General features: G+C 37.1%; 3 protein-coding genes across 7 annotated transcripts; all 3 read right to left on the bottom strand.

The window, feature by feature from the left end:
• Positions 1-11,613: 11,613 nt before the first annotated feature.
• On the bottom strand, positions 11,614-16,715 carry LOC149815819 (uncharacterized). The gene is made up of 2 exons (XM_089989973.1): positions 16,147-16,715; positions 11,614-11,901 (listed from the first exon to the last, which is right to left on the bottom strand). Exons 1-2 carry the CDS (start codon positions 16,627-16,629, stop codon positions 11,857-11,859), a joined length of 528 nt encoding a protein of 175 aa, XP_089846099.1. The 5' UTR covers positions 16,630-16,715; the 3' UTR covers positions 11,614-11,856.
• Positions 16,716-45,877: 29,162 nt separating this feature from the next.
• Positions 45,878-110,188, bottom strand: LOC149815818 (uncharacterized). 5 transcript variants are annotated; one of them, XM_089988686.1, is made up of 9 exons: positions 109,867-110,188; positions 109,656-109,772; positions 109,397-109,525; positions 106,148-106,324; positions 105,891-106,031; positions 93,885-94,070; positions 77,169-77,240; positions 76,934-77,067; positions 45,878-46,244 (listed from the first exon to the last, which is right to left on the bottom strand). In XM_089988686.1, the coding sequence occupies exons 1-9, from the start codon at positions 110,128-110,130 to the stop codon at positions 46,205-46,207; spliced, it is 1,260 nt and encodes a 419-aa protein (XP_089844812.1). In that variant the 5' UTR covers positions 110,131-110,188; the 3' UTR covers positions 45,878-46,204. The 5 variants fall into 5 exon arrangements, with proteins under 5 accessions (XP_089844812.1, XP_089844814.1, XP_089844815.1 ...); XM_089988687.1 differs by lacking the exon at positions 45,878-46,244 and adding an exon at positions 58,716-58,853 and having other exon boundaries at positions 109,867-110,182; XM_089988688.1 differs by lacking the exon at positions 77,169-77,240 and having other exon boundaries at positions 109,867-110,182.
• Positions 110,189-114,772: 4,584 nt separating this feature from the next.
• Positions 114,773-132,621, bottom strand: LOC149815817 (serine/threonine-protein phosphatase PP2A-2 catalytic subunit-like). Its single transcript, XM_089988536.1, has 11 exons — positions 132,442-132,621; positions 131,601-131,657; positions 131,114-131,197; positions 124,470-124,541; positions 123,830-123,901; positions 123,524-123,564; positions 119,085-119,151; positions 115,700-115,891; positions 115,531-115,620; positions 115,336-115,443; positions 114,773-115,212 (listed from the first exon to the last, which is right to left on the bottom strand). Exons 1-11 carry the CDS (start codon positions 132,532-132,534, stop codon positions 115,147-115,149), a joined length of 942 nt encoding a protein of 313 aa, XP_089844662.1. The 5' UTR covers positions 132,535-132,621; the 3' UTR covers positions 114,773-115,146.
• Positions 132,622-144,179: the final 11,558 nt, after the last annotated feature.

Genomic DNA, 144,179 nt, shown 5'->3' with positions numbered 1-144,179 from the left:
GTGCATGACTCACACATCTTTCCAGTGAATTTGAAAACACTAGATTCGGACCGTTGGTGTTTTTTCTATGGACTCGGGACTAAGACATACAAACAACTCTATGACAAACTTCTGAACTCGATAGACCATCTGTTCGAAGAGGTTTTTGACCTAGCAAACAATAGAGTTTGCGAAAACTTTTAACTGAGAAATCAAAGGTCAGATCCAGACCTTTCCAACTAACCAATATTCAGAATTTTCTGATGTGGTGTGGGTTGGATCTCTTGGATTTAACCCATACGATTGGTAATGGGTCTTATAGGTTGGGTTGGGTTGGGTTGGGTCCAAATGGACCCAACCCCTATAGTATTTAAATGAGACCCACTTTGGGTCTCATTTTGGTTCTTGGATCCAACCACACACACACACACACACACACACACACACACACACACACACATATATATATATATACACTTACGTTTAATGTGGATTGGGTCCATCCAATGGATCAAATCCAATTACAAGATCCTTAGTAAAATTCCACAACCAGTTATATATATTGTATATTTATTTATTTTTTTAGAATTGGTTTGTCTAAGTGGATCCAATTCTAGCCCCGATATGTTTAGCACTTTGGATGTCTTCTAGATCCAACTTATTTTGAGGCTGGATCCACCTCCTTGATCCAAATCCCAATCCCAATCCTAAGGTTTAAGTAACTTGGATCTCTTTCTAGATCCAAATTCGAAGTTTATTGTTAACTTGGATTAGGTCCAATCAAATGAAACTGAATTCTGATTATATCAGTTTATAAAATTTGGATCTCTTTGGATCTAAGCTCAATTAAACTATAAGATTCAATGGGTCTTATGTGTTCAAGTCAAACAATTTGAACTAGATTTCATGGGGGACGATCCTTGTGGGTCCCTCGTCGAGATCCAAATCAAAACACATTTTAAAAGTCTCATAAATCTTAAATCGCTTGATAAGATCCAAAACAGTCAAATAATTATCCAAAAAAAATGTCGAGATAACTGCTTATTATTTAAAAAAAAAAAAATTATGATCTTTACATCCTACATCTCTTAAAAGAATTTCGGCTCCAAAATTACAATTGCAAGGACTACTCAAAAGGGTCGAGGTATTTTTTCTTCTTATTGGATTCTGGTTCCCAAGTGCATTTCTCAATTCCATGATGCTGTCATCATACTTTGACAAAAAAATGGTTTTTGTTCTCAATACTTGCTCCTGTCGGTCCATGATTTCCACCATTTTTTCTTTTGTGGTTGGGTCTTTGTGAATGTTCATGTCCTCATATTGAATGACGTGCGGCATAATATGAATCTATCTCCTCAACATGGAGATGTATAAGACAATGTAAATTTGCGCATATTAAGAATATAGTATCACACGGTAAGCTCTCACCGATCCGATCCAAGAATCTGAGACTTAGTTTTCTCTTCTTTCTGAATCAGAAAGCACTCTTGGTTGTAGATACTTTGACAAACACCATATCTTCTATAAAAAAAGTGAGCTCTCTATGTTGTTGATCAACATAACTCTTTTATCGAATCTAAGCGGGACACAATCTTTCTAGAATCATTTAAATTTGTTGAGTGTAGTACTGCAGTACAATTGGTGAGTCCACCGTTCAATCACCAATTTCATCTTAATAAATTGATGATCGATAGGGTCAGACATATAATGTTTTGTACGAAGCCATTCCAATGCTAGCATAATAGCTATTGTTGTATGCGAATTCGATGAGTATTGTGTGTGCATTCTAATCGCCTTTCTAGTCTATCATACATGCTCGTAGCATGTCCTCTAGAGTCTGTATAATTTGTTTCGATTGTCCATTGGTTTGGGGATGAAAATTCATACTAAATTTCAACTTCATACCCAAAGCGTGTTGCAACTGTCCTCAAAACTGAGAGGTAAAATAGATCATGATAAAAAATGATCGAGACCAGCACTCCATGCAACCTAACGATTGCTCTGACATATAAGTTTGCCAAACTTTTCAGCGATTAATTGATACAGATCAGCAGAAAGTGTGCAGATTTGGTGAGTTTGTTGACGATTACCCAAATCACATCATACTGCTTCTGGGTTTTTGGTAAACCCCACTATTAAGTCCATGGTAATGTCTTGCCATTTTTATCACAAAATTTTCATCTATTGCATCATCCCGTCAGGCCTTTTATGTTGATCTTGATCTATTGACAGGTCAAATACTTTGAGACATAAGTTGTCACTTCTCGCTTCATACCGTTCTAGCAGTACCTTTGTCGAAAGACCTTGAACATCTTTGTGTCTCCAGGATGAATGGTATACTTGGTTTTATGAGCTTTGTTAAATATTTTTTCCTTTAACTTAGGGTCATTCAACACCCAAAGTCGATTTTTTAACCAAATGTTTTCATTTTCTTTAAGACAGAAGGAGGTATTCTCCTACTGAGCTCGTGTTCTCAGTTTTACATAATGAGGATCACCTTTCTATCCTTCTATAATCCTGGTGAGGATCTTAGGTTGGATTGTTAAACTGGATAACTTGATGGATCCCTGTTTGCCTGCAAAGGGTTTCTATTCAATAAAATCATCAACAAACTTTCATCCCTTACCCATAAGACTGACGAGAGTGCCATCAGACTTGTGACTAAGAGCATCGGCTATGACATTTTTCTTTCATGGATGATAGAAAAGTATAAATGCAGAGTCCGTGATGAATTCCAACCAATGACATTGTCTCATATTTAATTCTTTTTGCGAGAACAAGTACTTGAGACTTTTGTGATCGATAACTACTTCAAATTGTTCTCCATATAGGTAGTGTCGCTAGATCTTCAATGTGAACACTATGGCTACTAACTCTAGGTCATGGGTTAGATAATTTTTTTCATGGATATTTAGTTATCGCGATGCATATGCAATAAAGTTTTCCGTCTTGCATCAGTACACAACCTAAGTTTGTCCCTAAGGCATCAATATATACCACATAACCACCCTAAATAGATGGTAAGGCCAAAACAAGGGCTGTTGTGAGCTTTTTCTTCAGAATTTAAAAACTTTCTTCACACTTACCATTTCATTCAAACTTAACTCCTTTTCTCAAGAGCTTAGTCATTGGCAAAGCGATTCTCGAAAAGTCCTGGAATCTCTGATAATATTCGGTCGGACCGAGCAAGCTCCAGATATCTCAAACATTCTTTGGTTGCTCTCAGTTTAGCACGACATCCACTTTAGCAAGATCAACGGATACTCCATCTCTTAAAATCACGTGTCCTAGGAACATTACTTTATTGATCTGAAACTTGCACTTAGAGAATTTAGCAAACAACTATTATTTTTTTAAGACTTTCAGAAAAATTCTTAAGTGCTCTCGATGTTGCTCTATAGTGTTGGAATACACCAAGATATCATTAATGAAAATAATCACAAAGGTGTCCAAGTATGGATTAAATATTCGATTCATTAGATCCATGAAAGCCTCTGGCATATTGGTGAGTCTGAAAGGCATCACTACAAACTCATAATGCCCATATCTCATATGGAATGTTGTCTTTGAAATATCACCATCCTTACTCCTGAGTTGATGATACCCAGATCTAAGGTTGGTCTTTTAGAATACCTTGGCCTTCTGCAGTTGATCGAACAAATCCTCGATACAAAGTAGCAGGTGATTTTTTATGGTGGCCTTATTAAGAATCCTGTAGTTGATACATAGTTTCATCGATCTATTATTCTTTTTCAAGAACAATATTGGCGCTCCCATAGTGATACACTTGACCAAATAAATCCTTGATCTATCAACGCTTGCAATTTCTTCTTAAGCTCCTCGAGCTCTGATGGTGCCATTCAATATAGTGTTTTGAAGATTTGTGCAGTTTTCGACAATAGTTCAATGTTGAACTCCACTTCTTGAAGTGAGGGAAGTAATAACAATTCATCCAAGAATACATCTAAAAATTCACAGACTATCTACAAGTCCTTAATCAGTATGGGTGTTGGTTTCATCAAAATAACACTCACTAGGAAGACAAAGCATCCCTTCCTCATGTATTTTTGTGCCTTAAATGATGAGATTATCTATCTCTTTAGTGGGGGTCTAGACAGTCTTAACTCTGTCTCAAAAGCTTTGGGACATGACAATATCACCTTTTCTTCCCAACATAAAACTCAAGGATGATATTTGTACAACCTGTCCATGCCCAGAATGACATCAAACTCAATCATGTCAAGGAAGATTACATCAGCAGGCATACCCTGCCCATCTAACATAATATTTATATTGGGGACATAATTTATACATATTTTTCTACTTCCTAATGGGTTATAAACCTCTAGATCATGCTCAAGTAACTCCGTATGTACATTTAAGCTTTTAAAGAAATTTATGAAAATAATGAATGAGTGAAGCTATAATAAAATAGAACAAGGGCTGCTTGACCAACGACCAGAACCATACCTTGAGCTAAGTCACCCTTTGTCAGTTGCTCAACAAAGGTAGCATAGACATGCCCAACAACCTTCTTTCAGGCATTCTTCAACTGCTATTGCTATTGTGGCTGAGGTGGTCGGGCAAACTGGGATTCACCCGTGGTCCTCCTCAGTTCATCAACCATTTTCTTGCGGCACTCACGAGAATAGTGGTCCATTTTGCTGCAGTAAAGGCAACCTCCCATCTCACAAGGGCAAGGTTGCTCGAAGTGAGACCAATTGCAACTAGGGAAAGTAGTTTGGTTGCTAATGAGGCTAGGGACCACCTTGTTGTCTCTATTTCTTGGCCTGAGGAACAAATTTCTTTCTTCCAAAAATTTTCTTTTGAAAACAATTCAAGAACTGTTTAACATAGTTTCTTGTATTTTTTGTGCGCCTTGGTTTGCACGGAGTGTAGGGAGGCAAAGCCGGAGTATAAGTGGGTGAGTCTGGCGTGTAGAGGGGTGAAGCAGATGTGTAGGTAGGTGAATCCGATAGGTAGATGAGTGATATGTTATCTTGCATACTCGATGAGTCTGAGAAAATTTTTATCAACTCTAGTATGTCAAGGGAGTCATTGGTGTTTGAGGTCTCGTCAGCAAGGGCTTATGCGTTCAACTATCTCCTGTCATCACCTTGCTTGAGATGATATTCAAAGATAGAATATCTCATCTGATCGCAGAAGATGAAGTCTTCTAGTTTCCATGGACATATTTGTCCAGTATAAACTTGGTGGCATCTACGACAATCTAGCCGACAACCCATCCTTCTTGGGTTGGTATTTTTGTGAACCAACCTCTGAACCAGATGAATTATGGCTCCAGTCAAGGCATTCATTGCCCATACCATTTCATTGTATGTCATTTATTACAAAAGAAATTCTTTTATAAGGGATAGGTACAAAATTACTTAAACAAAAATCCATACAGAGTGATGTGGATGTCCAACGGTCAAGAACCATAATTTCTCTTTCACTTTGATACCAAAGTTGTAACACCCCAAAATCCTTAATTTAAAAAAATTATGAAAAAATTAAAACTTTTAAAATTGAATCTCCTTTCGGATTTAAAATGAAAGTACAACAAAAATTAGTTTGAAAAAGTTCTAAGTTAGTGAACCTTGAGCGGGTTATAGTGGAGTACAAGATAACAAAGGTTGGATCCCAGTCTTATTAGATCTGAGTCTATCTTTACACTCAAAGATTCAAAAATAGATAAAACAAGATTTTTGAGATATTTTATTTCAAAACTTGACTGAATCAAATATTTTTTAACAAAGAATATTTCAAAAGTGTCTAATACATTGAAGAAGCAAAACTAAGCAGAAATGTGGTTCCTTGACTGGTTTGCGCCATCTTATCATTGCCTGTAGCAGTTGTCTACTCATCACCTGAATCTCATAAAAAGGGCCAGACTCATGAAAGCCTGGTAGGTACAAAAGTATCACATAGTTGTACAAAATTAATACACGTATAATGAATAGTCAAGGTAATCTAATATGTATAAGTTATATCAATTATATAGTAACAAATGCAATTGAACGATCTGCAAATTTGTATAAGTAGCGCTTCTTTTCTATTTTGATTAGTAACCTGAATATCAGGTCTTTGTTTTGATATTATCTTACATGTGGGTACTCATAGAATGAAATCGTAAAGATAAACTGAGACTATTCGGGGGTTTATTATTTCATATAAGTTGATACCCCTAAATGACTAGTTGAATCCGCTCCAAAGGAGACAATATAACTACTGAGAGAGAATTCCCCAGGGGCTATAATAAACGAGGATGCATCCTAACTTACTCTAGAAGTTATGAGATCTACTACCTATGATAATTATTGGTGCCCTGTCTCCTAAATCCAATGATTGGAGACATCAAGTCATTGCTACTCGTTGAGCGTAATTGTTGACAACATTGTCATTAGAGATTGTACCTCCTATCCTTTCTTTTGATGAAAATTAAATGTAAATGGGTTAACGAGTCGTCTTTTATTAAGAAGATTTTTACCATATTTGTATATATCTCAAACTAATAGGCACCATCTACCCATTCTGTGTAGGTTCTCATGTTTGTGTATTAGTGTAACCCATTCGCTATGCTCGGGTCTTTTAAACCGATCGAGTAGCTTGTCTGTGAAGGCGATCCCAGAATTTGGCATGCATGTAATTTTCCATAATACAGTGGATTGTTGCACTGCGAGGTTTGCTATAAACCCTAACTCATTTATCAGTGTATGAGCATGTCATGCATGTCTTATGGTATAACTGTGATAACCATAAATCTAATTTTCAAAAGGATTGACTTTTTCGTATGTGAAAGAAAATGTCTCATTTATGCAAACAAAAAAATCTTTGATGCATGCTAGTGTAAATGACATTTTATTTATAAAACATGCAATGCATGCATACGTAAGTTATCACATACATGCAAACATAAATCTCTTGATTATTTCACAAAATATCGGATGCATGTGAATGTAAAATCTCACACACGCGGACGTAAATCTCTTGATTATTTTGCAAATTATCATATGCATGTGAATATAAAATCTTGCACACATGCAGACATAACTCTCTTAATTATTTCACAAAATATCGGATGCATGCAAACATAAAATCTCGCACACGCATGAACGTAAATCTCTTGATTATTTCATAAAATATTATATGCATGCGAACGTAAAATCTCACACACATGCAAACATAAATCTCTTGATTATTTCATAAAATATTGAATGCATGCAAATATAAAATCTTGCACACAAATATACGTAAATCGATATACGAAACATGCATTCATAAGTCAAGATACGAACATTCTCTTGAAAAGTAAATTAAAACACACGTAGGCACATTAAACTGTGCACACGTAAGTAAATCAGGCATAATTTAAATAAAACAAGTGTACACAAAACTGCGATAGGTACATATAAAATTTAAATAAAACAGTTGTATGCAAAACATGTGCACACTTAATTTAAATAAAACAAACATACGCAAAATTATGTATGCAAATAAGTGTACGCATAATTTAAATAAAGCGGTTGCAGCATAATTTAAATAAAGCAAGCATAAGCAAATTAAAGTATGCACACGTGAATAAGTACACACATAATTTGAAACCTGCATTTGTACATGGAGATATAAACATGGGTATTTTTAAAAAAAAATGTGTACATGTATATTTAATTATATACATATATATAAATATATTTATATATTTACGTAATTAAATATATATATCAAAATCATACAAATACTGATACTGGTATTTTCTCTAGCTCAAAATATGTGCAATTTCTTGGCAATTCAGAACTTAGGTGAAGGCTTGATCGTTCCGCAATAATTGTGCCACTCGATTAGAGACGCCTATGACTGCACCGTTATGCATGTCTGTTAGTCATGGTAGGCGCACCCGACCCGGTGACAGCGGTGTTCAGACAGCCCTTTTTTTAGTTTCTGTCTTTTCTTTTTCCTCTTCACGGCTGACAGCCGAGAGAGAGAGCACGATGCTTGCGACCATCCTTTCTTGTCAGAATTTCAGGGAGGGGAAGAAGAAGGTAGAAGAAGAAGATGGGCATGGGGAAGTGGCGCAATCTGGCGTTGAGGCGTCGACAAAGGTAGAGGAAAGAAGAAGGAGAAAGCGGCTGGGGGCAGACCTCCGGCCTGTCTGTCCAGCGAAAACACAGAGAGAGGGGCAAAGATGGCTGGGCAACACGGGAGAGTGGCGGAGGAGGGTGGTGGTGCTCTACCTTTGTCCGACCTGAAAAGAAATAGGTGGGGGGAACGGGGGCCTGAGGGGTGCATGATCCAATTGAGGGGAGGGCGCAAGGGGGAAAACCACCTCGGGTGGTCTTTGATGACCACGCAGAAGGGGATGTGGGGCGGCCTCGTCGGACTGACCTCTGATTGACGAGAGGGGAGGCGGTGGTGTGGGGGTGTCAGAAGGAGAGAACCGAGAGGAAGGGGGAGAGAGCCCTGCCAGAGATGGGAGGGGGTAAGATTTTAAATGAAAACTTTGGGGTTTATAGGTTTTTAAATGGCGGTGGGTCATAGTGGGTTGGGTTGGATCCTAATGGATCTAACCAAAATCGGGTGAAGGGGCATGGTTAAGTGGATGGTATTGAGTGGGGTTGGATCGTTGGATCCCTTGGATCCAACCCATACGGTTGGTAATGGATCTTATAGGTTGGGGACCCAACCCCTACGGTATTTAAATGAGACCCACTTTGGATTTCATTTGGATCTTGAATTCAACTAGGGGTGGCAATCGTGTCGGGTTGGCGGGTCGACCCGACGAGTTGGTGGGTCAGCATACCTCAACCCGAACCGACCCGTTTATTAAACGGGTCAGCTGTGGCAAACACGAACCCGACCCGTTTAATAAACGGGTAACCCGACACGACCCGACAACCCATTTAATAAATGGGTTGGGTCGGGTAAACGGGTTCTCAGGTTCGCGGGTCGGGTTGGCGGGTTGACCCACCCGCCTAACCCGTTTATTAAACGGGTCAGCCAGGTTGGCGGGTTGGCAAACCCCTAACACGAACCCGACCCGTTTAATAAACGGGTTAGGAGGGTCGACTCGTTTATTAAACGGGTTGGTTTTTTCCAAACCCGAACCTGTCTAAGAGGCGGGTTGGCGGGTCGTGTCAGGTTTTGCCACCCCTAGATTCAACCATATATATATATATATATATATATATATATATATATATATATATATATATATATATATATATATATATAGAGAGAGAGAGAGAGAGAGAGAGAGAGAGAGAGAGAGAGAATTGGTCCGTCTAAGTGGATCCAATTCTAAAGCCAATGTGCGTAACACTTTGGATATCTCATGGATCCAACTTGTTTTGGGCTTAGATCCACCTTATAGATCTAATCTCAATCCTATGGTTTGAGTAACCTAAAACTCTCCCTAAATCCAAATTTGAAGTTTGTTGTTAACTTGGATAGAGTTCAATTGAATGGAACGGAATTTTGATCATATCAGTTTATGAATTCGAATATCTCTTTGGATCCAAACCCAATTAAACTATAAGATCCAGTGGATCTTATATGTACAAGTCAAACAGTTTGAACTGAATTTCATGAGGGTCGAACCTCATGGGTCCCCCATCGATATCCAAATCCAAACACGTTTTAAGAGGCTCTTAAATCTTAAATCACTTGATAAGATATAAAACGATCAAATAATTATCCAAAAAAATACTATTTTTATCCTCTTATTATTTTAGAAAATTCAAAAAATTTGTGGACTTTACACTCGAGCACTCAAAACACTCAATGACAGCTAGATCAAGGCACCTGCAACACTTGAACCCCCTTCCAAGAGAGTGGATAAAGGTTAATATCCAAAGTATCTTTCGCAACCACACATAAGGTTACATAAATACAACATCCACAATAGGAAAACATATACCAACAAAAAAAATCTCTACACCGCTATTAATTGCTTATATCTAAAAAAAAGAAAACAATTCAAAAACAACAATAATCACCGGAATGAAGTAAAAAAACTAACGAAAGAAGTCAATGAGTGTTGAAATGGAGCGAAAAAAACTTTTACAAGAATGGCCACAAGGGTACATAAAAAAATAGTTAGGGTTTATAAGAAAAAGGGCTATAACTCTTTCTACATAAAAAAAAATAACACAAACGCCTATATACACAAGTAAACTCATATGCTAAAATAAAATCTTGCATCACTTAAAGTCAACAACATGCTAAAATCCATGAATTTCACAAACTTTTCATGAATTCTGCTTTGAAAGTAAACTTTTGCAACCATCATCACGAAACTCTTGATGAAATTTACAATAAATAGATTTATGCAAAAATTATCGTGCAATTCATAATTTTACATGAGGATTTTGAAAGAAAGAAAGAATTTCACATGGGAGTTCAAAGCGGAGAAGATGCTCATTATGCGAATCTAATTTGTTGGATGTAAAGTAGCCATTTTTGCATAGTATATTGTGCAAATTTTATTATTTTTACAAAAATATTGTTTGAATTTCATTTTTAGTAAAATTTTGCAAGATAGGGAAAGTGTTGACCATAACGCGTGAAAATCAAGAGATCCACTCGTGCTAAGAGTATAAAGGTCATAACAAATCAAGAACCTGCGAAATCAGACATCGGGCAGATTTGAAAATTTGTGGGGCATCTAAGAAAATGCATCAAATTTGTTGTATAATAGTCATTTTCCGATCTTTTAATGCTTGAAAATCGATTCAAAATTTGTAAAATTATTCGAGCATCCAATTTTTTTATTTTTTCGTCAAAAGTACATGATTCTACAATCGTTTCATGACAAATGGGACATGTCAAATGCATCTGCAGTGTCAAAATCACAAAAAAAAAATCAGAAATACCTAGTTCACACTCCCGTAAACGTTGCTTGATATACAGTAAACAATTTTTCATTAATTATTTCAGCCTTTCAAGTTTTTACTATAAAAAACATAAAACATATTCCTTGTAACTTCTATTGATTTTTTTTGGTGGAATCAAGTTTACTTAATGAATAATTCAAATTACTAATTTTGCTGAATACTTTGATATAATTGAACGTAAATGGAACAAAGTGAAATCAATGAATATATAGAACCAATGTACTGGTGTAAACTGAATGATCATAAGAAACATATGATTGGCAAGACTCCTTTGTAGGAGCCTCAAAAGGGAGACACGTGACTCAAAGGTAATAACAAAGGCTAAGACAAAAGCCAAAGTTTTAATGTGAAGCCTGGCTGAATTATAATGACGAATGGCCTAAGTTGATTAAATTAGAGAAACTGAAAAGAAAAGAAAATAACAATTGGCAAAGAGAACTGTCATTAGACTTTTAAAACAAACCACATATCAATACCATCAGCAAACCTGTGATTCACCTCCCCACTGGGCAGGAAAAGTGAAAAGATCAGATATATGATTGCACAAATATTTGTGCATCAAGCACCTGATCACCCTCCATCTTGGGACAGGCCTGTCAGTTGTGGGAACCAAGGCCTGATGGAAGGCAATCAGGTGCTCACATAAAAATGTCTAAAAAGCAGAGGTTATTCAATTTTATCTATAAATAGTTTTTTATGTATATACAAGTGGTGCAATATTTATTATTTACCAATATTGCGCGCTTAAGTATTGGTGGCATCGTGCTTAGATATTGGTGGCGTCTATACACTAAAAAATTTAAGTCATGATTATGAACAGTCTATAATGATAAATAAAATGCATCTTCCATATATCCTTCAACTGGGCTTTGCTCGATTTGATTTGGAGTTGGCTGTTCCTTGACATGCTAACTTGAATGATCAGAGCAGAAAATGTACACGGTTAAGAAATTAGCAGCATATATTAGTTGATCACATCATGCCTCTACTCTGTGATTAGCATTGTTGCTTCCATCACTGGCTCGGGCAACTGCAGAAGAAAAAACAGTAAATCAGGACGTCTTTTACGCCAAGTAACAGGAGATTTACTTGTTGAAAAGCAACAGGGAATACATGAGATCCATCACACAGCATTCCTTTGGAGAACTTGCAAATGACAGTTTGTAGATGGAAACAACAAAGATTCCAAACTCAAAGCATTAAATGCAAATAGTGGTGTTGAAAAGAAGCTATGCCAACATTAATGCAAAAGAAATATATAATAGCAAACTTGAAATGAGCAGCAACAGCATCCAAGTATACAAACTTCATAAGAGAAATGATAGACACTTAAATGCATCAACATCAATGGAGTTATAGTATGTCAATCTATGTCACATGGGCACGGGTACAGGTGCGGGTAAGGAGGGTATGATAAGGCATTTTAAAAAAATGCAGGTACCGGAACAAGGCTATATATATATATATATATATATATATATATATATATATAGTGTGTGAGTCCAATGTAAGATCCATATAATGGTTTATAAATCAAATGCAATTTTTAGTAAAAAATGACATTTTTTAGTAAAAAAATTAATTTTATTGATATTTTTAATAAATGTGAGGAGCAGACAGATATTCTTTATAAAGAAAAGGGTTAACTGATATTTTCAATAAAAAAGGTAAAGATATAATATTAAAAAATAAAAAAGAAACATGGGGTATAAAAAAGAAAGAGGGAGAAGGGGCATTTGTCCCACCCGCCTCTCTCTCTCTCTCTCTCTCTCTCTCTCTCTCTCTCTCTCTCTCTCTCTCTCTCTCTCTATATATATATATATATATATATATATATATATATATATATATATATATATATGGAGGTCTGAAACCGAAGAAGAAGAGGAGTCCAAAGGTGGAGAAGAAGAAAAAGGCAGAAGAGGTACACATCTCTCTCACCTTCCTCCTCTCTCTCTCTCTCTCTCTCTCTCTCTCTCTCTCTCTCTCTCTCTCTTGCTTGGGATGAGCCCTTTGACGCAAGGTAAAAAAAACCAAATTTTTTGGGGGGTTTTGGGCCAGGTATCGGGTCGGGTTGGACCCAACCCGGAGCAGTGCAGGACCTGGCATACCTGCATTGCGTCCGGTACCCACACCCGTGTCGTCATGTGTCAACATGGGTACGGTGCCCATACAGGCATGTCTGTGTTACATAGATGGCAAACAAATGTTCATTTCTTAAAAGCATGTCTTTTAGGGAGCTAATCTTTCCTTTTCTCTTGGAAGAGAGCATATCAATACCTAAATGATGTAATACCTGAGGTTGCCATATAAAACTGCAGCAAAACAGGAGTGTTTTAGCTTCCACAAGTATTAGCAGTTACAGATAACCATCAACCATATAAAACGTTGGAACCTAAGGGAGAGAAAACCAATAAGATGATCTTCACAAGTAAAAAAAAGAGGAAAGTTGGAAGTGAATGAACTTAAAAAATTATAAAAAAAAGATCAAGTGAGGAAAACAAATCCTTCATCAAGCATCCAAATGAGTTATTTAATGTGTCCAAGAATGAAGTGAGGTGATATTCACTACTAATCTAACCAAAAAAAGTGAACGAATGACTTTATGAAAAAAGAAAGTAATGGAAAAATGAGGGGTAGGGAAGAAAAGATCTATTTCATGCATTTGAAAGGGTTACTAATATAATGTTCAAAACACAAAATTTAGTTTTTCATGGGCAAGCTAGGGAAAAAAACCCGTGTGATTTGAACCCAAGGCTTCTCAGCAGCGTAACCAAACCATTCAGCTATCTCATTTCACCCCAATTAAAACATAATAGTAACAAACTAATAACAGCTAAATTTGTCACCTAGCCAAAAAACATCTATACTTGACATGGAATTAGAAACAACAGTTGAAACAGTGCCCTATTTGAAAAATAGATCTGACTATTTTGCAGATACAGTACCACCACAAACTATAACTTGAAACTAAAGAATTAGAAAAGCACACATGCAAGTTCAAGCTTATTATTTCTAGGTTTAATTGTAGATGTTTTTAAATTTTTTAACACTAAACATATATTTTCCCACTTCAGGTTCCTAGGCAATGCCTAGCGCCTTTGACTACCTAGTTTAAAGCTTCCCTATCTTGCAAAATTTGGTTTGTCTTATGATATTTTATATCATGTAAAAAACACATCAAATAAACTCACTTTGATCGCCTCCTTTGTGATTTCTCAAATAAAGAGAAGATAAAAAAAAATCATATTGACAGTCTCCATTGTAATTCATGAAGAGATGGCCAGTTTTGCCATCATCAGAATATTTGAGGAATGACTCCTGATGCTGATCACCAAAGTTTTTCGTAAGCAAAAGTCATTTAGCAACGTCCACTGGTGAAAGGCAAGGATTTAACATTATTATATGAATCAGACAGATCCACCAACAAGCAGTTAATATCTCTAAGGTGCCAATCAACTGATGATGAAACACAGTTAAAGGGGGGGGGGGGGGGGGGGGGGGAGGGATAGACCATCATCAAGAAGCCTACTAAACTCTTTGGTCAGTACCATCTCTAAGGTCACAATCTTTTCAGTCACCTATAAATTTCTCAAAGTTTTTATTCAATTAAGTGATTTTTCTCCTATGTTTTGTACACAATTTATATGGAACCCATTCCTGGGTACAAATTAAACAACACATCGTTTCCAGACATCAACCAAGTCAGGAAATATGAACACCACACTTGCAATATTCTTGACAATGTCATGACCATCCACAAACATCCACCTTGTAGTCTTGTACCACTTGTATTGGCACCAAAAAAATACTAAAACTCATAATTGAAACAAACAAAATACTTTGTTTTTTCAATGCCATGAAAGCCAGAATCATAACCATTTTACTGAAGAACAGAGCCTAAACAGCAGTAGTTTTTTAAATAAAGAAGCAGGATACTACAAATATCAATACCAAGAAATCTTAATGTAGCTACATGACAAAATCAATCAAACAAACAAACATGTGGCTGTGTAGACATCAGTTTACTTGAACAGAAAAAATGAAAGTGGCTTTAAAAACACCATAAAATCTTTTTGACACGCCACTTATTACAGATGGTACAGTAAGCACAACTGGATTCACACAAAGAACTAAATCTGAAAATGGACGAAGTCCAGCACAACCAGATGGAAAACGTCCTGATGACAGTGGCATAGACAATGACAGTTAAATTGCAGAATTGATATTGTCCTTTCCCTCATTCCTAAGAAGATGGGAAAGGATCTGGACACACAATCCTAACTTTCTTTTTGAAGGGATCCCAGAAATCCCATGACATACAACTAGTAAACTAGCTAGGCCATGCATGCAACCATTATCAGAAAGACAGGGCTCATGAACCTAATTTGCTTCAATCCTTTCCAGTGACTGGATAACTTGTCTCATTAAAAGGAATGGAGTATTACACATAAAGAGACACCAAAAAATGCTATGTAAACCAGAAAAACATTGAAGACACGTGCATTTGTGCATCGTATGCATCACAATAAGCAAACGAACAAGTATAGAATACTCCCGGTAGCACTCAACTACTATATAAACCCGACAATTTGATTTACAAATAAATATAAGGGAAGCCACCAATCAACATAACCGTTGTAGTAGCTTGACAATATTCCACAAACGGTACGCTCAGCTTGAGTCAGCAAACACAATGAGATGATTTTCATGAGAATCCGAGAAACCAAAAGAACCATCACAACTGCATTCACACGAGCGTTTTGAGTGTGGGCGATTATCCAGATAAATGGGATCAAGCAATCAGAACAATATCGCAATGGTAGGACTCTGGCTCGAGCTAATCCTTTCAATCCAATCAAACGTATTGCTCTGATATATATCAAGATTCAATCTCTGGTTCATATTTCATCTACCAACCTTCTTAATTCACATCTTTCTTGGAAAATTTTCTTTTGTAATTCTTCACAGAAAGACTCAAAGAATACTGAGTCCCCGCCTAAAGCATTTTTTTTATAAACACCCAAAATTGCAAATTTTCTTTAAAACCAATCATTTTTTTCTTCTCGTTAGGGGAAGACATTGGACACCAAGATTGACGGTTTGCATAAAACCCCATGAACTTTAGGGGTTTTCTCTTTTCCCCTTTTTCCTCTCCCTCGCCCAAATCTTGGCTATAATTCTACATGTTAAGAACGAAACAAGGAAATGAAAAACAGAATCGATCTATCCAAGGGCACATCGACGACAACGACGATGATGAAGAAGAAGATACCTGGAAAGACAGAGAATCCCACCATCGCCGGCCTTCGCCGCGGCAGGAACGAGGGGTCGCGAACTGGGCGATGTCGAGCCGCTTAGTGATGAGCCCCACCTCGAAGTACATGGAATCGGACGGCGGCAGATCGACCTTGATTTCATCGACGTTGAGCCAGAAGAAGAACTTCTTGACCTGGATACCGCGGAGGTCGGTGATGCTGCCGTAGCGGAGGGTGCCGGTGATGTTGGGGGAGTAGTAGACGAGGTAGTCGAACTGGACGTAGCAGGGATGCTCCAGCTCCAACGCGAAGCTTCCGTCGGCCTCCGATAAAGAGAACTCCTTCACGGCGTCGGGGAGAAGTCCCCCCTGCAGCCCGTACTTGGGCAGCAGATCGTAGACGCTCGTCCCGTTGGACAAAGAAGCGATCGCCGGCCGAAACCCTAACTGCGATAACAGAAAGAAGGCCGAGAGGATCGAGAAGAAGGACGGAAGAAGCATGGCGACTTCGACGGCGACGACGATGGGATGTCTCTCTCTCAGAGACAAGCTGGCAGGCTAATGGGGAAAAACAGAAAAAAGAAGGAAAAACAGAAAAAACAAATCAAATGCGGTGGCTCCTTGGAGAAGTATTTATAATGGAGTAAACGGGTAAGAATGATCCAAAACGATAGGAGGGGGAGGATGCTCACAAATCTTGCTCTCGAGCATATCTCGGCAAGGAAAATTTTTTCCAGAAAATTTGGGGATTTTAGGCCAATTTTTTTTCACTTATCACACGTCGGGAGTCTCTCTCTTGAGGAAACAAACAGACCCAGTTCAGTATGAGCTTGCATAGTCACCATCATGGCAATAGCACAAGATCATATTTGTGAATGTAATCACACATTTGTTGATCTTCTCCAAGAGTGTTTACTTAACAAAGATTAGCAGGTTATATTTATGAAGTTTGTAGTATAATATGTAAAATTCTTCACATTATATTCATAAAATTTGTATTGTAATATGTAAAATTTTCACACGATCTCCCGGAGGATCATATCCTAAAGGGAGTTTCTCATAGTTCCTCATGAAACTCGTAGGGTATTTGCAAAAAGTGAGCAGGTTTTCAGTTATTTTATACGATGTACCTGTGATTTTTTACATTTTGCATGGGTGTTGCGAAATGGAGCGAGATACAACATTTCAAAGAGATCAATTTTGCATGGGGTTGCAAAATAGAGAAGAAGCTTGCATTTGATATGTGAATCTACTTTGTTGGGTAGCCCCATTACACTATTATAAAAATATAAAATATTAACTTAAAGACAGACAAACAAACATAAATCATCTGCAACATAAACAAATATATATATAGAAAACTCTAAATGATAAATCTAATGGTAAATATTAAATAAAATATAAATAACATCTACAACAACAACCAAATATAAGTACACATGGGGCTACTGAATGCGCACCTTTTGACCTAACCTAAAAAGTGTATGCGAAGTTGTTTGTAAGCATAGTGAAGATCATGGCTCCAAAGATAAGTCAATCCATATATATATATATATATATATATATATATATATATATATATATATATATATATATATATATATATATATATATATATATATATATATATATATATATATAAGAAAAGACATGATCATGAACATAACTCTAAAAAAAAATCAAATTGTACACTTGCATCGGTCAAACATTATATCATACAAGTGAACATAAATGAGAAGAACTTTGTGCAACATGATCAAATTATAATACAAATTAAGAAATATATGAGAAGAGAAAAAACTTTTTATCATGAAACCCAAAAAAAAAAATTTATCATGAAACCCAAATCATGATTCACAAAATGTATTAGATTTATGATCAAGAGTGGAATCAAGTAATAAAATGCAATGCATAGAATAAATAGGTAAAAAAATATGTAAAAATAGTGAATGCCAAAAAAACATGCTTACCAAAAAAGATAATGCCAAAATAACATAAACAACTAAAATATGAAGCAATTGTTAGAGTTGTATATTTATTTATTTATTTAATAAAAAAAGAGAATGTAAAAATAACTTATTCATGCCATCGTTTCATTAAAAACTGAATTCATGCCAAACAAATTATAAAAATAATTATTTCAAGTCATTAACGATATGCTTACCAAAATATATCACTGCCGATGATGTCTCGAATGCTCAAAAAGTCACTAATGAAATGTCGCCAGGATACTCATCGAAAAATAGTTGCTAAAAATAATCATCAAAAAAATACCAAAAAAATATGCCAAAGAAAACACTATGAGGCAAAAAGGGTTGAGGACCACAAACAAATCCCTAAAATGTGAATCGTCACTTTTTAATTATTGAAGCATCACATTCAATGCTAATATAAACATTCGCAAGCAAATGGAAACATATTTAAGTCTTCAAAAAAATTATAAATCTCATGTCCAATATGCGAATGTTCAAAAAGTCTACAAAAATTTTAACATTCGCATAGCTAACCTCCTAAGGTTTGCATGATATATTGCTCTGCCCATCAGCTATCACAAACACTCACTTAAATATATATTCACATATTTTTTTGCGGATTTCACGAAGTTCGCATAACCAAACTTGTGAACCTTGTGCTAAACTGAAACATTAATCACAAATATCTTACCAAATTTGCATATATAACATAAAATTTGTGAGATATAATGCAAACCTCATGGTAATATATTGTAACTTTGCAAAAAAAATACTAAATTCATATACATAGTACGAAGCTTGCATACCCATATTTGTGAACTTTATGGTCGAAACATTGCAAACTAACTTCACATATATAGTACAAAGTTCACATAAAAATGTACATCCACAAATAAGGAGTGATCTATGCAAATCTTTTGCATGTGAATTTTCTTACATTTGCATGCTTATTGAATCATATATAAAGTTGATTTTGTTTATTTTATTTTTTTTCTCATTTGTTACTAGAAGAACCCTAACCCTTTTTCCTTTAAAACCCTCAACAATTTTTCTCTTACTTGTGACAATTCCCATGAAATTGTGATTATTGATTTCTATGAAAACATCGTGCAAATACAATTTTAGTGAAAGGTTGCAAGATTCGGATAATGTAGCAACACATTGCACAAAACTTAAGAGAAAATAGCATATTTAGGAGGAAAATTATATATTTGGAAAGAAATTCACATTTTTGGGCAGAAATTTGCATATCTAGTGTAAATTTGCTTGTTCGAAAGGGTAAAAGGGTTCTTTTAAAGCCAAAAAATTGCAAATTTAGATGTAGAGAAGATTTCAAAAATTGTAAGGCATTTTTGAGAAACACATCATTTTTGTTGTACAATATGACCATTTTACAATATCTATATCTATATCTATATCTATATCTATCTATCTATCTATCTATTTATCTATCTATCTATATATATATGTCTTCGGCATGGTTGATTTCCTGTGAAAAGACACTTGGATAAAAATTATGATTTTTTAAGCTTTAGATATTTAAAATAATTTTAGATCATTGATTTTTAAACCTTATAAAAACCTACCTATGTCATTGAGTCAGATGATAAAAGAGTCAATTCCTATAAAATCAAACATGCTGCATGATTAGATTTAAGAAAAACATGAAAAAAAAAACTTCTGCAAAGCAGGTAGGCCTGAAAAGTGGTAGGTAGCTACCACTTACTCTCTTTATCTATATAAATATATAATAAAAAAACTTCTGCAAAAGCAGGTAGGCCTGACAAGTGGTAGGTAGCTACCACCTACTCTCTTTATCTATGTAAATATATAATGTGGTCTGGGTGCACATCCACTTACTAGACGACACACTTTTCATTAATTTTTTATTTAGTTTTTGTTGTTTATCAAACCTTACATATATGATTTATATACAAGTTTTAGTAGAAAAGTTATGGACTGTCACAAAAACACATGAACGCGAGGATGTGTGACATGTGTTCGACTTGCAAGTTTGATTTTTTTTTTTTGAAAAATATGACACGATTAAAAATATTTTTTATTGAAATAATACTTTTAACATTAAAATTTTTTAAAGATTGTATGTATGTGTTGGTTGGTGTCCATGTTCATGTGTCCCCTTGTGACACCAAGGACATGACAGGCATAGGTTTTGGATCATGTGAGTGACATAAAAAAAATTATACATCCAAAAAAACATGATTCCTGTCAAATAAATTGTCATGAACTCCTTTATGAAGTCTTATTGAGAATATGCAGTCAACATGGATGGTTTCTATAGGTGGGTATAGATTTTCCACTTGATATGAGAATTCTATATCTTTCAGCTTTTTCTACTAAATTGAGTTTGTAAATTCTTGTGTCCAATTCACGGAGTAAAATTATATTGTAGCGATTCTAAAATACTACACTAAAGCTCTCCGCTAAGGCAGGACATCGAGTCCAGTACCCATCGGGCTTCCGGGTAACGGTGCGACTTGCATCGTGCTCGGACCCAAGTTTGAGGAACTAGATCAAATAAAGTTGGGCAATGCCCAACCCGACAACTTATCGGGTTAGGCTCGAGCTTAGGTTTCGGTCTGACTCGAACCCTTATTATCCCCCTCAAATAGGGGTGTCAACGGTTTGGGTTTTGTTCGGACTCAAAGGAACCAACACTTGGACCAGATTTTCGGGTGTGGTATTGGGTCCAAACGTGGGTTTAATCGGGTGCATCATTGCATCATGCTTTTTCAAACAACCATCTAATCCATGTCACAAAGCATTTAGGACGAGGTCAAGCAATCATTAAATTTGTAGCGTACATCTTCATGTCATGTCAAAAACTACGATCTAACTCATTCATGTCATGGTGTATGTATCTCATGGCATATTCATGTATGCATTCATTTCGTGATCATCATGTTATGTTACTTAACTCATAGCATTCTATATTTAATTCATGGCACAACTTATTTATGTGTACCTCTCATAAGGTTCATCATCATATCATGTTTTTTGCTCAAGACATACAACATCGTTTATAATGTATTCATTCCATGACATAATGTGCAAATTTTTATGGCATGTCCATATATGCATTTACTTCATCATATGCATCATCACATCATATATCTTAGAACTACATGAATGCACAAGTATATACACATATATATATTCCCAATATATGTATGCTCATTAGATACTATGTGTGCGATACTTATAACCCAATAGGTATATGTACACATTTCTTTTTCTTTTCATTTATTTCCTATATATATTCAAACTATTCGCGAGGTGGACCAGGTTAGTTCACTTTTGGTTTGAACCTAGTTTGGCCGAGTCGGAGTTGAACCTAATTGAAACCAACAAGTTGGTTCTGGCTGGTCTAATCTGATCAAGTACAGACCGGATTTGAACCCATCTGCAGTTCAGGTCAGGTTTGTCCTGGTTGGGTTCAGACCAGGTCTAAATCGAGTAGTCGGTTCTGGTTGGTCTGACCCGCCTGGGCACAGACTAGGTCTAAACCAAACTACTCGGTTTAGGCCGGTCTGGCCCACCTGGGTGTAGGCTAGGTCTGAACCGAGTATGATCAGTTCAGGCTAGTCTTTTCCACCTAGGTACAGACCAAGCCTAATCTGATTGCTCAGTTCAGACCAATCTGGTCTGCAAGGGCTCAAGCCTTATCTAAACCGATTCGTTCGGTTCAAGCCAGCCTGAGTTAGCTAGGTCCAGGCCAGAGCTGAACCAATGCATGGTCTAGACAAGTCTGAACCAGCAAATACTAAGGTCAAAGATTTTGATGCATAATAATAAAAAAATCAATGAGTTTTGATATGTTTAAAAAAATTGATAAGACATTATTGAAAATGTATCAACAATGTTTTAATTCAATGATAAGACAACATTAAAACTTATGAATAAGGATTCTAACCATTGATGTGCTTCAAAAATGATAAGACATCACTTAAAAATTTATTAACTATGTTTCTCACCATTGAAATGCTTTAGAAAATTAGAAGACTATTAAAACTTATAACAATGTTTCTAACTATTGGTATGTTTAAAAAATGGTAAGGCATCAAGAAACATTCATGAAGAGCATATCTAACTTATTGATATGTTCAGAAATGATATGACACTATGAAAAATGCATGGACAATATTTTTAATCATTGATATGATTCAAAAATGGTAAAATATCAAAAAAAAATTATAAAGAGCATATCTAACTTGTTGATATGCTTCAAAAATTATACAACACTATTGAAAATACATAAACAATATTTCTAACCATTGATATAATTTGAAAATTGTAAGATATCAAGAAAAATCATGAAGAGCATATATAACTTGTTGATATACTTCAAAAATGATAGAACACTAATGAAAATGCATGAACAATATTTCTAACCAATGATATAATTCAAAAATAGTAAGATATCAAGAAAATTCATGAAGAGCATATCTAACTTGATGATATGATTAAAAAATGATACAACACTATTGAAAATGCATGAACAATATTTCTAACCAATGATATTATTCGAAAATGGTAAGATATCAAGAAAATTCATGAAGAGCATATCTAACTTGATGATATGCTTAAAAAATGATACAATGCTATTGAAAATGCATGAATAACATTTCTAACTATTGTATGAATCAAAATGATGAGACACCATTAGATATTGGTGAACACCATTTTTGACCATGGGTTTGAATTTAGAATAATAACCAACAATAATATCATAAAAGAAAGAATATTAGCTAGTGTATATATGGGTTCTTCCCATGAAGATCTTTGTCACACCCACATGCATTACATAAATGTATGTATGGATGAAAGGAGGAAAAGCAAGGCATGTTCAAAATATCATACAAGTGTGAAATTAACTTACCTTTGAAAATGAATCTTGCTAAACTCAAGTAAAAGAAAATCCTCCACTACAAAATCGTGTAGGATGAAGTCCCTCTAAGGTACCCCACACTACACTTATGTGAAAAAGAGGTGAAGAGTTTCAAAACCTTCAAGAAAAAAAACATTGGATATGGGAGAGAGAGAGAGAGAGACAAGGATTTTAAAAAATCTAAGAATGACTCTTCTCACTTTTCTTAGAGGTATTTATAGGGGTTTTGGAGTGCCATGTGAGATGTGCGGTTAAGCACACAAGAGGGGAGATGGAGGGTTGTGGTGGAGTCTATCCCTCCACTCCAAAAATATTTTTTCATGTTGACTCAATCATTTTCAAGGCATGTGAGGATTTCCACAAAATTGGTATGCTACCTAAGAACCTTACCACATGCTTACTTCTTATGTTTTTCCTTGGGGAAGGTGGAGATCCTTCCTTGGGATCCTATGTGAGGAGGCTCCTTGGGTCTCACCCCTCACATAGTTTTCAAGGAGGTTCCAAGCCAAAATCCCCCCCCCCCCCTTTTTTTATGGTTGGCTTAGTTGGTTCCATTTCAACTAGGCCAACAAACTCCATAAATATTATTTTAATATATTTGTTTTAGTTAAAAATATTATTTCTTTGATTTTTATTTTAGAAATCCTTACTTAGGTAATTTCTATATTGGATCCCCAATTGGAGCCAACCCAAGCTTAATTTATTCAATACTTAGTATGTGTCTTCATCAACCATAGTTTACTTAATTCATCTAGTTAGTACTTATCTGTCAAAATAATTAGCCATTAGCATAGCAAAAAAATATTTTTTCTCTAGATGGTTCATTGAGTAACTTCCTTCTTATTTTCAGTATTATTATTATTATTTTCTTAGTTATCAATTTGAACAATAATTGTCACAGTACTTAGGAAAAATCTAGAACTTAGGTACTTTCATAAATCCAACACACATACAGACCAATTTAGACAGGTGAAGTGAAATTTCCTTGCATTGAATACTGAAAGCCCTATCTAAATTAATAAATTTTTTGTGGATCTTACATTGGAAATATCTTGAGAAGGGATGCACTGACTTCCTAATCAGTGTCATTCTATTAGAGCCAAAGACCATGTTGATTGAGGAGCTGGAGATAATGTGAGATTTTTTTGATGTATTTCTAGATGAATTGTTGAGATCATCTCCATATCATGATGTATAATTTTGTATTGAGTTATCACTTTGAACCAAACCAAATTCCAAGGCACCATACCAAATGGCACTAGCAAAACTCAAAGAATTGAAAAAGTAACTTTAAGAGTTGATGGAGTAGGGATTCATTCAAACTAGTGTATCACCATGGGGTGGGCAGGTGTTATTTATAAAAAATAAGGATAGATCGATGAGATTATGCATAGATTACCAAATGTTTAAAAACAAGTATCTCTTGCCCTGTATAGAGAATTTTTTTAATTAATTACGGAAGGCTAAAGTATTTTAGAAGATCGATCTAAGATTTGGGTACCATCAACTCAGAATTAAAGATGATGATAGCCCAAAGATAGCCTTTTAGAGAAGTTATGAGTATTATGAGTTTGTGGTAATGTCTTTCAGACTCACTAATGCTTCAATTGCATTTATGAACCTAATAAATAAAGTTCTTTTATCGTACCTGAATATATTTGTTATTGTCTTTATAGATGGTATTTTAATCTACTCCAAGAGCATGTAACAACACCAAGAACTTTTAAGAATTGTTTTAGAAATACTTAGGGAATACCATCTATATGCAAAATTCTCAAAGTGTGATTTTTGTCTAAAGGAAGTTATGTTCTTAGGTCACATGATCTCAAAGGAGAAGCCATGCCTAATGGGAAGCAACCAATGAATATTGGTGATATTAGGAGTTTTCTTAGATTGGCAGGTTATTATTGACTATTCATACAAAATTTTTTGAGGATTGCCTTACTATTGACCAAACTCCTTAGTAAAGGAATTAAATTTGAATGGAATGACAAATATGAAGAGAGTTGAAAGATTCTAAAAGAAATGCTCACAACTGCACATGATTTAACCTTACCATTTGGTCACGGAGGTTTTGTAGTATATATTGATGCCTCAAGGACATGGTTGAATTGTGTATTAATAAAAAATGGAAGGGTTATTGCTTACTCATCAAGGCAACTAAAGATTCATGAAAAGAATTATCTTATCCATGATATGGAACTTGCAGAAGTGGTGTTCGCATTAAATAACTAGCGACACTACTTGTACAGAGAACAATTCAAGGTAATAATTGACCACAAGAGATTGAAATATTTGTTTGTCAAAAGAGAGTTGAATATGAGACAATGACAATGGTTAGCATTTATTAATTACTACGAATTCACCATCTCCTATCAAAATATGAATATGTTAGTTGATGTTCTTAGCCACATGGTTGAAGGCGTCTTGGTCAACCTCATAGGAAAGGGATGGAGATTAATTGAGGATTTTGTCAATTAGAAACCATTCATGAGTAGGGATTGTTATGAGTCGTGAGTTTATAAATAATGTAGTTGAGGTCCGTAGGAAGGGTGATAGGATTTTACTTATTAAATTAGTATTAGGTACGAATATTATTAATATTATTAGTGTTTATGCACCTCAAGTAGGTTTAGATGATTCCATTAAGCATCAATTTTGGGAAGATTTAGATGGAGTAGTACAAGGGATATCTTATAGAGAAAGGTTTTTCATTGGCGGTGACCTTAATGGGCATGTAGGCATTAGTAGGGATGGATTTGAGAGTATCCATGGAGGCTATGGTATAGGAGAAAGAAACAAAAGTGGAGAAAGGATTTTAGATTTTGGTTTGTCCTATGATATGATCTTAGCAAACACTTGGTTTAGGAAGAGGGAGTCTCATCTAGTAACATTTAAAAGTGGGGTTAAGACGAGTCAGATAGATTTTTTCCTACTTAGAAAGAGAGATAGGGGTTGTTGCATCTATTGTAAGGTTATACCGGGAGAAAGTGTAGCTACACAACATAGAGTCTTAATTTTAGATCTTAGAATTAGACAATACCACAAAAAGGATAGACATATGATAGATCCTAGAATTAAGTGGTGGGCACTGAAAGAAGCTAAACAAGGAATGTTTGTAGAGCGGGTAGTTAAGGAAGTTGATTGGTGTCTCGAGGAGGATTCAGAATCTATGTGGAAGAAGATAGCGGGTGGCATGAGAAAGGTGGCTAAGGAGGTATTGGGTGAGTCTAAAGGCAGTGCACCGCTAGGTAAGGATACATCGTGGTGGAACGAGGATGTCAAATTAGCTTTTAAGGTTAAAAGAGAGTGTTATAGAAATCTAAGTAAAAATCGTGATAATGAGAATTTGGATAAGTATATGATAGCAAAGAAGGAAGCTAAAAAAGTAATTCGGAACGCGAGGGATAAGGTATATAAGGAGGTTTATGACAAGTTGGATACCAAAGAGGGTGAGAAGGATATTTATAGGCTTGCAAAGATGAGAGATAGGAAATCGAGGGATCTAGGTATGGTTAGATGTATCAAAGATGAAACACAAAGGGTTTTAGTCAAAGATGAGGAGATTAAGGAGAGATGGAAAGATTATTTTGATAAGCTATTTAATGAAAGTCATGCTCAGGATCTTTGAGACTTTTCAATTCCTTTTCATGAGATGAATCGTGACTTCATGCGCAAGATTCAAAAGAAAGAAATTGCAGAGGCTTTGAAGAAAACGAAATCAAGAAGGGCAGTTGGCCCAAATGGTGTACCTATCGAGGCTTGAAAATGCTTGGGAGAGAAAGGTTTAGAATGGTTGACATATCTTTTTAACAAGATTTGGTGGACAAATAAGATGCCTAATGAGTGGAGGAAGAGTACTTTGGTGCCTCTATATAAGAATAAGGGTGATATACAAGATTGCACAAACTATCATGGTATAAAACTCATGAGTCATACTATGAAACTTTGGGAGAGGGTGATTGAGTCTAGGTTGAGGAAGATTGTCATGATATCGGAGAATCAATTTGGTTTTATGCCTGGAAGATCAACTATGAAAGTTATACATCTTCTTAGACAACTTATTGAGAGAAATAGAGAGAGGAACAAAGATTTGCATATGGTTTTTATTGATTTGGAAAAGGCTTACGATAGAGTACCTAGGGACGTTCTCTGGTGGACAATGATGAAGAAAGGTGTTTCTCTCAAGTACATTAGTATAATTAAAGATATGTATGAAGGAGTAGTAACCAATGTCCGCACTTGTGGAAGGGTGACAACCAATTTTCCTATAACGGTTGGGTTACATCAAGGATCTGCTTTAAGCCCTTTCCTATTTGCTATAGTGATGGATGAGCTTACGAGATCAATTCAAGAAAATGTAACGTGGTGTATGTTGTTTGCTGATGATATTGTTTTGATTGATGAGTCTAGAGCTGGGGTTAATGCTAAGTTAGAATTATGGAGACAGACATTAGAAGCAAGAGGTTTTAAGGTGAGTAAGAGTAAGACAAAATACATGGAATGTCGATTTAGTAAGCAACGAAGTAGTGATAAGAGTGTAGTGAAGCTTGGTGAGCACGAAATACTGGTGGATGATTCTTTCAAATATTTGGGATCTATCATTCAAAAGTATGGAGAAATTGATGGAGATGTAAATCATAGGATAAAGGTTGGGTGGATAAATGGAAGAGTGCAACTGGAGTGTTGTGCGATCGTAGAATGCCATTGCGGTTGAAGGGAAAGTTTTATAGGATGACTATTAGGCCCGCTTTACTATATAGTACGGAATGTTGGGCTGCCAAGAGACATCATATTCAAAAAATGAGTGTAGCTGAGATGCGTATGCTGAGATGGATGTGTGGAAATACAATAAAAGATAAGATTCGGAATGAGGAGATACGTAAGAAGGTAGGCGTTGCACCCATTGAAAATAAGATGAGAGAGAATCGTTTACGGTGGTTTGGACATATTCGACGAAGGCCTAATGATGCTCCAGTTAGAAGGATGGAGAAATGGGAAAATATATTAGTTAAAAGAGGGCGAGGTAGGCCTAGGAAGACATGGATGGAGGTGATAAGAAAGGATATGAATGCTTTGAACCTCACCGAGGACATGGCATTGGATAGAAATGAATGGAGGAGAAGGATTCATGTGGAAGACCCATAATGATTTTCTTTGTTGGTTCATATCGCTGACCCCAATTGTTTTGGGATGAAGGCGTAGTTGTTGTTGTTTGTTGTTGTAGAAACCATTCATGAGAGGCCATGCTACTATTAAGCTATCTAGTTTGTCAATCCAACCTGAGATCCTCACAATGATTATGACAAGACAAAAAGAGAAACCTCAATCTAAAAAGTTAAAAGTGCGAGCCCAACAAGAAAGTACCTCATTTTGTCTTAAGAAAGATGGAAATATTTGGATAAAAGAAAGACTTTGGGTACCAAATTGCGTGGAAGTGAAGAAATAAATATTTTATGAAGCTCATAAGACCAAGTACACCATTCATCAGGAGAGTATAAAAAAATGTTCAAAGACCAACGGCAGAAGTATTGCTGAAACAACATGAAGCAAAAAATTGTAAAGTATGTATCAAAATGCTTAACCTATCAATAAATTAAAATTGAGCATCAGAAACTCGGTGAAGTAATGGAAATGATATAGATTTTGCTATGAAAGTGGAAAAAAATTATCATGAACTTTGTGATTAGACTACCAAAAACTCGTAGGTAACACAATACAATTTGGGTCATAGTTGACAAACTTACCAAGTTTGCTTATTTTTTGCCTATTCAGTTGGCCGACTTGTACATTAAGAAAATCACATGTTTGCATGAAGTAGCGGTCTCGATTATATCAGATCAAAATTGATGTTTTACATCACAATTTTAGGAGCAATTACAACAAGCTTTGAGAACTAAGTTAAAATTTAGTATTGCCTTTCATCCCCAGACAGATGGTCAGTCAGAAAAGACCATACATATATTAAAGGATATGTTAGGAGCATGTATGCTAGAATGGAAAGGTGATTGGAACACACGTTATACATGCTAAATTTGCATATAATAACAGTTATAATGCTAGCATTGGGATGACCCTGTATGAAGCTCTATACGAAAGGCTTTGTCGATCCCCAATATATTAGGATGAGGTTGGCGAGTGAGCAGTTAAGTCGACAGTGGTTTTGCAGCACTACACTCAACAAGTACAAATGATTCATGAAAGTCTGTGCATTGCTCAAAGTTGACAAAAGAGCTATGCAAATCAGTGATGCAAAGAGCTCACTTTTGTTGTTAGGGATATGATTTTTGTTAAAATATCTCCTACTAAGAGTGTTTTTTATTCGAAAAGAAAGAAAAATTAAATCCCAGATATGCCAAACTGTTTGAAATCCTGAAATGGATTAGCGAGGCAGTTTATCGTGTAGAGCTACTGCCTCAATACTAGCACATATATAACATCTTCTATGTCTCAATATTGAGGAGATACATTTATGACCCATCACACATCATTCAGTATGAAGACATGGACATTCGAGAAGATTTGACTATAGAAGAAAGACCAGTTAAAATCAAGGATCGAAAAGATCAGGTATTGAGGATAAAACCAAACCTTTTATTAAAGTTTGGTGGCAACATCATAGAATCGTGTAATGCACTTGGGAACCTGAATCTGAAATGAAGAAAAAATACTCCAACTTATTCAAATAATTCTTGATATGTAATTTTGAGGAGGAAATTTTTTTTAGAGGGGTAGGATGTAATATCAAAAAAATTTAAGTGAAATATGATGAAATTTTTAGGTTTATTTTATAATTTTGAAACACATGGTTGCATTCGTATAAAAATTTTGAGAATGGTTTTTATTTCGTCAAAAACAGAGTTGAAATGAATTTATAGCATGCCCAACAAGTTTCAAAGGCAAAATAGTCATTTTTGGAAAGATACGAGGATGTTTATGACCCAAGGTTCATAGTCATCCAAAACTATGTTGACCGACTCAGGCACATGCATGTCATTAACTTTTGACTTAATGGCACATGGACAAATTTTCTTTTTAGAGACTTATGTAGAAATTCTATAATTATAAGAGGGTATCTTGGACCTACTTACTTTAACTAGATGAGAACCTAGTTAGTGAAACTAGGACCCCAACCAAATTGAAATCCAGTTGGACCTGGATTGAATCCAGCCATGATCCAAACCAGATCTAAAATACAAACCCCATACATGTGATGCATTCTCTCTCCACATTTTTTTTTACCACTTGTCACTCACTTCTCTTCACACCTCACACCCTACCTATAAATACCCATGTACGAGCCCTTCTTTTCCCTTCCATCTCTCTCTCTCTCTCTCTCATTTAGGTTCCACGGTGGCCACCTCACTACCAACCACTCCCCTTACACCACCATCACTCTCGTGAACACCACCACCTTGTTACATACACCCTCACCATTAACACCACCTCCTTTCTCCACCATCGGTTGTGCCCACTACCACCTTCAGCCACTGTATCTGTCGGATATTTAGAGCAACCACCACCTCCCCCAACTGTGCACTATTCACCAACGTTATATGGCCTTTTGAGGTAGGTATTCTTACATGATTTGCTTGGTATTATGTGAGATTAATATATATATATATATATATATATATATATATATATATATATGTGTGTGTGTGTGTGTGTGTGTTTGTCCGTAATGCATACATTTATCATGAAAAAATATTTCGGTGAAATTTAGTTAATACCTTCGTTTTGAAGGAGAAAACCAAAGTTGTGAAGCACAGAAGTACCCCTGGCTACTTCACAGGAGCACTATTCTTGCCCCAGGGTTGACCTTTGTTTTTGAAGGGTCGACACTCGGGTGGTTGTGCTTTCCTTGACCAGTAAGGGTTTTTTTACTACTTTTGACCCTTAACATACGAGAGTCTACCCTTATGTATTTGTGAGAACTCTTTTGAAGAAGAGTTGACCCTTCTAAAGAAGAGTTGACCCCTGTATGTTTGTGAGAACTCTTTTAAAAAAAGTTGACCTTTATATGTTGTGAGTCAACTCTTTTGAACAAGAGTCAACACCAAGATTGTGAGGCTCAACTCATGAGTTGAGAGAGTCGACTCCTTAGTTGCAACGACATATGTTTTGACCCTAGTTTCGGGTTTACGATGGTTTGAGCCAAGTAAAGGCAGTTTAACATTTGATGTGGAAATGATTAATTGTGATGAATCCAGTTCTTATTGTATTTCTCGAAGTACCTTGTTAGTTTCCAAATACTAGTATATTAACTGTTAAAAAACTAGAATACATATGTATAATGAAATGAGATGTTACCTTTGACAATATGCATAAACTATTGTGGCTCATGTGGGAGCTTGAGGTTCAGAAAAATCAACTGATAATTGGGGTATAGCATGCACTTATTTTTGTATTGTAAGGCATGTGTATATGAGTGTTAGCTCTGTAACGAGCTTAAGGGTATGAAGGACCCTATGAGTATAAAAAATATATATTATAAATGATAAACATGCATACCTAAATAAATGTTATTTTGTTGTCACTAGCGAGATGCTCGAATGGTTCATGGTACAAGAGCAATCAGATGGGCTATGAGATAGACAACTCTCATCAACCATTACGACCATTTGCTACCTTAGAGAGGGTAGGCGGTACAAGCCTTGAGTGACACATGATACATTCATCTATCTTCTTGATATTTTATGGGAGCAAGGCATTTCAATTAGTCTCCAGTCACTCACAAGTTAGGAGACTGAGGCTATCAATGTGTCTGAGGTAATAGGTCCCTAACTACTATAGCTAGTACATGATGCATCATAATTCTTGTTCTTCTATTGCCAAGCGAAAGTTATCTCTCGGCTACTAGCCGCTTGCTTAGGCTCTCGAGCAATTAGACCTTCGGGCAATAAAATACAATAGCATAATAAACACCTAAAGTGTTCTATTATGTTACAATGTTTATGCATCCCCGACATACCCGAGGGAGCTTTCAATTCAAGAGAAACAAAGACCTTGCTAATCATATAATTTTGTATTGAAAATAGGGCTGAACATATTAGACAAACAAGTATACATGTCTTTTCATTCCATACCTACCAGGTTGATAATTTTCATGAATATGTGAAATATGATATATGTGTTAATGTTACACAGTTCCTTGTATTTTTGGTGTATATACCTGTCAGGCTTTCACGAGTCTAACCCTTTAAAGAAAATACATGTGAGGATTGACTTGTTGAGTTGTGCGAGTCGGGATGCGAGACAGGGATGATAGACCAAGACTTCTAAGCTCTATTTTTAACATTTTGATAAGATTGTTTTATCTAAACCTTGAATCACATTTATTTTGAAATGATATATGTTTTTGCTTAAATTTGCCTTCTTTTATTTATGAGCATGTAAATTACTCTAATTTATTTGGCAAATGGAAAAGGGTGAAATTCAGAATAGAATACTCGTTGTAAGATCTGGTTCCAAGCCCTATGCGGGAAGTTGGATTCAGACCTATGTGGTTCACACCACACCTGTAACTCGTCTGTGGTTTGCTTAGGCCAATCAAATTATTTTCGTTGTGCTCTTGACCTCATTTTAGACCGACATAGAAAATTTAAAAAAAAAATCAAGTTAGAAATTTTGGAGCGTTACAATTTTTGCGTATTATTTTTGCGGACTTCTTCATTCTCACAAATATACAGTTTTACATGCTCAAATCAAATTAACAGCATTTACACAATTCACTTGCTTACAATTAAAATCTATAATTGATATATATATATATATATATATATATATATATATCACATGTTATATTTAAATGCACAACACTTAAACAATTTAATGATTTATAATTACATTGATTTACAATGAATCTCAGTTACACTTAATTTACAAATCAATCAAAGAGAAAAGTCAATGTCATAGATGCTTCAAGCACGTTCATAGCTCCTCGATAACCTTATTTGTGTTATCGATAAGGTCAGCTGCATAACATCCTCTAGCATGTGGATTTCGTCTAGTGCAAGAGCCAACTATATTTCTGCTCTATTTGTAGTCTTTCTATACTTTGCCTCAACTTCCGCCTTGACCCTATTTGCGAAGGGATTGCCTGCAACTTGTTAGGATACAATAGCTACATCCTCGTCATCAGTGGCACATACCATGAATGCCAAACTGATGTCTATGTCATTGTCACGACAGCTTTCAAGTTTTGAGAGGAATATCGTGGGATAATCCTTTGTCCATTTTTTTATTTGCAACGAGACAGATTTGCTAATTGCACGAGGGCAACAAGTTACTGAACAAACTCAAATTGTTGGATGACTCTAATGGCCATTTGGCACTCGAGTTCATTCATGTTCTGCAACCAAATGTTTATCCTCGTGATGTCCTTCACCCTCACAACCACATTGACATTCTCCTCCTTCGCGTCTTCATACATACACCACTTTACCTACATAATGAATTTTCATTCATGGTTAGTCTTATATCGCATTATTTAAAAAAACATAAGAAATATCATCAATAATATTTGCATATGCCTTGGTTAGCCTGTACAACGATGCAACACATTGGTCATGGCCCATGTGAGGGTCCACCACTCTTTGATCAGTCACCTCTTTGTTGTGTGACCGACTCCATATTACAATATGTGAAAATTCATAGCGACAATCATACATCTAAGGTCTTGCATTGGATATGTTCTCAATAGAGACAATCATGCATCTAAGGCGTTGCATTGGATATATTCTCTCGTATCCAAACCTGCAAGGATTAATACACAATATAGTATATCAACCATGTTAAATAATGTTTGAATATAAATCAAAAGTTTAGGTACAATGAAGAAATGAATACCCCCAACAACACAAACATCCCGACCATATATTTTTTCACTCTTCACACTGCTCAAACTTGCATACAGGTGTGCAAGTAAGGTTGATCTCCATGTATATTGATTGACATGATCCAGGTCTTGCAATAGTTTAATATATGATGCATGGATCAACTTCACACCAATATTGATGAATAAGCATCTGTCAAATAAGTAGAGAAAGAATGTTTTCACCTCCTTCTCCACCCTACTATCGCCATTCCTTCCAACACAAGGTAGATTTTCCTTAATCCTTCTCCCCCTGCTAGAGTCATAGTGGTTTCTTATCCATGATAATTGAAGTATTTTTCCTTTGAACGCATCAACTTTTGCTTCCAAATAAAGATCACATGGGTGCTTGAAATCTCCTCATTGATGTTCACTCACTAGCACCCCATGACACTTAAACCTGGTGATTTGTGTCACATCCTCCATCATGATGGTTATCTCAATATCTTTGAACTAGAATGTGTTGGTTTTTTGAATTCTAGAATTGCACAATGCCCTCTAAGAGATTATGAATGATGTTCCATAGTGTGATCTCCAAGAATTTCTAAAAATGCATTTGATCCAACCAGTCATTTGCATCCTTCGTTAGTGTTATGAACCATTGGTGTGCTTAAAATGAGTAGAACCGATGTATGTGGGATGTTGGGTCTTCTGAATCTTTTGGTTGTGGATGATGTAATCATAATTAATTTTGCTAAAAATTAGCCAAATTAATCATTGAATTATACATAAATATAAATATAATAATTTAATAATCTAGTTATCCTAAAAACATGTTTCACACATACATGACAAGCTAATCAATCAATTGCAATATTCAAACTAGTTGAAATGATTAGTGGTAACTTTAGCAACATACTTTTTAACATTCAAATTATTTAAATAGCCAGTTAACATAAAAGGTTTAATGTAAAATTAGGACTACCAAATAACTTGAGCCAATTTCTCTAGAACTTAACATAATGCTTATGAACAAAACCAAATTGTTCATGCTTTTTTTAAATGTAAAGGAATGTTAATAGACACTAACATTGATTCAATGAGAAAATAATAGTTCATGCTTTACACACATAAGCAGACACATATATATAGCATTTTATACATTGAACTGCAAGAATCAAATTAGTTATCCTAAAAAATGTTTCACACACACACACACACACACACACACAAACACACACACACACACACACACACACACACACATATATATACATATATATATATGATAATTTAATAAATAATTGAATGAAAATTTGACAATGAACAAAGTACCTATACACAAGCACCGGACCTTGTTCTCCGTTATGACCTCTTCCTCAGAGTTTGCACTTTCTCCTCCGAGTGATCATTTTCGGACTCCTGAGGATGATCCCCCTTACGATCGTCCAGTGCACTCTCCATCACAACCTAAATATCGCCCTGAACATTCAATCTAGCCACAAGACTCTCACTCGCATTCACTTCTCGATGGTTCACATTAACCTCAGCCTTAGGGTTCATATTCTCTCCTTGGTAAGGTACCTCCTCTACCCTTGTACATGTTCCTTCTCCTCTATTATCTACACTCTCCATCTTGATCTCGCAACTGCCACTACAAGTAACAGCATCTTCAATTTCATTTATCCAAGCATTGAGGTTAGCAACAATATCAGAGTGAGTCAATGGGTCACTCTTCTTTACCACCGAGTCTCCCCCTCCTTAGATGCTTCTAAGATGGGAGACAAGATTGTAGCCACAAACCCTTTAACCTTTTTTACACATTCTTCCTTAGATATGGGTCACTTTAAAAATTTTAATTGTTGTTTGGCTAACATTGAAAGTGTTTGTTGTTGATTGTTTAAGCGCAAATTTTTTGGTATATAGATGGTGCATTTTTTATGGTAAATGTTGGACACCCAGATTCTTGGCAGTGGATGTGGTTCCCTCTCTATCCATGTGTCAAGCTTACTGTGAGCTTTATAGTACATAGGAAGACCCAATTCATAATTTTTCTTCTTTGGCTTTTTTGTTATGCTCCAACACTAAAAGATGATGTGGACCCGTCTAACACAATCTTTTCAGTGGTCATATTATATTAAATAAATTCAAAATTTCAGAAAATATATGTAAACAGGTGGGCCACATAGACACAAGACATAGTCTATTGAAAAAGCATTATAAAAAACAAACAGAATGGCCTATTGACAATGCAAAAACCCAAATCGTTAAGAAAACAACAACAAAAATCAAAAAGTATCCCCAACCTACCATGTTTATCATACAAGATATGCAACGTATAAACAACCAAACTGGAGAATAGAGTCATATGAATCGTTGAAACAAATGAAATAGCCTATTGAACATGCAAAGATAACTTGAAAACCATGCAATTTTTCTACAAAATATCTAACTCATGCCAATTGTGAAAAAAAAAATTGATTTAAGCCATTGTTTCATAAAATATAATTGGTTCAGTCATTAAAGATGTGCTTACCAAAAAAATCACCGTCGATGATTCTAGAATATTCGAGGATGATGTGTCATCAATGAATTGCTGAAAATAGTTGCGGAAAATATTGTTGCCATAAAGCAAGTTGGGGATCACTGGTTGGGTACCACAAAGAACTCTAGTTTATGCAAAAAAAGCCCTGGGGTGCAGACAATCGGTTTTTATACTCAATCATTTAGGAGTGCTACTTTTATGAGGTATATGCATTGATTGCTAGATATATGTGACTTTACTCCGGCATTTATAAAGTTACAAGGTTTTGTTTAACAGAAAGTTTGCAAATATTTGTATACAAACTACATGAGACATAAGCAGATTAAGTAGGATATTTGTGAGGTTACGAGGTTCAGTTTAATAGGAAGTTCACACATATTTTATGTGAATTTTATATTATATATGCAAACTTAGGCATTTGTGAAGTTTCAAAGCTTGAGTTTAACAGAATGTTTACAAATATGATTACGTGAACTTCGTGTTATTTGCAAAAAAATGTGTGAACCTCCTTTCAAGTGAGAGTTTGTGATACCTGATGAGCGAAAAGATATATTGTGCAAACTTCATGAGTTTTGCACATGCAAAGGATAAAAATGTCCTAACAAAGTTGGTTATTTGTGATTTTGGACATGGGGCAGATTTCAAAAATTATGAAGTATTTAGGGAAATGCATCATTTTTGTCGTATGGTACGATCATTTTTTGTTTAGTAAATCCCACCTACTCAAGATGTTGTTTGGAAGCTTGGATACAGGAGATGAGACTGGTGTTGGAAGCTTAGATACAGTCATTTTCCATGTCGCCATTTAAACTATACCTTAAGAAGGATGTAGTTGACAACTCCACTCTCATCACCCATTTTCATCTCGCTCCCTTAATGCTTCTCATTGCCCCTCCCATCTTCGTCTCCCAAATAGTAGGGAGCATTTGGATCACAAGTTGAAACTTTTAGTTTTTTTTTAGCTTGGTTTTCTAAAAGCCTGGTTTCTTTAAATTCCAAAAATATGTTTTTGCTATTTAGATAACAACCTATTAACATAATTTTATGATCCTTTTGTGGCTTTTGTACCAAAATAACTTTATAACATTTACTTTTTGTAGTTGGCTCTTTAGACCACTCTTGATCCTCTTCTGGACAAGGAGTAAGTCTGCAAAAAGATCAAACATCAATCCAGTCAATTATATTGGCCTTGAAATGATAAAATGGGTTGAGTCAAACCCAATTCCCATTAGCTCTAAACCAATTTATTTATCTAATTTCGATTTCAATATGATTAACCTGACATTATTTTTATTCTGAATATAACTTCGGTTCATATGTGGATTATGGAAAATGATCATATTGTATGAATAATTTGACCTGATTCTCTAAAAGCCCGATAATTTCTAATATTCTTCTGATGTCCAAAATCATAAATATTTGACATCATTAGAATGTTTTTACCCTTCACAACTGTGAATTTAGGCCTTATTGCGATAAAATTATACCACCCGCCAGCTAGGTCCAACTCTTACTTAAATTCAGAAATGTATGTTTTTTTATGCGGACCTCATGAACTCACATAAATTTATTTGTGAATTTTCAGTAAATACGAAACCACCAAAATCGCAAATATCCTATTATTTCGCATATACGTCAATATTTTGCATAAATATATTTGCAAAACAGCTCTCACAAATATCTTGCTTTTTTGCTTATACTTTCCGAAATCGCTTAAATTTATATGTGAAACCACTTACTACAAAATTTGCAAATATATTACTTATTCGCATATACTGCACAATTTTGCATAAAGTTATTTGTGAATCTCCTTAGATCACAAATATCATACTTAAATATTTGCAAAAGTATAACAAATATGCGATATTTCTTCTTCTTCTTTTGCAGATTTCTCGAATCATATATAAACCCCTTGTGGTCCCCAACCTACTTATTTTCACACAATGTAGAGCTTTTTTTGTCTTTTGTCCCCAACCTACTTTCCTTTCAATAACTATTTTTGACAACTATTTTTGACTCATTTGCATGTATCATACTTTTTCGCATATACGTTCTGAAATCTCATGAAGTATATTTGCAAAAACCCTACTAATCGGCAAAAATCTGATAATTTTGCAAAATTGTTTCTTCGTGTATAGACAAGTCAATATGATTAGCATAGAACTAAATACAGTTGATTTACAAGAAATCAAATAACTTGAAGTTTAATAATTACAAAGTTACATTAAATACATGGGCTTTATTATAAAGTTACAGTCAAAATTTAACTTGATCCATCCAATTACATATGTAAGTTTAACTTGATCTATCACAATGGTGCATAATTGTCCACAACTTAGCTAGATAGATAGACTCTTCTGACACATCTCTAACCAATGGCTCCGCCTTTTCATTGTCTTTCTTACCCTTGGGAGTTCATTCTTTCATGTGCTTGTAGAACTTGATCATATGATTCTTTATATTTGTGACATCTTGTTGAAAATAACTCTTTATTAGTAATAACTAACTGCAGCCAACATCTCAAACTAGTGAACAACTAACACATAAATGCATACCTGCATGAAGTTCAATCTCCAAGTTTTTGCCTAAGTATAACATATATTGTATGACAAATATACCATAATCATACCTATAAATGAGAAAATACTAAGTGGAAAATATGCACATGCACGAAATGAGTTAACAAACAAATGCAAAGTAATTACTCGTTCTCTTGTTGAGGAATACTCTATATGGTTTGCATTGTCCAATCTTTGTAACAGTCAAACATAAATTTCACAAAAAAATAAACCTATAACACATATGCACGAAAAGAAGCTAACAAACATACACAAAAAAATGAGATAACAAACATAAACAAAAAAAAGTACATTATTGAGTAAGTTATGTTATCATACTATTTGTTTGAGGTTTTTATCTACTAAATATATGTTTAGCATGGAATTATATAGCCTGAAGTCCTTTTTCATTCATGTTAATTTCTCAAAGAACCCAGTGCTCACTGCCCCAGCTGAAAGGAATTAAGAGTTGCAACATAAATCTAGTGTAACATGGTTGTGCACATAAAAATTTATTTGTAAGTATGCAAAGTGTAAAAACATACCTTGTCAGCATCAAGGAAATGATACAAGTCATTGCTCTCTAAACAGTTAGTTGCTCCACCTCATTGTCCTTTAGTTGTTATCATTTGTTGTGAACATACAAGGTTTGCCAGATAATTTTTATTAATCGGTAGTAAAACAATATAAACATCATTTTTTAGACTCAGAAATATGAAGTAAGGTAAAGAGTCTTTGGCAAGTTATCTCTTTCCCTACCCTCGTTGTGAACCAGTTGGAGTCTTTCTATAAATCTTGCTAGATGCCACATAGTAAATCCAGTGTAAAAACAAAAAATATGCAAAACTAATACTTATGTCACTTGACAAAAAGTTTCTTTGCCAAACTCATACTCTTTCGGCTTTAGGGTATTCTCTTCTATAGTTTTTCCTTTCTCATTAACTTGTTCTTAACAAAATAAATTGCATACGATTAATATCAAATATACACACATGATTCGAGATATTGTTTATACTTGATGTACGATTGGTTGTTTATTGTTGTTCGAATCTCAGAGTTGTTTGAATTCCTTCGTAGTGCGAGAACGTGTATGGCTATACATCTGAAACTACATAGATATATACACAAAGAAGTAATTAATTAAAAAACACTGGATATACACACAAAGAAGTAATTAATTAAACATTGAATATACACACAAAGAAGCAATTAATTAAACACTACATACACATACATATTGCTATTCATGCTTCTGCTTGTTGTGGTAAACTTCACCACATACACTGCACTTGTATGGCATAACATCATTATGTTTTGTTCTTCGTCTATTAACCTTAGGTCACCCTACTTTGCGAACCATTTCTGGTAAATAGACAACTATAAAAGTAGAGGGATGTGTGGGATATTAAATATATACACAAAGAAGCAATTAATTAAACAACACTACATACATATACATATTGTTACTCGTGCTTCTATCTGTTGTGGTCAACCTCACCACATACACTGTACTTGTATGGAATAACATCTTTGTGTTATGTCCTTCATCAATTAACCTTAGGTCACCCTGATTTGCGAACTACTTTTGGTAGATAGATAACTATAAGAGTAGGTGGAGGGATATATGGGACATTATCCACTATTGAGACAAATAGATATTGATTATATACAACTTGATATGATTCAACTGTGAAGAACTTGTCGTTGTAATCCTCTAGTAGGTTACCCTCATACAAAATGCATGTGATCGCATGTTTGCAAGGAATCCCGTTAACCTGCCACTCTTCACAATAGCACAAGTGCCTCTGAAGATCAACACTATAACTGTGAGATCTGTCGCAAGCTTTGTACCGTTGTCAAGGACAATGCACAAATTGCACACATATTTGTTGTATTTTTTTTTCAGTTTCTCTATCTTTTTTTTTTACCTTTGGCACCACAACGCCTATTATATGCTACCCCGCAATCTTTCTTTTCTCAAAAAGTTTCATCAGCATGAGATGAAACCTTTCAATAAGTGAAATCAGGGGCTTGTCATGTATGACAGGAATCCATGAATTGAAGTTATCCTTTATATTAGATGTTAAGCAATCATATCTTTTCGCTGGAAAGTGACAGCCCAATGTTTCAGATGCATGTCAATGGCAACATAATTGTATGTGTTGATACTTTATTCCTTAATTTTGTCAAGAAAGTAATTGCATTGTTCTTTCGTGATTGCTCGGTCTACACTCCACCAAAGTGCACTGAGTAGTGAACCAAATTTCTTCGAAAAGTTTTCTGTCAAATACTTTATGCAAAATCCAACATGACATGTAGGCCATGTATGGTGGACATCATACTTTAAACCTGGATGCCTATCAGAGATGATTGTCAATACTCTTCTCTCTCTAAATTCAATGTGTATGATTTCATGTTTTAGACGCTTTAAAAACCATGTTCATGAATCATTGGACTCCATATCTACAACTATAAATGCTACTGAAAACATCTCACCATAAAGATCAAAAGTATGGGTTGTCAACAATATACCCGTGTATCTTCTTTTTAGGAATGTGTCATCTACCATAAAAACTCGAGGGCATCCTTTCAAAAACTCATCAATGCTTAGCCAAAATGATAAGAACATATGCTGAAATTGATATTTCCTATCAGTCTTAATATACCCTAATAATTCTTTGTTAGTCTTCATCAGATGATCCAAATGGGAGAAAAGCATCTTGAAAGACTCTTCAAATGAACCATATAATGCAGCCTTAGTGTCTTAATGTTCAAACCATGCTTGTTTCTAAGTAACCTCCACACCTTCCTCGTGACTGATGTCATTCATGATTTCTTTTGGAGTTATCTTCGGGTTATCTTGCATGCATTTATGAATAACACCTGAAATCCACTTGGAAGATAATTTTTACACTACAAGGTTGCCCAATGATCCACCACATGTATGTACGCTATTATACCTTCACTTGAAATAAATTTGCTCTACGTACCTTTGTGCAATGGATCTTCCAAGGGAAATCAATCATCGTATGAGTGTTCTTCCTCGTGTATACGACAGTGGCTTTGTTATTGAAGCTCTTTAAGAATTGTGCTTTATAGTTATTTATGATCACGTGATATTTCAAAAACTCGTGACAGTATTGGAGATCATTAAACATTTTTTCCAAAGTAATTTCTCAATTGTTTGAGTATATTGATAGTCATTGAAATTGTTTACAATCATTAAGGCTTTCATTACGTAATTGCTCATACAAATCAGATGTCTCTGCTTCAATGACTTTCAATTTCTCTTTATTGTATAAGAACTCATTAAACGAGAACCAAGAGTTCGCATTCTCAAATATCATTGGTGCATCACTTTCACCCTCCCTTATCAACATGGTATACTTATCATCATCGATATCATACGATTGTTCACTATCAACATGATCGCTGCTACCACTAATTGATTGTTTGGTTGCACCAACTAAATCAAAATTCATTATGTCTATCGCTTTATTTGCTTCAATGCATACATCATTCTTACATTTCCAACATTCAAGATTAACCATCAAAATATTGTATACATCATCACACCTACATCTCAATCATAAATTATATTAAAATTATAACTTGTACCTAGCATTATCGTATGTGCAAGAAGACTGCATGTCATTCAAATTATTGTAATAAAGATCACAAACACTTCTTTGCTCACGTGGTTCCATATCTTTTGCAATGATTCATTGATCATGTACAACATCAATATTATTCACTGTTTGAAATAGTTGGATAATCGTTAAAGGACTCAACTCGATAGACGGTGTCTAAGATACATGCACATTTTTCAAAAGATTCGCATCATTTCATTGATCAACTACTCCTTTTTTAACTGCTCCTTCATTAACTTTGCATACTTCTAAGTTAACATCATCACTAAATAACATTGATTTTACGTCAGCATCGTCATCAATATTTATCCATATTTCTTGGTTGTTTGAATTTGGAGAATAACTATACTGAAGGCTCAATAAGTATGTCACAATCTGATTTTATGAGACATAAAAATCGCAAATTTCTTAAAGGCAATATTTTTTAAGACCACTATAGATTTTTAATTAGTGTAATCAGACATACGATAGTATACTTTAGCCCCTTCAGACGCCATCATTGTATGCCTACAACAAACATGATAGTATATTTTAGTCCTTTCAATGCTTGTGCAGAGTGAACCCTAGCTCCATTACACCAACACAAGAACAATAAATATTAACTAAAGGATAAACAAATAATCATAAATCATCTACAACAATATATATTTCTATGGAAAAAAATGTAAACATAGTAAACCCTAAACAATAAATCTGGTGGCTGAAAAAGTCAATGACAATACAAAAAAATATAAAAAAACATTCATAGCAACAACCAAACACAAATACACATAGGGATATTCAATGATCGTGAGTTCGATCTGTTCACGCTCTTGATTGTAGGTTGCCATATTAAACAAAAATACGCAAAGGGATACACATGTATATATTGTACGGAACTCACCTTTCAAACATGTGCATGGGAAAGTCGATCACAAGGATGATACTGCAACCTCCTCGAAATGCAAGAATCGCCACAAGGATTCTATAAAGAAATTCTTTGCAGACACAAACGAGAAGAAGAAACTCTTGAATAAAAAATGAATATATATATATATATATATATATAATTTGACAAAATCATAAATATTTAAAAAGGTTGCATATAATAAAAATTTTGCAAATATTTAAGCAAGTTTGTGATTTTTTTGTTTCCCTTTAAGTGGAGTTTCACACATAAATTTATGTGATTTCAAAAAGTATAAGTGAACAAGTAGGTTATTTGTGAGAGGTGTTCAGCAAATATATTTATGCAAAAGAATAGGATATTTATGATTTTTGTGGTTTAGGTTTACCAAAAATTCACAAATAAATTTATGTGAGCTTATAAGGTATGCATAAAAGAACTTGTCATTCTAGATTTAAGAGTTGGACCTAACCGACAGGCGGTACAATTTTATCGCAATAAAGCCTAAATTCACAGTTGTTAAGGGTAAAAAGCATTGTTGTGAGAGGCAAACGCCTCAGTACCTAAAACGTACGCCTCAGAGGTGAAGCGCACGTTGAAGGTATTGAGGCGATATAGTGAAGTGTTTGAGTCTCGAAGCGCACGCTTCACATGGGTGAAGTGTGCGCCTCGCATCGAGACATGCTTCGCTTCTAAGGCATAAGCATCAGTGTCACCAAGCCCGGCCTCCACGCAGAGCTCAGCAACGAAAAAGAAAAATAACGCAAATTCTCTGCTTAACTCAAAAAGAACGCCAGAAAAGGAAATCTGCCTCACGAGACAGTATAAAATCCCCAAAAATCATACTGATTGAGGACGACGAAGAGCGAGTTCTGATATAGAAGGTGCCCTGCCTACGTAACGAAAAAGAAAAATAATGCAAATTCTCTGTTAAACTCAAAAATAACACCAAAAAAGGAAATTTGTCTCACGAAACACTAAAAATCTCCAAAAATCTTACGACTTTTGCTGAGCTCTGCAATCTCCAACTCTGAGGAAGACGATGAGCGAGTGGAGTTGTGTATCCTCAATCTCAGAATCAATCACCTTCCCCTTCTTCTTCTTCTTCTTCTTCTTCTTCTTCTTGTGTTGCAAGAGAGGCTGAAAGAAGGTCGTGAAGTCCTGACGAAGGCCTTTGATTTCAAGATTTTCCAAGCGAGAGAGCAAGGAAGCGGCATCCATCGTTGATTGGAGACGTGAATTAGGGCAAGAACGATAGATTGAATCGACGATCGGAATGAGAATGAGAGAGAGAGAAAGAAAGAAACTTGTGGGGGAAGAAGGGGGGGGGATTTGTTTGGGGCCGAATTTGACGATGTGTGTTTTAGAAACACACATACAAAGTGATATTTAAAAATGTCGATATAATGCCAAAAGCTAGATATTTAAAAATGTTCGTTCTATCAACATATTGCATTTTTATCGTGATGCTAAAGTGAAAAATGAATGTTCTTATCATTTATGTTTTAATAAAAATTCATTATTTTATTATTTTGTTCATGAAGCTTACGCTTCAATGCCTCGAGGCTTATGCCTCGCTTCATAACAGGCTCAACGCTTCGCCTCATCGCATTTAACAACCTTGGTAAAAAGGTTGTACCAATGTTGAGTAATTGAAATTTTGAACATCAGGGAAATATAAAAAATTATAAAGTTTTTAAGGAATTGGGTCAAATAATTTGTACAGTTCAGTCATTTTTTGCATGAATTATTTACATTCAATAGCATAGAAGGATGCAGTTCAAAACTAATTCAAAGCTATAACGCATTTGTTGGTCTAGCTTATGTTGGACATGAGCTCAGCCCATGAAAAATCGACCCAACCCAACCCAACCAGGCGGGGCAGCCTGTGGCCCATACAGCATCTAACCGGTTGCCCACTCCTACAAAAAGAAGGGTTGCCAGAAGAAGGCCACCAGCAACCGTTTTCCGACCACCAGCTGCCTTCTTTTGACTTGAGTATTGCTGGAAAAGGGACACTGGTGGCCCTTTCTGACCAGAGAGAGAGGGAGCAAATACTAACTATACTTTTATATTCCACTTTGATTTGTTGTTGTTTCTTAGGCGCTTCTCACTTCATGCTTCATGCATCGCTCGTTGTGCCTACTTATTGCTAGTGTAACTGTAGAAATCAAACCATAACCTACTTGCTAGGTGTGATACCTTATTCTTTGAACATCAGAAACTCTGCCTGATCTAGACCGCACAGATTGCATCCTTCAATGTCAATAGGAGAATGACAAAAGGAAATCGACTAGATTTTCCGTAAAGAACGATGCAGCAAAGCCATGGATTAGCAAGAACTATGAGAAACAGAAACAGTGTACATCAACAATATAGACAGAGATTATATAGGATGCTATACCCAACAAATGAAAAAACAGACAGCTTTATTGGATGGTATACTAAAAAATGAACTATAAAGCAGATTAGTTCGACGATGTTCAAGATAACCTCAACCATAACCAACACCAGAATCATGCGCTTCTGCCCTTACAGCATCACAGAACCAGAGGTATAGCACCAGCTCTCAAGAAGCAGCTGCAACATATCTTCACAAAACAAACATCTTTCTTTCTGTATATGCACAAGCAGAATTTCATTTCCAAGTATAACCTTTGTAATATGCTCACAGAATGCTTCACTTCTACAGGAGCCCGAAGTCCTTTCTAAAAATGCACCTTCATGCCTTCAACAAAGTTAATTGACAGATAATGTCTGTGCTAGTTTCTCCCTTGCCCTGCATTTTAACAAATCTATAGGTTATAGTCAACAGATCTATACGGTAAGATTGGTGCAAAAAGTTTAGGGCATGTTTGGATGATGCTATGAGAGTGGTGCTAAAAAACAAATAACATCCTAAAGTTTGGTTGACACCCAAGCAGATTCTGAGAAAAAAAGGACACTTCCAAAATAACAACATTCCACCAAAATGCTGGCCTTAGAAAAACCAACTCCTATCATTTGTTCAAAACAATAAACAGAAATGGCCATTTCATTGGGCGGTGTCTCTCCTCACCCTGGTTCTTCCTCCCTTATTTTTCTTGCAGTTTACTTATCCAGACACCAAGCAGCTGGAAAATGGAGGGTTGCTTTACATATTGCTTGTCCTTTCATCTAGTAGCCATCGAAAATGGCCTAGGAAATCAGACCGACCACTCTGTGCTGTGGTCATAGGATAGCCGGAAAAGGAAGCCTTGTCACCATTTTTTGGTCATATCATGAGCAAGATATGGTTGCACTTTTTCACCCATTTTTTGAAGCAGATGATAGGAAAGCAGCATTGGAGGTGATAGTGATCATGAAGGCAATGATGACTGGTCAATTGATGATAGTATTAATATTGATGACACTAGTGGATGGTTGCCTGATGAACGTGGAGATGGTGATAATGACCATTAGATCACCAAAGTGCTGATGTCACCGATGGTACTGATGATAGTGACTACGACAGAAGGTAAAAATGGTGATTATGATGATTAATGAGAGATTAATAAAAGAAATCATAATAATTATTTAATGCAAAATTATCACACCCTTTTAATCATCTCTGCACCAAAATGATTTGAAGACTTCCAGACTACTTGAGCAAAAACTAGATGATTACCTACAATCTGAACAGGATCTTGTATTGAAGCAATCAGCACATTCATATAACAATGTTATAACAATCTGAAAAAACACGAATCTTAGGAAAATGAATGCTTTCAAACGTCAACAAATAACCCAAGTGTCGTATCTACCTTGACAAGTTTTTCCTCATCTCCTTTGACAAATCATGAAGATTATGTCACATGGGTGCGGGTGCGGGTGCGACACGGGTGCGGTGCAATTTCAAAAATTTTGGACACGGGGACTCGGCTATATATATATATATATATATATATATATATAAGCAATAACATAGCAACAGAAAAAATTTATTAGCAATTTCATTGTCATTTATCAGTACATGAATATATAAAAATATCAAGTTTTTCGGTAGAGAAAATATGACTTGCATATGAAAATATACATCTTACAGAAAGAGGGCACATTCATGTTTCAGTTACCTTTGCTCTGGCTAAATCCTGGTTGTATTGTATTTATATTCCTTTAAATTGATAAATTGAAAGATATTTCAAGAATATAAAATTATGCATATACAACTACTAAGTATTGGTCCTGAACACTGAGAAGCAACTTTCTAGTAGGCAGCTCAAGCATTTACGCTCATTTGAAGAATTTACATAGTATCAAAAGAAGCACAATATATAAAACAAAATCACCCTTAAGATAGATGGAGAGAAAGAAACCAGAAGCATCCAGACGTGTATGTGACTATGTGTGTGTTGGTGTGTTTTGGGGAGAGGTGGGGCAGATAAACATTAAACAAGCACTACATGAACCAGTCAAAGTATGTTTCTGTTTAATAAGTGTATGCCCCATGAAAGCAGGGCCCACTCAAGCATGATATTGGTAGTGCACACCCTTCGCTGGAGGAATCACGCTTCCCCTTAAAGATCACACATCCCCAATCAAATGGATCAGAGTTGCATAGACTGCAGTTGCATAGACTACATTTGCATAGACTGTGCAATGCAGTCACAGCACAGACTTTGCAGTAGCAGTTGCATAGATTGCAAGTCACAGACTGTGCAGTTGCAGTTGCACAGTCTGTGACTGTGACTGTGCAACTGCATTGCAGTCTGGTTATATATATATATATATATATATATATATATATATATATATATATATATATATATATATATATATATATATATATATATATATATATATATATATATATTTTAAAAAAAGTTATATCAAAAATGATTTTTTTTGTTTTTCGTCTTAAAAATGGACATTTTTGGACTCGATCAAAGTTGACCGAGTCCAAAATGTGGACGGACTCGGCCTCGAATCTTTGACCGAGTCCGACTCGGTGTTGACCGAGTCCGACTCGGTGTTGACCGAGTCCGACTCGGTGTTGACCGAGTCCGACTCGGTGTTGACCGAGTCTGGGCTGAGTCCGAAGCCGCACCCGTGTCGGGACGTGTCGACTCAGATGCGGAGCCTCCCTAGCCGAGTCCGTGTGACATAGAAGATTATGCAGTTTCTAGCAGAAAAATAGAACATTTTCTTGCAATAAAATCAGAGAATCCATTGGAAATATCGTATACATATATATAAATAAATTGGAAAGTTTGATCAGATTGCACGTCAAAACAATGGGCAAATCTGACCATATTTGCACATCATAACCTCTGGTAAGATCTGATCAGATTTACACACCAAAACAGTGGACAATGAAATTCCACTAGAGGGAGAGTGAATAGTGAATTATGAAATAGATCGATAATAAAAATTTAAATGTAATAAGGCACAACACATAAAACACAAGATTTATACTGGTTCGGTCAAGTCACTGACCTACATCCAGTCCCCAAGCAAAACACTTAAGTCTTTCACTATAAAATCCGAGTTACCGGATAAATAGTACAACACCCTCTTCCTCAGAGGTCTACTTCTCTCAACAGAGAAGGAAAACACCCTCTTTCCCAGAGGTCTACTTCTCTCAACAGAGAAGGGAAACACCCTCTTTTCCAGAGGTCTACTTCTCTCAACAGAGAAGGAAAACACCCTTTTTCCCAGAGGTCTACTTCTCTCAACAGAGAAGGAATACAGAGAATAACAGAAAGTTACAATACTTCCTATAGAACCTTCAGAATGATATGAATGCACGAATGAAGGATTCTCAGAATGTTTTGTTCTTTTCACTCAGATGATTCTCTTTGTCAAAGAGTTATTCTTGACTTTTTCTCTTTCTTTTCTCTTTCTTTTTCTTGGCTCTTTTTTTCGAATAATGAGTAGAAATTTTTCTCTTTGTAAGCTCACATGTCTTGTCTGAGATATTATTTTCTTAGTGTATATATAGTCTCAAGAAAATAGGTGTTGCCTTTTTTAAATGATTGTCCTTTTGAGATGAGAGATGTCAAGTCATTTCAAAAACAACTTTGTGTAAAAGGATGTGTACTATACTATATTTTTGAAAAGTCTTCTTTCTATAAGTGTAGTATTTGGGGTACACTATTCGTTGTAGTATTTTAAATGTGATATAATTTGTAAAAGGTTTATTCTCATAATAAATGATTTGTAGCACATTGAACGTTGGGTTGTAAGTCATCATAAAGTTTTGTCTTTACTCAATTTAATGATTTATAGTATATTAGTATTTTTCTTACAAATCGTCACTTCTTAACTTAAATGTATGTAAGTTCAATAAATGCTTTGTTGATTACTTTATTTATAAATGGTCATTTCTCAAATGCTTTTTGAGGTGTTTATTTAATGTCTACAGAAAGAATGATGACTTTAAGTAAGTCGACATTCTTGTGTGGAGTTTATTATTAAACAAATAGTTATTTCTTAAATGCTTTTGAGGTGGTATTTAATGTCTACAGAAAGAATGATGACTTTAAGTAAGTCGACATTCTTGAGTTGTATAAAGTAACTAAAGTCTTTTTCAAATATAATAATATTAGTTTTCTTACATTGTCAATTCAAGCTAAGACAATTTTGTATTATGACTTAAATTCATTTTGTCTTTTTCTTTCATACTTGAAATCATTAGTTTTTTTATTTCTTTTCAAGTTGTCTTATTCATAAATGCATGTTAGAAGGTACAATTAATGCTTTTGAAATCATGAGCTATTATATCTTGTCAAAATACCTTTTTCATAAATGTTTGTAAGAAGGTACAATGATTAGTTTCCAAAAAGGTGTTTTTTGAAATATCGTATGCTTTTATGAAACATATCTTTTGTAAATGGATGGCTTGTACGATAAAGCATGTAATATGAGATATGCACTATGCAAGCTTCTGAAGGTTCTGTTATATATAACTCTAAAGAAGAAAAAAAGTCATCTTAAAGTAGCCGATTTCCTTAGATGATCTTTAAGAATGTATGGCCCATCAAGCTTTTTCTTCAGAGAGTATGATTGCACCAAAGGTTGTACTTGAGCAGGTTGTCTCCATTCTTTTTAAGTGAAATAACCTTACATCAAATACTCGTTAAATACATGACAAATCATATTCAGTCATAATATAACATTTTTCATAAAGGCATATCATTATATCATATTAAAGCACATATGACAGTATATCATATTATGTGTCATCAAAACATAGTTTCTCAACAGACAAATCTGATTATATTTTCACATCATAACAATTAGGCAGATCTGATCAGATTTGCACATCGAAACAGTCGGTAGATCCAATCAGATTTGCACATCTAAACATCTGGGCAGATCCGATCAGATTTGTACATCGAAATAGTGGGCAAATCTGATCAGATTTTTATATCATAACAACTGGACAAATCCAATCAGATTTGCACAACGAAACAATGGGTAGATCTGATCAGATTTGCATATCTAAACATCTGGGCAAATCTGATCAGATTTGCATGTGAAAACAGTGGGCAGATCTGATCAGATTTGCACGCTAAAATAGTGGGCAGATCTGATCAGATTGCACACTAGCTATGCAGTGCATAGCTAGACATGAATAGAAAAATTGGTAAACTGATATATTTTATATCAGATTTACAACATGAATCGACAGACATATATGTACTTATTTCAGATTCAGAAGTATGATATGAAATACATACATATACGTATCCGATTAAATGCATAAATCGACTGATATCGATATACATACATATTTATCAAATTCAAAGCATGAATAAACTGGTGTGTGTGTGTATATATATATATATATATATATATATATATATATATATATATATATATATATTTATATCGACTGACTTGCAAATAAGCATATAAATTCAAGTTACAAGCATGATCATCATTCTGATCACATATGCATGCACATATATGAATCAACTCATAAAATCATCGGACAAAAATTTAAATACATATTTTTATATGGTTCATGGTCATGGACTCGATAATTGTAAATAGGCAAGGCAGATTTATGAATCAAGAAATCGATACATAAAAATACATAAGTCTAAATCACTGTTCATGAAATCAGCAACTAAACAAATAGATGATCAGATTTCTTGAAATCGGTAACTAAACAAATATATGAAAACGTCATTTAATGCATGTACAGATACATATTTTTTAATTCGGATTTCCCTTTTCTATCTAAACTTACATATGAACCCGATTTAAACATATTTTTTTCTGTAAGAACCTAGAGAGAAACCCGTACCTTAGTCGAACGTAGTAAAGAATTGGAAAATGATGGATGTTCGAGGAGAAATCTGAATTTCTTCCTGTCCTTCTTTTTCTTTCTTCCTCTCTTTTTTTTCTTTCTTTCTTTTCTTTTCTTTTATATTCCTCCTCTTTTCTCTCTCTCTCTCCTCCTCTCCTCTCTCTAGTAAACGAGTTCTAGAGAGAGAGAGAGAGAGAAGTTAGACCCATATATAATTTTTGTTTGGTCTTCTAGAGAGTGATGTCCCCTCTAGAGTCCTTTATATAGAGGACAGAGTTCTACAAAATGTAGAACTGTATCTCTCTCTAACTACTCTTACTTATCCTCTTATTGTAAAGTCCACTAAAAAAAATGTGTCGAACACGTGCGAGGCATGTGTCGGACACGTGTCATTGTTGGTCCGATTAAGTTGGACCTGGATCCGAGTCCGAGCCAGACCCGGAACCGAGTCCGATTCTAACCCGGCTTCTCGAAAGATCGAGAAGCTCGCGTCTTTAAAAGACGCAGGCCTTTGGGCAAAGGGCAAAATCCCTCGCCCTTTTCACTCTCTTCACCACCTCCCAACGCCTCTCACCCTTCGAGCGAACTCCGACGATCGAAGCCGTTGACCACCCCCCTTCGAGCACCACTACCTTCTCCCTCTTCTCTGCTGCGATCGACGACCGCCCCGACAGCCTCCCATCTCCTTCCTCTTTTGTGTTGTCGTCGCCACCCTCCGATCGCCGCCCTTTTTCCTCTGCATTTTTCGGTGACGCCGGAGACATCACCGTTGTCTTCCTCCTCAGGTAACCCCTCCTCTCTCTTTGTTCTCGTTTTGTCGGCAGGGGGCTCTGCCCTCTGTCGCTCGTTTTGTTGGCAGGGGGCTCTGCCACCTATCGCTCATTTTTGTCTGTAGGGGGCTTCGCCCCCTGTCACTTGTTTTTGTCGACAGGGGGGCTCTGCCCCCTATCGCTCGTTTCGGTCGACAAGGGGTCCTGCCCTTTGTCGCTCATTCTTGTCGGTAGGGGCTCCACCCCCTGTCGCTCATTCTTTTCGGTAGGGGGCACTGCCCCCTGTCGCTTGATCTTGGACAATAGGAGGGGGTGGCTCCGCCCCCCAATCACTCTTTCTTTTCGGCAGGGGGGCTCTGCCCCCTGTCGTTGATCCTTGTCGGTAGGGGGCTTCGCCCCCTGCCGCTCACTCTCGTTGGTGGGGGACTTCGCTCCGTGCCACGGGCTCTCTCTCCGACAGAGGGCTTCACCTCCTTGTTTCCGGCTCCTTCCGGCACGAGGCTCTGCCTCCTGCCTTGGTTTTCATTTGGTCGTCAGGGGGACTTCGCCCCCTGTCGTTGTTTCTTTTTCGGTAGGGGGTTGGACCCCTGCCCTTGTTTCCTTCGACCGACAAGGGGATCCGCCCCCTTGCCGCTTTCTCTTCTCGTCAGGCAGAGAGGGCAAAGCCCCTGCCTGTGTTCTTCTCCTGCCAGCAGGGGGCTCTGCCCCGTGTCGTGGGTTCTATCGTCAGGCAGGGTGGGGCAAAGCCCTCTGCCTGTGTCCCTTTTTCCTTGGCCGGCAGGGGGCTTCTCCCCCCTGTCACTGTTTTCTTATGACCGGCAGAGGACGGGTTCCACTCACCCCCCTGCATGTCTCTATCTTTGGTGGGCACTGTGGGAGGACTGGCACCCACCTTGTCGCCTTATCCTTGCGAGGGAAGGTCTAAGCATTCCTTGTTTCCCTTGCAGCAGGGAAGGGAGGGCCGAGCTACTTCCTGTTTTCTGTCCTAGTGGAAGAAGGATCGGGCCCCGCTTCCCCTTCTTTTTTTCCTGCTTTTAGTTTTGCCAGGAAGACTGGGGTCGACCCCTTCTGCAGGGTTGGGCGGGCGGCTGAGCCTTACCCCTTTTTTTCTATCATTTGGGCAGGCAGAGAGCAGGGTTGTCTGCCTCCGCTTCTTTTCGCGGCCTGCCAACAAGGCCCTATCAAGGGAAGGCTTTGCTGTTCCAGCAGGCAAGGAACGCTGGACTCCTTGCCCTGCTGGCTCTGCTGATTTTTCTGCAAGAAGCTGGGCTCCCTGCCTACCCTTGCATTGGGGTCCAATACCACTTCAGGTCTTACCTAACCCGTCCTCTGTTTTGATCTGGCATACTAATATCTTTGCATTTTAAGGTTGCACGACAGAGCCCTCTTGCGCCCCATAGTTCAAGCACGTTCGTACCTACGCTCGCAAGTGTACGGGAATCCGCAACCGCTCAAGGTAGAAGAAAGTAGCGTAAAAAAGACCATGAATGAACAAAACTAAAATAAAAAAAGATAACTAAAGTAAATCACAATTATATATATATATATACGTATGTCTTTTAACTCAAGGACGCGGTTTCAAGATCCTTGTCCTCCACTTTTTCTGTATTTACCTTTCTGTTGCCGTCACACTTTATGTGCCCAGGCTTTTAATTTCTGTCTTTTCATTTGATGTCTTTTAACTCAAGGATGCGATTTCACGATCCTTGTCATCTTTACTTTCTTGTACTTTCCTTTCTGTTCGCTCCGCTCTTTATGCGCCATGGTTATTTGCTTTTTTGCACTTTACTGTTCTGTTTGCCCGCGCTTTATGCGCCATGGCTATTTGCTTTTTTGCACTTTACTGTTTTGTTTGCCCCGCGCTTTATGCGCCATTGCTATTTGCTTTCTTGTACTTTCCTTTCGGTTTGCCCCACACTTTATGCGTCATTGCTATTTGCTAGTCTGCACTTTACTGTTCTGTTTGCCTCGCGCTTTATGCGCCATGGCTATTTGCTTTTATGCACTTTATTGTTCTGTTTGCTCTGCGCTTTATGCGCCATGGCTATTTGCTTTCTTGTATTTTCTTTTCTGTTTGCCCTGCGCTTTATGCGTCATGGCTTGTTTCTGTTTTAGTTGCCTATATTTACGTGTATGCTCTTAATTATTGTTGTACATATTTCGTTCGTTGGATATTGTTTTTTCAATCGTTATGTTGGCTACTTTTGGACTTTGGAGATTCTGCTTCTTATGATTTCTTACAGGATCAAACCTCGCACGAGGCAAGCGCCTGCATACCATGGTTCGCGCCTTTTCAAGCAGTGTGAGATTGGGTACTAACGCTTTGGTCTCGAGAAAATGAACCTTATTGGGACTATGTTTTCTCTCAAGAATGCCTACTTGATTTGACTTATTGCGGGTGCTTTTAAGTAACCCTTGCCTATCATCGTAATTACATCTTTTGGTAGTGATGTTATATTATGATGTATAGCATGAGAGGTTGTTAAACCTCATGGTGTGCAATATGGCACAATTATCGAAACTCTAAAAAATTGTAACTAAGCGCCTTCATAGGCAAGATGCTCGAGTGGGTCTAATGGACCAGAGCATGTAAAACGAGGCAGTGGTTAAAGCAACTTCTGTCGTACTCATTCAAGATGGTTCATCAAGAGAGAGGATGGATGGTACAACTCCGATGGACAGGCCATTCATGGCTATTACGGGCAACTGACTCAGTTTTCCCAGTCATTGGAGTTAGGGGATAGAGGCTACCATAATTATCCTAGGTGGTAGTCGCCTGACACTTCTGCAGAAGTTGGATGCACTAGGATTACACTTTTAAGCTGCAGTAGGATGACTGCTAGAAAAAATTAGCCACAGTATCTGATTATGCAGAATAGACTCACAAGGAAATCATCTAATAAAAGACAATATTGAACAGCAGAATGAGGGGCCGAGGCTTATAGTTTTTGAGATGAAACTATGAAGGATATCCAATGTGCTTTATAAGAGAAATGCAGCCATACTATAGGCTCAATAATCACAGTCATAACAAGCACATGAAACTTGCTCATGTAGTGTACACTTCCAACTACACATAGCTAAAGACAAGTTCTTTTCAAAGTCATGATCCTATTCAGTCATAAAAAATAAACTAACATTATAGCCATTTCAGTAATTTGAAAAATAAAAAGATATTTGAGAGAAAGTATGGGTTACATACTATGTGTGAGAAAATCCATAACAAAATTAAAGAAGAAATTCTCAAGACAACTGATCAAATTATACAAGCCAATTAATTATTCCCTATTGATGCAAGAAACATTTTTTTTATTCTGAAATACCCAAAAAATCAAATTTCAAGCATTCCAGAACTCGCCCGAGTCAAGCCCGAGTTTTGGCAAACCGAGTTTGCCTTGCCGGGTTGACTCGCTGGAGGGCCGAGCTGAGTCGAGTCAATGAGTTGACTCGATGAGTTTTAAAACACTGGTCTCTACCACCGTTGTGTGCGCCACGACGTTGCTGCCGCCATTCGCTTCACACCATGACCTCCCTAAGGGGCAATATATGGTCATGAAAAGAACCAAATTGCCTTCAATCACGAACCAACATGCCCACCAATATCAAGTGAACACAAAAGTGTTCTCTAAGGAGCACACTCACATATACCCACAAAGGGGTACACATAAAAAGGCTCACAATATAAAAAATAGTATTTTATTATCACAAGTAGGGGTGTCAATGGGTCGGGTTTGGTTTGGACCCAGGTGGAACCAGACTTGGACCAGATTTTTGGGTATGGTATCGGGTCTAGACCCGTGTCCAATCAGGTCTGCTATAAGAGAAACCATACCCGGACCCGATAAGAATTACATGAACTAGACCCAGTAAAGTAATAATTTTTTTATCATTTTTACATTGAAAAATTACGGGTCTTAATCGGAACTCGGGTTGGGTCCGGGTCTGGTATAAATTTTCACAAACTATACCCGGATCCATGTATTAATCGGACCTTCAGGTCTGGACCTGGGTCTCAATCGGGCCTTCTTATTGGTCACCATACCCAGACCCTATAGGGTTTGGTCCAGGTAAACCCGACCCGTTGACACCCCTATTCACAAATATGCAAGAAGCATACTTTACAAAGGGGGGAGACCCCTATTTATATACACAAGAGGGAGAGAAGAGAGGGTGGGGCTTAAACCTAGTTGCACTAGGTCCAATGAAACGAAAGAAAAAAGAAAGAAAGAAAAATAACTATACAATATATATTTATATGTATATACATAAATACATATATGTATATATTCATAAATATATTTTTTATACATTTTAACAGATCCAAGGGTTGTGACAACTTTGACTTGCTCTATGTTATCCATTCTGATGCTATAAACTTGTGAAATGAACAAGCATGCTACAATTTTTCCAAACTTTTTTGGGAAACATCTTGACTTGAATGGGATATCAATTTCATATAGTTTACAGGTTCTTAAATGAAATGAATAGTCTACAAATTAATCATTCAAATGGATTAGATTACATTATTCAAATTTTGTTTTCGCTCATGCCTATATATATATATATATACACTTTTGTTCAGATTTGATTGTATGCAAATCTGATCTGACTTGCTTAGCTTGATATGCACTCAAATTTGATCAGACTTGTTGAGTTCTATATATATCCAATTATGGTCCACGTTTCACCAAACACGTGTTCTATCAATCTTTGTTTTCAAACATGTCTTGTTATATGCCTTTGCAACTGGTATTGATTCAGACTTGGTTGTTTATGCTCATGTATCGAAATGCTATGTTTTGAATTACATGTTCATGCATCTGAATGCATTATTTCGCTTTATGCTAATCGAAATACATGTTGATGCATTTGTAAATAACTATATGTTTAAGCTTTATTTGTCATTCAGCCAGCATGTTGTATATGTTATGCATATAGTTTCGGGTGGTCTGGCCGACTCATATACATGATTATGATTATGTACATGGATCAGCCAACATGTTGCAAATGTGTGTTTTTTAGCATTGGGTGATTCATGTACATGAATTTGATCATGTACACGGATCAACCCCATTGGTTGGATTTGTGAAAAAAAAAATTGCATAGTTGATTTAATACATGAAATGGGTCATGTATAGGTTGATGTATGCATTTTTTTTAAAGTGATACATAAACATGAGTTTGAATTGATCATGTTTGCGGTTGTACATATCATACGCATGAATCTGAAATTTAATTGATGTTATTAGGTTGGATGTAATCAGATCTAATTACAGGTTAATTTGTTGGTTGTTACCAGATCTAATTTCACATTATTTTGTTGGTTGTTATAAAGTCTGAATTACATGTGATTTTGCTTGTCGTTAACAAAATTGTTCGAATGTTATTTTATTGTCTGTTATCAAACTCGTCTACATGTTATTTTTAATGTCTGGATCAGACTCGCATATAGGTTGTTTTGATTATGATGAGACGTGTATGCACATGTTATGTTTGGTGTTGTTATCTGACCTGTAATATGTTAATTTATGTTGTTTTTAGATCCGCAATCATGTTATGTTGATGGGATCAAATCTACCATATTGTGATGTGTGAACAGTCCGATCATACTTGCCTACGCATTGCATGTGTGCAATCTGATCAGACTTGCTTATACATTGCTTTGATATTGATCAAACTTGTTTTCACATTATTTTGATGCCGATCAGATTAACAATGTGATTATTTTGATAACAGCTATCGAATTTTATTGTATGTTAAATTGATAGTTGTCAAATCTTATTTTATGTTATCTCGTTAATTGTTATCATATCTGATTATAAGCTATATGTATGACTCTTATCAACTTCTGATTTGGTTATTTTGATAATTGTCTCTTGATGTGGCTATATATATTTTTGGTAGACTTGTCAAGTCTGATTTTATGCTATTTTGATAGTTATTATAAAATCGGATTGCATGTTATTTCATTGATTGTTATCAATGTAACGACCCCAATCCAGACCCTTTTAAAAATGCGGAAATTTTTTTTTTTTTCTAAAGAGTTGCAGAAACCTTCCCAGAGATCTGGGGTCCTCACAGTTCCACTTTCCATTGGATAGCCCATCCACCACAAACGAAGTTGCAATTATCATCCATATCAACCAACTAAAACTCTTTTATTAATGAGTAATAAAATTTCAAAGACAAGATTTTCTTCAACTGAAAGTAAAGTAACAATTGCAGAATTTAAAAGAACTGAAAGACAAAAGAAAGAGCCACAATATCCTCTACTGAAGCTGACAAGTCCAAGTATAACTCATCCATCCCCAGATGCATGTCCAACTTCACTGTTCACCATTTCCTGTGAAAAACCAACAAAGTAGGGTGTCAGAACCGAAATTCTGAGCACAGCTACTTCTAAAGAAACCAGATGAGAGAAAGAACATGGATAAGATTTCATGCAGTGATTTGAGTGAGTGCAGATATAAAATTTTCAACATCTAAGTTTCCATAACTACCAATGATTTCATTTACTCACCAATCAATAACAGTAAACAGTGTCATATATCAACAACTAAATAACCAACCTTTCAACATGATTTCACGAAGTAAAGCGTATGCTACCACCAAATGATGTCATGATATCAAGAATGATTCAAACATGCATGATCTAATGCATAACAGAAAAATGCATGATTATGTGCAATGTATGATTTCTTCTGTTATCTTTCATTTAAGTTCCATCTTTCCATATGCATGCCCTATTAGATGCACACATCTTTAAGTTCCTCTTTTTAATTACCGTGGCCCGCGGATACACCAAACGGGTACAAACCCCGAGGTCAAGTAGGTTCCCAGGGTAGCTTAACACACAATTTGTATTTTATTACTGGGTTCCAACTTAGCCCTCGACCGATATCAGGAAACAATACCATCCATCGGAACATTAGACCTCCACATCTAATGTTGGGGACACAAGGGACACCCCACGCCCACAAGTGCCACTTCCTTGGTACCATAAACTCACAGCTGTGACTAACACACCACTCCCGGGTAAAGTGGCGGGTTCTCCCTAAAACCGTGGCCAGGAGAAGAACCTCAATATCGGGTTCAGGGGCAACAACGCACACGGAGTTTTTGTATCCTCACAGTCTCCCCAAGACCGGATATCCAAAATTCTCATACTCCAGATGAGATATCCCAGAATGTAAATTACACTGTTCTTATTCATTATTTTTATTTAAAGTTCATTCTTTAAGTTTGCCACACATATGCAAAAGTAAAGTGAAAACCCCGCATCCTCCCTTGCAGGAACCCATTCGGGACTCCAGCCCGTATAAACCATTAGAACAGTGTAGTAAAGTGTCAAACCATCTTATGTGGTTTAAGTGATATATTTAAAAACATAAGTAAGAGAAAACCAAACCCACGGCTCTCCAGGCCAATGATGGTCTATTTAGGCCATCGATGCATCGTATGCAAAAAAAATCATAACTTGCAATGTATGCAATAATACCAACATAATTACAAATGCACCTTCATTCAAGCTTCCACAGTCATAGGCATGTGTGACCATTTATGTGTAAGTGTTTTCATGCAATCACTTAATATACATGCATTCATCCATAGTTTCATAAGTATATGAGAATAATTATGCATGGAAATTAAACATGTCTCATCAGGTAGATACATGAAATTTTCCATTCGTAGCATGAGTTATCATCCACACACAAGCACATAAACCGGATCTAGAAATTTATATGTCAGGGCTGCACGCCTTTACATCAGGTATGCATCTATATCAAAACAACTTGCCATGCCCTATTAATAGACATCAAATACCTCACATGTTACAACTATAAAGCATGCTAACATGTGCCAAATGCATGTGCACTCATGCAATCCTAACACAATCATACGCATGTCAACCAACCCAACTATATACATATGCTGCAGGAACAGAACTGGAAAAATCTCAGGCATAAGCAATATTTTTATCTATTTCACCTGTATGAAATTAGTATTATGGACAACACCAACCATGACAAACATGGTTAGCTTAATACACGTGTATCAACACGCATTCAAGATGTTTCTCTCACGATTTCAGTGTCAGTACATCCCACGCACACACACAGTTTTATAACAGAAGTTTTATTTTCTTTTTGGCACCGAAGAAACCCACATCTATGCAATTACATGACAAGAATATCATTTTCTGTTCAATGCTGAAACAACCCACACATATGCAGTTTAGCAGGTAAAATATTTTAGATATGGTCAACATTTCATAACCACTTTCAGAACGAGTCTAGGTATTTAGGAAGATATAAAGAATACAAGCATGCTGGCATGTGTAACCAAATATTCAAAACACGACTATATAGATAATAACAAATAAAGTTATCAGCATGTACTTATTAACATTGCATTAACATAGGTATTGTAGTTATTATTTACAAGCAGGGAACATAGCAAACTTTTAGAACATGTCCGAAACAGTAGGTCATACCTGTGTTGCCCACTTAATATTAATATGCATCGATCATTCATATGCAAGTATTTGAAACAAATATATTTCACACCAAATCCAACACTACCATAGGCATAACAAGGGTATAGCTATTTATATTTATACACATGAATTTTGAAACTACTTGATTTGGGGTGGAACACAGCATAGTGCAGACTTTGCAAACACAATACACCCGAAAATCACATTAAATCCTACCAAGTTGGATTACCTATGCATGCCGAGCAGAACTTTCCCCTTTTTTTTTTTCAATCGAGTTACAGGCCAGCTTCCAGCTGACTAGATCAGCTGGGCCTACTATGGCCCGATTCAAAAGGTGCACAGCACCCAGCCGACTTGGGTCGACTGGGCAGGTCACCCCCCCCCCAATGCGCAGCATATTTTTTTTTTCATGCCCAGCCGATCACTCGGCTGGGTCTGCTATCATGGCTGAGGCCTGATCGGCCAATCGAACCGAGTTCGATTGATCCATCAGCCAAAACCCTCAAAACCCAAAATGACCCAACACGTATTTTTCTCATTGGAAAACAATACAAACACAGCTAAAAACAGAGAACACAGGTAGATCCTGTATTACTAAAAAGGGTTCCCATGGACCCTCATCTCAAAGAAATACATGGGATCGAACCCATGTTCGATCCCTCACCTAAATTCGATAGGAGCCCCGTACCTTTTTACGGTGGTTTTCCGGTGGCTGGAGGCTGCTGTCGTGAAGAAGGGAGTGTGGATGCTGCTTGCCGCGGCCTTCAATGGCAGCCGGTAGCCCACGCTGCCTGACGACGGTGGTTTTGCCCTCCGGCGTGCGCACACCGAGCGAGAGAGAGAGAGATATAGGGAACGATGGGGAAGAGAGAGCCCGAGTGAAGAGGGCATAACCCCCTCTTCACCCCCCTTTTATCGACCCCAGGCCCCCTCCTTCCTCGTCGAGATGGGAGGGGGAGGTCGGTTACGCCTTGCGTAACACCCCCCTTTCCCTGTAATATCAAAAAAAAAAAAAAAATTGGTTTGGGCCGGATCCGGATCCGACCCGGACCCGACCCGGGACACCGCCCCTCGCTGTCATTAAAAGACAGCGAGGCAGGCGGGAGGAGGGTTACGAAACCCCCCTCACCGCCACTCGCTCTCTGTCTCTCCGTTTCCCTCTCTCGCTCGTCCACGGTCACCGACGCCGGCGACCCCCGACAGCCGCCGCCACCGACATCGGCGACCCCCCCCCCTTTTCCTTCCGGCGAGCTCCTCTTCGGCGAGTTCCTCCGAAAACCCCCTGGTACGCCATCGCTTCTTCTTTCTCCCTCTTTTCCCTCTCCGTCTCTTCTCTCTCTCTCCCTCATTTCTCTGTGTGGCCACGGGAGGGGTCAAACCCCCTCCCTTTGCCCCCTTTTAGCAGGGGAGGGGCACGACACCCCTCTCTGCTCTCCGTTTCGGTAGGGGAGGGGCCGAGCCCCTCCTCCCTGTTTTTTTTGTTACGGCAGGGGAGGGGCCGAGCCCCTCCTCCTTGCCCCTTTTTATTGTACCAGCAGGGGCCATCGGCCCCTGCCTTTTTATTATGCCAGCAGGGGCCATCGGCCCCTGCCTTTTTATTATGCCAGCAGGGGCCGATGGCCCTTGCCTTTTGTTATGCCAGCAGGGGCCATCGGCCCCTGCCTTTTGTTTGTGCCAGCAGGGGCCCATGGCCCCTGCCTTTTTAGTTTGTCAGCAGGGGCCATCGGCCCCTGCCTTTTTATTATGCCAGCAGGGGCCGATGGCCCTTGCCTTTTGTTATGCCAGCAGGGGCCGATGGCCCCTGCCTTTTTGTTGCCAGCAGGGGCCGATGGCCCCCTGCCCTTTGTGCGCAAGCCGATACCCTTGGCCGACAAGCCCGGGGAATCTTTGGAAGCTATATCGTGATGGGGACAGATCATTACAATTGTTGGTCTCCAACGAGGAATTCCTAGTAGCGTGAGTCATCTGTTCGCATTTGACTACACCCCTCTTTTGGCAGCTAGAGTCTTTTGATCCTGCCCCATCTTCTTTTCGAGTCAATTGGGACGGTTGGCCCCAACCCTATGTATCGGAAAAGTCGAGTCTTTGCCTTGCTTTTGCTTTTGTCAGAGTTTGCTTGTTAATATCGCATATTTGCAGCTACGACGGATCCCACTCACGCTCCGCGACCCGAGCCGTCAATCGTGTACGTCCGCAGACGTCAGCAAGCTCGTAACCCTCCAAGGTAGGGGAAAATTGTACGGAAGACTTGGATATTTGAATTAAGTTCAATTGAACTAAAAGCGACCATTGAATATATATATATATATATATGTATATATTTATACGAGTATCCACTTCACTCAAGGATGCGGTTTCGCAAATCCTTGCCCTTTACCTTGCCGTCGCGCTCTGCGCCTAGCCTCTTGCTTTTGCATACGTGTTGGTATTGCCTGGCTGTTGCAGATGACGTGCAGGTTCTTGCTCTTTGCGGATGCCTTAAGGGCATCCTCGTGGAGGATGCAAGGAGCATTTACCACTCTCCCTCTTGCGACAAGAGTTTAGTCGGGAGCGAGCGAACTTCTTAGCGGGTGTTCTGTTGAGAAACCCGTATCTCGTCTATCGAGGCCGGTATCGAGTCATGCGAGACATGTAGATACCCCGATAGCGGATGTGATTCGAGATAATCACATGCATCATGTTGGCACAAGGTACTGCTGTTTCAAAAGATAGAGTAAAGTTGATAAACTTTACATCTTTGTGAAACACTCCTGTTGAGGCTTCTATTGAGGAGCTATACCCCCTTTATCGTAGAGTACTTATAGTCGTGCACGACACATCTAGTACTGCGATGATCGGATGAGACGGTCGTGCGACCTCGAACAACGCTAAATGCAAACTGTTGTAATCACATAAATGGCCTCACATTCGTTCCCAAAGGGAACCAGCGCCCGTTCCTGAGCCGATCCCGCATACCGCAGTGACGTATGAGAAATTTCTGAAGCTTGACCCCCCGACCTTCGACGGCAAGCCCGACCCAGATATGGCTGATAACTGGGTGAAGGAGGTAGAACGAGTGTACGAGGTCTTGTCAGTACCTGATGACAAGAAGAAGCTTTTCGGGACCTTCAGGCTGAAGGGGAATGCCCGCAGTTGGTGGGACATGGCGCGGGGTGTGCAGTTTTCGGGAATTTCGCCCATTCCTTGGGAAGCTTTCAGGAAGGCTTTCTTGGAGAACTACTTCCCACCTCACGCAAGGGAGAAGAAGAAGGTGGAGTTCTTGGAGCTCTGCCAGGGCAATTCGAGTTTGACGGATTACATCGCCAAATTCCAGAGTTTGGAACCCTACTGCCCTAACCTGTTCGCGGATGATCGCGAGCGAGCAGGAAAGTTTGTTTGGGGGCTGAAGGAGGGACTCATGCATCGGGTCCTAACGAGCATGCCCTCGACCTTCTCTGCGGCAGTTGCTGCCGCTACCGTTCTGAGTGAAGCATGGGAGCGCACTAAGAGTGCTCAGGGCAGGAGGCCACCCGCTACGGGTGGTGAGCCGAAGACACCTTCCGGCGACTCAGGCAAACGACCGTTCCTTCCTGTAAAGAGCGAAGGAGGAAGGAAACGATATCCTCCTTCGAAGCGTCAACGGCCACAGGGCAATCCTCCAGCCAGGCAGCAGGCTGGCAGCGTATGCCCCAGATGCCAGCGATCTCACTTTGGGCAGGCGTGCCCGCTCGACACAGGCGGATGCCTGTATTGTGGCAAGATGGGCCACTACGTCCGTGATTGCCGCAAAAAGGCGGCTGATGATTCCAGGCAGACCAGCGGAGCACCTTTGCTCCCTCGGCCGCCACTGCCGCAACAGCAGTATCAGTTGCCACCACCACAGACGAGCGGTCAAAAGAGGGCGCCGGGACGTGTCTACTCAGCCAAGGCTGAGCAGTTGACCAAGGGCGACCTAGTGCAAGGTACCCTTTTTGTCGCTAACCAAGCGGCCTTTGTGCTTTTTGATTGTGGTGCCACACACTCTTTTATTTCGGTAAATTTTGCCGAGTGTTTGCACATACCTGTAAAACCCTTGCATAATACTCTTGAAGTGTATAACCCGATTGGGAAAAATACCATTTGTGCGGCCTACGTACCAGAGTTGGACGTAGTCTTAGCAGATCGGCATTTACCGGCTTGTGCTATCCTGCTAGTGATGACAGAATTTGACGTCATCCTAGGCATGGATTGGCTGCACAAGTATCATGCCAAGATTTTCTGCCGAGATAGTAGGATTGTTTTATCTCCACCAGGAATGCCCAAGATGGAATTCAAGATCCTGAAACCCGTTCGGGCGAGCAAGTTGATTTCGTCGTTGAAGGCGCAGAGCTACCTGAGGAAGGGATGCACTGCCTTTTTGGTCAGTGTCATCCAGTCCGGGCCGACGCAAGTCCCGATGGGAGACTTGGAGATTGTTCGAGATTTCCCAGACGTCTTCCCGGAGGAACTGCCAGGCCTTCCTCCACCTCGCGAGGTGCAGTTCAGCATCGAGTTGCTGCCGGGTACTGCACCAATTTCTAAGGCTCCATATCGGATGGCGCCAGCCGAGCTCGCAGAGCTCAAGAAGCAGTTGCAGGAGTTGATGGATCAGGGATTCATTCGCCCCAGTGTCTCGCCCTGGGGAGCTCCCGTCTTGTTCGTGAAAAAGAAGGACGGATCATTGCGGTTGTGCATCGATTATCGGATGCTTAACCAGGCGACAATAAAGAATAAGTACCCGTTGCCGCGCATCGAGGATCTGTTCGATCAGTTGCAGAGGGCCAGGATCTTCTCAAAGATCGACCTTAGATCTGGGTACCATCAACTCAGAATTAAGGGAGATGATATCTCCAAGACGGCCTTCCGGACCAGGTATGGGCATTACGAATTTACGGTTATGCCCTTTGGACTCACTAACGCTCCTGCAGCGTTCATGGATCTCATGAATAGGGTGTTCAAACCCTTTTTGGACACCTTCGTGATCGTGTTCATCGACGACATCTTGGTGTATTCAGATAGCTGGGAGCAACATCGTGAGCACTTGAGAGTTATTCTCGAAACCTTGCGAAAGGAGCGGTTGTTCGCTAAGTACTCTAAGTGCGAGTTTTGGCTCGAGGAGATCATGTTTTTGGGACATGTCATCTCCAAGGAAGGTGTGTCCGTGGATCCAGCGAAAGTTGAGGCTGTACTCAGTTGGCAGCAACCGAGGAATGTTCGTGACATTCGGAGTTTTCTTGGATTAGCTGGGTATTACCGAAGATTTATCCAGGACTTTTCTAAGATCTCTCTACCCTTGACGCAGCTCCTGAAGAAAGAAGCTAGGTTCGTGTGGGACGACATGTGTGAGAGCAGTTTTCAGAGGTTAAAGGAACGTCTTACGACTGCTCCCATTTTGGCCTTACCTTCGGGTCAAGGCGGCTTCGTGATTTACACAGACGCTTCCGGGACAGGTTTGGGTTGCGTCTTAATGCAGAACGATAGAGTGATCGCCTATGCATCGCGCCAACTTAAAATACATGAGAAGAATTACCCGACTCATGATTTGGAGTTAGCAGCGGTAGTCTTCGCATTGAAGATATGGCGGCACTATTTGTATGGGGAGCGGTTCGAGGCTTTTACAGATCATAAGAGCCTAAAATTTTTGTTCTCGCAGAAGGAGCTGAATATGAGGCAGCGACGTTGGCTGGAATTCCTCAAGGATTACGACTTTACCTTGTCCTACCACCCAGGAAAAGCGAACGTTGTGGCCGACGCTCTGAGCCGCAAGTCTCCCAGCGTTTCCGTAAATTTGTTGTTTGCGGGGTGGAAGCTGGTCGAGGATCTGATATCGTGGGAACCGTTTGTGGTCACTCCAGTTTCGATCAGTCTTTCCAGCATGGTAGCTCAGCCTGAGCTATTGTCAAAGATCTTTGTCAGTCAGAAGATCGATGCGCAGTATGATAAGCTGAAGGCTCTAGCGCAGCGGGCCGATACCCCCTTCCGACTGAGTGAGGAAGGAGGTGTATGGCGTAAGGATCGTCTCTGGGTGCCAGAAGATCCTTTTTTGAGAGATGAGATTCTCACTGAGGCCCACAAGTCCAAGTACACGATCCACCCGGGTGGCACAAAGATGTTCAAAGATTTGCAGCGCAGATATTGGTGGAACGGAATGAAGCGGGACGTAGCCGAGTACGTTTCGAAGTGCTTGACTTGCCAACAGGTTAAGATCGAGCACCAACGACCAGGCGGAGTGGTGCAGCAAATGGAGATTCCACAATGGAAGTGGGAGGACATCACGATGGACTTCATCGTCGGTTTGCCGAGGACGCGGAGGAAACACGATGCGATTTGGGTGATCGTGGATCGACTCACTAAATCGGCGCATTTCCTCCCTATACGGCTCAGTCAGTCACTGGATAGCTTGGCAGACCTCTATGTCAGGGAGATTGTGAGATTGCACGGTGTTCCTGTGTCAATCATCTCCGATCGTGACCCGAGGTTCACCTCCAGGTTTTGGGGGCAGCTGCAGTTGGCCTTGGGCACAAAGCTAAAATTCAGCACTGCCTTCCACCCTCAGACTGATGGACAATCTGAACGCACGATTCAGACTTTGGAAGACATGCTGCGAGCGTGCATGTTGGACTGGAGGGGAGAATGGGACTCTCATACTGGGTTGGCAGAATTCGCGTACAATAATAGTTACCATGCCAGTATCGGTATGGCCCCTTACGAAGCCTTGTACGGGAAGCCTTGTCGATCACCCGTTTACTGGGATGAGGTTGGTGAACGGATGCTAGATTCACCTATAGTGCTACAGCACTATACTCAGCAAGTGCAGATGATCAGGGAACGTCTGCGTACCGCGCAAAGTCGGCAGAAGTGTTACGCCGATCGTCGACGTAGAGAGCTCGTGTTCTCAACAGGAGATATGGTTTTTGTTAAGGTATCTCCTACCAAGAGCGTCTTCCGGTTCGGGAAAAAGGGAAAGCTGAGTCCGCGATTCGTCGGACCTTTTGAGATCCTGGATCGGATCGGCGAGGCGGCTTACCGCGTTGCGCTGCCTCCTCAGTACGCTCAGATTCACAACGTCTTTCACGTATCCATGCTGAGAAGATATGTTCACGACCCATCGCACATCATTCATTATGATGATGTGGATATCCATAAGGACTTGACGTTCGAGGAAAGACCAGTAGCAATCGTTGATCGTCGAGACCAAGTGCTCAGATCGAAGACGATTTCTCTTGTAAAAGTACGTTGGCAACACCATGGAATTAGTGAATGTACATGGGAGCTTGAGTCGGATATCAGGGATAAATACCCCGACTTGTATTTTGACCAATTTATGCTATAGAAATTTCGCGGACGAAATTATTTTAAGGAGGGTAGGATGTAATATCAAAAAAAAAAAAAAAAAATTGGTTTGGGCCGGATCCGGATCCGACCCGGACCCGACCCGGGCCACCGCCCCTCGCTGTCATTAAAAGACAGCGAGGCAGGCGGGAGGAGGGTTACGAAACCCCCCTCACCGCCACTCGCTCTCTGTCTCTCCGTTTCCCTCTCTCGCTCGTCCACGGTCACCGACGCCGGCGACCCCCGACAGCCGCCGCCACCGACATCGGCGACCCCCCCCCTTTTCCTTCCGGCGAGCTCCTCTTCGACGAGTTCCTCCGAAAACCCCCTGGTACGCCATCGCTTCTTCTTTCTCCCTCTTTTCCCTCTCCGTCTCTTCTCTCTCTCTCCCTCATTTCTCTGTGTGGCCACGGGAGGGGTCAAACCCCCTCCCTTTGCCCCCTTTTAGCAGGGGAGGGGCACGACACCCCTCTCTGCTCTCCGTTTCGGTAGGGGAGGGGCCGAGCCCCTCCTCCCTGTTTTTTTTGTTACGGCAGGGGAGGGGCCGAGCCCCTCCTCCTTGCCCCTTTTTATTGTACCAGCAGGGGCCATCGGCCCCTGCCTTTTGTTTGTGCCAGCAGGGGCCCATGGCCCCTGCCTTTTTAGTTTGTCAGCAGGGGCCATCGGCCCCTGCCTTTTTATTATGCCAGCAGGGGCCGATGGCCCTTGCCTTTTGTTATGCCAGCAGGGGCCGATGGCCCCTGCCTTTTTGTTGCCAGCAGGGGCCGATGGCCCCCTGCCCTTTGTGCGCAAGCCGATACCCTTGGCCGACAAGCCCGGGGAATCTTTGGAAGCTATATCGTGATGGGGACAGATCATTACAATTGTTGGTCTCCAACGAGGAATTCCTAGTAGCGTGAGTCATCTGTTCGCATTTGACTACACCCCTCTTTTGGCAGCTAGAGTCTTTTGATCCTGCCCCATCTTCTTTTCGAGTCAATTGGGACGGTTGGCCCCAACCCTATGTATCGGAAAAGTCGAGTCTTTGCCTTGCTTTTGCTTTTGTCAGAGTTTGCTTGTTAATATCGCATATTTGCAGCTACGACGGATCCCACTCACGCTCCGCGACCCGAGCCGTCAATCGTGTACGTCCGCAGACGTCAGCAAGCTCGTAACCCTCCAAGGTAGGGGAAAATTGCACGGAAGACTTGGATATTTGAATTAAGTTCAATTGAACTAAAAGCGACCATTGAATATATATATATATATATATGTATATATTTATACGAGTATCCACTTCACTCAAGGATGCGGTTTCGCAAATCCTTGCCCTTTACCTTGCCGTCGCGCTCTGCGCCTAGCCTCTTGCTTTTGCATACGTGTTGGTATTGCCTGGCTGTTGCAGATGACGTGCAGGTTCTTGCTCTTTGCGGATGCCTTAAGGGCATCCTCGTGGAGGATGCAAGGAGCATTTACCACTCTCCCTCTTGCGACAAGAGTTTAGTCGGGAGCGAGCGAACTTCTTAGCGGGTGTTCTGTTGAGAAACCCGTATCTCGTCTATCGAGGCCGGTATCGAGTCATGCGAGACATGTAGATACCCCGATAGCGGATGTGATTCGAGATAATCACATGCATCATGTTGGCACAAGGTACTGCTGTTTCAAAAGATAGAGTAAAGTTGATAAACTTTACATCTTTGTGAAACACTCCTGTTGAGGCTTCTATTGAGGAGCTATACCCCCTTTATCGTAGAGTACTTATAGTCGTGCACGACACATCTAGTACTGCGATGATCGGATGAGACGGTCGTGCGACCTCGAACAACGCTAAATGCAAACTGTTGTAATCACATAAATGGCCTCACATTCGCCTTCACAGGCAAGATGCTCGAGTGGTTTAAAGACCACAGCATAGAATGGGTCGTTAGTTAAGCAACCCCTAACGCACCCGTTCGCTTCTGGTTGTCTGTCAAGGGAGAGGACAGATCGGTACAAAAACTCCAATGGACAGGTTGTTAACAACCACCCCACGGGCAAAGATCCGGCCTCCCCAGTCATTGGAGTTAGGGGAAAGGGGCTACAATAGTTAGCTTAACACTTCTGCAGAAGTTGGATGCATCCGTGGCACTGCTCTTCAGCCTCTGGGGAATCCTCTCTCGGCTAAAGCCGTCCCCTTTGGAGCGGACTCAACTAGCTATTCGGGTTATTGAAAATACATAGAATAATAGACGCCCGAACTAGTCTCAGTTGTTTCTATGTTTTGCCTGCGCGTACCCGCAGGCCAGTAATATCGGAACATAAAGTCTGTTCACTTTGGTTGCTGGGCCGTGAGATTCGTTGCACTACTGATTCGCTGCACTACTGATTCGTTGCACTACTGATTCGCTGCACTACTGATTCGCTGCACTACTGACTCGCTTGCACTACTGATTCGCTGCACTACTGATTCGTTGCACTACTGATTCGCTGCACTACTGATTCGTTGCACTACTGACTCGCTTGCACCACCGACTTGCTTGCACTACTGATTCGTTGCACTACTTATTCACTTGCACTACGTATTCGCTTGCACTACTTACGCGTTTGCACTGGTTATCTGCATGCATTGCTTACATGTTTAACTGCATATTTGCTTTAAACTGTGTAACTTACTGAATTAAATTACATAATTCAGATCCTTGTAGTCTCTCTTGTGCGCCTACTAGTTTTTCGTGAAACTAACCCATTCTATGGGTACAGGTGATGATTAGGTACACCACAGGCGATGGCGCGATGGCTAGATGGCTCCAAGACGTTCTTCTTCCTGCTCTTAGCTCGCGTCCTGTTGTTTGGGGTTTTGTAACGGATTTTCCTTGGGAGATCCTAATTTTGTACTATTTGGAGAACTTCTTAAATGAAAGTGGCTTTTCCAAGTGTCCGCAAGTAGCATGTGTTGTGCGTTTTGGTTCTTTTAGCTAACGCGCTCAAAGTTGTCAGCTTGCCTTTCTGAAATTAATAAAAGTATAGTCTTCCGCTGATTTCGTAAATCATCTCTGAGATGAAGAGATTCCTTTTTAGTCTCTTGTCTTTTTTCTTTTTTTTTCTTTTCTTCTTTTTTTTCGAAAGGTTTGCAAGCTTGAAATTTTGGGGTGTTACATTCCCCCCCCCCCTTTCCTAACCTGTTAGGGTTTATCGGGCAACCCTTATCGGGTTGGCCTTTCTGTTTTAAAAGGGTTGTGAGTTGGGGTGGGGCTCGGGTCCGAACCCGGGACCCGCAACCCTGCCCCAAAACAAATGGGTCTACAAGTGGATCCAAATGGATCCACTGTGGATCCTCGAATTAACTTAAAATTTTAAATTAGAAAAATTTTCATTTATCTATTATTACCCTTTAAATCAAGATTTCAAAATATATTAATCCTAAATACCCCCCTTTTATGGGTCCTGGATCCTTAATGCGGATCTAGGCCCAAATAAAAAAAAAATTGAAATATTTTAAATTAAGAAATCTCGGGTTTTACAATCAAATTCGGTTACATGTTATTCTTTGATGACTATTATCAGTCTTGATTACACATTATTCTCGATGACTATTACCAGACTTAACAAAGATGTTTTGGTGCTGATTGCATATCAGATTGTATTTGTATGTTATTCTTGAGAATGGATTTCAGATCGGCCACTGTGCTTAGTGTGTGTAATTCTGATCAGATTTGGCATTGTTTGTGCAGGTGCAGTCTTATCATATTTGACACGGTTTGAGCAGTTGCAATCTGGGTCAGATTTTGCCATTTCTTGTCCATGTGTAATCTGGGTCAGATTTTGCCATTTACTGCCCATGTGCAATCTGATCAGGTTTGCCACTATTTGTGCATGTAAAATCAGTATAGGTTTGCCATTATTTGTGCATGTAAAATCTGATCATATTGGCCACAGATTAAGCAAGAGTAATATGATTAGATTGTCGATGGGCTAAGCATGCGCAATCTGACCAGACTGTCGATTATCTTGAGTGTTTGCAGTTCAATTAGATTGGCAGTATATTTGGTGTTTGCAATCTCATTATATTGGCAGTGTGTCGGGTGTTAATCTGAACACTTTTATCATGTTCAGACCCGCATTCATGTTGACTGCAGGGTGATATATCTAATGTGATTTGATTATGCATGCTTATGCATTTAAATACCATGTTGCAAATGTGCATCTTATACACATGAAAATTTGAAGTTTAATTTGATGTTTGTATAAATATGATCATGTGCATGTTTGGGTGTTTACTAATGAAATTGATCATAATAATATGTGTTACAAGCATTTGTTTCCATGCGTATGCAATTGGCTTTATGTGCATTCATGTTGTGTGCTTGAATGTGCATTGTAGACATGTTTTGAAACAGAGTGTATGTTGCATGTTCACTGAGATTTTGCAAAAAGATACATAAATTACGTTGAGATTCTTGTGGTTAAATGTGAACCCCTGCAGGCCATGTAGGCCCAGAGCATCTGTTACTCCAAAAATTTGTTTTTACGCATTGTAAAATTTGTTCTGGAATTATTGGCTTTACCAAAATTAGTTGCACTCTTAAAATGTGAGGGGTCAGGGCTCGAGTTGGGTTTTGCGTGTTGATTTGCAAAACAGTTCTTGTGTAAAGAACTTGCTTTTGTTAAAAAGTTAAAAGAAACAAACAGTATAATTAATTAATTTTTCTTAGATGTCCCTTTCACAGTATAGGAATCTTGGATGGTGGTTTTGGGGAAATTGTAAGGATACTAAAACTTTGTGTGCGATTGTGCTCCTGAACCCGATGTGGTGATTCACCTCCCGACCATGATTTTAGGAATATTTTAGCTACTTTACAGGGTGGTGGTGTTGACACAGTTGTTGTTATTGGTATACCAAGAAAGTGGCATCAATGGATGTTGATTTTCCTAATATACCAACATTAGATGTCGATTTCTAATGTTCTGATGAATGGTGTTGATTCCTGATATCGGTCGAAAAACAAGTGTGCAACTCATTAATAAATTATAAATTATGTGTTAAGCTACAACTGTTAACATAACTTGGACTTTGGGAATTGTTGTGCTCATTTTGAATATCCACAGGTTTAACGAAAAGTGAAACTAAAATTGTGTTCATTTAATAAGAACATACGTATAAAGAAACTCTGATAATAACTTAATAAGTTATTCATGCATCTTTATTGTTTTGCATTAGTTCATGCATTCATACTTATTTTGTCTTGTATGAAAATTGTTATTGCATGGTACTTGTTTTAAATGTTTGAATGGTAAATTGATTATGAAATTGTTATGTTTCTCTGAATTTATGCATGAATTTGGTTTATGCTCTTTCCTTTCTGTTTGGATTTTTAAAGCAATTTGTACAAAAAATTATGGTTTTACCCTATATTTCAAAATGTTTTTCAGGACCGGGAGCTCAGCGATAGGGTGACTTGCTACATGCAGCCTGCAAGCTTACGTAACATGTTTTGATGTTCTTGATAGAGTGGCTTTATGTTACAGACTATTTATTTAGTTCTGTTTTTATGACATTCATTTTATTGGTTAATAAAGTTTGTTATTTCTTTCGTCGATTCAATGCACTATCTCTTGTGGTTTGGTATTAAATCATTGAGACCCTGAATCCTTGGGTTTGGTTTCCGCAGTTGTTTAAAAAAATCATTTTTCACGAGGATAAGTTGGAATCGTTACAGCTAGGAATGAGGTGCTTCAGGCTCTCAAGAAACACCTTCAAAGATCCCAAAATCATATTAAGCAAATCTACAACAAGGAACGTCAAGATAGAGAATTTAAAATTGGTGCTTGGGTGTGGTTGAAGAGGCTTCCCAAAGATCAAAAGTCTCTTTGGCCAAAAGTACTCCAAGCTTGTCCCCACACTTCTACGAAACCTACAAGGTGGTTGCTATGATTAGACCCTCCGTATATCGGCTTGCTCTACCACCTAATGCTCTTGTGCATCAGGATTTTCACATCTCAAAGATTTAACCACTTCATGGAGAGCCTCCCCAAGAAGACCAAGCCCTCCTGGATAAAGAATATGTTGGCCCACTCCCTACCAAGATACTTGAGGTGAGAAGGATGAAGCACAAAGGAAGAGTCACGTAGGAGATTCTAGTGAAGTGGGACCATGGAGGTCCCCAATCAGCCACTTTGGAAAGAGAGAAGGCATTGATGAAGAAATATCTCTCATTTTCACCTTGGAGATAAGGTGGACTTCAAGCGGAGGAGAGTTTATGCATTCCTACTTGTCCCGACTTTGGTGGTTCGACCTTGAAACCCATGTGAATTTAGCCTTGAGCCTCAATGCCTTCACATGAGCAGCCGTGGCCCACACATGCCATGCGCACCCCACATGCCTTCCATATACGTCCCCACACTTGCACACACCCTCCTTCATGTGCACAAGCCATGTGCGCCTTAGAAGCTCCCTTTCATGTGTGCCTAGTGGTGCTTAGGCTTTAGGTTTGGATGTCAGCTTTCTTTTGGTTATGTTTTTGCATTTCATGGTGTCTAGTTATCTCTTGCTTAAGTAATTAAGGCATGATGTATATTGGTTGATTTGTTTGTTAGTTTTAAGTTTTAGAATGCTTTGTAGTAGCTAAGCCTATAAAAGCCATAATTAGGGTTTTCTACTTTATTATGTTGGAATCAAATAGTTCATTAGCCTAATTTAGCAATAGAAGTGGCTTAGCTCTCTCTTCAATCTCTCACCCAACAAGTATCTGCCACCCTCAAGGAGGACCTCATCGGAATCTAGAGACCCCATTGGTGTGAAGAGCTCTCACAAGTCCAAACCACTCCATTGGAAGCCCCTTGATGTCGTGAATCTCTTCTTGCTTGTGTGTCACTCTCATTTGGTCCCCCTTCTCTCTCATATGAGGTTCCCCTGATTGGCCACCAAGGGTTGGGCTGAGCTTATGCTCTAGCCAACCAATTTGGGGTACTTGGGTTGTCCTACTGGAATTGATCCCCTCCCCCAATTGGGCCCAAGTTGGTTGGTCACCCTCACCAGCCGGCAGCCATTGGAGGAGCTTGGCACATCCCCTAGTGGCATTCCCCACACCTATCAATGCTTGAATTCAGTGTTTGGGGTTACTAAGGTACCCAAAGCCTAATTCCTCCATCTAAAGCAAAATACCCAAAACTGAATGTGAACCCCGAGGTGGGAGGCTAGAGATTCCCAAGTGTTGGATGTGAGGACTTGGCCAAATTCTGGCCAGTCACAGTTTGTGAGCAGAAGGCCAACTTTGGAGGGCCCTCCCACATAATCTACCTTTGCATTTTGGGCGTGTTTTTGGGGGTTGATAGCCCTCAATCCCTTTTACCAAAATTTCTTGTGCACCACCTGAAAATTCGGTGTTGGTGAGGAGAAATTAGGGCCCTAAGATAGTCTGCGGCACAAAGGGGGTACTCTGTTCTACCAGAGTGTGCAGCCTTACTCCGAGGCCGACTTTGAGCGTGCCTCTCACACAATTGGCTCGTGCATTGGAGCTGAAACTTTGTAGGTGTCATCTCTGCGCAGACTCTCAAAAGTTCCATGCACCACCACCAAATTCCCTCTGGGTTCCAATCTGCAGAGGCCCCAAGTTGGCCCAGAACACAGATTATAGTCTGCTTTGGCTTGCTGCAGCCAAGGCTTGTCTCTACCACCACCGCGCGCCACGACCTTGTTGCCACCATTCGCTTCACACCACAACCCACCCCAAAAAGGTGAAGACTATCCAAAGGGTTGCAACAAGTTTTGCAAAGTCACCAGATACTATCCTCATTGGTTGAAACATAATAAGAAAACTCTCTCTCTCTCTCTCTCTCTCTCTCTCTCTCTCTCTCTCTCTCTCTCTCTCTCTCTCTCTATAGGACTGTTTCATCCATAGCAATAAAGAGAAACTGGTGCAGTAGCATGATCAAGTGTAACATGTTTTTTTAACATTGATAGCCTTAAAATCTGGATCTATCAACTAAAACCCCACCTTTTCTATCTTGTGATCACTTTAGCATTGGATTGGCCCAAAATCAATAGGGATGGAACATCTATGATGGATGCCACAAATGTAGGTTAACGACCAATCCAGTGTCTGACAGTAGGAAAAATGCTAGTATATCACATTCATGATCAGTGTTTTCAAGAAATTTACAAGTGCACACACAAACATGCACAAACTAAAGTAAAAACTTACAGCTATTATGAAAAATATGGTAACAAAGTTATCAATTTGCCACTGTGCCAACACTCTCTAATATCATACTAAAAAGTAATGATAAGTTGAATTTATTCCACTTAAGAGGTACTTTAACAAAAAATAAGAAAAGGAAAACTAATCATAATATTTGGAAAACCATTCAAATTTGAAATATTGTGAAAGTTTCAAAGAAATTCAGTTTTAAATTTTATTAGTTTTTATTATCTGTTTTTCTAAATTCAAGATTTTCTTGAGAAAAACCATGGCTTTCTAGTTTTTTGTGAGGCAAAAACCCTCGCCAATAATAGTGCAATATCGATGTTGGTGACACACACAAAAGAACGCAACTACACGCACACATGCATGCACATACTCTGACAATCTAATTTCATGATAATACTCTCATGTGGTTACTCATGGGTGGGAGCTATCCACCTGTTAGATGAAGGTACACTGGATGAGGATTGTTTGATATGTTTAATTGCATTCCTTCTCAAGGATAAAGGGTTGATCCCTGCCTTATGAGCTGCAACAACCCCTATAGCCTCCCAATAATTGGAAACCACCAACTAAATAAAAAAAAGGGAAAAAATTTGTCAACAGTGAACACCAAAAAATCAAAGCATGGACAATGATAAAAACGAAAATGACAAAATTTTATACAAAATACCGCATCAATTCCAAGCTTATCAGGTGTATCATCAAGAACTGTCTCATTCTCCTTCACAGCAATAATCAATGGCTGACCCATAAGAAGAGAGCATCAGGAACCACGCTGTTACATTGGTATGTCTAAAATACAGCACATGAATGTATATCAACAAACACTTGTATGTATGTTCTTGTCTGATATCATGCGTGTTTCTGTATACATATAGGTACATAGTTACTTTGAGTTTCCAAATCAAGTGTCTTCAAAGTTCAAACTACCAATAAGAAGATAGGATATTGATTGACAGGGATAATATTAGAGCTGGGGACTTTGTGTGATTTTGGATGTTTTATATTTTACCTTCTTGGGCACTTCAGTTTGCCGACATCTATCCATCTGTATCGTTTTCATTTTCTTTTATTAATTAAATCACTTCTCATTTTCTTTAAGAAAAAGAGAAACCTTATTCATATTACAAAGCATAGATAGAGCTAATGGGGACAACTGAGAAGAATGCCCCAAAATAAAAAAATTCTAATGAGCATAGGGAAGCCAGAATAATCTTCTACAATTTCTAGAGAGTTATTTCCCCTCAAGTATGGCATTGAGAAAGTTGTCCACTTGTAAAATTATGGGTATTAGAAACCAGTAAACCTTAAACCTAAGAAACTTAGGAGTTTGCATATGTTTCTTTCTTAGATAGAGCAGCATACAAAAAAGCCTGGGTTGTTCGAGCTCCAACCTGATAAAATTAGCTCTAGAATAAGCAACGAGGGGGATAACACGTGAGAGCTGCCGCAGAATCCTCAATAGCCGATTGTGATATTGGGCTTCCCATTAAATACACGTTGTTACAATTACTAAGGTACGGAAATACCCATCACATAACAAAGGTAATTTACAATATGCCATTAATGCCTTTAATGAACATGTGCTTAAATATGTAATTAGATGAACTTGAATTGGGTTTGGATAAGATCCAAACCTAGTAGTGAATACACGCTTCTTTTCATACTCCCTCAAGTTGTACATGGTTCTGAACCATGAACAACTTGCCTTTCAACATCCAGAATTTGTCCTTGATAAGCCCTTTGGTAAACAAGTCAACAACTTGATCAGTAGTCCGAACAAATTCTGGTTCAATTTCCTTCTCTTCGACTTTCTGTCTTACAAAATGTTGATCAATTTCAATATGCTTGGCACGACTGTGGTAGATAGGATTGAATGACATGTTGATGGCACTTTGATTGTCGCATAAGAGAATACATTTAGATATCGATTCTCCTACTTCTGTCAACAAATGTCTTATCCATGTTACTTCAGCTATAGCAGCTGTCATTGATCTATATTCAGCTTCTGTGCTCGACCTGCCAATAGCTCTTTGTTTTCTATTGCTCCAATAGACAAGATTTAGGCCAACGAAAACACAGTATCATGAGACTGACCTACGCTCATCTGGATCTCCTGCCCAGTCTACATCTGTGTAAACAAGGAGTTCATGCATGTGATGTTCACTCATACTCTTTCTGTACAAAAGACCATCCCCAATAGTTCCCTTCAAATATTGGAGAATGTGTTTAACAGCTTTCATATGTCCAATATGTGGTTCATGCATGAACTGAGATACCTGATTGACTGAATAGACAATGTCAGGGCGAGTAAAGGTAAGATATTAAAGCATCCCCACTATCTTGCGATATTCTGTAGAATCCTCATACAAATCTCCATCTTGAGAACTGAGTTTCTGATGAAGTACATTGGGCGTGCTTAAAGGCTTGCAATCTTTCATACCTGCCTTGCTGAGAACATCGATAGTATACTTATGTTGGGTAAGTGTCATGCATTTAATAGTTCTGTCAACTTCCACTCCAAGAAAATATCGCAGTTTACCAAAGTCCTTCATCTTGAACCTCCGGTTCAGGAGTTATTTGGCCCGCTCAATATGAGTAAAAATGCCTACTAAGAGACCTAAGTTTGAGGGGGGTGTTAAAATATGTATCTCAATCTTGTAATCCAATATATATTTTATATATATATAAGGTACTACATATACATATATTATATATATGTATATATATATACTTTTATATATATAAAATATGTATTTTCTCATTTATTAGCCGTAAGGGTAGTTTAGGTATTTCATGTTTTTTGCACATATTCACATTACGAATATGTATGTAAATTTTACAATTTTTATTCCTTGTATTTTTTGAAATTCCACTAGAGGGGGGGTGAATAGTGAAATACGATGCAAATTGATAAAATAAAAAATAAGGCAATAAGGCACAACACAATAAACACAGGATTTATACTGGTTCGGTCAAAACCCTGACCTACATCCAGTCCCCAAGCAAACCACTTGAGCTTTCCACTATAACATCCGAGTCACCGGATAAATAGTACAACACTCTCTTCCTCAGAGGTCTTCTTCTCTCAACAGAGAAGGGGCACACCCTCTTCCACAGAGGTCTTCTTCTCTCAACAGAGAAGGACAACACCCTCTTACATAGAGGTCTTCTTCTCTCAACAGAGAAGGGCAACACCCTCTTTTTCAGAGGTCTACTTCTTTCAACAAAGAAGAAATACAGTGAATAACAGAAAGTTACAATACTTCCTATAGAACCTTCAGAATGATATGAATGCACGAATGAAGGATTCTCAGAATGTTCTGTTCTTTTCACTCAGAAGATACTCTTTGTCAAAGAGTTATTCTTGACTTTTTCTCTTTCTTTTCTCTTTCTTTTTCTAGGCTCTCTTTCAAATATCGAATAGGAATTTTTCTCATTGTAAGCTCACATATTCATTCCTTGTCTTGAATAGTTCATTTGAGTGTGTTTATATAGCTTTAAAAAAGTAGTCGTTACTTTTTGAAATCGTAGCCTTTTTGAGATGTGAAATGTCATCATGTCATTTCAAAAAACATCTTTAGAGAAATTCGAGAAAGTCTTCTGTGAACACCCCAAATTTTTTTAAAGTTTTGTAAAAATGACTCTTTTGCCCCTAACCCCATTTTCTGAGAAAATCAAAGCAGTTTCAAAGCTCATTCTTCAGATTGTCTGAACTATACTCCATATTGGTAGGTTAATTTCGGATCCGAATCCAGGACTTGGAATCCATATTTCCTCAAAAACCGGATCTAAACCCATTTCTGAAGAAATTTTCTCAAAATAGCTCTAAAATTTTCAGAAAATTTTCCTTTTATATTTTTACAAAAACACAAAAAAATAAATAAATAGTTTTTAATCTTTAACTTTTCGTAAAGCTTTAGGATTATTCTAAAAATACAAAAAAAATATATATATATATAGAAAAATAACATAAAAAACAAAAAAAAAAAAATCGAGAAAAGCTACGAAGAAAACTGATGATTTTCAAACTTTTTTGACCATTTTTACCAAAAACCTCATTTTCAAAACCATTTTATAAAAAATTTTAAAAAAGGGGAACCACCTTTTTGAAATATCAAAAAGTTGCAACGGACTCCTCCCGCATGCTCCCTCTTCTCCTCTCTCCACCGTCAATCTTCAACAATCTCTTCTTCTCTTCACCTTTGATCCTCAACGAATTCCTCTCTGGAACCATCCTCTTTTCCTTTAAGAGGAGACCCCCCACCCTCCGATCAGGGGCCTCTCACTCGGACCTTTGATTTGCAACAGAAACCTGCTTCCTCAAGGTTTCTCCTTTCCTCTATAAAGGAAGGCCAGTGAGAAACGAGGGGGATCGATCTTTTTTTTAATCGCATTCATCCATTATCGACACTCCATTTTCCTTCATGCTTGATCGGGTTCTCTGCTAGTCCACCGGAGCACCATCCATTGATTCTTCTCAGCATCCATCACCCGTTGTCTGCCGAACATTGTGAGCAATTCCTTCTGATCGATCGGAGAAGATCCATCCAGCCTCAAATTTCAAAGGAGACAACACCGTCTGATCAATCGAAGCAAAGTTTCATTACGGTAAGTTCCCTATCTCTGTTTCTTCATTTTTTTTTATTCTTTTTTTTAGATTTTCCTGTTAAGCTTCTTTCCTCCTCAATTCGATTTTTTTTTATGCACTATCGAGGGCATTGATTTGCTTTTAGCAAACTCAATCCCTCTTCTGTGCGACAATAAATGGAATCTCATAATTCCCATACATTTTTTTTTTTTTCTTTTCTTCTTTCCCTTGCAAATCATTTCTGAGTCTCTTTGATTTTTCGTGGATTTTGAGTATTTACTTGTATCTGATTTTTTTGTTTTATTGCATTCTAATCGTCTCATTATTTGCGATTTCTCATTTTGCGTTTATGATTCTAATGTTCCTTCTAATTTATGATTCACGTTTTACTCCTAGTTTCATTTATACATAGCATCAGGTGCTGAAAATCCATCGCATCTATTGATATGATTCACATCGCCTTATATGTTGGAGGTGCCTCGTAATGATATTTATCATTTTATTTGGGCATTGTACTCCAATCCATATCTGGCTTCATCTTATTTCTTTTTTTTTTTATTCTTTTCTTCTGTTCTGAGTTCTCTCTTGATCTTCGGTTTCCTGTTTATACCTTGACTCCTCTTCTAGTTTTCAACTTCCTGTTTACGTTTTGATCCTTCGTAAAATGTTGATTTCTGGTTTCTGTTAATTATGTTTTAATTTTGATTATCTGTTTATACTTTTGATTCCCTATTTTTTCTTTTTTCTTTTTTCTTTTTTTTTTCTTTCTTTTCTTCTTCCTCCTTCACGGCAACTAATCACATTCATTTCATTGTATCTCTCTACCTGCGTGTGCTAAACCTTGTAGTAATGGAATTTGATGGTCCACCATTGATCAGACGATAGTTGTATAATTGTAGGTCTAAGAATTCTGGTTCACTCGTTTGGCTGCTTCCCTATCATAAATCTGATATAATGCATATGTTTCTCATTTTTTTTTTTTACATATACTGCGATAATTGTATTTACGCTTACTATGCTTGCATACATCAGTTGCAGCAACACAGCGTGTATTCATTGTCATTTGTGGCATTTTCATCATCTAGTTGGTGGCATGCTTCCACCTATTGCATTGACTGTATAGCATGTTCATCACATTTCCATCATATCCCTTGTTACTTCATCTCATGGCATTAGTCATTTCTTCACTATATTGGGATTTGTCTCTGTTTGCAAATTTATTCTGTAATTTTTTTTCTTTTCTTTTTTTTTCTTTCTTTTCCTTTTTTTTTCTCTTTTTTTTATTATTATGTTGTATTATATCTGGGTTTGAATCAACACATGTCGTATGTCCATTGGTTTCATTTTCATCTTGGGATATGATATGTCTATTAGCTTCATTTTTCATCTTAGGCATGCATAGATTCCCTAATCAGTTGTTCTCCATCGCAAATTGAGAAACAAAGAAGTGCCAAACTTGTATAAAGTAGTCCCACAAGGATTATGAATAAGGAAGGAGCCCAATCAGAAGACTCCTCAAAGACTATCAGAGAATACAGGCTTCAAAAATGGTATTAATTGTCAGCACTGTGTCATAAAAAAAAATATAAATATAAGTTGTTGCCTACAGGACTTCAAAAGAAAATCTGATTAATTAGTAGATTCAGCCATTTCCCGATAACTATGGATCTTCCACTAAGGAACCCAAATGGGTGCCTCAACTTCATCGCACACACAGTAATGGGTGGGTGTCGGATTTTGATTTTTCATTGCACACCATCATTTAGGAGCAACCATTTTATGGTTTTCACCATCACTCATCTCCCATTATTCCACCTAATGCACCACAGCTTCATTTATTCATTTACCTTTTTTTTTCTTTGTTCTGTGTATGTCTGATCAACTACATTTCTGTGAAATGAGGTTTGAACTAAGTTTTTGGGGCATTACCCCCAATTGGCCCAAGCATCCATGTATCATCGCTTTGTGCCACAGTTCTTAGAGCAATAGGAGAGCCAGTCAGGAATAAGAATTCTGGATGTGGTGTCATCATTGGCTGAAAATCTTCAAGCTGGAAGAGGGAAGCAGAAATACAGAATCGATCATGTGCTGAGAAGAAATATCATTGAAAATTCCACCATTCTGAGATTTTTTTTTTTTTTTTTTTTTGGTCCTTGAGCTATTGTGAAGCCGAATTTACCTACGCAATATTCAGGTCGTTTTATTTGAGGATTGGGGAATGACATCAAGAGAAGTGGTTATAAGAAACACTGCCCCTCAGTTTGTCCCTTACAAAGGGGTTCACTACAACATTTTTTTGATATCTGTACTGCTGTAGATTTTTTTTAACAGACACATTCTCAATAAGCATTCACAAACCATTCCCATGATCACCCTTCATTACCTTCAACAACATTACTGCCATCCTTTTTTTCAGAAAATTGTCCCTACCTAGCCATCCACACTTCCACCACCATACAGCCTCATCTGTTGTTGTTTCTTACAGCTCATTATGTGCTTAAGTGTCTGTGTATGAGCAGCCACCTGCTGCTTTGTTATATCATCCCGTGACATTTACAACAAATGTCTTGATTTGTTACAAGTATTTATAGTCAAACACCCTGTTTTGCTGTAAACCTTTACAGCAAACCTTTTTTTTTTTGCTGAAAATCCCCATAGCTTACCTCCATAGCACACCATCAGTTTACTATGTCGCTTTCAGTCATCAAGTGTTACATTTTTTTGCTTTAGTTCCCTCACACTCATATAACCTATAATCCAATATAGCATACATCTACCCTGTGCTGGCCCCTACAGCTGCACATTTTCCTTACTACCTAAGCATCCTTCCATCCGTTAGATTCCCAATTTTACGTACTGTATGCTGATTTAATCACCTCACATCATTAGCATTGAGATTTACATATTGATATGTCATAGTGCCTACCTGTCATCTTTCATAACATGGCCATATGGATATTCAAAGTTGTTCTTTTATATTAACATATCATTGTGTGATCATACATTTGTTGAGATATTTTCAAAACAAATATGCCATTTTCCATCCTCTTTATCATACATATATTTTCATCATTTGATTTCCATATGTATATATATATGATTTTCTTTCTCTTTTCATTACTAACCTAGTTGTTTTGCAGGAAACATGTAAAAGACATCATTATTTGGGATTGTACATTTGATTTTATCCATTGTAATAGTTAGGTTGGAATAAGAATTTATATTTCTTGCTTTAGGTAGAATGAATGAGCATCATAGAATACCATGAATTGTTTACTCCATGCATTTTTTTTTCTTTATTTCTCAAATTCTCACAATGGTGAAACACGAATGGCACGTGCACCATTTCATAAAAGGTAAGTTAATTCTAAGTTGATGATTTACACCAACGGCCATAGTCGGGGTGTAAACAAGACTTAGTATTCTTATCTTTTATGAAATAATACTGGATCCACACTGGATCCTCTTTCAAAAATCATCATATTCTTCAAATATTTTTTCCTTTTATCAGAGTTTAACTTAGAATTAATTCAATATATATACCAATGGCCATAGTCAGGGTATATTGAGAGTTAATCCCATTCTAAACTCTATAAAAGCACAAAAATGTGTTTCATTCTTCACTAGAATTTAAATATAGATTATTATATAATACATTCAATGACCATAGTCAAGGATGTATTATATCTTCAATCTTATTTTAATTCATCTGAGGAATGGAATAGCTTTTTTTAAATTCTATTTCAAAGTTATTTAAAGTTCATTCATCATATAGGATAGAATCGCATCATATTTTCAAAACTTCCTTTTCAAAATTCCAAGTGATTCTTCTTCTTAAAATCAAATCTTATCCAAATTTTAATGCTATCTCATCTTCAATATTCAAAAATTCAATTTCAAAGTCCAATATTGCTTTGAAATTCCAAAATCATCTGATATTCAAACTTCAATCAAATTCGAAATTCAAATTAACTTTGAAGTTATCTGTTGGATTTCAAATCAATTTCATCCCCTTATCCTCAATCAATGTTTAGATTTGAAATCTCAAGCTTTAAATTTGGGTTTCTAAAACCCGGATCCATTTTCAAGGTCCTAGTTGGACTTCTCAAAATCCAAATCCAAAAACAAATCCTAGTCTCAAACTTGGATCCAGATTTCCAGGTATGAACTCCATTCCACTTTGGATCTCCCATCACAGATCCGAATTCCATCTAGGATCCAAACTCTTATTCCACTTTGGATCTCCAATCACAGGTCCAAAATTCATCAAGGATCCAGATCCTCGTTCTACCATCCAGATCCCAAAACCAATTCTCAAGATCCAGAATCCAACCCTACTTTGGGTCTCAAATTCAGATCCAAAATCCAACTCTTAGGATCCAGAATCCAATTCTACCATTGGATCTCAGATTCAGATTCAAATTCCAATTCTTAGGATCCAGAATCCAACCCTACTTTGGGTCTCAGATTCAGATCCAAGATCCAATTCTTAGGATCTAGAATCCAATCCTACATTGGATCTCAGACTTCAGATCCAAATCCATTCTAGGATCCAGAACCCAATTCTATTTTGGATCTCAGATTTCAGATCCAATTCCATCTTAGAATCCAGAGTCCAACCTTATTTTGGATCTCAGATTTCAGATCCAAATACCATCTCGTATTCCAAATCTTAAAACCAATCCCCTTCAAAATTCCAAATCCAAAATTCCATTTAAATTCCAATTCTTAAAGCCAATTCCATTTCATTCAGACCAAGTCCCTATTTCGAATCCTAAAAATCAATTCAAAACTCTATCCGGAACTTGGATTCGGATTTCATCTTGAAAATCCAACTTCTACAAATCTCATTTCTTAATTTCTTTAGATTTCCCATATTCAAAAGTGGAATTCAATTCCATTCCAGATATTCGTCCAAGTTCAAAATTCTAAATTCAAAGTCCATTTATGACTGTGAAAAATTTCCTTCACTCTCTTTTTATTACAAAACTTCAAGGTTAAACTCCAAATTCCAGATTTATCTTCCCAAACTCTTGATCATTCTAAAAACTTAGAACTTTAATCTTAAGTTCTAAGTTAGGAATCATTTTCTTCACTTTATCAATTTCACTTGGAAGTTTTTCAAAACATTTTCAAAAGGAGCATACATCTTTGCATTCGCACAAGCATGATTCATTGTGCATTTAGATTTAGGATAAACACTTAGATAAATTCTTTGCAAAGCAAAAGGCATAAAACTCGACCCTTGGTTCGATTACCCCTGGTAAAGGCGCCAGGAACGGTCGAACCTCGTACCGACGAGCGGATCCCGTCTCCCGATTTTTCCCGCAAATATTTCAAAAACGGAGGCGAGTCATTTCAAAATTCTTTAAAATTAAGGTCAAGTGAGACCCGCAAAAGAGTTCCTCTTCTCTTCTCTTCTCTTCTTTCTTTTCCCTTCTCTCTTTCTTTTCCGTTCTTTTATCTTTTCTCCCTTCAAAAAGGAGGAAAATAAAAGGTTGGAAAGGAAGAGAGAGAACATTACGAGAGGAAAAATTTTGCGATGATCACATCTTCTTTATATAAAAGTAAAATATAGGGTACACTAGTCGTTGTAATATTTTAGGTAATATATATTTTATGTAAAAAGTCTATTTCTTACAATAGTACATTGAACGTTGGATTGTAGGTTGTCATGTAGTTTTGTCTTTATCCTAATTAATGATTTGTGGTACATAAGTACTTCTTTACTTAAAATGAGTGTAAATACAATAAATGCTTTGAGATATTTATTTGTACATAGTCATATCAAGAGTTTTCTTTATGATGTGTTTTTCAAAGTCTACAAAGAGAATGAAGACTTCAAGTAAGTCGACATTCTTGAGAAGGATATTAACAAGGATTTCTTACAGGAGGTATTTAATGTTATACAAAGAGAATGATGACTTCAAGTAAGTCGACATTCTATGGGTTTGTAAAAAGGTAACTAGAGTCTTTTCAAAACATATTATATTTGTTTTCTTTGTGTAGCTGATTTCATGTTTTGTCTTTTTCCTATATTTGAAATCATTTCTTTAAAGAAGGTAACTAGAGTCTTTTCAAAGCATATTATATTTGTAGCCGATTTCATGTTTTGTCTTTTTCCTATATTTGAAATCATTTCTTTAAAGAAGGTAACTAAAGTCTTTTCAAAACATATTATATTTGTTTTTCTTTGTGTAGCCGATTTCATGTTTTGTCTTTTTCCTACTTTTAAAATCATTACTTTTCAAGTTGTCTTGTATATGATATAAGGTACAATTATTACATTTTGAAATTATGTCAAAATACCTTTTTCATAAAGGGTTGTAAGAAGGTACAATTATTTGTTTTCAAAAAGGAGCTTTTTAAAACTATCGTATACTTTTATGAAATAGCTTTTATGAATGAGTATGTAATATGCAATATGCATGCTTCTGAAGGTTCTGTTACATATGACTCTAAAGAAGAAAAAATCTTCAACTTGAGGTAGCCGATCTCTTTAGATGGTCTTTAGGAATGCATGGCTCAACAAGCTTTTTCTTCAAGCTTTGAGTGAGATATCCTTGCATCAAATACTCGTTTGATATATGGCAAAGCATATCCAGTCATAATATAACATTTTTCAAGAAGACATATTATCATATTATCATATTATATGAAATCAAATAAGACAGTGTATCATATTATGTGACATCAAAACAGAGTTTCTCAATATTCTCTCCCTTTTTTATGATGACAAAATATGCTCCCCCTGTCAAAAAGACATTATGCATAGAAATAATACTTATCATAAAAATATTGAAAAAATGAAAAATACGAGTATTTTTCTCCAATAATGGAGACAGGTTTTCTCCCCCTTTGTCATAGACAAAAAGGAAGGGATCAGAGTAAGAAGTTATTACAGACCAAAATTAATTAAAGTTATTACAGTAAAAAAAGATAAATTATTACAGTCCAAAAACAAATGAGTTTATTCCGAATGTGGAGAGGATTGAAGTGAACGGGTGGCTTGATCTGGCTGGAGGGTCTGTAGAGTCTGCTGCAACGATGCTTGATTGCGAAGTATGCGATCCTGAGAACGCTGGACATCCATCAGTGCAGAGAAGTAATCAAAGTTGGATGTTGGATCTTCTTCATCAGAGCCGAGAGGGTGCAAGGACCTTAGATTGAAGGAAGTATCATTGAGGACCTGAGAGGAATAGAGGATAGCTTCATTTTGAAGGGGTACTTTGAAGTATTTTAAAATGGGAGTTATAAAACACCCGAAAAAAAGAGGCTTGAATTTTTTATAGCGAATAAAAAGGGCGAAAAGAATGTCGGACCAATTTATCTGATTAGAACAAAAAATTGCATAGAGGAGGAGAGAGATTTTTCTTGGCACTAATCCCTTGCGTGGAGGCTTGGGATAGATATTGTGGAGAAGAATCTGGGCAAGCAGTTGAGCATGAGGTTGGAGATTCCTCATGTGCCAGGGAAGGTGTGTGCAGTTGATACAGAGAAGAATTTTTCGAAGTACCGAACGGTCGAGTGGTACTATGTTGTCTAGGTCTATGCCGGTGGAAGGAAGATTGAGAATTCTGCCTAATGAGGAAGCATTAAAGAACATCAGGCGTCCGCGTACTTTGGTGGTGATGGTAGTTTGCTTATGATCAGAGGAAAAATTTGTGTAGAAGAGTCGGATGCGTACTTTGGTGTAAGTACAATAAATGCTTTGAGATATCTCTACTAATGCCTACATGCCCATTAAGGTCATCGCCGATGAAAAGCCTTTCTCCATAAGATATCCCTTGTACTACTCCATCTAAACCTTCCCAAAAATTGACGCTTAATGGAATCATCTAAACCTACTTGAGGTGCATAAACACTAATAATATTAATAATATTCGTACATAATACTAATTTAATAAGCAAAATCCTATCACCCTTCCTACGGACCTCAACTACATTATCTATAAACTCACGACTCATAACAACCCCTGCTCCATTCATATTCCTATTTATTCCTGTATACCAAATCTTATATCCCCAAGGTTCTATCACTTTTGCTTTCTCACCTACCCATTTGGTCTCTTGTAGACATAAAATATCATTTTTTCTCTTACACATAACATCTACTAACTCTACCAACTTACCAGTTAAAGACCCTATGTTCCAAGTGGCTAACCTAAGTTTATGGTCTTGGACTAACTTCTTTACCCCCACCTGCCCAACAAAGTGAGGGAACCCTTGCCTATTTGACACCACACCCGAGCGTCGGTGTGACGCGTCGCTTCTAGGCGACGACCTAGAAACCGTTGCCCATTTATCACTGCCTCCGGGCCCATAGAGTACAGCGCGTCGCTCAGTAGGGAACGCCCTAACGAAATTCTCATACCTATATATTTATATATATAGGTATCTCTATATATATAAATATATATATATTTAGCATAATACCCGAAAAGGGTATTCTTGTAATTTCCAATTTTATGCATATTCCACTTGGAATATGCTTGTATTTTTCATTCTTTATCTTTTCCTTTCTTTTTCTATTTTTCCTTTTTTTTATGTCTTATCATCACCTTGGGGGCCTCCCAATAGAGTCGTTGGGGGCCCCCAACTGTCACATTTGTGATCGTTGGGGGCTCCCAACGACTCCTTTGGGAGCCCCAAGGTGGTTCCCTTTTACACTTGTATAAATAGTGGTGTTTCCCCATTGTATTTTCAAGCTTGAGAGTCTCAAGCATTGCTCTCTTTCAATAGATACATGCTTTTGTGCATGTTTGCTTATTTTTACGCCTTTGTGCGTATTTGTTTAAGTATTGTGTGAGTGCTTTTGTGCACATCTTTCTCAAAGTATTTGTGCTTGTATGCATATTGTCTCTTTGTAGACATTTTCACAAGAGGTGAATAACGAGCCAATAGCTTGAGCTGGGCTCGAGCTTTTTTATTATGTAAATAAACTTGGCACAAGCAACATTTGTGCAAACAAGGCAACCTCATCCTTAATGAGCTCGTAAAGCTCGATCAAGCTCATTAAACATATGTTCAACATAAATATTAATATATGCATTATATAATGGATGTATAACCTGAACCATTGATTTTCAATGAAATCAACATTCCAACTGGTTAAACAAAACACCCCAGCTCCTTGACACGGTTAGCATTGGACAAACACCCCTTATGATGTCAACAAAATTATACAATTTCTCTTTATGTGATGATAAAACAAAATAAAGCATATAAATTCAGTGAATTATTGAAAGGTGCTTTCATAAATTAAGGCAACAAGAAATTTTTGAAGATAAATACAGAATGGAGGTAAAGGAAGACAATATGGAAAAAAAAGAAAAAGAAAAGAACAAGATGCAGAAAAGGAGAGAAAATGCATCCAAGGCCCATGATTCCCTCAAATCACTAACAACTTACAATTGGATGCATCAGACCTCTGGAAGAAACAAGAGAACTTGTAGAAGCAAATATATGGCAAAGAGAACCAGCAGTGCCCCCTAAGGTCACTCTTACTGAAGGGTGGCACTACGACCCAATTTATTTATATAATGACAGACTGCTAAAGTTAAATGAAATTTATAATGATCCCAGTAATAAGTGGTGGCATAATAAATTAAAAAAAATAGAACTACAACAGTGCCATAGGTAAAAAGTTCTACACACTTTCTCAGCAAACTGAACAAGGCTATCAAATAGGAATGAGTTCAACCAAGGACAGTGAGTATCTTGCTGAGATGACAGAAGCAATATTATCATGTTCATGTGCCAGAATAGGTTTCTGTTTAAAAGATTTGAAGTGTTTAAAGGACACTCTCAAAATTTAGATGCATTAATTGAAAGCCCATAAATTTAACAAATGGCTCATATATGACAGTCGGACACAGTCAAACCAGTTTAACACACAGTCAACATTTTGTCATTAACTTTATTTGTTTCCTTAAATCATCTTATTTATTTAGATACTGTTTGGATGACATCCAAAACCAGGTTGAAAACTTAGTTTTCAGTGCCAAACTAGGTTTTACATCCAGAAATTCCAAAGTTTCTTTCTAGTCTGATTAAAATAAATAAGAAAAATTACCCTTTTTTCATAGTTGAAATATTCAGACTCCTGGTGTGTAAGGAAAAAGTGTTGTTTGTGACACTGAACTAGACCCCGCGATAAATAACATCAGAATAAGATCCAATTGGGGACTAACCTTTTGTTTCATATTACTATCTCGATACCAAACAGACACCAAACCAAGTTCAGATAAACCTGATTTGAGGGCAAAACTGGGTTTTCAACCTAGTTTTGCAAATCATCCCTTCTTTTCCAACTTGGTTTATCGAGGGCTTAGTTGTCAAAAGTGCTAGTGGGAACCTAGACGAAAGACTCCTAAAAGGACTAGTCCGGGCCTAGGCAGGACTAGTCAGTCTAGGCAGGACCAAAACAATAAAACATCAAGAAAAGCAAAAATATTACAGTAAATAGTTGAATTTAGTAACAAACATATGATTGTAACTATGGATGAAGTGTGTAATTCAACTTAACATGTCGCAAAATTCATGAATTTATAAGAAAGAGAGAGAATGGGGGTTATCTTGCCCATGTTTTGTTAAGTCACTATTAGGTCCCTCTAAAAATCATAGTTTTTAGATGTTTTATGCTCGATCTGAACTGTTAGATGTGTCTATGTTTGTTGCTGAATGGAGAACATGTAATTGATTAAGCATCTTTATGTTAAAATATAGTAAACTTGTTATTGTATGTATATATACATATATATATACTATATATAAGGGTATTTTAGACTTTTTGCTCTTGTAATAGGGTCAGCCAATTAGGGGCTGTTATATAAATGTCCATTTTTATTTTTCTTAGTTTTGTTATCAAATGCAGCTGTTGGGACAGCCCAACTAGCCATTGGGCTAGTCCCAACGGCTATAACCAACCCATGTTCATTGTATTGTGCTTATTTAAAGGCACATCCTCCTCTTGTAAAGTTAATGTTTGTCTAAGCATTTTGTGAACTAATACAATCATATTTTTTTACTTTTGGCTCTCTTGTGAAGTGTTATTTTGTATCTCCTTTGTGGGATTATATGGTCCATTAGTGACCACTTTGTGTTTGTGATTAAAGAGATAGGATGAACCCCATTCTTATATATATATATATATTGAAAAAACAGATTTTATATGTGTGTGTGTGTGTCAAAACCACATGCATACATGGAAACAACAAGAATAAAAAAGAGGGAAAAAGGAAAAAAAAAGGAAAAAAAAAAAAGTGGAGGGGTGAGAGGAGAAAGAAGAAAAAAATAAGGAAAAGATAAGAAGGAAAAAAAGAAAAGGGGAAAAAGGAAGAAGTGGAAGGGAAAGAAAAAGAGAAGGCAAAGGGGTGAAAAGAAAAAGAACAGAAAAAAAAAATAAGGTAAAAAAGAAAAGCAAAATAAGAAAAAAATGAGAGAACAAAAAAGAAACTTATGGAAAAAGAAAGAAAGGAAATAGACAAATAAAATAAAAAAGAACAACTATGTCCCTACGACCTCAGCGGGGACAGCCTAGGTGAAAAAATATGGCCATATCGCCTAGACACATAAGCCTAGGCAGTGGCCCTGCGCCTAGCCCGCCTAGGCGGTACCTAGGCGCCGCTTTTGATAACTAAGATCGAGGGGGGGTTGTTCTTCACCTTCTTTTTCTCTTAACCCCTCCCCCGACCCCTATTGTGTTTAGCCATTTCTTGTAGACCACTGGCCGAAAAATGGCCAGACTAGTACCACCTGGCAAGGGCACTACCCATCAGCCATTTTCTTGCTGATGCCCGGCTGGAAAAGCCCAGAAACCAGCTTTTTTTTTAGTTTTTCTCATTTTCATGGCTTGCTGGAAAATGACCAGTCATGCTTTTTCACATTTTCTTAGCATTTTGGCATGGTCGACCATTTTCTGGCCAGCCATTAACTGGGAAATGGTCGTGCTGGTGCTATTTTTTTCTTTAACTTTTGGGTTAGCCAGCCATTTTTCAACCAGCCACCAACTGGAAAATGACCCCGGCTGGTATTGCCCTTATTGGGTGACACCAGCCCAACCATTATCTGTGATGTGGTTGGCCATTTTGAGCAACACCAGCCCCATCCACTTTCCGATGGGTGGCTGGCCAAAAAATGGGCAGTTTTTTTTATTTTGGTGACCAAAAAATCTGAAAACTAGGTTTTTGGTCACCCAAACAGCCTTAAAGGCTGGTTTTTGGCAAATTGCCAAAAAACAGGTTTTGCCCATGTTATCCAAATAGGGTCGTATTTTGTATTCACTTGAGAATGGGCAGTTTTTTCTATTTTGGTGACCAAAAAATCTGAAAACTAGGTTTTTGGTCACCCAAACAGCCTTAAAGGCTGGTTTTTGGCAAATTGCCAAAAAACAGGTTTTGCCCATGTTATCCAAATAGGGTCGTATTTTGTATTCACTTGAGTTCTTTTTCTTTTAAAATTTGTTACTAATCATATCACATTTCAATTTCAACTTAGTTTTATTATTTGATGCTCCTAATTATAGTGATTTAGATTTACTGTTTTATAAACATAAGCACACATACATACATTTGTGTGTGTGCACAGTCGTATCCTAGTGTCCTAATTTTTTAAATCATCACATCGTGCAATGCAAAGCGTATCTGCAACATGACCCATTCCCACATCCGTATACATATGACATAAGTTTAGGTACAAAGAAATTTACAAGAGAAAATGTAGCCAGACAAGCAACGAGTTATAACCAATATCACTTAAAGAGACACGGTGGTTATTTGAACCACTACACCTTACCTTCTTTATGTCACTATTAGCAAAGGCGAGAGCACCTACACCTCCACATGCATCAATAGGAAGAATCACGCTGTCCACATCACTTGCCAATAAACAGCCGCTACCCAAGGAACCAGTGGTGGCAACAACATATTGAGGTGCTCTACTTAGCCCAGCAAGTACACAAGGTAGAAAGGTGAATCCAATCTGCTAGACAGAAATAAAAACTCATCTAGGTAGGAACCACAGTGACAATGTCAAATATCAGAATATTCTTAATGTCTGGGAGCAAAGAAAGTAATTTCATTCTTCTACAGAATAGTGCAAAAGTTCTCATCAAATTAAACATTTCAGATGTATGATTTTCAGTTAAAGCTAACAGCTGGTTTAGGACACTGTGACATTTAGATAAGTTTCAGACAATATTTCCGATTTATACAACTAAACGTTCTCAGAAAATATGTGCAACAAATAAACAAAATTTCATTTGAAAATGTAAGCAATGAAAGCTCCCTCATCATTCTTTGAGAAAGTAAAAGAAAGCAGAAATATTCAGAACAGATTTCAAGGCACTTCAGCTTTTACAATAATTCACTACTGCACTCTCAAGGGGAGCGAGAATCACCCTGAGCATTATGGGAACAATATGCCACATTTGACATAGTCATCACCATGCTATGTAAAATGAGTAGTTTCCCCAAGCCCTGTACCCGTGTCAGCAAAGCAGAACAGTGATACTGGTATTGGCACTCTTGGGCATGGGTCAAATAGGTTTTGGAGCTGACCTAACCAATTTTCTATATGATTTATAAAGGATGAGGGGCATCAGAGGACAAAAATACTAGTGTTCCAACAATTTGGAAATGACAAAGTTGTTCATCGTTGGGTTGCAGGTCATTTGTAAATTTGTTTTTAATTGTTTTAGTTTCACGGAAAACTACCCGGGTGCGGCGATGCAGCACTTTAAAAAAACTTGGGTGCGAGGGTGCGGGGAGGATATATATATATATATATATATTAACAGTTTTAGGTTAACACTGTGTATTTGTGTGCATTTATATATTTATATATATAATATAGATAAAAATGGACTTGATTAGGGTTAACTGAATCTACTTTTGGATAGAAATGGACCTCAGTGTGGTTTACTTCACCTAACACAAAGGAAGTTGTGTCCAAGTGTCGCAACCGCCTAGGTGCGAGTGCGACGCAGGTGCGGTGCCCTCTTAGAAGAATCCATGTGATATAGCCCGTCATGAACATTTGTCCTGTAAAATGTCCGTGTTAATTAAAAAATTTGGTCAAATACCCATTACTGCTCTCTCTCTCTCTCTCTCTCTCTCTCTCTCTCTCTCTCTCTCTCTCTCTCTCTCTCTCTCTCTCTCTTGGTTGATTTGGGGTTGCTTCCTTTATTGGAAATTAGCATAAATTTGGGGGATTTGGAGAAACTTTTTGATAAAGTTGTTTGTGGTTATCTGTAACCATTAGCAGAGATAATGAGGTGTGACTCTTCAGTGCTTTTTAATCCCACTTTGCTTTATGTTTAAAGTAAACCCCCACATATGTAGCTTAAAACCCATTAATTTGTCTGTGACAGATTTTTTGCATTCTGTTTTCATTGTGATGCCTCTTCATGGAGGGTGGTCCTATTTGTCATGTGGGTACTGGTAGAAGACAAATTTTCACTCCATGCAGACTTGGTCTCCAAAATATCTTTCACTAGCAGGTGGCTTTACTTGGATAAAGATGCTTCTTTGGATTGTATTTTCCTGCAATGTTTTAGAGAAAGTTTAGTAAATGCTCACTCTTGAATGCTCAGCCAAAGTTTCTCAGGTCTCTGTTTAAAGAAAATTATGAACCAAATTGCTTGGCATCAAAGGAAGGTTGCATGGTTAAAGGTGTTGAATTGGTGATGCAACGTACATAACACTCAGTTTTGGTTGGATCTTTGGATTTAGGAGGAAACCATCACCATCATCTTCCTGCACCTTTTCCATACAATAATAACATGCAAGATCATGTTTCAATCTTTTCTGTAAGTGTAGATCAGAAACCATATTGAAGATGCACATCTACAATTAAAATAACTTGAAGAGATGGACATAACGTAACTATTATGCAACTTCCGGTTGAACCTTGATATGGCTGTCAATGTCTATAGGAAGAAGGGTGTCATTGTTTCCATCTTTTTCCAATGCACGTCGTAAAATTCTGATTGATACTTGTTGAGCTGAAGGCCACTTGGAAATAGGGCCCTTCACCTAGAGCATATAGGTTTTTCTTCATCTCCAACAACAGATCACTTCATTTTGATAACATTCATATGTTTTTTTAATTGTCTTGCTTTTGCAGTATTTGAGTGCATATAGATGATTATTACTGGTGTAATGAAATACAAAATGCACAAATAGATACCTCTTATGGGCTTACAAACATACAAGAATGTGCACAAATACAGGACCTCTTATGGGTCAATACTGAAATGAAATGGGGATCTTCGAAACACGTGCTTTGATTAACAAGAGCAAGTGTCAAGAATGACAGTAAAGCACAACCCTTAAAAAGGGTATAACTGGAAACAAAATAAAAATAAAAATGTATTCTTTATTGATATGAAAAACCAATTGCTTAAGAAGCATTGGGGTGAAATACAAGAGGGGCTGCACCCCTTTATATACACAGCTGAAAGAGGACTCAATAGAGCTGTTGGGCACAGTCCAACAGCTCTATTTAGAGCTGTTGGAATGTGTCAGTCCAACAGCTCTATTAAGAGCTGTTGGACTGTGTCAGTCCAACAGCTCTATTGCTAGTCAAGTCTGGACAGGACTTGACTAGCAACAGTCATTCTAGTTCAAACTGAACTACATGACATAAAGACAAAAAAATAAAAATAAAGGAAAAAAAATACAGAAAAGAAAGAAATTAAAAATGTATTTATATATATATATATATAATAATATAATATTATTATATATACATATATGTACAGTTTTACATTTTAACACTCTCCCTCAAACTTACGGTACAATGAGCGAAAGTTTGTCTAAGAGAAAGTGAAATCGGGGAGCAGCGAGAGGCTTTGTAAAGAAGTCTGCTAACTGATATTCTGAAGTGACATATGGCAGATCAATTATCCCGTGTAGATATTCCTCTCTGACGTAGTGACAATCCATTTCGATGTGTTTGGTGCGTTCGTGGAATGTTCTGTTACTGAAATGGTAATCTTTTCATTTTGCCGAGAATACAATCTTTACAATCAAATGATTCAGAGTTACAAAATTTTCCTAGATTTGGAAAATGTTGGATTTTGGCTATATGTGGGTGACCAAGTCTCTTATGCCACAGTTCCAACTCTATTTTTTGAATATTATAACAAAAAGCTTTCTTCGGCATTTCCAAAAAATCCATGTAATAGAGTCCTCCTTCTCTATGGCCTTCCCCAATCAGCTTGCCTGACTGGCGATCCTGTACCCAACAACCATGAGAAGAAAAAGAAATATTACACCCATAATCAGAAATTTGAGATACAGATAAAAGATTTAAATTTAATTTGGGAACATGTCTAATTTCTGGAATAAAAAAATTTTTTGTTTTATAAATTTTTTCAAAATTTCCTATTCCTTCTATTTCAAGAGAAGTCCCATCAGCAGTAAAGACCTTTGACACACTTGTTTTATTTTTAACACATTTGGATAGACTTTGATTATTTGGGGTCATATGAAAAGATGCACCAGAGTCAAGAAGCCAAGAAATTTTACCTAAATCAGAAAAAGATGAGGCTGTTGCGCCGGTTGAAGCTTCAGATGAGGAAGAGGCACCTTTGATGAGAGGCTGAAGAATCTCCATTAGTTGGGCCAAGGAAACTGGTGCATCCTGATCTTTAGGCTCCGATCCAGCAATTGCAGCTCTTTTTTTTCTCAGCTCCTTAAGTTTGGGACATTGTGGTCTGTAGTGTCCCGGTTCATGACAGTGATGACAAATAACTTTCTTCTTATCATAGTCACCATTTTGTCGGTTAAAGTGAGAAGGCCTATATGATCGAACATGATTCCCTGGTCTAGACACGGCTAAAACGGAATCATCTTCAATTTTTAAAGAACCTTTCCGGAGACGATTTTTTTCCATTGTTAACTCTTCAATAGTTTCAACAATAGAAGGAATTTTTCCCCGGTGAAGTAGGGTCGATTTAGTGGTTTCAAATTCCGGCCTTAATCCAGTGATAAACTGGTAAAAATGTTCAGCATCGAGTTGTTTCTGACGAAGCTCGATGTCTTCGGCACAATGCCACTTTGGTTCTAAAAGGGAAAGTTCTTCCCAAAGTTTGGACAACCCATTGTAATATTCACGAATAGTTTTGTCTCCTTGTGTCATCATTCGAACTTTTTATTGGAGGTTGCACACGTGTGCAATATCTTTAAGGGAATACATATTCTTAAGGTATTCCCATGCCTTATCGGCATGATCAAATTTGGCAAGACTTGAGCATTTTTTAATGTCAACGCTATTGATAAGCCATGACATTATCTTCGCATGAGATATTCTCCATTCTTTCCATTTCTTCTCGTATGAGGCAATAGCCTTGATTTTCTCTTCTTCCGATAGAGGGACCTCTTTATCTCCCTCCTTTTTAGTAAGAGATAGCTTAGGTTCCGAATCGGAACCATCCACAATCCCCCATAAGCCTTTTCCCCATATATGGTGCTTCATGATTGAAGCCCATGTTACATAGTTCGTATCGCTTAGTTTCATAGGCATGATGGTGACTTTATCATTGTCATCCATCGATTACAAGGAGAGAAAGAATAGGGATAGAAGAGAAACAAGAAGGAAAATGAGAAAGAAAGAAAAAAAAAAACAATACAACAAGATGTGAAATCTTCTCCAATGAAGTGATAAAACACTTCTCTTCAAGTGGCGAACACTTTTGCAAACGGGCACGGAAACCGATGCAGCTTTTCCTCAAGATTTAGTACTTCCGCGGCTCTGATACCATGAAATGAAATGGGGATCTTCGAAACACGTGCTTTGATTAACAAGAGCAACTGTCAAGAATGACAGTAAAGCACAACCCTTAAAAAGGGTATAACTGGAAACAAAATAAAAATAAAAATGTATTCTTTATTGATATGAAAAACCAATTGCTTAAGAAGCATTGGGGTGAAATACAAGAGGGGCTGCACCCCTTTATATACACAGCTGAAAGAGGACTCAATAGAGCTGTTGGGCACAGTCCAACAGCTCTATTTAGAGCTGTTGGAATGTGTCAGTCCAACAGCTCTATTAAGACCTGTTGGACTGTGTCAGTCCAACAGCTCTATTGCTAGTCAAGTCTGGACCGGACTTGACTAGCAACAGTCATTCTAGTTCAAACTGAACTAGATGACATAAAGACAAAAAAATAAAAATAAAGGAAAAAAATACAGAAAAGAAAGAAATTAAAAATGTATTTATATATATATATAATAATATAATATTATTATATATACATATATGTACAGTTTTACATTTTAACAAATACAAAACACAATTACAAAGCCACTTAAGGGCAAGAACAACACATAAAAAATATAAAAATATTATTGGAGAAATGCTTGAGACAAGCATAATACAAGACAGGAGAGAGATACCTTTATATAGGCAAGAGGGACCCCAGAGAGTTGTTGGGAGCATCCCAACGGCTATAAATAGAGTTGAGTGATTTAGTAAATAACCACCTTTGATCACCGAAATTTATGGTATGATCACCGAAAGTTAAATATAGTTAAATATATATACTTATATATACAACTTAACACTCTCCCTCAAACTTACGGTGTGATCACCGAAAGTTTGTCAAGTAAGAAATGAAACCAGAGAGAAAGAAGCGCTTTTGTAGATAAATCAATCAGCTAAAATTTCAATGCTACATAAGGCAGGATGATAGTCTTCTTAAGATATTCTTCACGAACATAGAGGCAATCCATCTTGATATGCATAGTTTATTCATGAAATGTGTGATTGCCGGCTACATAAATGACGTTTTTATTGTCACAACATAACCTTGAGCGTGATTGCATATACACCCCCATGTCGTCCAACAATCTTCTAAGCCACATGATTTCAGATGTTGTGATAGTCATGGCACGATACTCAACTTTTGTTGATGATAAGGATACTTTCTGTTGCTTCTTTCATTTTCATGATACCAGTGAATCGCTTATAAACATGCAAAACCCTGTAGTTGAGCATCTATTATTAGGATCTCATCTCCAGTCATAATCAGTATAAGCAATTAATTCAAGTGGAAGGTAGAAGATAACAAAAGTCCTAATAATCCCCATAAAAACACTCATGTGTCCAGTTGTAGGAGAATGCTAAAACTGGCTTGTTGTATGCACTACATGAGAAATGTCAAGTCGGGTAATTGTTAAATAAGGCCCCAATCATTTGTCAATAAGGAGTGGGGTCTTCTATTTTTATCTTTTCATTAATTTCTTCATGAGTGTTAAGCCTCTTTTCATTTGTAATTTCAGACTTTTCAATAATCCCAGTGGCAAACTTGAATTGATTTAGTAAATAACCACGTGTAGAGTATGTTACCTCAATTCCCAAAAAAAAAATCTAAGGAAACCTAAATATGTCATTTCAAACATTTGTTTTAAAATACTTTTAATACAACTAACTGTAATGAGATATTGTGGAAATATAAAGAGTGCTTATAAGCACTTACAACAATGAATAAAAGAGACAATATCACAAATCCACTAAGGGACAATACAAGCACAAGCCTTTAAGAAGGCAACAATATAAAAAGCCTCTTATTGAAAAGAGAGAGAGCTCTCAAGAATGAAATATATACAAGGGGTTCACCCCTATTTATATAAGAGGGAGAGGAGAGAAAGGAAGGCCAAAGGCCTCAAAAGGAGAGCCCAAAAAGGGGCTCCCATGGAGTCGTTGGGAGCCCCCAACGGTCACATTTGTGACCGTTGGGGGCTCCAACGACTCTATGGTTGGAGCCCCTTTTGGTCCTTAAAAAATACAAAAAAGAAATATACAAAATAAAAAAAGAAAATTACATTTTAACAAAACTCAAAAATAGTTGTTTTCTAAAACAACTATGTGAAATTATAAAAATACCCCTATCGGGTATTGATGTAATATATATATATATATGAGGTACATTTTAACACTAACTCCTTGTTTGTCTCCTCAAGTAACGATCATGTCATCAATATAGAGAAGAAGAATAACGACGCATGTATCAGATTACTTAACAAACATAGTATAACGAGATTTAAAACTGAGTTTAACCATAACAGAACTAAATCTATCATAACAAACCTTAGGAGACTGCTTCAAACTATATAGAGCCTTTTTTACATGAAGAACCTTTGTTGCCAAAATTTCATATCCTGAAAAAGGATCTATGTATACTTCTTTAAAATCACCGTTTAAGTGCACAAAGCAAAGTTGAAAATATTGTATTGTTACGTGTATCGATCAGGCCCAAAATAAAATACATATTGTATCGTATTATATCATAAAAAACATAATTTTTTAACAAAAAAAATCTAAAATTTTCAAAAAATCAAAAACAAATAGCAAAAAATCTATTAAAAAAACATGGTTGGCATTCTAGGAGCTCGGTATCGGATCGGCCACATCCAACTCAGTGACTCAGGCGAGTCAACTCAGTGACTCGAATGAGTCATGATTTTTATATAATTTTTTAAAAATAAATTATAAATATGCAATTTATAACACAAAAATGCACGCATTATTACTAAAATTAACATATAAGTGTGTTTAACAATCCTCTCAAAAAATCATATAATAATAATATAACATTATACAATTATAGAAGTGTGTATGTGTGTGTATATATATTTGATTTATATAAAGTTATTTCGTAAATATAAAAATTGAGTATATTAATTTTAAATAAAGATTTCTTATATATATGACAAACATATGTAATTTCAAAGTTTCAACGTTTCCACTTATAGAAAAAGAGTAACCTATATTTATAGGTAAAAAAATACGATAAAGAAAAAGAGAAAAAAAATCATGATTGGAAAAAACAAAATGGAGTTAAAGTTGAGAATCGTGATTGGCAAATGGAGCGAGGGATATTTAAGAAGCAATTAAAGGAAGCATGCTTAATTGTGTATAGGGACGGTGCCTAAGTTTATTCAAAATAATAATTTAAAAAGAAACTACCTAAAAAATTGCCAACTACTTGCATCCACAAAACTGAGGTCATTAAAAAAGGTCAAAAGTCATCCTTAATTGGGCCTAAGGAATAGTGCCTAACGTTTTAAAATGAGATGGACCTAATTAGAAAATCAAACTTTATAAAAAAGTGTAAATTGCATGCAAGGAAATAAGTGGTCATTAAAAGAATGTCTAATTGGGTGTAAGGGCGGTGCCTAAACATATTAAAAAAAGTAATTAAATTTGTTGCTGAAAACAAAAAGTAAATGGCATTTTGCGGACTCAATCGAGTTGCAAAAAACTCGGTCAGCTCGGCCAAGTTTCAACTAACTCGAACAAATCAGAATATGGACTAGGTCGAGTCTAGACCTAACTGAGTCCTATTGTTTTGCTGACTCGGTTAGGTACCGATACGAGGCAACTCAGGCGAGTCACGAATTGACTCATTGAGTTTTCCAACCATGAAAAAAATCATAACACATGAAACAATGATAAATTACGGAAAATACAATCATCAAATCACATATGGAGTATTTATGTCTCATTTTCGTCATACATATCCTCCCAAGGTTGTACATACCCAATTTTGCCTCACTCATTTCTTTTTCTTGTCCTTTTTCTCTCAAACTAGTGAATAATTGTTGGCATTGCCACTTAACAACATTCGATAAATTTCTTGATATGTAGGCCGCAAGAGAAGTGTCTCAGCTAAATGATGCTTTAACCAAGAGATATCACCCGAAAAAATATCATGGCAATACTTGCACTCGATTTTCAATCAGTTTTCACTCATTACTTGAGTGCCCTATTGCCATGTTGGATCATCTGATGACATCTTTCCCCAAAAAAAACTCAATAACAAGTAAAAAATAGGGATTTTTTAGCTTAACTCACTTCCTTGAGTAGAAAAATAGTGAAAATACACTCTCGAGCAAACCGCAAAAGCCCTCTCCCTTGCACACGGATCGGCCCCTAAATCGCTCTCACGACTCCTAGGTGTTAGAGGAGTGTAGAGCCTGATTTCTACCTTGCTATAAATCTGTAATTTTTATAATTTTCCCAAAATAGGTTGCTAGACTCCTTGTATTTAAAGAGGGCAATCTATCTTTTGTAAGGTGTGTGTATTTCAATCTTAATAATGGATCTCAGTGCAACTGTAGACTTAAGCAACTCTTGCCGAACCACGTAAAATCCTTGTTCTTTGTGGTTGATTTTTTCTCTTCTTCTCATTTTTGTTTCTTCGATCTATCGATAGTGCAATATATCAAGACTGTATTGAGTTGTTCCCCAACACTAGGGTGCATGGATATCCCTCTAATGGCCTCTAAACAAATGAGAAAATCAGCCCTTAAGAGGTCGTTAAAACCAAAAAAAATAAAAAACAAGTTTCAGCCCTTTTTAAAGTGTGTTGAAGGTGTATCGTACGATACGGTATGATACAAGGGTATATTGCACAATACACTAGATATGGATACGATACACACTTGTGTCGCAATACGAGTGTGTATTGTATCGTTGTTGCTCATAGTAATTGTATGCATTGTACTGTAGACAACATTGGTGCAAAGGTTTCATCATAATCTATACCATATTCTTAGGAATAGTCTTTGGCTACTAACCTAGCTTTATATTGTTCTATGGAGCCATCACTCTTAGTTTTAACCTTTTACACTCATCTACAACCTATGAACTTTTTTCCTTTTGGTAGATCTTTTATTTTTCACGTATTAAATTTTTCTCAAGCTTCAACCTCAATGTTCATGACATCTATCTATTCAAGATGATTTTTGACTTGTTTATATGTACTGGGTTCGAAATAGGAGAATATTTTCGCTAAGCAAGCTTTATATTGAGGGGAAAATGACTCACTGGACACAAACTTATATGGGGGTCCATAGTCTCTAGTGAATCTTCTAAGGGTATTAGATTCATGTGACTCAAGGTTAGAATATCCTTCTAAGGCACTAGGCTGACTATCATTACCTCTTCTTCTATATTAAATAACTGAAGGTTCACTTCCATCTACATCATTGTTCTCATCACAAGGAGTATTTAGTTGAAGTTTTCTATTCATAGTACCAATACTGAAAGAATCTTATTTCTAGGAAGCAACTCAAACAAAAAGGAATAATTACTAGCTTTCTTAGAAACATTTTGATCAAATGAACTTTCTTTTTCCAAAAATGTCACAATTTTAGAAATATAGAGTTTATTATTTTTTAAATCATAACATCTAAAACCTTTAACTCCGCTTGTGTATAACTGTTTAGTTATACACTGTCGGTCCCAAGCCCGGATAAAGGAGGAGGGTTGCAGTAGGCCTGTGACAGCCCGCATAAAAACTTAGTCATACCCTATGAATATGAACTAATATGAGAATTTCGTTGGGGCGTTCCCTACTGAGCGACGCGCTGTACTCTATAGGCCCGGAGGCAGTGATAAATGGGCAACGGTTGCTAGGTCATCGCCCGGAAGCGACGCGTCACACCAGCGCCCGGGTGTGGTGTCAAATAGGCAAGGGTTCCCTCACTTTGTTGGACGGGTGGGGGTAAAGAAGTTAGTCCAAGACCATAAACTTAGGTTAGCCTCTTGGAACATAGGGTCTTTAACTGGTAAGTTGGTAGAGTTAGTAGATGTTATGTGTAAGAGAAAAATTGATATTTTATGTCTACAAGAGACCAAATGGGTAGGTGAGAAAGCAAAAGTGATAGAACCTTTGGGATATAAGATTTGGTATACAGGAATAAATAGGAATATGAATGGAGCAGGGGTTGTTATGAGTCGTGAGTTTATAGATAATGTAGTTGAGGTCCGTAGGAAGGGTGATAGGATTTTGCTTATTAAATTAGTATTATGTACGAATATTATTAATATTATTAGTGTTTATGCACCTCAAGTAGGTTTAGATGATTCCATTAAGCGTCAATTTTTTGGAAGGTTTAGATGGAGTAGTACAAGGGATATCTTATGGAGAAAGGCTTTTCATCGGCGATGACCTTAATGGGCATGTAGGCATTAGTAGAGATGGATTTGAGAGTATCCACGGAGGCTATGCTATAGGAGTAAGAAACGAAAGTGCAGAAAGAATTTTAGATTTTGGTTTGTCCTATGATATGATCTTTGCAAACACCGGTTTAGGAAGAGGGAGTCTCACCTAGTAACATTTAAAAGTGGGGTTAATATGAGTCAGATAGATTTTTTCCTACTTAGAAAGAAAGATAGGGGTTGTTGCATCGATTGTAAGGTTATACCGGGAGAAAGTGTAGCTACACAACATAGTCTTAATTTTAGATCTTAGAATTAGACAATGCCGCAAAATAGATAGACATAGGATAGATCCTAGAATTAAGTGGTGGGCACTGAAAGGAACTAAACAAGGAATGTTTGTAGAGCAGGTAGTTAATGTTTGTGTGTGTGTGTGTGTATGTGCTTGCATGGATAAGGGGGCAAGTGTAAATAAAGGAAAACCACTATGACGGATTATTCTTGTGACATAGTCTACCAGCTCAGTGCACTGGCTTGTGTAAAAACATGAGAATCCTTTACAAAGAATACATGTGCAAATCACAAAAAAAATGTGTATAGGCACCCGTCTGTGTGTGCTTACAAACATGTGCAAATCATATTATTTGCCCTGCTTATAAGGCTCGTGATTCTCTACAACCAAAACAACACTAGATAACTTGATCAATGAATTCTAAAAATCTCAAACAGCTTAGGCTTGGTTCAAAAAAGAGAAGGCACCAATCCTGCACAAGGAAAAGCAGGATGAAGCTCATCAAAAAATTATGAATGGACTAAAATAACCATATTAATGGTGAACAGGATATTAACCTCTTCAGCAGCAGATTTGGGGCATAATGTGGAGTCAAGTGGCAGAGGCAACAATGCAGGAGCATGAGCACATGGGATGCAGAACTTTTCTACAACTAAATGGCTGATGATTGCTTCAACCCCAGCCAATGTATCAATTCCCTACAAAAAACAGATGTAGCAATCAACTTTAGATAGGTCATTCACTTTAATTATTGGTCAATATAAGGAGATCAATTATAGAGAAGAGAAAGTATTAATGGCCCTGAGCTTGTAACCTTTCCCTGTCGATAATCAAAGAATTCCTCCATATCATCATCAGGAAAGCGGCCCACAACTGCAATGGCATCTATCTGGGAAGAGCTAACCAGTGTCTCCACAGCTCTCAATAAAGAACCAGGTTTCCCAATCTTCCCAGTTGATTGCCCTGACTCTGGATCAATCCATTTCTCAACCTGTCAGCAGTTTTTAATCTTATAATCAATGTTCAAATGTAACAGAAATCCTTTTGACCATATTGAGATTCAAGAAATTAGGGCAAATAGAACAAGAGAAAAGTGAGAGAGAAAACAATAGAACTTTATTAGCTTGAGAACAAAGAGCTATTCTACATAAAAGGACGACCCCACTTTTTGGTTACACTACAAGAAAAAAACTGTCCACCCTATAACTTCCTATACAAATACAACAACATTGCTCATTAAATAATACATGTACAACATTGAAAGGGTAGCACAAAAGAGCACATGCAAGTAGTAATACAAATGATACATTAGCATATTACACTTCTCAACAGATCACTCACTTCATTACTGTTCCCCATTTTTCAGAACTGAATACTAATGTCCAGAGAAGCATCATTTCTAAATGAAATACTTGAGCAAACCAACTAGTTTAAAGCAGTGCTTAGGATTGAACGTGTCTTCATTGTTCATTTATGAAACAGCATAGTATGTTATTTTGAGAATTTGCTATAAATATAATGTGATTGGAGAAGCACTAAACATATGATTGGAAAAAACAGTGCATTCCAACCTTCAGCTGCAGTGAACTGCCATGAAAGTTAACAAGGAAATACAAAGGCCTATTATTTCATTGAAACAGATGTCTCAGGCACCTAAGCAACTACAGCTGATTCATATTGAATGAAGCCTAGAACAAAAAACTTTCAAGAAAACAAAAGCTGTAGCTAAGTAACAAGGAAATGAAACAAGAGTACCCCAGATCAACAAACGCAAGAACATTAAACTATAAAACCAAACAAATGAAAGAGTGAGATGTGATAAGCAGTCGATAGCATGCACAAACAAATGAATGCAACAGAATTGTTACGGAAAGCATCTTTTTACATATCTAGAGAATAAGAGGAGCTAATAAGAGATCCAAAGATATACACTGACAGAAATGCTTTTATTATCACTAACAAGTAGGAGCATCTGTGCTTCCTCTCTTACCTTCAGATATATACCCTATTGACTTCTTAAATATAAGGTTATCTGGCCTCAGTTCTTCCAGAAGACCCAATAACCTCATCAGGAAGGGGTGGTGACTTTAGATATGACATATAGCAGTAGCTCACAAGGTGCAGTTTTCTATTTGTTTGATACAAGTGTTTGAGATCATGAATATTTTGATCACTTGCACGTGTGTGTATGTCAAACTTTCTGGTTGCGTTGTATATATGATCAATGTTGTGCATGTGTGTGCATGTGTCTTAACAAATAAGGAATCAGATTGCTCTTACAGTTCTGTCAGTCCTATATAGGTTATGATTGGCATTTTGCTTCTGCTTCTTCCATGGTAGCTAGTTGTAGATCTAGAAACGAGCAACCTTTGTCGATAAGTTTCTGTGGATTTAGCATGCGCTACAAACAGATAGCCTAACATAAGACAAAATTTTACAAACCAAATATTGCTTTAGGTTTCTCCATAACTAATTTAAATCCTGCCATGACCAATTGATTTTTCCACCATTAACAACATTAATTGAAGCCTGCATGTATTCAGTATTAAACGAGATAAAACCATTAAACTTTTAAAGTACAAAAACCAGTGCAGGACCTTAAATCTAAAATTCTTATTAAATCAAGCTAAATAAAGCCACATGTCAGCTATGTTATCGTCCTTCAATAAGGGTGGCGACAGCATTGCCCCATGTTATTTAGCTTGCCCAAACTAAAACTATTTTTGTTCATAATTTTAAGAGTGAACAACCCAAGCTCGCAACCAGCATGTACCCATAGCATTAAAGGAATGGTGGCATTTTTTCTTTCCCGATCATCATTTCTTTGTTTCACCTGATTTCTGAAATGCTACACTTTCCCCAAAAACAAACAATGGGTACACTAGGTGGAAAAAAAACATAAAACAAAACAATGATGGACAACTGCTCCAGTTCAAGTATGTATTGATTGGTTACAAATTATAGAAAAACTGTACTTTATAGTTTATCCTATGTAGTCAAAAATGCTAGGTGGTGCCTAGTTGGCAGACCCCTAAAAAGACTAGTCGATGATTATGCGGGACTAGTTGGACAAGTCAGTACCCCAATTAAAAAATAAAAAAGTATATAAAATATACCTAAAAATATGTTTAATTCTTTTAGTAATAAGATGTTTTCATCTCGCAAATACAAAATTACACATGCTTTTACAAAATATACATAACCAGCATATACATATATAATTGCCCACACACACACACACAGACATCTTTTATATATTTATATATATATATATATATATATATATATATATATATTTTTATATATATATTATTTATACGAAAGAAATCATCTTGTCAGCCTTTCAAAAAAAATCATAGAAGTACAGTGACACATACATACATAAATAACATATTACATAATAAGTAATACTGAACATGCTTTCAGACTTTTATAGAAAATTCACAGAAACTCACACATATATACAAATAAAATAACACACACACACACACACACACACACACACACACACACACACACACACACACACACACACACACACACACATATATATATATATATATCACTTTCAGCCTTTAACAGAAAAATTCATCAGAAACAAAGTAACACACATATATATAAAAAACATAATCAATTAAAATTAACTGTGCATGATTTTAACGTTTCACAAAAAAGTCCCAAAAACACACGCACACGCACACGCACACGCGCACGCTCACACACATATAATATTATCAATATATATAATTAACTAAGCATGTTTTCATCATTTCACGGAACAAAACACATGAACATATATATAATGACTAAACTTTCCTTACTCCTAGGTGAGGGCAGCTTAGTCGCCTAATTCAAAATAAATACTTTTAAGGTACCCACCTAGTCGGCGCTTTTGACAACATGGCTTTATCATGAGTGCAAGCACCTCGGTGCAATCTCTCACCATTTGGATGGACAATAAATTTCCTGTGCCTTTTGCTAGTTTGATGAGATTGCACATTTGATTTAGCATTTCCTAAATTAATAAAATGAGAGCATTCAACTTTGGAATCTTTGCCGGTACCTGAAGAGGGGCATCCGTGATAACATATTCAACAACGGGCAAACCGAGAGACGCTCTCGTTGCATCAGCAACCTGCAAATGACGAACTCGCAGATCTTCCTCGATCCCGGCATCAAGAACTAAGCCGACCTGAGGGCAAAACCTGAAGAAAGATAATAAACGAGGAAAAGTTTGCAGCTTTTGAAACACAATTCAAGTTTCTTGTGCATCTGTTCCAACCATTTGACGGTGCAAGCTGAGGAAGGAGTAAGTTAAGCACCTTGTTCTGGTGGACGGGTTGCAGCCCCCACAAGCCCCGTGCGAACATGTCAAGGGCGTAGCCTTCGACGTACCACACGCTTTCCATCGGCCAGTAGAGCATCGCGGCGTTCAGAACCTGTTGCAAAGAGTAAAAGACCTCTCATTCCTCTCACCAACCAATCCAATCGAGACGAGAGGAGAGAAAAGGGTGGTGAAGAGGAGGAGGAGACGTTTGGGTGGGAGATGAGGTTTTCGACGACGGAGCAGAGGGCGCGGGCGATGGGAAGCGCGTCCCCAGCGAAACCGCCGATGGAAGCGCCGACGCCAGTCGGAACGATCATCACGCTCGTGTAATCCCTCCTCCTCCCAACCCGCCGAGAGCACGACCCAATCGGAGTTGTCGGCCGCTTTGTCCCACGGAAAGGGAGACGTCGTCGTGGAAGAGGGAGTCTGAGGGAGGAAGGAGAGGAGGAGATGCAGAGAAGGGTCGTCATTTCCCGCTCCCAAGCTTCTTTCTTCCTCCCGATAAGCTCTTTTTCAGTTCCCTCCAAGTAAAATTCGTGGGCGGGTTGGTCCTGAACCATATATATATATATATATATATATATATATATATATTAGAAATGGAATATGTAAACTGGTATTTACAAAGATTTTTATTGGTTTATTTAAAAAAAAAATCAGTTTTACTAATGTTATCTGCTTGGCTTTGTAGAAAAAGACTTTTAGATCATCCCACTCCCATGTATAGATCTTTTAAGGTATGAAAATCAATTGGTTGGAATTTTTGTAAATATTTAAGCATATAAAATCATATTTCTTGATCTGATCCAATAGTCAATTCTAAGCAAATGGACCACGCTGAATGCATCTAAAGTGTTATGTTTGTAAAAAACCTATGAAAACCTAGGTTCATACTAATTTACATATGTTCTCTCTCTTTATATACATGTAGTCACTGAAATAAGAGAAGGGAATATGAGAGTTAATGTGTGAACCGGAAATTTCTTAGATTTTTTGTTCTTTTCTACTGAATCTAAGCGTACTGATGTGATCTACATATTTGGTTTTATAAGAACTTGTTCTTGAATCATCAGATTTGATGCATAAATGAGATTTTTCAAGGCTTTAAAATCAATGACGGGTGATCTTCATAAATATTCAAACATTCAAAAATCACATTTTTCATCTAAAATCCGCCATTCATAGTTGATTCCTAGCAAATTCACTGCCAAGCACATCCACATTGTTGGATTTGCAAAAAAAGTGTTGAAAATGCCCATATTTCTAGTTCTCATATTTCATATGAGAATTAAAAATATGGGAATTTTCCACAAATGAAGAGAACTAAAATATTTGCAGATTATGAGCAATTGATTTTATAGTCTTAAAAAAATCTTGTTTATGCATCAAAATGAGGTGATATTAAGAGCGGGTTCGTATACAACCAAGAGTGTAGATCACATTCGTATGGTTAGATTCAAGAGAAAATAACAAAAAATCCATGAAAATCGTGGTTTTCAAATTAGTTCTCATATTCTAAGTACTACATATAGTCACTGGAATATGAGAACCCAAATATAGGCATTTTCAACACTTTTTATACATATCCAACCACGTGGATGTACTTAGCATGGTGAATTTGCTAGGAATCAACCATTGGATCGTGTATTTTCGATTAAAAATGTGATTTTTGAATGCTTGAATATTTATGAAGATTATGAGCCATTTATTTTAAAGCTTTAAAAAAAATAACACTTATGCATCAAAAGCAGATGATTTAAGAGCCAGTTCTTAAAAAACCAAACATGTAGATCACATCCATATAGTTAGATTCAAGACAAAAGATAAAAAAAATCCATAAAAATAGTGGTTCACACATTAGTTCTCATATTCTAGTGACTCATATACAAGAAAGTATTTGCTACTATAAGAAACTAATGATCTAGAAATCATAGGTGCAAGTTACTCAGTCCAACCAACATGGTTTGTTTGCTAAGGATCAAGCCTTGGATTGTGCTTTTCTGATGTAAAAATGCAATCTTTTGAGTTATGAAATTTTGTATATTAAAAACCTAATTACTTGTCATAATCACATGATTCCAAACAAGTTTCTACTAAACTAACCATGTAAATCACATTTGTAACATTTGATCTACAAAAATAATAGAAAATTTTGAAGAAAATTTTGATTTATACTCGATAGTTCCTTACCTTCATTAGTAACCAATATTTACCCTATATATATCCAAACTTAGAAGCCTCTGGCTTCGGTCCTAATCCCATCTGGCAATATTATATAACAACTTTCCAGTGCAACGGGATCAGACATGAGCCAGATCGTATCAGATATGAATCCAAATCCGAATCCCAAGTTTAAACAGTTAAACACAATCCGGATCCTAAACCTATCCAATCTGGTATGGCTGTTCTGAGTCTAGAATGCATGATGTGGCCAGGGATGCAAATGTTTTGGATTCAGTTCACATGACCGTTTAGTTGGGTTTCCGGGTAGCCGAAGTGGATCCGATCAATAATCAGATCTGGACTCAGTTTTGTGTTTTGCACTTGGATATGAGTTGGAGAACTAATAAAATCCAGATCTGATTTGAATCCCAATACATGTAATTGTTAGAATTTAGGCCATGTTTGAGTGCCGGTGTTGCACAGTAGATGATCTGGGTGACAAAAGTGGAGAATAAAATGGGTGATGAAAGTGGAATCGTCAACGCCCTTTTTAGCCTGTGGTTGAAATGGCTAATCTCCACTCCCATCTCCCAAATTCTGTTTCCAAGCATCAATTAGAGTATCTGGGGCAGCTAGAATTTATTAATTAAATTCCCCATCACCCTTCCCATATCCAGCTCCCAAACAGCGCCTTAAGGTAGTCAGATCCAAATTCAGACTGATGCTCTTCCAACTTTGGATCTAATTATGATAGACCCAATTAAGCCGGACTTAGTAATATGCCCAGATCCGACCCACATATATCCTTTACTTGATGTGGTAAAACTGGAACTGGTAAAAATCATTAAAAATAAACTTCTTACATGTAAGAGATGCAATCACATTGGATTTCATCCTGAATTTGAAGTAGTTTCATCCAAAAGGCCAATCTGAATCTGAAAAGAATCCGTGTGTGAAATTATGAAACCGATTCATATGCACATTGGCCACTTGTTTTAAGGATATTTTACAGGAAAATGATATGCCAAATTCAGATCAGATGTCTGACTATATCTGATCCGTTTGCACCCCTTTTTTTCTTTGGCTTTCGCCGAGCTGCTAACAATGTACTTGGTGAAGCAACAAGGCATGAACTTTAACTGAACAAAATTCAACAGTAAAATCCTAATGCAAGAGACCCATATCCACTGCAATAATAGGGTTCAGTAGAAAGACAAACAACTTTGCAGCACCAACATCCATGTATTTTGCAAACTTGGCAAATGGCAAAATTGCTTAGATATTCATAGTTCTATAAACCTAAAACAAAGCAGCAGCCATACAACAAACGAAGCATATTCAGGTGTACATGAGAAAGCTCTCACAAATGTGTTACTGGTTGAGATAAGACTGGTATAACAAAGGAACTTAAAATTGGCGACAACTTTATAGGTGATTATTTTGAAGAAATATTAGGTTGCACAAGAAAAGACCTAAGAAACATTTAAGAAATGTTAGTTGTGGCTTTTAATATCTCCAAGAATCTCAAAAACCTGTTCAACTTTTCTAGTAGCCTTTTCATATCCGAAAATAGACAGTTGCTTAAAATGGTGATCAAAATTAGAGAGTTGCAAGTCGTTTGGTTATGTTTAAGGCTAACTATACGGCTGTGAATTCTAAGAGGTTTTCAAAAAACATGTTGCTATTAGGCATTTTTTTTAAAGAAGCCAACAGTTGTTTTAATATTATTTTAATGGTTTTAACATGTGTCACGTTTGATTGACACCAAATATTTTTTAACCGATTCAGAACGATTCACTTGAGAATCGGTATCAGCCAATTCAGGGCTGATACCGATACTGACAACATTGGTTTTCCCAAGGTTTGTCAAATTAAAATTTAAACGCCATAACAAAATCATGTTATATTCATGTATTCATATGAATGACATGAACATATATTGAATGTTCAAATGAGCGGCAAAGTATCACATTCTTTGAAACATTTTCAGAAATACCACAGCATTTGCAATCATAGTTTCAACAAATTATTGTTTTTGGTTTGCAATTTGTCAACAGTCAACAGCTTGGTGTAATTCTTAAGACATAGGCCAATTTCTGGTTGAGAAAGATGGTTATAAAAGCTAAAGAATTGAAAAGTCTTAATTATCACTGCTAGGTAGAATTTCTCGAGATTTTCTTTCTACTTTGGTATAATGCATCAAAAGGAAATCAATCATGCCGTTCATTTGACTACCAGCACCAGGAAGTAAGAACACATTGAGGTGGATGCGCTTGAATGTAGCATTTTCTAAGCTACTGCAGATCATTGCAGTAACCCTCAAACCTCCAATTATGCTTGTCTAAAGGAACTTGTCTTACCAACTGCATAACAAATGACGTGATCAATCAGATCATCAACCAAATGCCTTCATTGACTGCTTGGAAACTGCTTTCAAGGTGCAGGATCAAAACTCACTATTGGAAATCATAAATACAAAGCTGTCATAGCATAACGTTACTGCTTATACTTTTCTGCAAACTAAACAGACAAGTCCTTCGGATGTCGAAAAGAGATCAGCTTCAAACTGCACGCAGCAAAAATCGGGACATCACAAAAGCCATCAACCAAGGATTCACAGGGATAAGAGAGCAAACTGTTCCTGTCGATTCATTGTGGCGTAATAATTCACATTGGTTAAATTACTATTGCGTAAAATGCCTTAACAGCTGCCTTACTATTGCGTAAAATGCCATCAACCGTAAATTCACATTAGTTCCTGTTGATTCATTGTTGTGAAGAATCAGCTGCTACTAGCCACAGTCTGGTCAGTTTCATCATCAGTTTTTGATAAAAACATCTCCAACTCTTGGTGGTGATGTTCATTGATATCAAATAAGATTATGCTAATCACCTAGTACCATAGCAGGCTAAAAACACAACAACCAGAGCACTGAATCAATGATATACTTGAATAGGAAACGATATCTGGTAAGATAAAAAAAACGTGGCAAAGAAAAATAACACAAAAGATAACTTTCTCTCGAGACCTCAAAGAAACATCTTTTCCAGAAATGATACATGCCACAGCGACCCTCCCTTCACCCTATAAACCATCCTGCTCGAGAGAAGAGGATCTACATGGTTCCAAACCTCAAACAAGAAGGGGCCTTCTTCCTCGCCAACTCAATTTTATACACATTCTCTGTGATCCCACAAGGAATAAGCCTGAGAAAATAAATTATAACCCAATATAAATCCTTGATTTACCGTGTCCCCTTCCTCAACCAGCCACTAGTATCACCTTGCTGCCACAGAAGATCAACGATAAGCAGGCAGCTTCCTCATAAAAAGTAATCTGGTGTTCTTCGAGTCACATCTGGCTCACCCCGCCGTGGAGCTGGTTCAAACTGTAGCAACAGGTAACATTTAAAAAATGGTCAAGTGCAAGCACACAAGATATGTGTAACATAACACGCAAGCATGCAGACACACCCAGACATATGCACAAGACGTGCACACAAGCAATATACCTGAATAAATGTATGACCTTTACAATCATCAACTTCCAAGATTGATGCCATATTTCCACATCGGTAACAATAATTGGGTGCACTAAAAATTGTAACCACTTTTTGCTCCTGAAGAAAGGAAAAAGGGTTTATAAACCACCCACAAAATCTAGAGAATATATAAAAGCTAGCAGAGAGAGAGAGAGGGAGAGTTACATGGCCCCAATTGTAACCTTCCATGACAAGTTGGTGAGCTCTAGCTATGAGCTTCAAATTGTTGGTATGGTTGAACTGCTCGGATATATCCTGTGCTCAAAACATAAATTAGGTTAGAAAACCAAACTAAAAGATGGAACATGTACAAGAGACTGCACATAGGTAATACCTGGCCAAAAGTGTATCCAGCTCCACGTGGTGATATACCCCACCCACATCGATCATCAGGATCAGACCACAAGAGATCACACATGGGCCCTTCATGAGGGACTTCTTGGACACGATCAAAATTTCGTATGTTATCCAGAGTCTCAATAGATGGTGAGAGGCCACCATGCAGGCAAAATATTTCAGACTCTACCTACAAAAGACAAAATTTAGGAGAAACTAATGTTAAAGAGGACATGCATACATCAAAATAATTAGAACATTTTCTAGCATTGACAAATCTCAATAATACTCATGAAATCATATCAAACAACAAATCATAATGTAAATAACCTAAGCATGCATGCAAAAATTCCTTTAAATGGCAATCGAGTAACCCCATAGTTACCAGAAGCATCTAGGTGCCCAGGGAAGCGTGTGATTTGAAAACGTGAAGTGCAGTGATTCCCAGAAAGTAGAGGAAGCACAGCATAAAACATGCTTCCCTCCTCGCTTTACAAATCAATTTCCCCTTGCTTCCCTGCTTCCACTCCCCACATCACATCTCATATCTAATTTGTATCCTGGTAACTATGAGTTGGAAACTAGTAAACTCCGAGTATCTGAATTTAAAGAGCTTCTCAAAACAATTGTTGATCCAGCAGGCAATTTTGAAAAAGGAACCAATGAACATTAGGCAATTAAAATTTCCTTGTCATTAATAAGATATTTTAGCTGACATTATCTATGAACAGGTTGAGGATTCTTCAAAGAAACACAAATAAAAGACATTCACACTAGAAATCAATGCAAAGTCTAACAAGATTGCAACAACAACTGTTTGAAACAGATATGGGGAGAATATGCTTGGACAAGAACTCTGTCTGCATGCTTTTCAACTGTCCATATGGCATCATCATCATGTTAGTAACCACAAGCAAGAAGATTTTAGAGCAAAGATCTTAGCAAGAAAATTTTCTCCAATTTTGTGCTATCATTGAATCATTAGGAAATGAAGAACAGAATAATGGAGCCTGGACACATGAAAAAACATATTTAAAAAAGACAAGATAAAGAACTGAAGTATCATCTGCATTTTCTGATCTAATATCTTCTTTATTCTCTTTCCCCCCTCCTTTTTCGTTTTATTCTTTGCAAGTAGAGCTGTCATTCATATGAGCCAGAACTTGGGCTTTTTCCTTCATCATTTTCTTGAACATATGTAACTATTGTACTAAGGTTCATGCCCTCATGTCCATAGCAAGCTTTATTTAAAAATAATAGGAAGATATCCTACAAAGCAGTTCTATGAAAACATCACAGCAAAATCTATAAAACTTGTAATACAATTGGTAGTACATGCCCATGTTTTGTTCTTTCCAAGAATTATGTTGCTTATTCACCAATAAACTATGCAAAGCATAACTCTTCATCATTTTAACTCACTGTTGCATCTGACCATGTAGATATTTGCAAATATTTATTTTTCTCTACTAATTTGAGTAAAGCATCTGCTACCACTTGGCCATCATCAGCTTCCTTACCATTTACCACTGAAGGATTTGATGGAAGTTATACATGGTTGTTCTGATCTATGCATTTCATAAATTTGTTACATTCTAACATTAACCCATCTTAGCTTGAAACCTACTCTTTCTAATTTACCAATTGATTGTTCATAAAACCAGATTTCCATAAAATCACTGCATGATGCCAATCACCAACAACCAAGGTGCATTGGCAGCATATCACAACTTGGTTTGAGAACTTGAATAATTTTTAAAGAGCACGTAAGCTAAGAAGCACAATACTGCTGATTCAAAATCAGTTCTTGGAAGGTGAACAAGAGAGATTTAATCAGAGGAAACATGGAGCTCATCAAGCAATACTAATATGACTGCATTAAATATCATCTTTAAAAGGACTTTACCTCTATAAAGGTAAATGAAAAATAAAGAATTAGAAAAGCAACCAAATGGATCAACTAGCAAAGCAAATGGCTCAACAAGACAGATTAAACAATAGCAGATGAGCGCAAGATCACATGCACATAAAGAAAAAAATAAATATAAAGTCACCACAAAGTAGGGATGCCAACAGATCGGATCCAAATCGACTAAATACATAGGAAAGTCGGATTTGGATCGGGACAGAACAGTCAAAATTCATAAAATGTCTATACTGGATTCAGTCCGTTTGCATCCCTACCACAAAGTCAGGCTGGAAAAATAATTTCTGTCATTTTGTGTCATGTCTAGTCTGCTTCTAAGAGTCAACTCAACCCAAAGCTATTAAATGTGCATTTCTTGGGTATGGGAAACTCAAAATGGGTGTACAGTATTTGAAAAGCTAAGCCCTAAAGCAGGGAGCCCTCTCAAATCAAGGGATTAGCCTAACTGAAGGGATAAATGTTTTCACTTGAGATCTGTAGAATGAGGTGATGCATAAGTTGCCCACACAAGGGCTCCACATATCTAGCTAGGTAAGTCGGCTTAAGGCATTCATGTTGCACGATGTCACAGGTTTGATACCTGAGGTGTGCATACCCTACGGCCAAAGGGGGTGGCCAAGAGGTTTTAATTGCATGAGGGTGCGCCATACGACAGAGCGTGAATCCCTCCTGGCCCCCACCACCTGAACCAGGGTTTCCCCACAATAAATATCAAAAAAAGAGGTGATATATAAGTTGGCCTTACATGTGATGTAATGAGTGCATGCCATTGCTCATTGTTGATTATGCAAACTCTGTCCTAAAAGCAGGCACTAAATGTATGTAACCTCATGCCCTCATTGTTTGTTACCATTTTGATTAAGAGTATAAACATGATCAAGAACCCATGACAAAAGTTTCCCCAAAAAAAATAGCAGCCCAACTTGCAGCTTCATTATGTTTTTCCACTTGCTGTTCTGTTATCCAGAATCTCTTTTTTTGTTACTATTTTAATGTTTAGAAATTGGATTAGCTTCTGTGGACTTTCAGGTTAAAGCAAACAAATTCCAATTAACTAGACTAAGTCAAAGATCGGCAACATATGAATAATATATAACATAAGAAACTCTTGAATAGGAATGACAAAGTGACTTGGGATGGACTTGAAGCATCAACATTTTATCTTAAAGAACCACAGAATGAGGTGATTCTCAAGTTAGCATTACATGTGATGCAATGAGTCCATGTCACGCATATTCTTATTATGCAAAACACTTTCCTAAAAGCAGGAAATGCAATCTAGACAGTCTTGCTCTAAAATGCTGAAATTTTTCTAAAGTAATTTAACCTATAAATGTCCTTGGCAGTGCAGCAATCATCACATATAACATAATCAGGAACAGGATGTAAACAATGCAATGAGGTAAACAGAAGCTTCATTAAGGTTGAGACTACTAGCAGCAACTTCCAATCTCACCAAAGCTGTCAGTGGAAAATAGTCAAAGAGGTCCGTGAAGATCTTCCAGACGGTTGCATTTCCATACCTGTTAATAAAAAGTTAACCAGAAAGTAAACATAAGCATTTTACACAAGCTTCCAATAAATATAGTTACAGTAAACTGAATTCAAACACATGGTAACAATCAGTGTGATAAATATCATTGGTATTTTAGAAATTACTGCAAAAACATGCATCATTTTAGTCACCTTCTTGGACGGTCAAAATGTTCTGAGAGTTTTGAAATTCTGCATGATATTATCATATGGAAAAAATATCATGATATTTATATTGAATAATATCATCAAAATAACTGATTTTGTGCATATTATTCAATGTTTTGTTCTTTTTACTTATTTTTTTGTATTCTTAATATGTCAAGATATTTGCACAGATGGCAAGTTGCCAACTTGCCACCTGAAAACATTGATCACTATGTAACAATAGAATGTCACATATAGCATCACAGTAATATTTTTCAAAATACAATGCTGTAAGAAAACAAGAAGCAAAACCTCTCGTGAAGTGCATCATTATATCAATCGCTTGACAGAAACATAAGGAAATGGAAAAAGGTGCAATTGCATATACCATATAAAAGAGAAAACAGCCTAATGATTGAACTATTAAATCATGTCAATCCACCAATACTGAGCCACCAACTTAACTACTAAGCAGGAATCCTTTATGAAAAGCAATTTCACTTTCTTGAAGAAAGTATTTCAAATTTGAAATATCTATAAGGACAGGCAACAAGCAATCACCTTCTGATTAGGATGTAAAAGGCACATTTAGCACGAAGGAAAAGTTCCAGCAACTCACGAAGATTAGTTCATCCACTCACATGTTCATTCTTGAACTTTATCACAGTTCTGCAGGCACTGTCACTCTATCATTCTTGCATATAGTTCCATATTAAATGTTAAATCACCATGATCAATGTTGCAAAAGAAACTTATCCTCCCTTTGTTTCATGTTGACACAATTGCAATAAGGACAAGGATACAGAAGAATACGAGATAGAAAGGATAGCCAGTCAAAGCCATCTTGGACATGGTTAGCATCTGACCTAATCATCCTAACCAAGGTTGCCAAAGAGGGAAGCTGAATTGAGAAATGATATAGGAAAAGGAATTGAAAAAAGCGCTTTTTCAGATCCATATAGAGCAAGAAGCAAGAGCTGAATCAGAAATGTTTAAAACATGAATTAGGAACTAGGCTTGAAGGCAAGGTATAGATCAGTTAGACCCAAAAGACAAGTCAGTTCTCGTCAGTCATCACTCACATGATAGCAAAGCACCAACTCCTAAATCGAATATTGAAGGAGTTTATAATTGAAAAACAAGTTCATTCTGATATCATATAATAGTACTATTAAATCCATGATCAACTAATTAAACTTGGTCTTTAAAAACATGATTATATTTTTTAAAATAAATTCTTTAATTACATAACTATAGAATCGGTTAATTATGCATACTAGATATAAACAGGAAATCAAAATGAGCATCTTAAATTCTAAAAAAATCATTACCCACTAATGTACAATAACAAATGAACAAAAACTAATAAATAAACCTTAGCATAACCTCTCAATTTTTTTCACTTACTCAAAAGTTTTTTAACTTCTAATAAAAAATAATTGAGTTTGTCCTTAGAACGAGCAGCAAATCTTTGCCTTAACCTAATGTTTTAAACAAAGTACCGAAAGGTCTTTGTTTAAAAAAAAAACATTTTTGGTGCAAAAAATTAATAAGTTATCAAGTTTATTCCTCAACTCAATTAAAATCAATTAACTGTAGTTCCCTTACAATAAGAACAGAATGCAATTCCTTAATTGTACGAAAATTTGCCCATGTTTAAAAATTTTACGTACTTGAAAACGTGTTTCCAACAAAGTGAGAAAATAGTTTCCAAAGTGCCCATTTCTAACTTCTGCATAGATTTCATGGCCACCTATTCTTTGGACGGAATGGACCTGACTGAATAAGGGGGGAAACTTAGATATAATAGCCATACTAATTTGTGTTTTCAATTAGGATAAGGAAATAGCAAACAGGGGTTATTACCCTATCCTATTAATAACAATCCCAAGCTTGGATAAAAAAGGAGGTTGGTGTGAATGGCAATCAATCATGAAACTTTAACCACATCTTATAAAAATGAGTCATAAAACAAACTCTACTTATGTGAGAGTGTTTCTCCCAAGCAAACACACTACACAAAACTTGGTCACAATAAGAAGCAAGGAAGGGTGCGAGGCATTCACGACAAGTGATGCACTTAAAATGGAACCCGTTCGTAGTGAGAATTAGACAGGTGCAAGGAGTTCACAACACTTTAAGAGAGGAACTGATCGTAGTGGCACAGGTGCAAGGCAATACTGTGAAGCAAAACATTACAATGGACCAGTTTATTGTGCCTAGTAAGCAAGGTTCTCATATCCATATGTGTATGCAAAAGAAGCCTGATCACAGCCAAGTATATTTTTGGGTGCAGGCTTGCACGTCCTTGCATAAAGGGAGGGGTAAGGAGTCATTATGGAAGAGGAATGAAGATAAGGTGCAGTCAAAGATTCAAGCATGGACTGCGTGATATCTATCCCTTGCAGACAAAGATTACTTTAACTCATAGTTACAGATATCGCTGATATTTTGAAAATATCGTGATATTAAAGTTGTAAAATGGGAAAACTATATTAAAGGTAAAATATCGCAATATTTTCAAAATATCGCAATTTATATATATCGTGATATTATAGCTATCACAGCCCAGCAACAGTTGTTTTTTTAAACTGTTAGTGTGTAAGTGTATTTGAGGAATTTTTGAAAAAAAAAGGGATACTTATGTCCTTACTGTTTTTTTTAATAGGTTAATTTTTGTATAAAATGTGTACTTTTTTGTTTAGGGTTACAGGCCACCTTTTAAAAGTTAAAACTTAAGAAACATAAGGGGTTGACCCCTGATATTCTCGAGTTCTCCAGGCTGTGTCAACAGGGAAAGAAAGAAAGATGAAGAAAAGGAAGGAAGGAAGGAAAAAAGGAAAGAAGAAAGAAAGAGGAAGGGAAGAAAGAAAGAGGAAGGGAAGAAAGAAAAAAAGGAAAGGGGGGCGTGACTTGGTGGCTGCCGTGGGACAAAGGAAGAAAGAAGGAAGGAAAGAAAGGGGAAGGGAAGGAAGGAAGGAAAGAAAGAGGAAGGGAAAGGAAAAGGGGGCTGTCATTTTATTTTTTCCTGTTTTTTTCTTCAAATTTTTCATTTTATTTTTTAGATCCCAAGATTTTCCCGAGATTGATTGGAAAACCTATAATGTCCCGATATTACACCTCACCGAGATATAGCCGATACAGATATTTGTAAGTATGCTTTAACTAAACATGTGATTGCCTTAGGTGTTCACATTATATGCAGTGTCACTGCATGGTGGGCATGCAGCAATGAGCGACCTGACCTGCTTGACAGCCACCCATCATGGTATTTCTCGAGATGGGTGTGGTGTCCATCTCAACAAAAATATCACCTTGACGGTTTGTCTGGTTCAGGAGAAATAGCAAACTATCAACGATAAGTCTTCTGCTCCTATTTTGATTTATCATAATTCATCATACTATTTCAACAGGATGCTGGAATGTGCCACTATGAAATGGCCAAATGTTGATTTATCATGGATTGGCCTTAGTAAATTGATGAGTCTATGTATTTCAACCTGAAATGTACTATGGACTGGCTACTTGCTGTATTTGGGTGACACCTTATAATCTTACACAATAAAATCTTCATTTACTCTCAAAAGAAAACATGAAGAGCACACAGTGAATAGATACAATCAAGAGGAAAATAAATATGATGTGTCTACAAGAACAATGTTTTGGAGTATGATGAGACATAACAAAAATCAAACTAGACTTATCCTTGTGCTATGGAAACTTATACAGATGGATTTCACGAATAATTCTTTGGATAGAGACTTCTAAGAATGTATATGACACAATCTCTACAATTTGAGGGAGACTGAAAGTTGAATGATCCACAGATCAAATTATGTGACAAACAGTTTAATACAAACCCCAAGAAAAAGATTCAACAGCATTTTACCAAAGTGATGAAATGCTGTAAATTTAAGATGAATGTCTGGTCATTCATACATTTTAGATGGAAAACCAAGTAAAAATAATCTAATTATTGGGAATTGAGGTGGAGAGAAAAAACGGTCAATGAATTTGGGTAGCATAACTATGTGGTCAGCGGACAGCCTCAAAAGGACCAACATATTAGTAAGGAAGGAAATGGTAAAATTAAATTAGCAACTCAAGAGGCACAAAAGAATCATTCGGGTGAGATAGTATATGAATCCAAAACAGAGCCCACAACCACAAGGCACAGATAGTTGACAGGATACTTCTGAAAAGACCAGAGCTTACTTCCGCAAGCATTCATCGTAAAACCCATACACTTGAGTTATCTGCAAAAATAATGAAAACAAAAATGAGTGCAGAATCCCGCCTAGAATTATGCAAAGCAGCAATATACCTACTAAACATGATAAGACTATACAGTACAAGCTAGTACCCAGAAACAAGGAAACCATAACCAAGCTCTCTTCTATTTCGCTAACCAAGCCGGATTGGAGACTATTCATACAAATCACGTTCTCCACCAACAACTACATTAACTCAAGATGATATAGAAGTTGCTGACATTCATGGAACACTTTTTAAAATGCATACCTGGCGACTCTCATGATTTCCCCTAAGTATGGTAATTCGTTGTGGATAGCGAACCTTAAGGGCAACCAAGAGCTGCAAAAAAGTTAGAAGCTAACCATTACTAAGGCACCACCAAGACATTCCAAAGAAATAACCAGATTTTAGAGTGCTAACTAAACTCACTCATTTTCTGCCTGGTCATACAGAGTTATAGCACAAAGCCCAGAAAAGCCCTATGACCTACAACTTTGCTATGATGCCCATAACTAACTTCTAAGAAGTGGGAGAGTGACGTAGGATGCAACAAAGAGTACCTCCAACAGTGACATGCTATCAATATCATGAAACATAAACTGACAGATTGTAATTTACAAGCATCTCAAAATCAGAGAAGGAGAAAAAAAAGTAATCATGCTCAAAATAAAGGGATGGGATAGTCTGATAGAGGATACAAAGCATGTGTATCTTATGCAACCTTGGTTATGCGAGACTGTTTGCATAAAATACTTGAAACAATTGAAACCTATACATCCACACAAAAGTGCAGCCACTTGCATATGTCAGGCACATACTTTCACATTTTTGTGCACCGAGTAGGTAAGATGAACAAAGAAGATATCTTCCACCCAAGACAGTAAGCATGCAGTAACATATTACTTACAGTTACAGTTTCAACAGAGTAGTATCCACGATCCACATAGTCACCCATGAACAAGTAATTGGTATCTGGACACTACAAAGAAAAAATAACAAGAATAACTCAGATAATTTCATATGAGCAACATTCAGAAGGAACAGTACATTTGCAACATAATCCAAGAGACATAAATATTGTGATGCTATAAATAGCAGGAATTAAATAAACAACAAAAACACAAGTACAAACTAAATAAAGTGAAGGAGAAAAGTGCATGACACACTACAAAACATCAAAATGTATGACCAATTTACCAAAGGTGAACCAGGAAACCACATAGATGTGGAAGGGCAGCAGACTGCCTGCAGTCACCTGTAACATATCCTTATGTAAAACTCATAATGCTACAAATACAAAGCACACACCATGTGTGGTGCCCAAGAAGCTATATCGTATTAAGTTGTAAATGTGTGTATATATATATATATATATGTTTTTTTTATAATGTTGTAATAGATAATACCCTCTAGGAGTATTTTCGTTATTTCACAACATTGTAATAGGCTGTGCCCATTAGGGGCACTTTAGTCTTTATTTCTTTTTTTTTCTTTTTTGTCCTTTTGACTTGAACTAAGGGCATTACTGTCCTTAACTTTTAGAGCTGTTGGGGGTGGTCCGAATGGCTCTAATGCTCTCTATCGTCTATATAACAGGGGCAATCACCCGCTCTTGTACCGAATGCTTCTCTTAAGCACTCATGCTCAATAATATGTATATTTTTATATTCTTGTATTCTTTTTTTTAAATTCCTTAATGTCTTGTATGCACTTAGTGCTTGTGTAGGGCCTTAGTGCTGTTGAATTGTCCCTTAGTTGCACTTGTGTATGTGCAAGTGCACTTTGTGTTTATGATCATGTAAGCCCTTAGAGGCCTTTGTTTTGTATTTTCGCATATTTCATTACATGGTATCAAAGCAATCTCATAAATTACAACCCCTTAGAATTCACTCACACAACCTAGAATGGGTTTAAGCACAAAGAACTAAATCACAATCTTTAAAGCATATATGTATTATCAATGAAATGCATGAAATTTTATTGATAAACATTTTTCCATACAAGAAAAAGCAAGTAGTAAAAGTTTAAAAAATTCATGAAGAGATTTTTTTTAAATCTCATATAACAAAAGAAATGATATTTGTAAATCTCAACGCAAATTTGCAAAAAATATGAAGTGATTTAAAATCCCATAAATATCAAGAAGTGATATTTTGCAAACCTCAACAATAGTTTGACCACCACAAGCAATCACCTCATTAAACCTCCAAACCTCAAAATTCAATTGTATCAGCTACTAGAATAAGAACACAATACAAATGTTAGCCATTACCAAACCAGTGATCATGCACCAACAAACTGGTAATGAAAACTGAACACAAATGTCAGCAATAATCATTGTCGTGACCATGCGCAGGCAATAGAGGCTCCCTGACAATACAAGTTATAACCACAAGAGGTGCACATATCTCACCTCACAAATGATTGTCAAACTGTCAATAACATCAATGGATGCATATTACTTACCACATTAAAAAACATCTCTTGTCTACATAAAATAACACTTAAATAAGAGGCATAATAGGAGAACATACAAGGTAAGATAGCTTGTAATGAAAACAAAATAAGGTCACCCAGAGGGCCAGAAGAATAGGGAAAGACCTATAAATCAAGGCAGAGATATTAAAATTTTGAAACACTATGGTTTCAAAAAATATATAGTCATCACATATAAACATAATTATAAGCATCTATAATAACAATGTCCAAATATACAAATGAGTGATACAATACTCACGGCACTAGAGATCAAACAACCATATGTTAGAGCCAAACTATAAATTGACAATCTAATCTGACAAAACCAAGGTGCACACAACTCACCCCAACAAAAAACTCTAGTTCAACAAAAGCAACATTGATCCAGAGGCCAATCAACTATCAATCAAATCCAAGAATAGTGTCAACACGACACTCATAAACTTTGATAATTACATACTGATAAGATGACTTGAAGTGCACACATAATTCACCTCAATGGCTAACTCGGAATACCAACAATAATGAGTCCAGTGGTCAATCAACCATCAATCAGACCCAAGACATGTGATAACACGTCACTCATAATCCTTGAGAATCTAAACTGATAAGATCACATGAGGCGCACGCATAACTCACCTCAACGGCTAACCCTAACCCGATAACAACAAGGCCAAAAAGAAATGATACATCATACAAAATTTTGTGATGGACAAAACAAATGTCATAAAAAGGTGATACAAGCACATGAAAATCAATTTCCAAATATGGGGGTTCATATATAAGAACAGATTTGAAAAAACAAAGTTTCAAATCAAATCCAATAATGGTAGATGAAAAACTTAGAATGAATAGGCCTTTAATCACGAACAAAGCCCACCAAATAGATACAAAAGTAAACAAACATTAAAAAGGAATCCATTATGGGATTCACTCACAAACCCACAAAGGGAATACACACAAGAAGACACAAAATAATATTTCATTTAATATCACAAGTGTGAAAAAGAAACTTAACACAATATTTCATCTAAATGTTGATTTTATAAAAATTTATATTTGAGGTATGCTCCTCTTATCTTGCTTGAATCGTTACTAATGTTTCTAAAAATCTTAAAATTATTGCTACATTGCTTAAAAAATATCTACTTGAGTGTTATTCAAAATATACATATTAATTTTGAAACTATATAACTATTTGGTTAGGATATCTTCTTTTGTATAGTTGAAACCTTTGTTTTGTTCGCTTTGCAAGTTCTTCAAGATACGATGGATTGAGAAAGGAATGTCTTTAATGCATCATATCATGAAGATGCACATAGTCGATGAAGGCATTTGGGAATGATCACCAATAAAGACATTTAAGGATTTGTATTTGCAAAATTCTTTGATGTGTCATAAAGATGGAGATTTTCAATGAAGACACTTGAAGACTTGGATCTTTCCCATTCATTCTCTTTTGTATTTCCAAACTTACACCATAATTTGAGTGGGAGTGTTTAAGTTATATATATATATATGTGTGTGTGTGTGTGTGTGTGTGTGTGTGTGTGTGTTTTATTTATAATGTTGTAATAGATAATACCCTCTAGGGGTATTTTCATTATTTCACAACATTATAATAGGTTGTGCCCATTAGGGGCACTTTAGTCTTTATTTCTTTTTTGTCAAATTTGACTTGAGCTAAGGGCATTACTCTCCTTAGCTCTTAGAGTCATTGGGGGTAGTCCCAATGGCTCTAATGCTCTCCATTGTCTATATAATGGGGGTGATCCCCCCCACTTGTACCCAATGCTTCTATTAAGCATTCATGCTCATAATACGTATCTTTTTATATTCTTGCATTCTTCCTTTTAATTCCTTAATGTCTTGTATGCACTTAGTGCTTGTGTAGTGTCTTAGTGCTCTTGTATTGTCCCTTAGTTGGACTTGTGTATGTGCATGTGCACTTTGTGTTTATGATCATGTAAGACCTTAGAGGCCTTTGTTTTGTATTTCTGCATATTTCAATACATTTTGTATAGCCAGCGCTTCAACTAAAACTCATAATGCCCACAAGGGCTCCACTCATCTGGCTAGAGGTGGCTCGTGAAGAAGTTGAAGGGCAGTCATGAGTTCAAAAACCAAGGTGTGTGTCCTTCACCACAAGGCCAAAGCTGGGTGTCCTCCCTGGTGGGCAAGGGGGGCTGGGGTTTTACGGCAACAGACGTGGCGAACAAGGAATGGGTCAATGATTGAACTTTCTGGTGAACACAAAATTGGCGATTTTCTCCCCCCTATCCAAGAAAAACTAAAGCTCATAATCAAACTAAAACAGATATATACAATTCAATCACAGCAGAATCAACTTGTTGGCTATGCTACAATTCACCCAAAAAGGGATCAATCCTTTTAATACAACTCAGGGAAAAAAGAAGGCTTCATTTTTATACAATGGTACAGGAAGTAACCAGTGATGCATATGGAAAACTGCTGCTTATTTGGTTTTTTCCATATTCTAGCTGAAATACTTGATCCTATTGATTTTATGTAGATATGCAGCTGGTGAAGAGACTATTTTCAACAAGATAACATCTTTTTTCTTCATAACATCAAGTGCACATCAGTAGATAGACTGAGGCCAACTCAAAGATCATTGTCATAAGGACCTGGATCTGGAACAGTCCAAGAACAGTCCTAATTGATCAGAATAAGATCTGCAACCATCTACATCTCATACAAGCAGTGTTATTAAAAATGCGCCTTGAGCCGCAAAAGAAGATGAAGAAGAATAACACATACTCATATTTTAGTTTGTTTTATAGGACATTATATTTTTCAATTATATAATTAGTTTTTCAGTTATGTAATCAGTTTCTTAGTTACTTTTATATGTTAATCTCATATTTTTTAGTACTTATTTGAGATTTTCTATTTCTTATTGGTTGCTACTTCATTTATAATTTTTTTAAAGTTTTCAAAAAAAAAATTGAGGCTTACACTTTACGCCTCGAGGCTTATGCCTCGCCTCAGTTTTTGGTGGAGCGCCTTGCTATGCCTCAATGCATTTCACAACACTGTTTTCCACCAATTCCACCATTCATGTGCAACAAGCATATAAATAATTGCCCAAGGAACCAAATTTGGATATCTAGGAACTTGAACAGTTAACTCTTTCTTGTTCAGTGTTCACAAATGTCTTCAACAAATTTAACAGAAATCAATGGTCAAAAGGGAGAATTCCTTTTTTGCACTACATACAAAGAATGTTACCAACATCTTCAAGATTAAGTCAAGGCGATGAGCCACAAGAAGATCAAAATGACATTGTTGATTGGCTTATCAGCTTCTCACAACTAGATAATCTAGGAGTACTAGCAACATCCTTCGAGATTAAGTTGACGCAATGAGCTATGAGGAGTCAAAAATGACATTGTTTGTAGAGTTATTAGCTTCCCACAACCACATAACTAAACTCATTGTTATTGACGATATAGGCTCCTCGCCAACTTTTGAACAGGATCAACAATGTGTCATTTGATGATTCTTTACCCAAAAGCGGTGACTTTTTCTAGAGAGAAAAGAAAATGTAATTGACAGGAAGAAAAATATAATGGTAACAAGATGACACCATATAAACAAGAAAGACAACGGAAAAGGGCACAGAACTAAATGATAAAATTAGAACATCAACCCAAAAAAAACTAATCCACGAAATATCCTCTCCTGGTGAGAGATTGCTAGTGCATACAAGCATAGTTTGCTTATTTCTGAGATAGATAACAGAAAAGACATCTCTTGTTGAAAATTCAAGAATTCCACTTATACTTTGCGGCATGAATCACTACAGAAAATGTGCAAAATCGTGCAGAGTTTATCTGAGAGAAGCCAGCAGCAGGGTTTAGACCGACCTAAAACTAGTAGGGTCAAAAAACACATTTATTTCCTCTATGTTTGATTAAATGCATGTGATGGAAGTAAACCACATTATTTATACGTATATGGGTTGCTAGGAAGATTGAAGAACTATGCCACCTGCGTACGGGTACGGGTCTGGGTACGACACAGCACCTTCAAAAAATGAGGGTACGGGGGCACGGCTATATATATATAGAGAGAGAGAGGACTTCTTCTTCTTCTTCTTCTTCTTCTTCTTCTTCTTCTTCTTCCCTGCCTTTAACCGACATAAAAAAAAGTTTGGGTCAGGGTTGGACCCAACCCGAAGCAGTGTGAGACCCGATCCACGGCGTACCCGCACTGCGTCCAGTACCCGCCACCCGTGTCGACACGGGTATGCCCACCAAACCGGCGTGCCCCGGTTACATATCTGGAGAAGAAAACCCTCTTCATTTTGCCTCTCACACCTTAAATGGGAGTAAGGTGATAGAAATGACAAGACAAATCCACAAAGCATGTCAACAATTAAAAAGGAACCATGGCGCGTGAATAGATCTGGGATATAGGTGTCATCAATGTAACTTCAACTGGTCTAACCTTCAGAGTAACCATTTCCTTGTCCTTCATTGTTGTTGAAACTATGTTATAATTCCTTCACCAAAAAAAAACATAGCAATGAAGCATCTCAAATCAAGCTACATAATTTTTAAATCTCAGAATATATCAGGAAGACAAAGAGGAAGCCACAAAAGGAACAAGCGGTTAACAATCAAGCCACAGCTGTAACCACTAAGAACAAGTTGCTCAAGCAAAATTACATGAGGCAGGAGCATCGGTTACAGATTAATGTTGAGAGTTGCATTCTATAAGTACATATGTTCAATTCAGAGAATGTTGGGGTGCCTTATCCCTGGCAAGTGTCGACCAGTTTATGTCTAAACTCAAAAAGGAACAGACTTTTTAAGTGATAAAAATGGGAAGAAATAGGGTGCAGAGACAAATTCATGGGACAAATAATAATGATAACCACAGGGAAAAGAAAGCTCAGACTCAATTAAATGATGCACAATTAAAGTCACAAACTTGTCAACTACAAACAAACATTACCACTAATCCATTTATTTTGTGTTCTTCATTTTAATCTTTTTTTATCGATTTTTAAAGCACAAAATAACAATTCTATGATGATATGAGTACCTTTCCCCCAATGCGGAAAAGCTCTGCAAGATCATGAAATTGTCCATGAATATCACCACAAATTGTCACAGGGCTTTTCACAGGCTGCACATAGGAAGGAAAACTTTCAAAATAATGAAAAGAAAGAGCACTGCTGAAAGAATTATTGTAACTTGTAAATTGTAAGGCATGGGCAACAAGAGTAACATTCATATAAACAGAAAAAATAACAACTGAAAGAAAATGCTAGCAATTACAGGAAAGTGGTGCATATGTAGATATGAACGCATAGCAACTATGAAATTTCACAATATTGTGAAACTAGATCTGCAATAAAAGATGACCCAGTATACGAGAAAAACACATAAAATCTAAGGTAATTGTTTTATCAATCATGATATGAAAGTTCAGCTGCTCTCGATATATGTTGAGTCACTGTACAAACCTTAGGCAAACAACAGGCATAGAATGAAAAAGTTAACTTCAACAAAGAAAATCACATTCTCACCTGGACATTGCTTTCTTCCATCAAAATCTCCTTAGCTTTGTCACATAACGCTCTTACCTGCATTCCAAAGATAAAGGTAAATAGCCAAATAACTGCAATTACAAATACGAACATAAACGATATCAAGAACAATCACGTGTTTTCTTAGAATTCAAATCCATCAAAATTTACCCAAAAAACATGTGGAAGAAAAGCAAACGATTTTGTTCATAACAAACAAATGTCTGCAACACAGAACTAGCATTATACGGCATGAGTAAAGTAGGAAACAGCTCAAGAAAGCGTTCACTAATAGGAGAACAACCCACCACCCCCTTAAACCAAAAACGTTTCTTTTTCCCTTTCCCGGAAAACGAAGATCGTGGATCGTCTTCGTCGTCATCATCATCATCATCGACAACAACGGAATAAAAAACGGGAAAAGCTCTACATGCGATTCAAAATCAGAACGACTAACATCCGAATCAGTCAACAACCCCGCAAACACAAATGTACCAAAACGCAAACACCGATCGTCACCCCCACCGTAGATCAATGCTAAAACAAACATGTAGAGAGAAAAATATAGACGAAGAGGTGAATCCGGACGACGCGAAAAAAAATAAAAAAACAAGAAAAATTCCCTCAAAAACCACACGCATAACCAGATCGCGAAAGAGATAATGCTGGCGGATCTTAGAGAAGCCCGAACCCAACCGATCGAGCACATAACTTGCGGAAAAAGCAAGAGATCTCCGTCCCTTACACATCAAATTATTTTTACATGAGTTGGGGTTCCGTCAGCCGCAAGAGAAAATGAAAGAGCAAGAGGGGAAAAGAAAGAGGGTAGAGGAGGGCAAACCTCTTGCTCAGAGAGGGGCTTGCACTGCATAAGCTGCGCGATCTGAGAGTCGAGATTCCCATGAGAGTTGGAGCAGACGAGATCGACGGTCATCCTTCCTCCGTTTCTTCCCTTCTCTCTCTCTCTCTCTCTCTCTCTCTCTCTCTCTAGGGAAGAGGTGGGAGAAGCAGCAGAGTCACTATACGCGCGCGCACGAGGATGCGTATTTGTGATGTAAAAGAGGGCGAGAGGAGAGAGAGAGAGAGAGAGAGAAGCTGAGCCGAGCAAAGCAAACCCATGGTTTTATTTGTTGGCCCAATCAGATTTCTCCTGTCTCTCTCTCTCTGTACTTTTGTTCTTTGCTATTTTTAATTATAAATGTTTTTTGTTTGAAAATAATTATTTGTTGCAATTATTGAGCTGCCGGTCGGCTTCCCACTCCATTTTCCTTCATTTTATTGATTATTTTAAATGATCAATTTTTATGATGATTGATTGCAAAATAATGTGTGCACACGCGTCGTGTCGTGCACCTATGTTTTGAACTTTGTACTCCACTCTCTCTCAGCCTTTGACTGAAAAGGCTGTTTGTTAATACACACCCTGCTCTCTTTCATTTTTGTAGTTAGTTAATTGTCTTTATACTTGGTAGGCATACTTTTTTGATAATTCAACTACTTTATCAAAGTATTTAAAGGGAAAATTTACAAAAAGACTGCCAAACCTAACATTATTTGTGACGAATGCAAGTTTCATTATGTATTTTAATGTTTTTTTTTTAATTAAGGTTATTGTCATGGGCCTATTTCCTTTAATAAGACAATACAGCGCGATAGTCCTTTCTTACCGCTGTAAGCCTACTTGTCAGCTCCGCTCGCAGAAACTTGTAATCAGAGTGTAAGAGAGCAAGAGATAATAGAAGAAGAAGAATTGCAATCACAAAAAGCAATCACAATGAGGGTGAACAAAAGAAAACTTAATGCATTTAATTCACTCACAATTTTGCCCGAGGGTTATTACAGTTCAAGCATACATGTTGCCCCTTCGGGGTATTGATTCACCTGAACCGAACAACTTACATCAGATTCAACAAAAGCAAAACAGACTCTAAACGCAACTTTACAATGTAAGTCGCCAGGGAACATGATCTTTCCTTTAAATCATGTGTTGTCCTCGGTGCCATCTGCTTCATGGTAAGCCCTGACTTCAGTCAGGTAACAGTTGTTCATTCAAAATAGAGGCTCCCACGTTGGTTCTGTTGTTTCCTCCCACTACACCAGATATTTTTTCGCTTCGCCCAAGTAGTTGACCTTGTGACAAAGGATCTTACTGAGGTGCTTCTCGGCTTGTTATGCTGCCGGAGCCCTCAGCATAATGAAAGCACATTGTGGCACGCTGCGTTCTGGATCTCTATCATTTAAATAGAATTGTTTGAGGTTGCACACGTGGAACACCGGGTGTGCCTTGAAGTCTGGGGGCAACTCCAGCTTGTACGTCAGCTTGCCCACCTTCTTTGTGATGGTGAAGGGTCCTTCATACTTTTTGAGCAGTCCGCGGTGTCGCCCACGGAAGATGCCTGTGTGCCCTGGATATAACTTCATCAACACTTGATCTCCAACTTAAAACCCAACGGGTCGACGATGCTTATCCGCTCACTTCTTCATTCTCTTTACCGCATTGTGTAAGAATGCTTTCGCCAATGCATTTTGCTTGTGTCAATCGCGAACAAACTGATAGGCGAAAGAAGGCTTTCCCTTTTCTTGTGCCACAAGAGTATGTGAGGTCAGTGGTTGCTGCCCCGTAGCTATCTCAAATGAGTTATGGCCTGAAGACTCACTCATGTGCAGATTGTAACAAAATTGTGCTACGTCAAGAAGCTTCACCCAATTTTTCTGATTGACACTAATAAAGTGCCTAAGGTATTGCTCAAGTATCCTGTTGATGCGCTCTGTCTGCTCATCTGTCTACGGATGAAAGCTTGTTGAAAACAGCAAATCAAAGCCAAGTAGCCAAAATACTTTATGCTAGAACTTGCCTGTGAAGTGAGCATCACGATCACTCACAATGCTCTTTGGTATGCCTAGTGCTTCACCACATGCTTTACAAATAACTTTGCAGGGCACTCCTTCGAAGCTGAGATGAAGGTGGTATACTTTGAAAAATGATCCACCACAACCAGGATGGAACTCAGGCTCTCTACCTTTGGCAGACTAACAATGAAGTCCATGGAGATGTTATCCCAAGGACGTTCTGGAATTAGTAGAGGTTCAAGGAGACCAACAACCTTTTGATTTGTCCCCTTATCTTTCTAGCAGACAAGGCATGTCCGCGCATACCCCTCGACGTTGTCCCTCATCTGCGGCCAATAGTAACTGTGCTCAATGAGTGCTAAGGTTCGCTCCTCACCGGGATGGTCAGCCCATAGTGTATCATGGCACTTCTTAAGCAATTCACGGAGGAGGCTTCCCCACTGCGGCACAAAGATGCATCCACCTTTTGTCACGAGGATGTCATTTTGTAGCCAAAATCGATGAGTCTTCCCTGTCTATGCTAGAGAAACAAGGTGTTGTGTTGTTGGGTCCTGTTGCGTCCCTTCGCGAATGCGGGTCAACAATGTGCCCTCCAAATGCACTTCAGAAGGCTCCGCGCATGCAGCTGCCAGTTCAGACATGCAACTTAGAGCATCTGCCACAACATTAGTCTTTCCAACCTTGTACTCCAAGGCAAAGACGAACTCGGCTAAGAACATCTGTCATCGAGCTTATTTAGGCGTCAGCTTCTTCTATGTCTGGAAATAGCTTGTGGCCACATTGTCCGTCTTGACGATGAACTCAGCACCCAGAAGGTAGTGATGTCAAGTCCTGAAGTAATACACGATGGTGGTCATCTCACGTTCGTGTACCGCGTAACGCCTCTCTGCATCCTTTAGCTTCTGAGTCTCATACGCAATCGGATGACCCTCCTGCATAATAACTCTACTGATGGCAAAGTCTGAAGTGTCTGTGTGGACCTCAAAGGGTTTAGAGTGATCAGGCAATTACAACAGTGGCTCCCTCACTAAGGCTTTCTTTAAGTCATTGAAAGCATCTTGGCACGCTCCTGTCTAGAGTCAAACCTGATTCTTTTTTAACAAATCTGTGAGGGGCGCAGCAATGAGGAAATAGCCTTAAATGAAATGTCGATAGTAGTTTGCCAAACCAAGGAATGACTGCAACTCTGACACTTTGCTTGGCAAAACTTATTACTGGATGACCCTTATCTTCTGCTCATTCATACACAGCACACCATGCCCCACAACGTGGCCAAGGAAGTTGATCTCCTTTTGCCCGAAGAGACACTTCTCTTGCTTAACATAGAGGTCATTCTAACGCCCCAAATATTTAGCATCTAAATTTTGGATTTTTTTTTAAACATCAGCGAAAAAACTTTATTAAATCCTCAGTCAAATTATTTGGGCGGGTTATAAGTAATAGCACAAACTCAAGGCAATAAGTAAAATAAAGTCTTGCATTGAAATACTACAAGTTATCAATTACAACTTAATGATTTATTACAAGTCAGAATTCCTCAAGACATTCGAAGAAGATATGGTCACATGACACTATCTGCAGCGACGATCGCAATTGCTCGTCATTCTGTTTCTTGAAAAATATTAATTCAGAAGGGGTTAGACTACCCCGTCTGAGTAAGAAGCATAATATCCATATGAATGTGCACAGTGTCATGTGCACAAGTATATGTGCAACATGTTTAGATAGAACTAATACCCCCCTAAACAAGTGATGAATGTACAGTTCACTAACATCAAGTATTTTATTTTATATTCCATAAACATCAAAGCACGATACATCATATGCATGAACCACATTTAGGTTATCCTGTATTCTACATTTAAAGAATACATGTCTGAACTATGCATCACACGAGTAAACCACAATCATACTCTAACCATAGAAACCTCAAGTATTATGCGCACACTTAAAGACTTTTAGAAATATACTAACTTTAAGTTTTTCTTGTTAATTACCCTTTGGATACACACAGGCATTCGACATCGTAGCGGACTGAGACCACACGAGGGTCTATTATTTTATAACCTGTGTGACTAGCCGTACGGATATCCAAAGGGGACGGTTCACGATCGAGAGAGTACTCCTTAATGGTTAGAATTATAATTAGGATGCACTATGTACTTATGCAGAAGACTTGGATCTACCACCTAGGATGCATTGGTAGTCCTGGCCCCCTAACTTCGAGGACTGGGGACCGGGTAAGATGCCTTGCTCTCACAAAACTAGAATATCCCACAGAGTTTGTACCATTTACCCTCTCCAAGGTAAACCTTGGGTCCAGTAACATACACCATCTTTCAGGTGTACCCAAAGCCCTGGGAAACCAGTAACATATATTGTTTTCAGGTATACCGAGTATCCCGAGAAACCAATAGCATATACCGTCTTTGAGGTATACACAGAATCCCACATTTAGATTATGTGTGCATATATTACATTTTTCATTTGTTTCTTTGTGCTAGTCATAATACCACAAGGGATTTCCAATATCCCAACCCACACTCGGGATGATCTCAGTGTATGCACATTACTCATCGAATGCCCAATAGACACCAACCATAATTTCTCAAAATTTTGGCTCAACTCTGAGACGGGTATTTATACTTTAAGCATTTTAAAGTTTTATTTCTGAGCTCGGGTGTACGTTTCGTACCCCACTAACCATGCACTCATATGGCATGTCTCAAGTATAGTTTTTCATAAGTGCTCGTATGGCACTACAAGGGCTTTACGAAACTGCAAACTTAATTTCGAATGTTTCATAATTCATGACCCACCATATCAATAGAATTTATCAAATCTCATGCATTAATTTATCTGCATTTTTGAATTAGAGCTATGGTCATGACATTCACAAGTGCAAGATACATAATCTCATGTGTTTGATGGGCAAGAGTCTGTGAGACTCGATCATGCTTGATAGATTTTCAAAGTAAAAGCAATTAAACTAACATTATAGTTCTTATATCAAAGTTTTCTCATAATCATAGGTTCATATACAAGTTGATCCCTTATGCACGCATACATGTAATAACAACATGCAAATTTTTAACAATCAACTTCATATGATACAAGTTATATGTCAAAATTAATATACAACATATTGCACCTAATCATTAATGAGGGTGCCAAGTTCATTCTATGAGAATTATCGAAATCAAAATTTCATGCACAATACATTTACATGTACCTCATACGCAACTAAAATATCATGCATCCTCATTTGCTTACGTTACTTATTCATTTGCCATAAATGAATGTGAGTAGGTGTGGGCGAAAATGATTTTGTTCCACACACATCAAGATTATTGTTTCATTAATCTCAAGTACGTTACTATCAAGTTGAGGCTACTAATAGCATATTCAGAATGAGCAAAAAAGAAGGTAACCCAACTATCAATAATCTCTATGGCCCATATAACCAAACTATAAGTTTACAATGCATTTTGCCTTTATTAATATTACATTATTATCATTATTATTTTGTGTATTATACCAGCCGAATGATGGTAAGCTAAACTTTATAGTTTACCCATGTTAACGTAGAAATCTTTTAGGGTGTGATGTATGGTATTTTAAATCCATTTTGATGCAAATCTTCATCTGCTGAGTGTAATATATTTAACACTCATTATTATAAATTGTTTTAATATTTAGCATTCATTAGCATAAATGATTATGTTTATACCTAAACCACAATCTCCAATGCATAGGTTGTGTGGATACCGTATGGAGATGGGGAGGACGAGGACCAAGATGTTGTGGCTAAGGTTGTGAGACTGTCTGGCAGCGATATTTGGCTGCTTAGCAAATCTAAAGCCGAGTTGCAGCATGGTAGTCGAGTTCTCCTACAAGCTGGCTTGGGACAGTCTACCCCAAAGCAGCCTGTGGAAATGAGAAGGAAGATGAATAGTGGTGGGACCAGGAACGCGAATTGACACGAATGCTTTAGAAAATGATTGGATAGCTGAAACAAATGAAGTGTTCATGTCATAACATATAATTATAAAGAACGATAATATGACCCCAACTATTTCAAAAAATATTATGAACCCATGCATCAAAATCTTGAGATTAAGAAGAAGCAACATGGAAGTAAGGTCCCTCCGGTCCCTCAGCATGTCATGTCCCAGCATAGAAAAAACATCCATCGTGTCCCTCCAGCTACAACTACGATTCTTTCAGTTGCAGTACACAATGAGGAGCCAACAGAGATCACAAAAAAGAAGGTAATCTCCACCATAAGGTTAGAGATGTTCCAAAGGGAGAATGCGGAGTTACAGAAGCAAGTGCAGAATTTGGGAAGGCAAATGCAATCACAATATGGTACACTGATAGAGATGATTACCAGTGGTTTTAATAAGATCGAGGAAACCAAGAGGCCACCGAGGAAAGAGAGACCACCAAGGAAAAGAAAGAGATGATTTGTATGTCATAGTCTATTTGAGTCGTCAAGTGTCACTAAAAAAATATTATATAATTTTTGTATCCCGATAATTAATTGTTGTAATTCTATAATTTTTTTTTGTAATGTGACATTCTATAAATGTATGATTCTTTTTTTAATAAGTGTAACACACAAGTGCCACTAAACAAATTGTTGTAATATTTAGCCTTCATAAATAAAAGCCAAAGAAGCATTTAATATTATGTACTATCAAAATTATGATTTGCTTTTACAAGTTGTCTTCCTATCATGATTTACACAATGATTAATCAGAAGTTGAAACAATTTATACGTATGAAGGCTATGTGTTATCGCAATTTCCTTGATACCGATTGGCTTGCAACCAATTATAATTCTTTGTTGTAACGTAATATTCTATAATTATATAATTCTTTCTATAATAGATCATGATTTATTTTTTATAGAGGAAGTGTTCTATCATGATTTGTACAACCACGAACATAAAGCAGAAAAGATTTATCATATCGTGATTTGCTTTTATAAGCTTTGTCTATGTGGAAGATATGTCCTATCGTGATTTATACAATGACTGATTCATAAAAGGCGAAAAGGACTTATAAAAGATCAGGGTTTAGACCAGACTTATAAGAGATTTGTGTCATATTACCTTTTTGTTGGTGTTATATTAGCTTTTTATTGCAGGATGATATTCCTGGATTTTGCATAGAACTATGTGAAAAATTGAGGAAGTTTTTAATTATGGAAGAGAAAAAAACTCATACGTCAAGAATACCTAGAAGGCAACGAACGATGCGACCCCCCAGGAGTAATATGATGTATAGAGATTTGTAACAAATTTTGTAGACTATGTATACAAATTTTGTAAGATTGTATACAAATTTTATAAGACTATGTATACAAATTATGTAAATCTCTTTTAGTTGAAATAAAAATTCAATAATTACCCTGATTTTACTAAACATGTCAATAAGTTAAACTAATCATTGTCTATGACATAAATGTCATTGTGTAAATTGCTATAGGACACTATCTGGTATAACGATTCAAATACAATATATGTACAATGATTTGTTTTATCGCAATCTACACAACGAATGATAAAAGGCAAAAAAGAGAAAAAAATAAAACAAATTGATACGATATTTATTGGTAAAGTACAAATCTAGGTAACTTCATAAATACAAACCGACGTACAACCATATCGATTTAAGTTTCATACTATAATAATATTTGTCCTATCACGATTTGCTTTTGCGAGCTTTGTCTACGTGAACGATATGTCCTATCTATCGAGGTAACTTCATAAATACAAATCGATTTCGTTCATAAAGACATCATTGTCGCAGTAACTTCGTAACTGCAAATCGACGTGATTTATAACAACATTCATTTACAAAAAATACGAGTATTTAGTTATAATACATTATGACCAATGGTTTGGCTTAGATATAATACATGACCATCATCGTCAATGAAAACAGATGTGATCATCAACAATACCACCATGTCCGAATAGTGATGTGCTTCGAATGCAATCCATATGCGCATGAAATCCAGCTTGCTAGTGCAGAAAGCTTCAAGGCATAGCTGACGAAGCTGCAGAATGTATGAGATCCCATCGTCATCAATATGTTTCTATAGGCAAAAAAGATGAAATTGCACAAGTGTAGCAAATTTGTCATTGTTATATTATGCATAAACTTCGATATACTTCACGATAAATACGCCACAGTCGTAGTCTCCTCGTTTGTTTTAGATCGATCATATATAAGGCTTTGCATGACCAACATGCAACCAAGCCCTTCGTTCATGCCAGTGGGCATCGATTTAGGGACGATGACTGTGGTGTATGTGTCAAGAATATATCGATGTATACACAGAGATAATCATCATCAAAGATTATTCAGATATTTCCTCACGGCGTGAAACAACTAGGTTATCAGTATCAAACCCCATCTATCAAACATAAGTAGAAGGAACACCGAAGAACAAAGAAGAAAGAAAAATACAAGAAATAATAAAGCAAAGGAGAAAAAAGAAGAAGAAGAAGTTGCATTGCTGCAAAAAAGAGAAAGAGATGTTAAATAGATTAGGGTTTTAGACCTGGACAACGAGTCAAGTTACGTAGGGTTTTACACAGATATATAATAGGGTTTTACATACATCAGGGTTTTACGTACATGTACACAAATCAACAAGATGTTTAGACTTAGTGAAGTACAAATCGAGGTAACAACATAAATACAAATTGATTTACAACTTGATACTGATTTAAGTAATAGTTGCAAATTGATATCATTGTTTTGTTCATAATATTTTAGTAACAGTTACAAACCAATATGAGTAAATCACGATATTATATATCGATATTGCTAAAAAAAACAAACAAAGACATATCATTATCGCAGTAACTTTATAAATACAAATCAACATCCCGATAATTATTTGTTGTAATTCTATAATTATTTATTATAATTCTATACTTCTTTTTTATAACGTGACATTCTATGAGTGTATAAATCCATTTTTAATAAGTGTAAACACAATTGCCACTGAACAAATCATTGTAATGTTCGCCCTTCATAAGTAAAAACTGAAAAAGCATTTAGCATTGTGTACTATGGAAATTATGATTTATTTTTATGAGTTGTCTTCCTATCGCGATTTACACAATAATTGATAAAAGGCTTAAACGTTTTTTACGTATGAAGGCTACGTGCTATCGCGATTTTCTTGATACCAATTAGCTTGCAACCAGTTATAATTCATTATAAGTTTTTTTTTCTAAAAACTTATCGGTTGACTAATTAGCAAATTCATTATTGTAATATTTAAATATTTGTTCGAGTTATTTAATGTTAATTAAAAAAATTATGAAATCTTTGCAGAGTATTTGGGTCAACCCAAATGGATATGGAAAGAGTTTCGACTCAGATGAGGGTTTAAATTGGACCTATAAGAGATTTGGATCAATTTAAGACACAAATAGATCTCTAATGTAAAGAGTATTTTAGATCCATTTAGAGACCAAATTAGATCCTACTAAGAAAATAAGACATCAAATCTACTTGAAGACTTAATTAGATCCCTTTATGTAAATTAACATTTGGACTCGTTTGAAGTTCCAATTAGATTTCAATAAGTAAATAAGACTTTTGGATCTACTTGAGACCTAAATGAATCTCATAAAGGTAAAATGAATTTATTTTGACCTGAATTCAATTTGAGACCCAAATAGATCCTACTTAAGAAAACAAGATTTGGATTCACTTATGATCTAAAAGAATCTTTTTAGTGTGTTATGAATTTTACTAGAATATAATAAATTTTAGATCTATCTAAATTCCAAATGGATCCTACTTAAATAAATAGAATTTGGGTTCATTTGAGACCCACATAAATTTAATTAAAATATATATATGTAAATATGTATCTCTCTCTCTATATGATAGTTTAAATTGAGTTTGAATTTGATGAGAGCTGAATGGGTCTCACAACCAACCCAATCCAATCACTCCCCCACCCAAATTCATCATCTGAATCAAATACATCACATCCCACCAAATTCGTTTGACCGATCACGGTATTTGTACAACCAAGGACATAAAGCGAAAATGATTTTTCCTATCACGATTTGCCTTTACGGGCTTTGTCTATGTGAACGATATGTCCTATCATGGTTTACATAATGATTGATTCATAAAAAGCAGAAAAAAATAAAGAAATTGATATGTTTAGACTTAGTAAAGTACAAATTGTGGTAACTTCATAAATACAAATCGATGTACAACTTGATACCAATTTAAGTAACAATTGCAAATCGATATCACAGTTTCGTTCATAGTATTTTAGGAATAATTGTAAACCGATATGAGTAAATCATGGTATTACACATCAATATCGTTCACAAAGACAAATGGTTGTCGTAGTAACTTCATAAATACAAATCGATGTCCCGATAATTATTTGTTGTAATACTATAATTCTTTGTTGTATTTCTATAATTTTTTTTGTAACGTGGCATTCTATAAGTGTATAAATCCATTTTTAATAAGTGTAACACACAATTGCCATTGAACAAATCATTATAATGTTCGACCTTCGTAAAAAAAAAAAAGCGTTTAGCGTTGTGTACTGTGGAAATGATGATTTGCTTTTACGAGTTGTCTTCCTATCACGATTTACACAAAGATTGATAAAAGGATAAAATGATTTTTACGTATGAAGGCTACGTGCTATCATGATTTGCTTGATACTGATTGACTTGCAACCACTTATAATTCATTCTAAGCTTTTTATGAAAACTGATCGGTTTACTAATATGCAAATTTATTATCATAATATTTCAATATTTGTTCAAGTTATTTAATGTTTAATTGCAAAAATTATGAGATCTTTGTAGAATATTTGCGTTGACCCAAATGGATATGGAGAGGGTTTCAACTCAGATCAGGGTTTGGATCGGACCTATAAGAGATTTAGATCATTTTAAGACACAAATAGATCTCCTCTAATGTAAATAGTATTTTAGATCCATTTAGAGACCAAATTGGATTCTACTAAGAAATTAAGACATCGAGTCTACTTGAAGACTCAATTAGATCTCATTATGTAAATTAACATTTGGACACATTTGGAGTTCTAATTCGATTCCAATAAGTAAATAAGGCTTTTGGATCTACTTGAGACCTAAATGGATCTCATGAAGGTAAAATGAATTTGTTTGGATATGAATTCAATTCGAGACCCAAATAGATCCTACTTAAGAAAACAATATTTGGATTCACTTATGATCTAAATGAATCTTTTTAGTGTATTGTTAATTTTATTAGAATATAATAAATTTTAGATCTATCTAAATTCCAAATAGATCCTACTTAAATAAATAGAATTTAGATTCTTTTAAGACCCAAATAAATTTAATTAAAATATATATGTAAATGTGTCTCTCTCTCTCTATATATATAATAATTTAGATTGAGTTTGGATTTGACGAGAGCTAAATGGGTCTCACAACCAACCCAATCCAATCGCAGTATATGTACAATGGTTTTTACTTTTAATACAGTTTATTCAGAGAACAACTTTTTGCGCAACGATTCAACTATAGTATATGTACAACGATTTTTATATGTAAAGGCTAGATGAGACAATGATTTTTACTTTTAACAAGTTTATTCACAAAATAACTTTTTGCGCAACGATTCAACTATAGTATATGTACAACGATTTGTATATGTGAAGGTTAGATGAGACAA

The sequence above is a fragment of the Nuphar pumila genome, chromosome 15 (genome assembly GCF_984573655.1).
Source record: "Nuphar pumila chromosome 15, dmNupPumi1.hap1.1, whole genome shotgun sequence".
NCBI lineage: Eukaryota > Viridiplantae > Streptophyta > Magnoliopsida > Nymphaeales > Nymphaeaceae > Nuphar > Nuphar pumila.
This window is presented reverse-complemented; position numbering and strand designations above follow the sequence as displayed.

Bases quoted from the DNA above. Each gene is read 5' to 3' on its own strand.
- LOC149815817 (XM_089988536.1), bottom strand. From the start codon at position 132,534: ATGACCGTCGATCTCGTCTGCTCCAACTCTCATGGGAATCTCGACTCT. The intron at 123,902-124,469 runs GTAAGTAATATG...ACTTTTTTGCAG, and splicing joins ACTCTGTTGAAACTGTAACT to CTCTTGGTTGCCCTTAAGGT. The intron at 119,152-123,523 runs GTAAGCTCTGGT...TTTTATTAACAG, and splicing joins TACGATGAATGCTTGCGGAA to GTATGGAAATGCAACCGTCT.
- LOC149815819 (XM_089989973.1), bottom strand. From the start codon at position 16,629: ATGCTTCTTCCGTCCTTCTTCTCGATCCTCTCGGCCTTCTTTCTGTTA. The intron at 11,902-16,146 runs GTATCTTCTTCT...TTTCTTCTGCAG, and splicing joins GGGATTCTCTGTCTTTCCAG to TTGCCCGAGCCAGTGATGGA.
- LOC149815818 (XM_089988686.1), bottom strand. From the start codon at position 110,130: ATGACGACCCTTCTCTGCATCTCCTCCTCTCCTTCCTCCCTCAGACTC. The intron at 106,325-109,396 runs GTACCGGCAAAG...AACTGCTGACAG, and splicing joins TCACGGATGCCCCTCTTCAG to GTTGAGAAATGGATTGATCC. The intron at 94,071-105,890 runs GTTAATATCCTG...TCTGTCTAGCAG, and splicing joins CCAAATCTGCTGCTGAAGAG to ATTGGATTCACCTTTCTACC.